This window comes from Petromyzon marinus, chromosome 78 (genome assembly GCF_048934315.1).
Source record: "Petromyzon marinus isolate PM22_M1 ecotype Great Lakes invasive population chromosome 78, UKy_Petmar_22M1.pri1.0, whole genome shotgun sequence".
Lineage (NCBI taxonomy): Eukaryota > Metazoa > Chordata > Hyperoartia > Petromyzontiformes > Petromyzontidae > Petromyzon > Petromyzon marinus.
In genome coordinates, this window is record NC_133744.1 from 1,426,092 (window position 1) to 1,556,069 (window position 129,978).

A 129,978-nucleotide genomic window follows, 5' to 3' on the forward strand; every position below is an offset into this window, starting at 1 on the left:
CCTTGAAACGTATCCAACTGTGCGAATCCTCCGATTAGCACAGTTGGTTACGTAGTTCCAACGAAGTCCAACATAGTCTAGCGGGAAAACCCGAGTTAGATTCCTGCTCACGGCCACCAGCAGTGACGATTATCTGAGCCGGTTCTGGGCCTCCCCTAGGTCGACTCAGCCTCAAATGAGTACCTGGTGCGGTGTGTAAACATCGCCACTAGGGAGACAAAGGCGGTCGGGCGTGGTGCTGGCCACCCACCCCCTCGTGTGCCGTGCCGGCATTCTGTTACAGTCTGTTGAGGCTACACGGGGGATCTTTGTGATTTTGTGTGCATCTGTATCGTATCTGTATTCGGTATACAGTCCAGACCTCCTCAGAGACCCTGGGTGACAGAGGAGGTATTCTGGCTGAGGATAAAGCGACAGGCCCACTCCCATCGTCTGCAGCATCCCACGTCGGAGAACGTGGAGGCTCACCGCAGACCTTCGCTCAGAGGTTTCGGAGAGCCGTGAGGCTCTGCAAGGATGGGTGGTGGTCGCGGGTCTGCCTTAGTAGCCCCGCAAAGCCAAATCGCTCTTTAACTCCATTCAAAAGAGTAACTTTCAGCAGCACACCTATCACCATCCTTAAGGGAAATAACGGTGAACCGATCTCAGGCCCCCAGGAACTGGCCCGCAGGTTTGCTGATCGTTTCTATGGGGGGCCTCCCGGGGGGAGAGATCAACTCCCTGAACACAAACAACGTCGTTAGACAAAGGTGGGGGCGACTGCTTGGGCTGCGGTGCCTCAACATATTGTCAGGAGCAGCCCCACATGCCCAGCCACCGCATGCCCAAGCAGATCCTCTTTGGCGGGATAGTGGGGGGCTAAACGGGCATGGCACGGGCTGGAGAAGATATGGCCTGATGGGTGAGTGGGTGAGTGGAATGGGCTGGAGAGGAGATGGACTTACGGGTGAGTGGGTGGGTGGCATGGGTTAGAGAAGATATGGCCTGATGGGTGAGTGGGTGGGTGGCATGGGTGAGAGACGATATGGCCAGATGGGTGAGTGGGTGCGTGAATGAGTGGGTGGCATGGGTTAGAGAAGATATGGACTGATGGGTGAGTGGGTGGGTGGCATGGGTGAGAGACGATATGGCCAGATGGGTGAGTGGGTGCGTGAGTGAGTGGGTGGCATGGGTTAGAGAAGATATGGACTGATGGGTGAGTGGGTGGGTGGCATGGGTTAGAGAAGATATGGACTGATGGGTGAGTGGGTGGGTGGCATGGGTGAGAGACGATATGGCCAGATGGGTGAGTGGGTGGGTGAGTGAGTGGGTGGCATGGGTTAGAGAAGATATCGACTGATGGGTGAGTGGGTGGGTGGCATGGGTTAGAGAAGATATGGCCTGATGGGTGAGTGGGTGGGTGGCATGGGTGAGAGACGATATGGCCAGATGGGTGAGTGGGTGGGTGAGTGAGTGGGTGGCATGGGTTAGAGAAGATATCGACTGATGGGTGAGTGGGTGGGTGACATGGGTGAGAGAAGATATGGCCAGATGGGTGAGTGGGTGAGTGGCACGGGCTAGAGAAGAGATGTACTGATGGGTGAGTGAGTGGCACGGGATAGAGAAGAGATGGACTGATGGGTGAGTGGCACAGGCTAGAGAAGAGATGTACTGATGGGTGAGTGGGTGAGTGGCACGGACTAGAGAAGAGATGTACTGATGGGTGAGTGAGTGACACGGGCTAGAGAAGAGATGTACTGATGGGTGAGTGGCACGGGATAAAGAAGAGATGTACTGATGGGTGAGTGGGTGGGTGAGTAACCGAGTGGCACGGGCGAGAGAAGAGATGTACTGATGGGTGAGTGAGTGGCACGGGCTAGAGAAGAGATGTACTGATGGGTGAGTGAGTGGCACGGGATAGAGAAGAGATGGACTGATGGGTGAGTGGCACGGGCTAGAGAAGAGATGTACTGATGGGTGAGTGCCACAGGCTAGAGAAGAGATGTACTGATGGGTGAGTGGGTGAGTGGCACGGACTAGAGAAGAGATGTACTGATGGGTGAGTGGCACGGGATAAAGAAGAGATGTACTGATGGGTGAGTGGGTGGGTGAGTAACCGAGTGGCACGGGCGAGAGAAGAGATGGACTTATGGGTGAGTGGGTGGGTGAGTAACCGAGTGGCACCGGCTAGAGAAGAGATGTACTGATGGGTGAGTGGGTGAGTGGCACGGGCTAGAGAAGAGATGTACTGATGGGTGAGTGGCACGGGCTAGAGAAGAGATGTACTGATGGGTGTGTGAGTGGCACGGGATAGAGAAGAGATGTACTGATGGGTGAGTGGGTGGGTGAGTAACCGAGTGACACGGGATAGAGAAGAGATGTACTGATGGGTGTGTGAGTGCCACGGGCTAGAGAAGAGATGTACTGATAAGGTACAGGAGGATGTGGATCCGCGTGCACTTGCCACATACATGTTGAGACAAGCAGCGAGTTACGACATGTAGCGTCGTCACACGTTTAGAGGATTTGGCTGCTACTCTCAATATCCATGCGGTGATGATGATGATGACGATATCAGGCACTTCGTTGAGCTGATATTATTTCTGATAGCCGGGTCGCTTCTGACAAACGGAGCTATACAGTCGCTCAGTGGTGTAGACTTACCTGGTTAGATTAAAACAAAGTTGGATAGTTTCGGCTGACTTAAAACATTCCCACTTAAGTCCAATTTTTACTTTCATTATTATTTTCCAGGGGGTAGGCAGAGCCGGAGAGAACACGCAAAGTTTATTGCAAATTGTATCACCCACCCACCCCCAAAAATATATAAAGGTAATCGCGATAAAATATGAGCAGCAGCAGCAGCAGCAATCATCAACAACAATCATATCACGGAGCGTGGTGTGATACGTTTTGGGTGGAGTGGTAGGGGTAGAGTGGTAGGGGTAGAGTGGTAGGGGTAGAGTGGTAGTGGTAGGGGTAGAGTGGTAGGGGTAGAGTGGTAGTGGTAGAGTGGTAGGGGTAGAGTGGTAGGGGTAGAGTGGTAGAGATAGAGTGGTAGGGGTAGAGTGGTAGTGGTAGAGTGGTAAGGGTAGAGTGGTAGGGGTAGAGTGGTAGGGGTAGAGTGGTAGGGGTAGAGTGGTAGTGGTAGAGTGGTAGGGGTAGAGTGGTAGTGGTAGGGGTAGAGTGGTAGGGGTAGAGTGGTAGTGGTAGGGGTAGAGTGGTAGGGGTAGAGTGGTAGGGGTAGGGGTAGAGTGGTAGGGGTAGAGTGGTAGGGGTAGAGTGGTAGTGGTAGGGGTAGAGTGGTAGGGGTAGAGTGGTAGGGGTAGAGTGGTAGTGGTAGGGGTAGAGTGGTAGGGGTAAAGTGGTAGTGGTAGGGGTAGAGTGGTAGGGGTAGAGTGGTAGTGGTAGGGGTAGAGTGGTAGGGGTAGAGTGGTAGGGGTAGAGTGGTAGGGGTAGAGTGGTAGGGGTAGAGTGGTAGGGGTAGAGTGGTAGAATGGTTTTAGGGGTAGAATGGTCCACCCCTACTGCCACTCTACCCCTCTCACCTCCCCGCGTAGCCATTATGAATCCAGGGTAGCTTGACGGGAAGAATTAACACAACCGGTAACCCTTAACCGGTAACCCTTAACCGGTAACCCATAACCGGTGACCCATAACCGCTAGGAGCATCTGCAACTTTGCAGGTTGCACGGTTAGAAATTCCACCGTGCAGTGTGGTGAGTGGGTGAGTGATTAGGTGAGTGGGTGGGTGAGTGGGTGAATGAGTGAATGGATGGGTGAATGGGTGAATGGGTGGGTGAGTGAGTGAATGAGTGAATGGGTGGGTGAATGGGTAGGTGAACGGGAGAATGGGTGGGTGAATGGGTGGGTGGGTGGGCGAGTGGGTGGGCGGGTGAATGGGTGGGTGGGTGGGCGAATGGGTGGGTGGGTGAATGGGTGAGTGGGTGGGTGAGTGGGTGAATGGGTGGGTGGATGGGTGGGTGGATGGGTGGGTGAATGAATGGGTGGGTGAATGAATGGGTGGGTGGGTGAATGAATGGGTGGGTGGGTGAATGAATGGGTGGGTGGGTGAATGGGTGGGTGGGTGAATGGGCGGTGGGTGAATGGGTGGGTGGTTGAATGGGTGAATGGGTGGGTGAATGGGTGGGTGGGTGAATGGGTGGATGGATGGGTGAATGGGTGTATGGGTGGGTGGGTGAATGGGTGAATGGATGAATCGGTGGATCGGTGGTAGAATGAGTGAATAGGTCGGTGGGTGAGTGGATGAGTGGGTGAGTGAGTGGGTGGGTGAGTGGGTGGGTGAGTGGATAACCTTAACCGATAATCTGTTATCAATAACCAATTACCAATAACTATAACCAATACTCCGCCATCGATGACAGGTAATCAATGACCGATAATCAAAAACCAACAACCGATAATCACCGATAATCAATACCGGTCGCATTGTATATCCACGGTAAACAGTGTCACTGAACCGATATTTCGCGATCAACCCATTGTAAACATCACACTTATCGACCCAGCAGTGACACACCGTGATACAGACAGAGGGTAGCAGTGCTACAGTGGTACAGTGTCACACAGTGGTACAGTGTCACACCGTGGTACAGTGGTACAGTGTCACACAGTGGTACAGTGACACACCGTGATACAGACAGAGGGCAGCAGTGACTCACGGCGCTCGTGACACACAGTGGTACAGTGTCACACAGTGGTACAGTGTCACACAGTGGTACAGTGTCACACAGTGGTACAGTGTCACACAGTGGTACAGTGTCACACAGTGGTACAGTGTCACACAGTGGTACAGTGACACACAGTGGTACAGTGTCACACAGTGGCACAGTGTCACACAGTGGTACAGTGTCACACAGTGGTACAGTGTCACACAGTGGTACAGTGGTACAGTGTCACACAGTGGTACAGTGACACACAGTGGTACAGTGTCACACAGTGGTACAGTGTCACACAGTGGTACAGTGTCACACAGTGGTACAGTGTCACACAGTGGTACAGTGGTACAGTGTCACACAGTGGTACAGTGTCACACAGTGGTACAGTGTCACACAGTGGTACAGTGTCACACAGTGGTACAGTGTCACACAGTGGTACAGTGGTACAGTGTCACACAGTGGTACAGTGACACACAGTGGTACAGTGTCACACAGTGGTACAGTGTCACACAGTGGTACAGTGTCACACAGTGGTACAGTGGTACAGTGTCACACAGTGGTACAGTGTCACACAGTGGTACAGTGTCACACAGTGGTACAGTGGTACAGTGTCACACGGTGGTACAGTGTCACAGTGGTACAGTGTCACACAGTGGTACAGTGTCACACAGTGGTACAGTGTCACACAGTGGTACAGTGTCACACAGTGGTACAGTGGTACAGTGTCACACAGTGGTACAGTGACACACAGTGGTACAGTGTCACACAGTGGTACAGTGTCACACAGTGGTACAGTGTCACACAGTGGTACAGTGGTACAGTGTCACACAGTGGTACAGTGTCACACAGTGGTACAGTGTCACACAGTGGTACAGTGTCACACAGTGGTACAGTGTCACACAGTGGTACAGTGGTACAGTGTCACACGGTGGTACAGTGTCACAGTGGTACAGTGACACACAGTGGTACAGTGTCACACAGTGGTACAGTGGTACAGTGTCACACAGTGGTACAGTGACACACAGTGGTACAGTGTCACACAGTGGTACAGTGTCACACAGTGGTACAGTGTCACACAGTGGTACAGTGGTACAGTGTCACACAGTGGTACAGTGTCACACAGTGGTACAGTGTCACACAGTGTCACACAGTGGTACAGTGTCACACGGTGGTACAGTGGTACAGTGTCACACAGTGGTACAGTGTCACACAGTGGTACACAGTGGTACAGTGGCACACAGTGGTACAGTGGTACAGTGTCGCACGGTGGTACAGTGGTACAGTGTCACACAGTGGTACAGTGTCAAACGGTGGTACAGTGTCACACAGTAGTACAGTGCTAGTGTCACACATTGGTACAGTGTCACACAGTGGTACAGTGTCACACAGTGGTACAGTGGTACAGTGTCACACATTGGTACAGTGTCACACAGTGGTACAGTGCCACACAGTGGTACAGTGTCGAACAGTGGTACAGTGTCGCACAGTGGTACAGTGTCACAGTGGTACAGTGGTACAGTGTCACACAGTGGTACAGTGGTACAGTGTCACACAGTGGTACAGTGTCACACCGTGGTACAGTGCTACAGTGTCACACATTGGTACAGTATCACACAGTGGTACAGTGTCACACAGTGGTACACAGTGGTACAGTGTCACACAGTGGTACAGTGTCACACAGTGGTACAGTGGTACAGTGTCACACAGTGGTACAGTGTCACACGGTGGTACAGTGTCACACCGTGGTACAGTGGTACAGTGTCACACAGTGGTATAGTGTCACAGTGGTACAGTGCCAGACAGTGGTACAGTGGTACAGTGTCACACTGTGGTACAGTGTCACACAGTGGCAAAGTGTCACACAGTGGTACAGTGTCACACAGTGGTACAGTGGTACAGTGTCACACAGTGGTACAGTGTCACACAGTGGTAGTGTCACACAGTGGTACAGTGTCACACAGTGGTACAGTGTCACACAGTGGTACAGTGCTACAGTGTCACACAGTGGCACAGTGTCACACAGTGGTACAGTGGTACAGTGTCACACAGTGGTACAGTGTCACACAGTGGTACAGTGTCACACAGTGGTACAGTGGTACAGTGTCACACAGTGGTACAGTGTCACACAGTGGTACAGTGTCACACAGTGGTACAGTGGTACAGTGTCACACGGTGGTACAGTGGTACAGTGTTGCACGTTGGTACAGTGGTACAGTGTTGCACGCTGGTACAGTGGCACAGTTATACAGTGTCACACAGTTGTAGTGTCACACACAGTGACACACAGTGACACAAACACAGTGACACACACACACACTGACAAAGACAAAGATCCCCCATATAGCCTTAACAGACTGTAGGGGCAAGTGCTGTTAGCGAGCACCTATGAAGGCCAAAGCGACACAAAAGGGGGTGGGTGGCCAGCACCACGCCCGACCGCCTTTGTCTCCCCAGTGGCGATGTTTACACACCGCACCAGGTACTAATTTGAGGCTGAGTCGACCTAGGGGAGGCCCGGGACCGGTTCAGATAATCGTCACTGGTGTTGGCCGTGAGCGGGAATCGAACCCGGGTCGCCAGGTTCATAGCGCAGCATAGCGCTAACCACTACACTACCGCTCCCCTGACACACACAGACACTCAGTGACACACACACAGTGACACACACACAGTGACATAGTGACACACACTGACACACACAGTGACACACACAGTGACACACACACAGTGACACACACAGTGACACACACACACAGTGACACACACACAGTGACATAGTGACACACACACAGTGACACACACAGTGACACACACAGTGACACACACTGACCCACAGTGACACACACACAGTGACACACACACAGTGACACACACACAGTGACACACACACAGTGACACACAGTGACACACACACAGTGACACACACAGTGACACACACAGTGACACACACAGTGACACCCACAGTGACACCCACAGTGACACACACAGTGACACACAGTGACACACACAGTGACACACACACAGTGACACACACACAGTGACACACACAGTGACACACACACACAGTGACACACACAGTGACACCCACAGTGACACACACAGTGACACACACAGTGACACACACAGTGACACACACACAGTCACACACACAGTGACACACAGTGACACCCACAGTGACACCCACAGTGACACACACAGTGACACACACAGTGACACACACAGTGACACACACACACACTGACACACACAGTGACACACACACAGTGACACACACACAGTGACACACACAGTGACACACACAGTGAACACACACAGTGACACACACAGTGACACACACACAGTGACACACACAGTGACACACACAGTGACACACACACAGTGACACACACAGTGACACACACAGTGACACCCACAGTGACACACAGTGACACACACAGTGACACACACAGTGACACACCCACAGTGACACACACACTGACACACACAGTGACACACACACAGTGACACACACAGTGACACACACACAGTGACACACACAGTGACACACACAGTGACACACACAGTGACACACACACAGTGACACACACAGTGACACACACACTGACACACACACAGTGACACACACACACAGTGACACACACAGTGACACACACAGTGACACACACACTGACCCACAGTGACACACACAGTGACACACACAGTGACACACACAGTGACACGCCTATGACGTCCGATCTCCTTCGTCGCGACGCTTCAGGGCGTTGAGTGCAGCGTGAATCCGGAAATGCAGCCTCGACTCCAGAGAGTACTTCTTGTAGTTAGTCCTGTAACACACACAGTGACGTCACACACACACAGTGACGTCACACACACAGTGACACACACAGTGACACACACAGTGAAACACAGTGACACAGTGACACACACACATTGACACACACACATTGACACACACAGTGACACACACACACAGTGACACACACACACAGTGACGTCACACACAGTGACACACACAGTGACACACACACACACAGTGACACACACACAGTGACACAGTGACACACACAGTGACACACACACAGTGACACAGTGACACACACACAGTGACATCACACACACACACAGTGACGTCACACACACAGTGAAACACACACACAGTGACACAGTGACACACACACAGTGACGTCACACACACAGTGACGTCACACACAGTGACACACACAGTGAAACACAGTGACACAGTGACACACACAGTGACACACACAGTGACACACACACAGTGACACACACAGTGACACACACACAGTGACACACACACAGTGACACACACAGTGACACACAGTGACACACACACAGTGAAACACAGTGACACAGTGACACACACACAGTGACACACACAGTGACACACCCACAGTGACAACAACAACGACCGCCATTCGCCACTAAGTGGCGGTGACGTCACCACGACGCTTGTGCCAGGCTATGTGCACCCTGAGGCCACGTGAAGTGTCGAACGCCCGCTGGCAGGAGGTCACGGGGCAGACCCAGGTGCCACGGGTCGACTGACTGAGATGACTGGCTGATGCACCACCTATGCCCCCTACTGTGCCAACCTGCTGTGCTTTAGCCACCCGGCGCTCCGCTCGCTGTTGTGAGCGTCGCTCCTCCGCCCTCCGTTGTTGTTGGAGGGCGACTGCCTCCAACTGCCCAGTAGCATCCTTCACGAGCCTCCTCCACAGAGGCCGATCTTGACACCGCTGGTACCAGTCATCGGCAAGTCCACTCAGCTCCACGTCCTCCTGTACCACATCACTCCATCTCTTCTCTAGCCCGTGCCGCGCCCGCTTAGCCCCCTCAATCCGGCCAAACAAAAGCTGTTTCGGCATGCGGTGGCTGGGCATGCGGGCTACATGACCCAGCCATCGCAGCCTTGCCTGCCGGAGGAGCTCACCGATGGGACCCTGCCCAGATCTTTCAAGGATTTGTGAGCTCCTCACACAATCCAGTCTGGTTAAACCCAGGATGGATCGTAGGCAGGCCAGCCTAAATGTTTCTAACCGGCGAAGATGTTCCATTAGGGGGGTCCACGTTTCGCAAGCGTAGAGAAGGGAGGGAATGACCGTGGCCGAGAAGACCTGAAGCTTAGTGAAGAGCGACAGACCAGGTAGCTTCCACACAGCGTTACGCAACCGATGAAAATATATTGCCGCTCGACTGATTCGGAGTGAGACCTCTGCTGTTAAACTGGAGCCAGTCATAAGCACACTGCCCAGGTATGGCAAACTCTCCACTCTCTCCACAACTGCCCCATCACCGATTGGGAGTTGTGGGGGTGGAGTGTCCGATGGTACAAAATACCCAGGCAGGTGCTTAGTTATGGTGGGGCTGATGGTAAGGCCCCATCTCTTAGTTGCATGCTCCAGTCTCAGCAGCAGCGTCTCCAACTCCTCCTCTAAATGAGCAGCTATTACCAAATCATCGGCATACATAACATGGTTGAGCAATAGAGAGCCATCCCTTGACTGCACCCGGGCATCGATCAGCCTCCCATTATATCTGTACCATATGGAGATTACCCCGGTACAGCTATTGAAGGCTTCAAGAACTACGTGGTCAAAATAGATGTTAAATAATGTGGGAGCCAGAGGACATCCCTGTCGCACCCCAAGGTGTACAGGGAATGGCTCTGACTCCCGGCCACGTAGTTTTACCCAGGCCCGCTCACCATCATGAAGGTCCTTAATGATCGTGAGCAGAGGGTCAGGTACTCCAAAAGCACGAAGAACGACCCAGAGCCCAGGCCTACTGATGGTATCATAGGCCTTGACCAGGTCAATAAAGCAGAGATGTAGGTCTTGTTGGAATTCCCTACACCTCTGCTGTAGCAGACGGACAGAAAATATGGCATCTGTGCAGGTCCGCCCTTTCCTGAAACTGCATTGGGGCTCCGCAAGCCTCTCCTCAGCGTGCCTGGCAAGGCGATGCTGAATAATCCTTGCCAGGACCTTTCCCGGCACACTGAGGAGTGAGATGCCCCTGTAGTTGTTACAGTCTGTGCGGTCCCCCTTCTTAAAAAGGGGGACCACCAGGGCATCCTTCCAATCCTGCGGAACCCGTCCAGTGGTCCAGACTGTTGTTATGATGTCATATAGGGCAGTCTGTGCACAAACGCCACCCTCCCTCAGCATTTCGCTTGAGAGATCATCTCTGCCCGCTGCCTTTCCTGGTCTCAGACTCCGGATCGCCTTCAGTACTTCCTCAACAGATGGCACCTCAGCCAGCCACTCACAGGGGGTGACTACTTCCGATATTTGAGGCATCGCAGCCTCAGCAGCGTCATCCTCACTTTGTGCCACGATGTTTTCCTGGCTGAGGGATTTTCCCTCCCCCAGGACCTCACAGAAATGCTCAGCAAATCTGCAAACCTGTTCCTGGGGGTCGAAGATTGGATCACCGTTTTTTCCCCTAATGATGGTAATAGGTGTGGCGCTGCAGGTTACTTTTTTGATGGAGTTAAATAGAGATTTGTGATCACGGGCCACTGAGGCAGACTCCATCTCCTCAGCAACCCGCGACCACCACCCATCCTTGCAGCGCCTCACGGCTCTCCGAACCTCCGAGCGAAGGCTGCGGTAAGCCTCCTCACACACAGTGACACACACACAGTGACACACACACAGTGACACACAACAACCGCCATTCGCCACTAAGTGGCGGTGACGTCACCACGACGCTTGTGCCAGGCCATGTGCACGTTGAGGCCACGTGAAGTGTCGAACACCCGCTGGCAGGAGGTCACGGGGCAGACCCAGGTGCCACGGGTCGACTGACTGAGATGACTGGCTGATGCACCACCTATGCCCCCCACTGTGCCAACCTGCTGTGGTTTAGCCACCCGGCGCTCCGCTCGTTGTTGTGAGCGTCGCTCCTCTGCCCTCCATTGTTGTTGGAGGGAGACTACCTCCAACTGCCCAGTAGCATCTATCACGAGCCTCCTCCACAGAGGCCGATCTTGACACCGCTGGTACCAGTCATCGGCAAGTCCACTCCGCTCCACGTCCTCCTGTACCACATCACTCCACCTCTTCTGTAGCCTGTGACGCGCCCGTTTAGCCCCCTCGATCCGGGCAAACAAAAGCTGTTTAGGCATGCGGTGGCTGGGCATGCGGGCTCCATGACCCAGCCAACGCAGCCTTGCCTGCGGGAGGAGCTCACCGATGGGGCTTTGTCCAGATCTTTCAAGGATTTGTGAGCTCCTCACACAATCCAGTCTGGTAAAACCCAGGATTATCGTAGGCAGGCCAGCCTAAATGTTTCTAACTGGCGAAGTTGTTCCATTAGGGGGGTCCACGTTTCGCAAGCATAGAGATGGGAGAGAATGACCGTGGCCGAGAAGACCTGAAGCTTTGTGCGGAGCAACAGATCAGGTAGCTTCCACAGAGAGTTACGCAACTTATGAATATATAATGCCGCTCGAATGATTCGGAGTGAGGTCATGACCACACTGCCCAGGTATGGGAAACTCTCCACTCTCTCCAGAACTGCCCCATCATCAATTGGGAGTTGTGGGGGTGGAGTGTCCGATGGTACAAAATACCCAGGCAGGTGCTTAGTTTTGGTGGGGCTGATGGTAAGGCCCCACCTCTTATTGGCAAGCGCCAGTCTCAGCAGCAGCGCCTCCAACTCCTCCTCAGAGTGAGCTGCAATTACCAGGTCGTCGGCATACATAACGTGTTTGACCAATAGGGAGCCATCCCTTGACCGCACCCGGGCATCGATCAGCCTCCCATTGTATCTGTACCAGATGGAAATTCCTCCGGTACCGCTATTGAAGGCTTCACGACTCCCGGCCACGTAGTTTAACCCGGGCCCGCTCACCATCATGAAGGTCCTTAATGATCATGAGCAGATGGTCAGGGACTCCGAAAGCACGAAGAATGACACACGCACAGTGACACACATACAGTGATACACACACACACAGTGACACACACACAGTGACACACACAGTGATACACACACAGTGACACACACAGTGACACACACACAGTGACACACACAGTGACAAGAAGACAAAGATCCCCCATATAGCCTTAACAGACTGTTGGGACAAGTGCTGTTAGCGAGCACCTATGAAGGCCGGAACGGTACACGAGGGGGTGGGTGGCCAGCGCCACTCCCGGCCACCTTTGTCTCCCCAGTCGCGATGTTTACGCACCGCACCAGGTACTCATTTGAGGCTGAGCCGACTTAGGGGAGGCCCAGGACCGGTTCAGATAATCATCACTGATGTTGGCCGTGAGCGGGAATCAAATTCGGGCCGCCAGGTTCATAGCGCAGCTTGCAAACTGCTACACCACCGCTACACTCCTGACACACACACACAGTGACATGCACAGTGACACAGAGACACACAAAGACAATTACCAAGATCCCCCGTGTAGCCTTAACAGACTGTTGGGGCAAGTGCTGTTAGCGAGCACCTATGAAGGCCGGAACGGTACACGAGGGGGTGGGTGGCCAGCGCCACTCCCGGCCGCCTTTGTCTCCCTAGTGGCGATGTTCACACACCGCATCGGGTACTCATTTGAGGCTGAGTCGACCTAGGGGAGGCCCGGGACCGGTTCAGATAATCATCACTGATGTTGGCCGTGAGCGGGAATCGAACCCCGGTTCGCCAGGTTCATAGCGCAGCGTAGCGCTAACCGCTACACTACCGCTCCCCTGACACACACAGACACACACACACAGTGACATGCACAGTGACACAGAGACACACAAAGACAATGACCAAGATCCCCCGTGTAGCCTTAACAGACTGTTGGGGCAAGCGCTGAGTGCTCCAATGATCCCGAGAGCAAAAGCCGTCGGGTGGCAAGGTGGAGGTCCCCAGACTAAGTACGATCAAAGAATTCCCAGTGTACGCCACACCCCCTGCCACATCCTGGCCAGGTGGGGCTCTATACCCTTTGCGCGGCAAAACCTCGCCGAGCAGAGAGGGCCACTCGGATTTGAAAGCTCAACAGCTCCTGTGGTTGCCATAGCCGCCGCTAGCTCGCCGAGCCACTTGCCGAGTAACCCTGAGCATAGAGAGTGGGATCCGGAGTGGGCGAGCTGCCCTACACACTCTAAACAAACTACAGCAGCAGCAGCAGCATCAGCATCAGCAGCAGCATCAGCAGCAGCAGCAGCACGGGCGGGAGGAAGAGGAACGTCCTGACGGCGACGGGAGCGGCGCGGGGCGGGCGGAAGGCGGAAACGGTCGGTGCAAGAATGGCGCTGGCAGACACAGCTTTGGACCTGCATGCAGGCGGCTTTTCCGTATTGGTCGATTGACCGTCGACCAAAAGGCAACGACATCCGGCAAGCACCCCAACCGACCACATCAGCCGTTTCTAGGTGCGGCCACTGTTCGCTCCCGATGTAAAGAAGGGGGCACAGACAAGATGGCCCTAATACAAAAGCTGCTCGGGGCTCCCGTGGCAAGGGGGAGCTCGCGCACGACTTGACATCGCAGCACTCACGGGAAGTTCGCTTCGCAGACCTTGGATCCCTCTGAATGACCATGGCGCGGGCTACGTCCCCTTGGTTCTGGCCAGGGAAAGACAGTGAGGGGAGGACGCCTGTCGGGCGTCGGCCTCACGGTGAAGAACACGGCGGCTGACAAACTCCTGAGCCCTCCAATCGGCCATCCAGACTGCCCGATGCCTCTACGACTACACATTCGGGGGTAACCAATTGGGCCACCATAATCAGTGTTTATGCACCAAGCCCACAGGCAGGCCAGAGGCTGACCAAGACATCAAGGAAGCATTACTTTATCACGATCCTCAGAACTCTTCTCCGGGGGGAGTGGGGTGTGACCGTAAAACCAAGCTTATTGTGATGGGCGACGTTAACGCACGAGTCGGTCAGAACCGTGACCTCTGGAGGGGGGCACTCGTAGCGCGTGGAATTAGCAAGTGTAACGACAATGGTCGTACGCTACTGGAGCTCTGCGCAGAGCACAACCTCTGCACGGCAAACGGCAGATATAGCACCGCGTGAAGACACCAGCGCGCTCCGAGCACTGGCATCTACTGGATCGCATCCTTGTACCCCAACGGGGGGAGACACCACACGCACACACCTGAGTTGTGCCCAGTGCCGGCTGCTTACGACAGACGCACAGATTGGTCGGGGGCAAAAAGTCGCCCTCAGGATCGAACCACCACCCGAGAAGGCTCGCTTTCCACCATTCGCTCGGCCCTCAGGGTTGCCTCCACCCTGACCGGTTCATTCCCCTGCATTCCCCAGTCATCTTCCTCCTACGCACCCTAATTCCTGAGCCGGCTCCGGCATCTCGCTTTCCATTGTCCACCGAACCACATCTCTGAATCCCCGACCTCCATCAGCTCAGCTATCCGGCCACCAGACACTCTGCCCCCGCCGCCCTTCAACTACCCTCGTGCAGGCCCATTTTTACCGCTTCACGCACGTGCCCCATACCCCACTGCCTCTCATCCACGTTGCAACCATCGGACACCCTCGCTCACCATCACACTCCACCTTATTCTGCCTTACCTACCCCAGCAAGATCCGCTCCATTCCCAGCCCCCTGTCCCTCCATACATTCCTTCACCTCCCTCACCGGCCGCCTTCGGCTTTGAATTTTAAAGTGCCCTGGAAATGGCACTATAGAAATCCGAAAAATAATCAAATAGAATCGGTCTTCACCCCAAGAAGCGCCAAGTAGAAAAGCTCCCCCTGTTAAGGGACAAATTTCAGAAGAAGCTCAAGACCGGGCTGAGTGATCATCAAGACACCGGGCACGGATGCAGAGCCTGAACAGCGGTGGAAAGATCTCAAAGCGGCTCCCCACGACACAGTTTCTGAGGTGGTTGGCTTCCCGAACAAGGAAGCACAAAGATTTTTTTCTATGAGAACAGTCCGGAAATCGAATTGCCTTTCCCAGACGGGAACGGTCCACCGTCATTCCAGATTACTCGCCCGTCCCAATGACCAAGCCGGCAAAAATCTACGTACAGCGCTGCGTGCAAAAACCTTGCCGACGAAGCTGAGAGTCACTCAAAAAACGAACCGGTTGACAGACCGCGCCGAAAGACGCAGCTCTATGCAGACACGGGCCACAAGAGCATTCTATAGAAGCCCTATGCTCAGCGTGTGGATCCTCGCACCAGACACAGGCCCCTCGGACAAGGCCCCCACTCAGGCCCCGACTGGTCAGGAGTTCAAATTGCACCGCCAAGTCAAGGCTCGGCCTGCACAGCCACCAGCGCTGCCTGCCGCCAACTACGTGGACCTCGCTGATCTTCGCTAGTGTAGAACCAGACGATGACGACGAGTGGGTGAAAGAATGAGGGGATTGGTGAGTGAGTGAGTGGGTGGGTGAGTGGGTGGGTGAATGAGTGTGTGGGTGAGTGGGTGAAAGAATGAGTGGCAGTGTGTGAATGGGTGCGTGGGTGTGTGAATGGGTCCGTGGGTGAGTGAGTGTGTGGGTGAGTGGGTGAGTGGGTAGGTTAGTGAGTGAGTGGGTGGGTGAGTAGGTGAGAGTGTGGGTGGGTGAGTGAGTGGACAAGTGAGCGAGTGGTGAGCAAACAGGTGAGCGAGTGGGTGGTGAGAGCATGGTGGTGAGCGAGGGGCTCAGCTCACCTGACGTTCTCCAGGCGTTTCCGTGCCTCCGCTCTCCGCTCACCACTTCCGTGCTCAATGAGTGAGTGAGTGAGTGGGTGAGTGACCTGGGGGTGAGTGAGGTGGTGAGCGAGGGGCCCAGCTCACCTGGCGTTTTCCAGGAGTCTGCGAGCCTCCGATCTCCGCTCATCACCGCCGTGTTCCATGAGGAGGAATCCCAACTCAAACATTGCGTTAGGTGCCAAATATTGATCATGACGCAGGCGCTTCTCCCTGGCACACGGGGTACAGGTGGGCAGCAGTGTTAGTCTATGGGGGGCAGTGGTAGTCTATGGGTAGTGTTGAGTCTATGGGCAGTGTTGAGTCTATGGGTAGTGTTGAGTCTATGGGCAGTGTTGAGTCTATGGGCAGTGTTGAGTCTATGGGCAGTGCTGAGTCTATGGGCAGTGTTGAGTCTATGGGCAGTGTTAGTCTATGGGTAGCAGTGGTAGTCTATGGGTAGTGTTGAGTCTATGGTGCAGTGTTGAGTCTATGGGGCAGTGTTGAGTCTATGGGCAGTGTTGAGTCTATGGGCAGTGTTGAGTCTATGGGTGGTGTTGAGTCTATGGGCAGTGTTGAGTCTATGGGTGGTGTTGAGTCTATGGGGCAGTGTTGAGTCTATGGGGCAGTGTTGAGTCTATGGGTGGTGTTGAGTTCATGGGCAGTGTTGAGTCTATGGGCAGTGTTGAGTCTATGGTGCAGTGTTGAGTCTATGGGGCAGTGTTGAGTCTATGGGCAGTGTTGAGTCTATGGGCAGTGTTGCGTCTATGGGCAGTGTTGAGTCTATGGTGCAGTGTTGAGTCTATGGGCAGTGCTGAGTCTATGGGAAGTGTTGAGTCTATGGGTGGTGTTGAGTTCATGGGCAGTGTTGAGTCTATGGGCAGTGTTGAGTCTATGGGTGGTGTTGAGTTCATGGGCAGTGTTGAGTCTATGGGCAGTGTTGAGTCTATGGGCAGTGTTGAGTCTATGGGCAGTGTTGAGTCTATGGGCAGTGTTGAGTCTATGGGGAGTGCTGAGTCTATGAGCAGTGTTGAGTCTATGGGCAGTGTTGAGTCTATGGGCAGTGCTGAGTCTATGGGCAGTGTTGAGTCTATGGGCAGTGTTGAGTCTATGGTGCAGTGTTGAGTCTATGGGCAGTGCTGAGTCTATGGGCAGTGTTGAGTCTATGGGCAGTGTTGAGTCTATGGGCAGTGTTGAGTCTATGGGCAGTGTTGGTCTATGGTGCAGTGTTGAGTCTACGGTGCAGTGTTGAGTCTACGGTGCAGTGCTGAGTCTATGGGCAGTGATGAGTCTATGGGGGGCAGTGTTGAGTCTATGGGCAGTGTTGAGTCTATGGGCAGTGTTGAGTCTATGGTGCAGTGTTGAGTCTATGGGCAGTGTTGAGTCTATGGGCAGTGTTGAGTCTATGGGCAGTGTTGAGTCTATGGGCAGTGTTGAGTCTATGGGCAGTGTTGAGTCTATGGGCAGTGTTGAGTCTATGGGCAGTGTTGAGTCTATGGGCAGTGTTGAGTCTATGGGCAGTGTTGAGTCTATGGGTAGTGTTGAGTCTATGGGCAGTGTTGAGTCTGTGGGTAGTGTTGAGTCTATGGGTAGTGTTGAGTCTATGGGCAGTGTTGAGTCTATGGTGCAGTGTTGAGTCTATGGTGCAGTGTTGAGTCTATGGGCAGTGTTGAGTCTATGGGCAGTGTTGAGTCTATGGGCAGTGTTGAGTCTATGGGTAGTGTTGAGTCTATGGGTAGTGTTGAGTCTATGGGTAGTGTTGAGTCTATGGGCAGTGTTGAGTCTATGGGCAGTGTTGAGTCTATGGGCAGTGTTGAGTCTATGGGTAGTGTTGAGTCTATGGGCAGTGTTGAGTCTATGGGTAGTGTTGAGTCTATGGGCAGTGTTGAGTCTATGGGGGGCAGTGTTGGTCTATGGTGCAGTGTTGAGTCTATGGGCAGTGTTGAGTCTATGGGCAGTGTTGAGTCTATGGGCAGTGTTGAGTCTATAGGCAGTGTTGAGTCTCTGGGCAGTGTTGAGTCTATGGGCAGTGCTGAGTCTATGGGCAGTGTTGAGTCTATGGGTAGTGTTGAGTCTATGGGCAGTGTTGAGTCTATGGGCAGTGTTGAGTCTATGGGTAGTGTTGAGTCTATGGGCAGTGTTGAGTCTATGGGCAGTGTTGAGTCTATGGGCAGTGTTGAGTCTATGGGTGTGTGGTGCTGAGTCTATGGGCGGTGCTGAGTCTATGGGCAGTGCTGGGTTTATGGTCAGTGCTGAGTCTATGGGCAGTGTTGAGTCTATGGGTAGCAGTGTTGAGTCTATGGGCAGTGTTATTCTATGGGTAGTGTTAGTCTATGAGCAGCGTTAGTCTATGGGTAGCAGTGTTAGTCTATGGGCAGTGCTGAGTCTATGGGCAGTGCTGAGTATATGGGCGGTGCTGAGTCTATGGGCAGTGTTGAGACTATGGTGGTGTTTGTGGTGGTGGTGGTGGTGGTTGTAGTGGTAATAGCGGTAGTCATGGTAGTTTTGGTTGTGGTAGTTATGGTAGTTAAGGTAATTGCAGTCGTGATTGCTTACTGAGCGTGGATTTGGATGAACGCCTCCTCGGCCTCGGAAAGTCGTCCGAGATGTTTCAGGCACACCCCCTTGAGCAGGAGTAGCAAACAGGTGTCGTCCACTGCATATTCACCGCCTCCTGCACAACCACAATCAGAACTACAACCACCACAACCACCACTACTAATAACCACCACAACCAACACTACTAATACAACTACCACTACAACCACCACTACTAATAACCACCACAACCACCACAACTAATACTACTACCACTACAACCACCACTACTAATAACCACCACAACCTCCACTACTAATACAACTACTACCACCACTACTAATACAACTACAACCACCACAACCACCACTACTAATACAGTTTCAGTTTCAGTTAGTTTCAGCTTATTTATTTTGACATAGCCCTGTGAGCCATTCGGCTCTTGAATCGGGTGCATCCACAACAAACAAAAAAAAACAAAACACGAACAAGAAAAACATCTTAAAGTGACTATGTGTGTGACTGTGCAAACAGAAAATCCATGAAAAAACACGGCAAAATATTTCTGAAAAAGCACCGTACACCAACGCTGTGTGCAAAAAAATCCCAGTGGGATGCAAGTCAAACAACAACAACCACAACAACCACAAGAAAACTTAGATTAAGGCCATCAGTCTACAACTACAACCACCACAACCACCACTACTAATACAACTACTACCTACCATCACAATCACCACCACTACTAATACAACTACTACCTAACCATCACAACCATCACTACCAATACAACTGTAGGGGTGATTGTCACTCACCATTGAGCAGGCCTGTAGTTCTACTTATTGGCCATAGGAGGCAGAGGCATTACTTCGCCAGGGCAAATGTCCATGGGCCAGACAGGGGCCAACTGCGGATCACACTAAACGGATCCTGGGACACATTCCCCGGGCCCCCGGGTGGGGCGGACCGGGGGGAATGATGTCACCTTCCAGGATGGCCCAGAGTGTTCCAGAAGGAGGGCGTGGCTAGGGCGGAGCAAGCCACGAACGAGTATATAAGCCAGAGCACTCAGAGCTCTGGCTCCGTTATCTACACGCTGAAGACTGAAGACCGGGCTGGAGAATAGGACCCTGGACCCCAAGCCCCGCAGTCCTTCTAAGGGCCGGAGCTCAGTGAGGCCAGTGGTCAGGACTCCACGGACCAGGAGGTCGGGTTACCGGTGTTAGGTCCCGTATAGTTCGGAGGCCATACCTCCCTAGGTATCGGGTGAAGGGACCGATATACCCTTCGTGATAGGGACCTTGTAGTAAAGACAATGTACAACGTCTTGCCTCATAAGAAGTTTATTCGTCAGTATTTACAACACTACTACAACTACCACTACTAATACAACTACAAACAGCACAACCACCACTACGAATAATAACTACAACCACCACTACTAATACAACTACAACCACCACAACCACCACTACTAATACAACTACAACCACCACAACCACCACTACTAATATAACTACTACCACCACAACCACCACTACTAATACAACTACAACCACCACAACCACCACTACTAATACAACAAAACCACCACAACCACCACTACTAATACAACTACAACCACCACAACCACCACTACTAATACAACTACAACCACCACAACCACCACTACTAATACAACTACAACCACCACAACCACCACTTCTAATACAACTACTACCACCACAACCACCACTACTAATAACCACCACAACCGTCACTACTAATACAACTACAACCACCACAACCACCACTACTAATACAATTACAAACACCACAACCACCACTACGAAAAATAACTACAACCACCACTACTAATACCAACTGCTACCACCACAACCACCACTACAAATAACAACTACTACCACCACTACCACAACCACCACAACAACAACCAAAACTACCACCATCACTACAACCACTACCACAACAATTACAACCACTAAAACCACCACAACCACTACTACCCCTACTACCACAACCACTGCTACCACAACAACCACAATCATAACTACAACAACCACCACAACCACCATAACTGCCATAAGGAACACACCATTATAACTAACATCTAATGCAACCATGACAACCACTACTCCCACAACCACTACAACTACAACCACCATTACAATCATAACCACAATCACTACCACCACCACAACCACGATCACCACTACAACCACAACCACCATCTACATCACGACCACAAACACCACTACAACCACAACCAGATGAGGCTGAGAGGGTGAATGAGTGAGTGGGTGTCTGGATGTGCGAGTCAGTGAGTGGGTGAGTGGTGGGTAATTGAGAGGGTGAGTGATTGGTGAGTGGGTGAGTGAGTGGGTGGGTGAGTTGATGGGTGTCTAGGTGTGCGAGTGAGTGGCTGGGTGAGTGGTGGGTAATTGAGAGGGTGAGTGATTGGTGAGTGGGTGAGTGAGTGGGTGGGTGAGTTGATAGTGTCTGAGTGTGTGAGTGAGTGGGTGGTGAGAAAAATGTGATTTGATCTTTTAACCCCAAGAACTGGTTTTCAGGTTTGTTGAGGATTTCTGTGAGGTCGTGGGGGAGGGGAAATCCCTTAGACCAGAAAACATCATGGGGCAAAGTGGTGGTGACCCTGCTGGGGCTGACCGTGCCTCAAATATTGGAAGAAGCAGTCACCCCCTGTGAGTGGCTGGCTGACGTGCCATTTGTTGAGGAAGTACTGAAGGTGATCTAGAGTCTGAGACCAGGAAAAGCACCAGGCACAGATGATCTCCCAAGCTAAATGCTTAGGGAGGGTGGCGTTTGTGCATAGACTGCCCTACATGACATCATAACAACAGTCTGGACCACTGGATGGGTTCTGCAGGACTGGAAGGATGCCCTGGTGGTCCCCCTCTTTAAGAAGGGGGACTGCACAAACTGTAACAACTACAGGGGCATCTCTCTCATTGCGTGGAGCCAGGTCCTGGCATGGATTATTCAACATCGCCTTGCCAGACACACCGAGGAGAGGCTTGTGGAGCACCACTGTGGTTTAAAACCACAGCGGTCCTGCACAGATTCCATATTCTCTGTCAGTCTGCTACAGCAGAGGTGTAGTGAATTCAAACAGGACTTACATCTCTGCTTTATTGACCTGGTCCAGGCATATTAAACCATCAAAGGCCTGGGCTCTGGTTTGTTCTTCGAGCTTTTGGAGTCCCTGACTCTCTGCTCACAATCATTAAGGACCTTCATGATGGTGGGCAGGAGTCAGAACCATTCCCTGTTCACCTGGGGGTGCGACAGGGATGTCCCCTGGCTCCCACATTATTTTACATCTTTTTCTACCACGTAGTTCGAGAAGCTTTCCATGGCTGTACCGGAGGAATCTCCATCTGGTACAGATACAATGGGAGTCTGATTGATGCTTGGGTGCAGTCAAGGGATGGCTCCCTATTGGTCAACCATGTTATGTATGCCGATGGTCTGGTAATTGCTGCTCACTTAGAGAAGGAGTTGGAGGCGTTGCTGCAGAACCTGGAGCTTGTCACCAAGAGGTGGGGCCTTACTATCAGCCCCTCCAAAAATAAGCACCTGCCTGGGTATTTTGTGCCATCAAACACTCCACCCCCAAAAATTGCAATTGGTGATGGAGCAGTTGTGGAGAGAGTGGAGAGTTTTCCATACCTGGGTAGTGTGCTTATGATCAGCTCCGGTTTGACAGCAGACAACTCACTCCGAATCAGTCGAGCGGCAATATCATTACATCAAATGCGTAACGCTGTGTGGAAGCTACCTGGTCTGTCGCTCTGCACGAAGCTTCAGGTCTTCTCTGCCATGGTTATGCCCTCCCTTCTCTACGCTTGTGAAACGTAGGCCCCCCTAAAGGACCATCTTCACTGGATAGAAACATTCAGGCTGGCCTGCCTACGATCCACCCTGGGTTTAATCAGGCTGGATTGTGTGAGGAGCTCACAAATCCTCAAAAGATCTGGACTCAATCCCATCGCTGAGTTCTGCAGGCAGGCAAGGCTGTCTTGGCTGGGTCATGTAGCCCCATGCCCAGTCACCGCATGCCCAAACAGCTTTTGCTCAGCCAGACAAACGGGCTAAATGGACACTACATGGGCTAAAGTGATGGAGTGATGCGGTACATTAGGATGTGGAGCTGAATGGACTTGATGATGACTGGTACCAGCGATGTCAAGATCGGCGTCTATGGAGGAGGCTCGTGAAGGACGCTACTGGGCAGTTGGAGGCATTCAACCTCCAGCCACAACAGACGGCAGGGGAGCGATGCTCACAACAACGAGCGGAGTGCTGGGTGGCTAAAGCACAGCAAGTTGGCACAGTAGGGGGCACAGGTGGTGCATCAGCCAGTCATCTCAGTCAGTCGACCTGTGGCACCTGGGTCTGCCCCGTGACCTCCTGCCAGCGGGCATTCGACACAACACGTGGACTCAACGTGCACCTAGCCTGGCACAAGCGCTGTGGTAATGTCTCTGCCACTCATTGGTGAATGGCGGTTTCTGTTGAGTAGGTGAGTGAGTGGGTGAGTAGGTGGGTGAGTGAGTGAGTGAGTGGGTGGGTGAGTGAATGAGTGGCTGGGTGTGTGAGTGGGTGGGTGGGTAGGTGAATGGTGAGTGAGTGCGTTGGTAGGTGAGCGAGTGGATGAGTGAGTGAGTGGGTGAGTGAGTGAGTGAATGAGTAAGTGAGTGGAAGGATGGGTCAGTGAGTGGGTGGGTCAGTGAGTGGGTGGGTGAGTGAGTGAGTGAGTGATTGAGTGGGTGAGCGAGTGAGTGAGCGATTGAGTGGGTGAGTGATTGCGTGGGTGAGTGGGTGGGTGAGTGAGTGAGTGAGTGAATGAGTAAGTGATTGGAAGGGTGGGTCAGTGAGTGGGTGGGTCAGTGAGTGAGTGGATGGGTGAGTGGGTGAGTGAGTGGGTGAGCGATTGAGTGGGTGAGTGGGTGGGTGAGTGAGTGGGTGAGTGAGTGATTGAGTGAGTGAGTGATTGAGTGGGTGAGCGAGTGAGTGAGCGATTGAGTGGGTGAGTGATTGCGTGGGTGAGTGGGTGGATGAGTGAGTGAGTGATTGAGTGGGTGGGTGAGTGAGTGAGTGAGTGATTGCGTGGGTGAGTGGGTGGGTGAGTGGGTGGGTGAGTGGGTGGGTGGGTGAGTGAGTGATTGAGTGGGTGGGTGATTGAGTGAGTGAGTGATTGAGTGGGTGAGTGGGTGGGTGAGTGATTGAGTGGGTGAGTGGGTGGGTGAGTGGGTGGGTGAGTGGGTGGGTGAGTGGTGAACTGACCGGTGAGCGACTCCTCTGTATCTGTGATGAGGGTGAGCATGCTGGTGGTGAGCGCTGGCTCCCGACCCACAATGGTGAAGCCGTTCCACATGTACATCATCTCCTGCGGGCACAGTGGTGGTGAGGGCATGCCTCACCAGGTGAGCTCGAGCCCCGGGGTGAGCCCCAGGGTGAGGGTGAGTGGGTGAGGGTGAGTGGGTGAGGGTGAGTGAGGGTGAGTGGGTGAGGGTGAGTGAGGGTGAGAGGGTGAGGGTGAGTGAGTAAGGGTGAGTGGGTGAGGGTGAGTAGGTGAGTTGGTGAGTTGGTGATTGGGTGAGGGTGAGTGGGTGAGGGTGAGTGGGTGAGTGGGTGAGGGTGAGAGGGTGAGGGTGTTTAGGTGAGTGGGTGAGTTGGTGATTGGGTGAGGGTGAGTGAGGGTGAGTGAGTGAGGGTGAGTGAGTGAGGGTGAGTGGGTGAGGGTGAGTAGGTGAGTGGGTGAGTTGGTGAGGGTGAGTGAGGGTGAGTGTGTGAGGGTGAGTGGGTGAGGGTGAGTAGGTGAGTGGGTGAGTTGGTGATTGGGTGAGGGTGAGTGAGGGTGAGTGTGTGAGGGTGAGTGGGTGAGGGTGTTTAGGTGAGTGGGTGAGGGTGAGTGGGTGATTGGGTGAGTGAGGGTGAGTGAGTTAGGGTGAGTGGGTGAGGGTGAGTAGGTGAGTGGGTGAGTAGGTGAGTGGGTGAGGGTGATTGAGTGGTGAGTGAGTGGCGAGCGAGCGAGTAGGTGAGTGAGAAATTGGTGAGTGAAAAATTGTTGAGTGAGAAATTGTTGAGTGAGAAACTGGTGAGTGAGGATGATTGGATGAGAGTGAGTAGGTGTGTGGGTGAAGGTGAGTAGGTGGGTGGGAGTGGGTGAGGCTGTGAGTGGGTGAGTGATGAGTGACTTGTGAGTGATGAGTGAGTGGTGAGTGATGAGTGAGTGGTGAGTGCATGGTCAGTGAGTGGTGTGTGGTGAGTGTGTGGTGAGTGAGTGGTGAGTGAGTGGTGAGTGATTGGGCGAGTGGTGAGTGAGTGGTGAGTGAGTCATGAGCGAGTGGGTGGGTGAGTGATGGGTGAGTGATGAGTGAGTGAGTGGGTGAGTGAGCGAGTGGTGAGTGAGTACTCCTCACCAGAGCGGGTAACACCAGCCTGTGTGTACTCCGTGTCCTGTGGTAGCGTCATGTGACTGGTGAGTGAGTGGTGAGTCAGTGACAGGTGAGTGAGTGAGTGTGTAAGTGCGTGTATGAGTCCAGCAAAAACATACCCCTCCCTCCTCATTGGTGCCAGACGTCAAAGCTGTGGTGAGCAGTACCGTGGGGGGGAGGGCCAATTTAGATTGGCCATTCCCGTCATGGCATTTGTAATCACCACAGCGGCCAAATGGGGGCTCTGGATGGGTGTGAGGGGCTGGTAACACCTCCACCTTCAATTAATTGCCACAAGACCATGAGCAAAATATCTAATGCAGCTTGTCCCGGAGGCCCCGGGGGGGACAGGCGTCTATAACATCTCCTGGCCAAACCCCAATTGGCGGAGCCAGGAGGTTGAATGTTTACCCTCGGGGCTCCTCCAGAAACAATAAAAAGCCACTTCGTGTGGCCACGTGGAATGTTCGAACGCTCACTGCGGAGGAGAGGCTGCCACTCCTCTGTCGGGAGCTGGACCGGTACCGCCTGGATCTCTGTGGTATTTAGGAGGTCCTGTGGACCGGTTCTGGCTCCTGCCACCATGAGGGGTGGACAGTCCTCTACTCGGGGCAGGAGACTGCCAAACAACAGGGTGTGGCTCTTCTTCTGAACAAAAGAATGAAGGGGGCGTGGGAGCGTGTTGGTGAGGTGTGGGAAGCTGTAAGCCCCAGGCTACTTAGGGCTCGCCTTCCCATCAACCAGAGGCGAGGGGTGGTGGTTGTGGTTACTTATGCCCCCACCGAAGATGAACATCCGTGGAGGGATGCAGGCAAAGCCGATGAGCCAGATGCCTTTTATCACCTCCTGTCACAGGTGTTAGCTAAAGTCGTTCCTCGGGATAGAGTCATCCTGTTGGGTGACTTCAGTGCCCGAGTTGGTCATGATGCTGGCACCTGGTCTAGAGTGGTTGGAAGGCATGGGCCAGATCACCTCAATAACAACGGTAGGAGGCTGCTAGACCTTTGTGCAATCCATGGGCTTGTAATTACCAACACGCTGTTCCGGCATCGGCGCATCCACACAACGTCATGGATGCATGCCGGGTCCAAGCAAGAACATCTGCCAGACTACATAGTGACGGAACAGCGGATGAGGGCCCATGGCTTTGACACCAGGACCTACCGTGGAGCTGATCTGCCCACTGACCATCGACATGTCATCTGTAAGATGCGCCTGCCATTCTTCCACTCCGGTGGTGGGTGTACACCCAGGACCCCATTCAAACCCATAGTGACCTGGTCTCATCTAGCTAATGAAAGTTTCAAGCGAGAATGTCATCATCGCTTGCGGCTGGGGTTGGCATCGGCTGGTCATCTCAGTCAGTCGACCCGTGGCACCTGGGTCTGCCCCGTGACCTCCTGCCAGCGGGCGTTTGATACTTCACGTGGCCTCAACGTGCACATAGCCTGGCACAGGCGTAGTGGTGACGTCACCGCCACTTAGTCGTGATTGGCGGTTGTTGTTGTGGTGAGTGGGTGAGTGAGTGGGTGAGTGAGCGTGTGAGTGAGTGAGCGAGTGAGCGTGTGAGTGGGTGAGTGGGTGAGTGACTGGTGAGTACTTCTCACCAGAGCGGGTAGCACCAGCCCGTGTGTACTCTGTGTGCTCTGGTAGCGTCGTGTGATGGGTGAGTGAGTGGTGAGTCAGTGAGTGGCTGGTGAGTGAGCGAGTGGGTGAGTGAGTGAGTGAGTGGTGCCTGTGTGAGTGAGCGTGTGGGTGGGTGAGTGAGTGAGTGGGTGAGTGAGCGTGTGAGTGGGTGAGTACGCGTGTGAGTGGGTAAGTGAGCGAGTGAGTATGTGAGTGAGCGTGTGGGTGGGTGAGTGAGTGAATGAGTGAGTGAGTGAACGTGTGAGTGGGTGAGTGTGTGGGTGGGTGAGTGAGTGAGAGAGTGGGTGGGTGAGTGAGTGTGTGAGTGGGTGAGTGAGTGAGTGGGTGAGTGAGCGTGTGAGTAGGTGAGTGAGCATTAGAGTGGGCGAGTCAGCGAGTGAGCATGTGAGTGAGCGTGTGGGTGGGTGAGTGAGCGTCTAAGTGGGTGAGTGAGCGTGTGAGTGAGTGAGTGAGCGTTTGAGTGAGTGAGCATGTGAGTGAGTGAGCGTGTGAGTGACAGGTGAGTGAGTGAACGTGTGAGTGGGTGAGTGAGCGTGTGAGTGGATGAATGGGTGAGTGGGTGAGTGAGCGAGTGGTGAGCACTCCTCACCAGAGCGGGTAGCACCAGTCCGTGTGTACTCCGTGTCCCGTGGTAGCGTCATGTGACTGGTGAGTGAGTGGTGAGTCAGTGAGTGACTGGTGAGTGAGCGAGTGAGTGGACGTGTGAGTGGGTAAGTGATTGAGTGAGTGGGTGAGCGTGTGAGTGGATGAGTGGGTGAGCGTGTGAGTGGGTGAGTGAGCGTGTGAGTGGATGAGTGGGTGAGCGTGTGAGTGACTGGTGAGTGAGTGGTGAGTCAGTGAGTGACTGGTGAGTGAGCAAGTGAGTGGACGTGTGAGTGGGTAAGTGATTGAGTGAGTGGGTGAGCGTGTGAGTGGGTGAGCGTGTGAGTGGGTGAGCGTGTGAGTGGGTGAGCGTGTGAGTGGGTGAGCGTGTGAGTGGGTGAGCGTGTGAGTGGGTGAGCGTGTGAGTGAGTGGGTGAGCGTGTGAGTGGGTGAGTGAGCGTGTGAGTGACTGGTGAGTGAGTGGTGAGTCAGTGAGTGAACGTGTGAGTGGGTAAGTGATTGAGTGAGTGGGTGAGCGTGTGAGTGAGTGAGCGTGTGAGTGGGTGAGCGTGTGAGTGGGTGAGTGGGTGAGCGTGTGAGTGAGTGGTGAGTGAGTGAGTACTCACCAGAGTGGGTAGCACCAGTCCGTGTGTACTCCGTGTGCTGCGGTAGCATCGTGTGACTGGTGAGTGAGTGGTGAGTCAGTGAGTGAACGTGTGAGTGAGTAAGTGATTGAGTGAGTGAGTGAGCGTGTGAGTGAGTGAGTGAGCGTGTGAGTGGGTGAGTGGGCGTGGGTGAGCGTGTGAGTGGGTGAGTGGGTGAGTGGGTGAGCGTGTGAGTGAGTGAGTGAGCGTGTGAGTGGGTGAGTGAGTGAGTGAGCGTGTGAGTGGGTGAGCGTGTGAGTGGGTGAGCGTGTGAGTGACTGGTGAGTGAGTGAGTACTCACCAGAGCGGGTAGCACCAGCCCGTGTGTAATCCGTGTGCTGCGGTAGCATCGTGTGACTGGTGAGTGAGTGGTGAGTCAGTGAGTGAACGTGTGAGTGAGTAAGTGATTGAGTGAGTGAGTGAGCGTGTGAGTGAGTGAGTGAGCGTGTGAGTGGGTGAGTGGGTGAGCGACTGGTGAGTGACTGGTGAGTGGGTGAGTGACTGGTGAGTGAGTACTCCTCACCAGAGCGGGTAGCACCAGCCCGTGAGTACTCCGTGTGCTGCGGTAGCATCGTGTGACTGGTGAGTGAGTGGTGAGTCAGTGAGTGACTGGTGAGTGAGCGAGTGAGTGATCGTGTGAGTGGGTAAGTGATTGAGTGAGTGGGTGAGCGTGTGAGTGGGTGAGCGTGTGAGTGGGTGAGTGAGCGTGTGAGTGGGTGAGCGGGTGAGTGGGTGAGCGTGTGAGTGGGTGAGTGGGTGAGTGGGTGAGTGGGTGAGCGTGTGAGTGGGTGAGTGAGCGTGTGAGTGGTGAGCGTGTGAGTGACTGGTGAGTGAGCGTGTGAGTGGGTGAGTGGGTGAGCGACTGGTGAGTGACTGGTGAGTGGGTGAGTGACTGGTGAGTGAGCGTGTGAGTGGGTGAGCGTGTGAGTGGGTGAGTGAGCGTATGAGTGGGTGAGTGGGTGAGTGAGTGGTGAGTGAGTGAGTGAGTACTCCTCACCAGAGCGGGTAGCACCAGCCCGTGAGTACTCCGTGTGCTCTGGTAGTGTCGTGTGACTGGTGAGTGACTGGTGAGTGAGCGTGTGAGTGAGTGGGTGAGTGAGTGGGTGAGTGGGTGGGTGAGTGGGTGAGCGTGTGAGTGACTGGTGAGTGAGTGAGTGAGCGTGTGAGTGGGTGAGCGTGTGAGTGACTGGTGAGTGAGTGAGTGAGCGTGTGAGTGGGTGAGCGTGTGAGTGACTGGTGAGTGAGTGAGTGAGCGTGTGAGTGGGTGAGCGTGTGAGTGACTGGTGAGTGACTGGTGAGTGAGTGATTACTCCTCACCAGAGCGGGTAGCACCAGCCCGTGAGTACTCCGTGTGCTCTGGTAGCGTCGTGTGAGTGGGTGAGTGAGCGTGTGAGTGGGTGAGTGGGTGAGTGGGTGAGTGGGTGAGTGGGTGAGTGAGCGTGTGAGTGGGTGAGCGTGTGAGTGGGTGAGTGAGCGTGTGAGTGAGTGAGCGTGTAAGTGGGTGAGTGAGCGTGTGAGTGGGTGAGTGAGCGTGTGAGTGGGTGAGCGTGTGAGTGGGTGAGTGAGCGTGTGAGTGGGTGAGCGTGTGAGTGAGCGTGTGAGTGGGTGAGCGTGTGAGTGACTGGTGAGTGACTGGTGAGTGAGCGTGTGAGTGAGTGAGCGTGTGAGTGGGTGAGTGAGCGTGTGAGTGGGTGAGTGAGCGTGTGAGTGGGTGAGTGACTGGTGAGTGAGTGGGTGAGTGAGCGTGTGAGTGGGTGAGTGGGTGAGTGACTGGTGAGTGACTGGTGAGTGAGTACTCCTCACCAGAGCGGGTAGCACCAGCCCGTGAGTACTCCGTGTGCTCTGGTAGCGTCGTGTGAGTGGGTGAGTGAGCGTGTGAGTGGGTGAGTGGGTGAGTGGGTGAGTGGGTGAGTGGGTGAGTGAGCGTGTGAGTGGGTGAGCGTGTGAGTGGGTGAGTGAGCGTGTGAGTGAGTGAGCGTGTAAGTGGGTGAGTGAGCGTGTGAGTGGGTGAGTGAGCGTGTGAGTGGGTGAGTGAGCGTGTGAGTGGGTGAGCGTGTGAGTGGGTGAGTGAGCGTGTGAGTGGGTGAGCGTGTGAGTGAGCGTGTGAGTGGGTGAGCGTGTGAGTGACTGGTGAGTGACTGGTGAGTGAGCGTGTGAGTGAGTGAGCGTGTGAGTGGGTGAGTGAGCGTGTGAGTGAGTGAGCGTGTGAGTGGGTGAGTGGGTGAGCGTGTGAGTGGGTGAGTGAGCGTGTGAGTGGGTGAGCGTGTGAGTGACTGGTGAGTGAGTGAGTGGTGAGTGAGTGAGTACTCCTCACCAGAGCGGGTAGCACCAGCCCGTGAGTACTCCGTGTGCTCTGGTAGCGTCGTGTGACTGGTGAGTGAGTGGTGAGTCAGTGAGTGACTGGTGAGTGAGCGAGTGAGTGAACGTGTGAGTGGGTAAGTGATTGAGTGAGTGGGTGAGCGTGTGAGTGGGTGAGCGTGTGAGTGGGTGAGTGAGCGTGTGAGTGGGTGAGTGGGTGAGCGACTGGTGAGTGACTGGTGAGTGACTGGTGAGTGAGCGTGTGAGTGGGTGAGCGTGTGAGTGGGTGAGTGAGCGTGTGAGTGGGTGAGTGAGCGTGTGAGTGGGTGAGTGAGCGTGTGAGTGGGTGAGCGTGTGAGTGGGTGAGTGAGCGTGTGAGCGTGTGAGTGGGTGAGTGACTGGTGAGTGACTGGTGAGTGAGTACTACTCACCAGAGCGGGTAGCACCAGCCCGTGAGTACTCCGTGTGCTCTGGTAGCGTCGTGTGAGTGGGTGAGTGAGCGTGTGAGTGGGTGAGTGGGTGAGTGGGTGAGTGGGTGAGTGGGTGAGTGAGCGTGTGAGTGGGTGAGCGTGTGAGTGGGTGAGTGAGCGTGTGAGTGAGTGAGCGTGTAAGTGGGTGAGTGAGCGTGTGAGTGGGTGAGTGAGCGTGTGAGTGGGTGAGTGAGCGTGTGAGTGGGTGAGCGTGTGAGTGGGTGAGTGAGCGTGTGAGTGGGTGAGCGTGTGAGTGAGCGTGTGAGTGGGTGAGCGTGTGAGTGACTGGTGAGTGACTGGTGAGTGAGCGTGTGAGTGAGTGAGCGTGTGAGTGGGTGAGTGAGCGTGTGAGTGAGTGAGCGTGTGAGTGGGTGAGTGGGTGAGCGTGTGAGTGGGTGAGTGAGCGTGTGAGTGGGTGAGCGTGTGAGTGACTGGTGAGTGAGTGAGTGGTGAGTGAGTGAGTACTCCTCACCAGAGCGGGTAGCACCAGCCCGTGAGTACTCCGTGTGCTCTGGTAGCGTCGTGTGACTGGTGAGTGAGTGGTGAGTCAGTGAGTGACTGGTGAGTGAGCGAGTGAGTGAACGTGTGAGTGGGTAAGTGATTGAGTGAGTGGGTGAGCGTGTGAGTGGGTGAGCGTGTGAGTGGGTGAGTGAGCGTGTGAGTGGGTGAGTGGGTGAGCGACTGGTGAGTGACTGGTGAGTGACTGGTGAGTGAGCGTGTGAGTGGGTGAGCGTGTGAGTGGGTGAGTGAGCGTGTGAGTGGGTGAGTGAGCGTGTGAGTGGGTGAGTGAGCGTGTGAGTGGGTGAGCGTGTGAGTGGGTGAGTGAGCGTGTGAGCGTGTGAGTGGGTGAGTGACTGGTGAGTGACTGGTGAGTGAGTACTACTCACCAGAGCGGGTAGCACCAGCCCGTGAGTACTCCGTGTGCTCTGGTAGCGTCGAGCCTTCCGCACTGCAAACTTTTCCGTGGGCAGAGACTTGCCAGCCAGCTTTTGCCTCAACGTGGACACCTGCCTACAACCACCACAACCACCACAACCACCACTACAACCACCACTACAACTACCATAACCACCACTACAACCACCACAACCACCACTACAACCACCACTACAACTACCATAACCACAACACTACTACAAGCACAACCACCACAACCACCACTACAACCACCACAACCACCACTACAACTACCATAACCACCACAACCACCACTACAACCACCACAACCACCACTACAACTACCATAACCACCACAACCACTACAACCACCACCACAACCACCACAACCACCACTACAACCACCACTACAACTACCATAACCACCACAACTACAAGCACAACCACCACAACCACCACTACAACCACCACAACCACCACGACAACCACAACCACCACAACCACCACAACCACCACAACCATCACAACCACCACAACCACCACAACCACCACGACAACCACAACCACCACAACCATCACAACCACCACAACCACCACGACAACCACAACCACCACAAACATCACAACCATCACAACCACCACAACCACCACAACCACCACAACCACCACGACAACCACAACCACCACAACCATGACAACCACCACAACCACCACGACAACCACAACCATCACAACCACCACAACCACCACGACAACCACAACCACCACAACCATCACAACCACCACAACCACCACAACCATCACAACCATCACAACCACCACAACCACCACGACAACCACAACCACCACAACCACCACAACCACCACAACCATCACAACCACCACAACCACCACGACAACCACAACCATCACAACCATCACAACCACCACAACCACCACAACCATCACAACCACTACAACCACCACAACCACCACAACAACCACCACAACTACCACTACAACTACCACTATAACTACCACAACTACAACTACCATAACAACTACCATAACTACCACTATAACTTCTACAACTGTTACTATAACTGCCATCACCACTACTATAACTACCACAACTACCACAATAACTACCACTATACCACCACACCTACCACCACAACTACTACAACCTCCACTACTACAATCGTTATAAACACAAACACTACAACAACCACAATCACTAACCCCGTGACCCCAATGACCCTCTGACCCACGCGTGACCCCACATAACCCCCGTGACCCCACATGACTCCACGTGACCCTGCGTGACCTCGCGTGACCCTGCGTGACCTCACGTGACCTCGCGTGACCTCGCGTGACCTCGCGTGACCCCGCGTGACCTCACGTCACCCTGCGTGACCTCGCGTGACCCCGCGTGACCTCGCGTGACCCCGCGTGACCCCGCGTGACCCACCGGTATAAGTCCTCCTCGCTCTCCCTCACCATCCGCTTCTCCGCTGGTGAGGCCATGGTGAGGAACGCAGCCTTCATGTACACGTATGTGGCCTGGGGGTGAGGGGTGGGTGAGTGGGTGGGTGAGGGGGGGTGAGGGGTGGGTGACCGAGTGTGAGGTGAGCGAGTGACTGAGCGGGTGGGTGAGTGAGTGGGTGAGTGGGTGAGTGAGTGAGTGGGTGAGTGAGTGAGTGAGTGACTGAGCGAGTGGGTGAGCGAGTGAGTGGGTGAGTGAGTGAGTGAGCGAGTGAGTGAGTGAGTGGGTGAGTGAGCGAGTGACTGAGCGAGTGACTGAGCGGGTGAGTGAGTGGGTGAGTGGGTGAGTGAGTGAGTGAGTGGGTGAGTGAGTGAGTGAGTGACTGAGCGAACGAGTGAGTGACTGAGCGAGCAACTGACTGAGTGGGTGAGTGAGTGAGTGAGTGGGTGAGTGAGTGAGTGAGTGGGTGAGTGAGTGAGTGACTGAGCGAGTGACTGAGTGGGTGAGTGAGTGACTGAGCGAGTGAGTGAGTGACTGAGCGAGTGGGTGAGTGAGTGAGTGACTGAGCGAGTGAGTGACTGAGCGAGTGGGTGAGTGAGTGAGCGAGTGACTGAGCGAGTGGGTGAGTGAGTGAGTGAGTGAGTGACTGACTGAGCGAGTGAGTGACTGAGTGAGTGAGTGACTGAACGAACGAGTGAGTGACTGAGCGAGTGAGTGAGTGAGTGGGTGAGTGAGCGAGTGACTGAGCGAGTGACTGAGCGGGTGAGTGAGTGGGTGAGTGGGTGAGTGAGTGAGTGAGTGGGTGAGTGAGTGAGTGAGTGACTGAGCGAACGAGTGAGTGACTGAGCGAGCAACTGACTGAGTGGGTGAGTGAGTGAGTGAGTGGGTGAGTGAGTGAGTGAGTGGGTGAGTGAGTGAGTGACTGAGCGAGTGACTGAGTGGGTGAGTGAGTGACTGAGCGAGTGAGTGAGTGACTGAGCGAGTGGGTGAGTGAGTGAGTGACTGAGCGAGTGAGTGACTGAGCGAGTGGGTGAGTGAGTGAGCGAGTGACTGAGCGAGTGGGTGAGTGAGTGAGTGAGTGACTGACTGAGCGAGTGAGTGACTGAGTGAGTGAGTGACTGAACGAACGAGTGAGTGACTGAGCGAGCGACTGACTGAGTGGGTGAGTGAGTGGGTGAGTGGGTGAGTGGGTGAGTGGGTGAGTGAGCGAGTGAGTGGGTGAGTGAGTGAGTGAGTGACTGAGCGAGTGGGTGAGTGAGTGGGTGAGTGAGTGAGTGAGTGACTGAGCGAGTGGATGAGTGAGTGAGTGAGTGGGTGAGTGAGTGAGTGAGTGACTGAGCGAGTGAGTGAGTGAGTGAGTGGGTGAGTGGGTGAGTGACTGAGCGAGTGGGTGAGTGAGTGAGTGAGTGACTGAACGAACGAGTGAGTGACTGAGCGAGCAACTGACTGAGTGGGTGAGTGAGTGAGTGAGTGGGTGAGCGAGTGAGTGAGTGAGCGAGTGAGTGACTGACTGAGTGAGTGACTGAGCGAGCGAGTGACTGAACGAACGAGTGAGTGACTGAGCGAGCGACTGACTGAGTGGGTGAGTGAGTGGGTGAGTGGGTGAGTGGGTGAGTGAGTGAGTGGGTGAGTGAGTGAGTGGGTGAGTGAGCGAGTGAGTGGGTGAGTGAGTGAGTGAGTGACTGAGCGAGTGGGTGAGTGAGTGGGTGAGTGAGTGAGTGAGTGACTGAGCGAGTGGATGAGTGAGTGAGTGAGTGGGTGAGTGAGTGAGTGAGTGACTGAGCGAGTGAGTGAGTGAGTGAGTGGGTGAGTGGGTGAGTGACTGAGCGAGTGGGTGAGTGAGTGAGTGAGTGACTGAGTGAGTGAGTGAGTGACTGAACGAACGAGTGAGTGACTGAGCGAGCAACTGACTGAGTGGGTGAGTGAGTGAGTGAGTGGGTGAGCGAGTGAGTGAGTGAGCGAGTGAGTGACTGACTGAGTGAGTGACTGAGCGAGCGAGTGACTGAACGAACGAGTGAGTGACTGAGCGAGCGACTGACTGAGTGGGTGAGTGAGTGGGTGAGTGGGTGAGTGGGTGAGTGAGTGAGTGGGTGAGTGAGTGAGTGGGTGAGTGAGCGAGTGAGTGGGTGAGTGAGTGAGTGAGTGACTGAGCGAGTGGGTGAGTGAGTGGGTGAGTGAGTGAGTGAGTGACTGAGCGAGTGGATGAGTGAGTGAGTGAGTGGGTGAGTGAGTGAGTGAGTGACTGAGCGAGTGAGTGAGTGAGTGGGTGAGTGGGTGAGTGACTGAGCGAGTGGGTGAGTGAGTGAGTGAGTGACTGAGTGAGTGAGTGAGTGACTGAACGAACGAGTGAGTGACTGAGCGAGCAACTGACTGAGTGGGTGAGTGAGTGAGTGAGTGGGTGAGCGAGTGAGTGAGTGAGCGAGTGAGTGACTGACTGAGTGAGTGACTGAGCGAGCGAGTGACTGAACGAACGAGTGAGTGACTGAGCGAGCGACTGACTGAGTGGGTGAGTGAGTGGGTGAGTGGGTGAGTGGGTGAGTGAGTGAGTGGGTGAGTGAGTGAGTGGGTGAGTGAGCGAGTGAGTGGGTGAGTGAGTGAGTGACTGAGCGAGTGGGTGAGTGAGTGGGTGAGTGAGTGAGTGAGTGACTGAGCGAGTGGATGAGTGAGTGAGTGAGTGGGTGAGTGAGTGAGTGAGTGACTGAGCGAGTGAGTGAGTGAGTGGGTGAGTGGGTGAGTGACTGAGCGAGTGGGTGAGTGAGTGAGTGAGTGACTGAGTGAGTGAGTGAGTGACTGAACGAACGAGTGAGTGACTGAGCGAGCAACTGACTGAGTGGGTGAGTGAGTGAGTGAGTGGGTGAGCGAGTGAGTGAGTGAGCGAGTGAGTGACTGACTGAGTGAGTGAGTGACTGAACGAACGAGTGAGTGACTGAGCGAGCGACTGACTGAGTGGGTGAGTGAGTGAGTGAGTGGGTGAGTGAGTGAGTGAGTGGGTGAGTGAGTGAGTGAGTGACTGAGCGAGTGGGTGAGTGAGTGAGTGGGTGAGTGAGTGAGTGAGTGACTGAGCGAGTGGGTGAGTGAGTGAGTGAGTGGGTGAGTGAGTGAGTGAGTGGGTGAGTGAGTGAGTGAGTGACTGAGCGAGTGAGTGAGTGAGTGAGTGGGTGAGTGGGTGAGTGGGTGAGTGACTGAGCGAGTGGGTGAGTGAGTGAGTGAGTGACTGAGTGAGTGAGTGAGTGACTGAACGAACGAGTGAGTGACTGAGCGAGCGACTGACTGAGTGGGTGAGTGAGTGAGTGAGTGGGTGAGCGAGTGAGTGAGTGAGCGAGTGAGTGACTGACTGAGTGAGTGAGTGACTGAACGAACGAGTGAGTGACTGAGCGAGCGACTGACTGAGTGGGTGAGTGAGTGAGTGAGTGGGTGAGTGAGTGAGTGGGTGAGTGAGTGAGTGAGTGACTGAGCGAGTGGGTGAGTGAGTGAGTGGGTGAGTGAGTGAGTGAGTGACTGAGCGAGTGGGTGAGTGAGTGAGTGAGTGGGTGAGTGAGTGAGTGAGTGGGTGAGTGAGTGAGTGAGTGACTGAGCGAGTGGGTGAGTGAGTGAGTGAGTGGGTGAGTGAGTGAGTGAGTGGGTGAGTGAGTGAGTGACTGAGCGAGTGGGTGAGTGAGTGAGTGAGTGGGTGAGTGAGTGAGTGAGTGGGTGAGTGAGTGAGTGAGTGAGTGAGTGACTGAGCGAGTGGGTGAGTGAGTGAGTGAGTGACTGAGCGAGTGGATGAGTGAGTGAGTGAGTGACTGAGCGAGTGACTGAGAGAGCGAGTGAGTGAGTGAGTGACTGAGCGAGTGGGTGAGTGAGTGAGTGAGTGACTGAGCGAGTGAGTGAGTGAGTGGGTGAGTGAGTGAGTGGATGAGTGAGTGAGCGAGTGACTGAGCGAGTGGGTGAGTGAGTGGGTGAGTGAGTGAGTGAGTGACTGAGCGAGTGGATGAGTGAGTGAGTGAGTGGGTGAGTGAGTGAGTGAGTGACTGAGCGAGTGAGTGAGTGAGTGAGTGGGTGAGTGGGTGAGTGACTGAGCGAGTGGGTGAGTGAGTGAGTGAGTGACTGAGTGAGTGAGTGAGTGACTGAACGAACGAGTGAGTGACTGAGCGAGCGACTGACTGAGTGGGTGAGTGAGTGAGTGAGTGGGTGAGCGAGTGAGTGAGTGAGCGAGTGAGTGACTGACTGAGTGAGTGAGTGACTGAACGAACGAGTGAGTGACTGAGCGAGCGACTGACTGAGTGGGTGAGTGAGTGAGTGAGTGGGTGAGTGAGTGAGTGAGTGGGTGAGTGAGTGAGTGAGTGACTGAGCGAGTGGGTGAGTGAGTGAGTGAGTGGGTGAGTGAGTGAGTGAGTGACTGAGCGAGTGGGTGAGTGAGTGAGTGAGTGGGTGAGTGAGTGAGTGAGTGGGTGAGTGAGTGAGTGAGTGACTGAGCGAGTGGGTGAGTGAGTGAGTGAGTGGGTGAGTGGATGAGTGAGTGAGTGAGTGAGCGAGTGGATGAGTGAGTGAGTGGGTGAGTGAGTGAGTGAGTGACTGAGCGAGTGGGTGACTGAGCGAGTGGGTGAGTGAGTGAGTGGGTGAGTGAGTGAGTGACTGAGAGAGTGAGTGACTGAGCGAGTGAGTGACTGAGCGAGTGAGTGACTGAGCGAGCGAGTGACTGACTGAGTGAGTGAGTGACTGAACGAACGAGTGAGTGACTGAGCGAGCGACTGACTGAGTGGGTGAGTGAGTGAGTGAGTGGGTGAGTGAGTGAGTGAGTGGGTGAGTGAGTGAGTGAGTGACTGAGCGAGTGGGTGAGTGAGTGAGTGAGTGGGTGAGTGAGTGAGTGAGTGGGTGAGTGAGTGAGTGAGTGAGTGACTGAGCGAGTGGGTGAGTGAGTGAGTGAGTGGGTGAGTGAGTGAGTGAGTGGGTGAGTGAGTGAGTGAGTGGGTGAGTGAGTGAGTGAGTGACTGAGCGAGTGGGTGAGTGAGTGAGTGAGTGACTGAGCGAGTGACTGAGAGAGCGAGTGAGTGAGTGAGTGACTGAGCGAGTGGGTGAGTGAGTGAGTGAGTGACTGAGCGAGTGAGTGAGTGAGTGGGTGAGTGAGTGAGTGAGTGGGTGAGTGAGTGAGTGAGTGACTGAGCGAGTGGGTGAGTGAGTGAGTGAGTGGGTGAGTGAGTGAGTGAGTGGGTGAGTGAGTGAGTGAGTGACTGAGCGAGTGGGTGAGTGAGTGAGTGAGTGGGTGAGTGAGTGAGTGAGTGGCTGAGCGAGTGGATGAGTGAGTGAGTGAGTGACTGAGCGAGTGACTGAGAGAGCGAGTGAGTGAGTGAGTGACTGAGCGAGTGGGTGAGTGAGTGAGTGAGTGACTGAGCGAGTGAGTGAGTGAGTGGGTGAGTGAGTGAGTGAGTGGGTGAGTGAGTGAGTGAGTGACTGAGCGAGTGGGTGAGTGAGTGAGTGAGTGGGTGAGTGAGTGAGTGAGTGGGTGAGTGAGTGAGTGAGTGACTGAGCGAGTGGGTGAGTGAGTGAGTGAGTGGGTGAGTGAGTGAGTGAGTGGGTGAGTGAGTGAGTGACTGAGCGAGTGGGTGAGTGAGTGAGTGACTGAGCGAGTGGATGAGTGAGTGAGTGAGTGACTGAGCGAGTGACTGAGAGAGCGAGTGAGTGAGTGAGTGAGTGACTGAGCGAGTGGGTGAGTGAGTGAGTGAGTGACTGAGCGAGTGGATGAGTGAGTGAGTGAGTGACTGAGCGAGTGGATGAGTGAGTGACTGAGCGAGTGGATGAGTGAGTGAGTGAGTGACTGAGCGAGTGGATGAGTGAGTGAGTGAGTGACTGAGCGAGTGACTGAGAGAGCGAGTGAGTGAGTGAGTGACTGAGCGAGTGGGTGAGTGAGTGAGTGAGTGAGTGACTGAGCGAGTGGATGAGTGAGTGAGTGAGTGAGTGACTGAGCGAGTGGATGAGTGAGTGAGTGAGTGACTGAGCGAGTGACTGAGCGAGTGAGTGACTGAGCGAGTGGGTGAGTGAGTGAGTGAGTGGGTGAGTGAGTGAGTGAGCGAGTGAGTGACTGACTGAGTGAGTGAGTGACTGAACGAACGAGTGAGTGACTGAGCGAGCGACTGACTGAGTGGGTGAGTGAGTGAGTGAGTGACTGAGCGAGTGGGTGAGTGAGTGAGTGAGTGACTGAGCGAGTGAGTGACTGAGCGAGTGGGTGAGTGAGTGAGTGACTGAGCAAGTGGGTGAGTGAGTGAGTGGGTGAGTGAGTGAGTGACTGAGCGAGTAAGTGACTGACTGAGTGGGTGAGTGAGTGAGTGACTGAGCGAGTGGGTGAGTGAGTGAGTGACTGAGCGAGTGAGTGACTGAGCGAGTGAGTGACTGAGTGAGTGAGTGACTGAACGAACGAGTGAGTGACTGAGCGAGCGACTGACTGAGTGGGTGAGTGAGTGAGTGAGTGACTGAGTGAGTGAGTGAGTGACTGAGTGAGTGAGTGAGTGACTGAACGAACGAGTGAGTGACTGAGCGAGCGACTGACTGAGTGGGTGAGTGAGTGAGTGAGTGACTGAGCGAGTGAGTGACTGAGCGAGCGAGTGACTGACTGAGTGAGTGAGTGACTGAACGAACGAGTGAGTGACTGAGCGAGCGACTGACTGAGTGGGTGAGTGAGTGAGTGAGTGACTGAGCGAGTGAGTCACTGAGCAAGTGACTGAGCGAGTGACTGACTGACTGAGTGGGTGAATGAGTGAATGAGTGAGTGAGTGAGTGACTGAGCGAGTGAGTGACTGAGCGAGTGGGTGAGTGAGTGAGTGAGTGACTGAGCAAGTGAGTGACTGAGCGAGTGGGTGAGTGAGTGAGTGAGTGACTGAGTGAGTGAGTGACTGAGCGAGTGAGTGACTGACTGAGTGGGTGAGTGAGTGAGTGAGTGGGTGAGTGACTGAGCGAGTGACTGAGCGAGTGAGTGAGTGAGTGAGTGACTGAGCGAGTGACTGAGCGAGTGAGTGAGTGAGTGAGTGACTGAGCGAGTGGGTGACTGAGCGAGTGGGTGAGTGAGTGAGTGAGTGACTGAGCGAGTGAGTGACTGAGCGAGCGACTGACTGACTGAGTGAGTGAGTGAGTGACTGAGCGAGTGAGTGACTGAGAGAGTGAGTGACTGAGCAAGTGGGTGAGTGAGTGAGTGACTGAGCGAGTGGGTGAGTGAGTGAGTGAGTGACTGAGCGAGTGAGTTACTGAGAGAGCGAGTGACTGAGTGAGTGAGTGAGTTACTGAGAGAGCGAGTGAGTGAGTGAGTGACTGACTGAGTGGGTGAGTGAGTGAGTGAGTGACTGAGCGAGTGAGTGACTGACTGAGTGGGTGAGTGAGTGAGTGAGTGACTGAGCGAGTGAGTGAGTGACTGACTGAGTGGGTGAGTGAGTGAGTGAGTGACTGAGAGAGCGAGTGAGTGAGTGACTGAGCGAGTGAGTGACTGAGCGAGTGAGTGACTGAGCGAGCGAGTGACTGAGTGAGTGAGTTACTGAGAGAGCGAGTGAGTGAGTGACTGAGCGAGTGGATGAGTGAGTGAGTGAGTGACTGAGCGAGTGGGTGAGTGTGAGTGAGTGACTGAGCGAGTGAGTGACTGAGCGAGTGAGTGAGTGACTGAGTGGGTGAGTGAGTGAGTGACTGAGAGAGCGAGTGAGTGAGTGACTGAGCGAGTGAGTGACTGAGCGAGTGAGTGAATGAACTGAGCGAGTGAGTGACTGAGCGAGCAAGTGACTGAGTGAGTGAGTGACTGAACGAACGAGTGAGTGACTGAGCGAGCGACTGACTGAGTGAGTGAGTGACTGAGCGAGTGAGTCACTGAGCAAGTGACTGAGCGAGCGACTGACTGAGTGGGTGAGTGAATGAGTGAATGAGTGAGTGAGTGACTGAGCGAGTAAGTGACTGAGCGAGTGAGTGACTGCGCGAGTGAGCGACTAAGCGAGTGAGTGACTGACTGAGTGGGTGAGTGAGTGAGTTACTGAGAGAGCGAGTGAGAGAGCGAGTGAGTGAGTGACTGAGCGAGTGAGTGACTGAACTGAGCGAGTGAGTGACTGAGCGAGCGAGTGACTGAGTGAGTGAGTGACTGAACGAACGAGTGAGTGAGTGAGCAAGCGACTGACTGAGTGGGTGAGTGAGTGAGTGACTGAGCGAGTGAGTCACTGAGCAAGTGACTGAGCGAGCGACTGACTGAGTGGGTGAGTGAGTGACTTAGCGAGCAAGTGATTGACTTAGCGAGTGATTGACTGAGTGAGTGACTGAGCGAGGGATTGACTGAGCGAGTGAGTGACTGAGCGAGCGAGTGACTGGGCGAGCGAGTGACTGAGCGAGTGAGTGACTGAGCGAGTGAGTGACTGAGCGAGTGACTGAGCGAGCGAGTGACTGGGCGAGCGAGTGACTGAGCGAGTGAGTGACTGAGCGAGTGAGTGACTGAGCGAGTGAGTGACTGAGCGAGCGAGTGACTGAGCGAGTGAGTGACTGAGCGAGCGAGTGATTGAGCGAGCGACTGACTGACTGAGCGAGTGAGTGACTGAGCGAGCGAGTGACTGAGCGAGCGAGTGACTGAGCGAGCGAGTGACTGGGCGAGCGAGTGATTGAGCGAGCGACTGACTGACTGAGCGAGTGAGTGACTGAGCGAGCGAGTGACTGAGCGAGCGAGTGATTGAGCGAGCGAGTGACTGGGCGAGCGAGTGACTGAGCGAGTGAGTGACTGAGCGAGTGAGTGACTGAGCGAGCGAGTGACTGAGCGAGTGAGTGACTGGGCGAGCGAGTGACTGAGCGAGCGACTGACTGAGTGAGCAAGCGACTGACTGAGTGAATGATTGACTGGGTGAGTGAGTGATTGAGCGAGCGAGTGACTGAGCGAGCGAGTGACTGACTGAGTGAGTGAGTGACTGAGTGAATGATTGACTGGGTGAGTGAGTGACTGAGTGAGTGAGTGATTGACTGGGCGACTGACTGACTGAGCGAGTGAGTAACTGAGCGAGCGAGTGACTGAGCGAGCGAGTGACTGAGCGAGCGACTGACTGACTGAGCGAGTGAGTGACTGAGTGAGTGATTGACTGGGCGAGCGAGTGACTGAGCGAGCGAGTGACTGAGCGAGCGAGTGACTGAGCGAGCGAGTGACTGAGCGAGCGAGTGACTGAGGGAGCGAATGACTGACTGAGCGAGTGAGTAACTGAGCGAGTGAGTAACTGGGCGAGCGAGTGACTGAGCGAGCGAGTGACTGAACGAGCGAGTGATTGAGCGAGCGACTGACTGACTGAGCGACTGACTGACTGACTGACTGAGCGAGTGAGTGACTGAGCGAGCGACTGACTGACTGAGCGAGTGAGTGACTGAGTGAATGATTGACTGGGCGAGCGAGTGACTGGGCGAGCGAGTGACTGGGCGAGCGAGTGACTGAGCGAGTGAGCGGGGTGAGCGCTCACCCTGGACCAGTTGTTCTGCTGTGCCAGAAGATCTGCGTAGTGGAAGGCTTCGAGCCACTGCATGCGGAACGTGAGGCACCACATGAGCTCCCAGTAACACATGTGGTGGAATTGGGGCCACAGCGACTGGGAGCTCACACACTCTTGGAGCTTCATCATGGCCTGGTCGGCACGGCGGGGAGGGTGGGACACAGCACGGACTCAGTACTGCCCATAGACTCAACACTACCCATAGACTCAACATTACCCATAGACTCAGCACTGCCCATAGACTCAACACTGCACCATAGACTCAACACTGCCCATAGACTCAACATTGCCCATAGACTCAACACTTCACCATAGACGCAACACTGCCCATAGACTCAACACTGCACCATAGATTCAACACTGCCCATAGACTCAACACTGCCCATAGACTCAACACTGCCCATAGACTCAACACTGCGCATAGACTCAACACTTCACCATAGACTCAACACTGCCCATAGACTCAACACTGCCCATAGACTCAGCACTGCCCATAGACTCAGCACTGCCCATAGACTCAACACTGCCCATAGACACAGCACTGCCCATTGAATGAGCACAGCCCATAGACTCAACACTGCCCCATAGACTCAACACTGCGCATAGACTCAACACTTCACCATAGACTCAACACTGCCCATAGACTCAACACTGCCCATAGACTCAGCACTGCCCATAGACTCAGCACTGCCCATAGACTCAACACTGCCCATAGACACAGCACTGCCCATAGACTCAGCACTGCACCATAGACTCAGCACTGCCCATAGACTCAACACTGCCCATAGACTCAGCACTGCCCATAGACTCAGCACTGCACCATAGACTCAGCACTGCCCATAGACTCAACACTGCCCATAGACTCAACACTGCACCACAGACTCAACACTGCACCATAGACTCAACACTACCCATAGACTCAACACTACCCATAGACTCAACACTGCCCATAGACTCAACACTGCCCATAGACTCAACACTGCCCATAGACTCAACACTGCCCATAGACTCAACACTGCCCATAGACTCAACATTACCCATAGACTCAACACTGCACCATAGACTCAACACTGCCCATAGACTCAACACTGCACCATAGACTCAGCACTGCACCATAGACTCAACACTACCCATAGACTCAACACTACCCATAGACTCAATACTACCTAGAGACTCAACACTGCCCATAGACTCAACACTGCACCATAGACTCAGCACTACCCATAGACTCAACACTGCCCATAGACTCAACACTGCCCATAGACTCAACACTGCCCATAGACTCAACACTGCCCATAGACTCAACACTGCCCATTGAATGAGCACTGCCCATAGACTCAACACTGCCCCATAGACTCAACACTGCCCATAGACACAACACTGCCCATAGACTCAGCACTACCCATAGACTCAACACTGCACCTTAGACTCAACACTGCCCATAGACTCAACACTGCCCATAGACTCAGCACTGCCCATAGACTCAACACTGCCCATAGACTCAACACTGCACCATAGACTCAGCACTGCCCATAGACTCAACACTGCCCATAGACTCAACACTGCACCATAGACTCAACACTGCCCATAGACTCAACAGTGCACCATAGACTCAACACTGCACCATAGACTCAGCACTGCACCATAGACTCAACACTGCCCATAGACTCAACACTGCACCATAGACTCAGCACTGCACCATAGACTCAGCACTGCACCATAGACTCAACACTGCCCATAGACTCAACACTGCACCTTAGACTCAACACTGCACCATAGACTCAACACTGCACCATAGACTCAACACTGCCCATAAACACAACACTGCCCATAGACTCAACATTACCCATAGACTCAGCACTGCACCATCGACTCAGCACTGCACCATCGACTCAACACTGCCCATAGACTCAACACTGCACCATAGACTCAGCACTGCACCATAGACTCAACACTGCACCATAGACTCAACACTGCACCATAGACTCAACACTGCCCATTGAATGAGCACTGCCCATAGACTCAACACTGCCCATAGACTCAACACTGCCCATAGACTCAACACTGCCCATAGACTCAACACTGCCCATAGACTCAACACTGCCCATAGACTCAATACAGCCCATAGACTCAACACTGCCCATAGACTCAACACTGCCCATAGACTCAACATTACCCATAGACTCAACACTGCACCATAGACTCAACACTGCCCATAGACTCAACACTGCACCATAGACTCAGCACTGCACCATAGACTCAACACTACCCATAGACTCAACACTACCCATAGACTCAATACTACCTAGAGACTCAACACTGCCCATAGACTCAACACTGCACCGAAGACTCAGCACTACCCATAGACTCAACACTGCCCATAGACTCAACACTGCACCATAGACTCAACACTGCACCGTAGACTCAACACTGCCCATAGACTCAACACTGCCCATAGACTCAACACTGCCCATAGACTCAACACTGCCCATAGACTCAACACTGCACCATAGACTCAACACTGCACCATAGACTCAACACTACCCATAGACTCAACACTACCCATAGACAACACTGCACCATAGACTCAATACTACCTAGAGACTCAACACTGCCCATAGACTCAACACTGCACCATAGACTCAACACTGCCCGTAGACTCAGCACTGCCAATAGACTCAGCACTGCACCATAGACTCAGCACTGCCCATAGACTCAGCACTGCCAATAGACTCAGCACTGCACCATAGACTCAGCACTGCCCATAAACTCAACACTGCCCATAGACTCAACACTGCACCATAGACTCAACACTACCCATAGACTCAACACTACCCATAGACAACACTGCACCATAGACTCAATACTACCTAGAGACTCAACACTGCCCATAGACTCAACACTGCACCATAGACTCAACACTGCCCGTAGACTCAGCACTGCCAATAGACTCAGCACTGCACCATAGACTCAGCACTGCCCATAGACTCAGCACTGCCAATAGACTCAGCACTGCACCATAGACTCAGCACTGCCCATAAACTCAACACTGCCCATAGACTCAGCACTGCCCATAGACTCAACACTGCGACCCATAGACGTAAGTGCGGGGTTAAATAGTGGGGGGGCTAGTGGGGGGAGGGGGAGATAGTGGGAGGGGCTAGTGGGAAGAGGGGGAGATAGAGGGAGGGGCTAGTGGCGGGAGGGGGAGATAGTGGGGGGGTGCTAGTGGGGGGAGGGGGAGATAGTGGGGGGGACAAGTGGGGGGAGATAGTGGGAGGGGCTAGTGGAGGGAGGGGGAGATAGTGGGGGGGGCTAGTGGGGGGAGATAGTGGGGGGGGGCTAGTGGGGGGAGACTGTGGGGGGAACCTCTGGGATGTTCCCTTTGATCTCTTCAATTCTTCCAGCAAAGAACAGGAAAATAGCTCCCTGCAGGCAACATCACCACCATCATCACCATCACCATCAACAACATCATCACCATTAACATCACCACCATCATCACCATCACCATCACCACCATCAACATCAACAACAACATCACCAACAACATCATCAACAACAACATCACCATCACCAACAACATCACCACCACCATCAACAACATCACCAACATCATCACCAACAACATCACCACCATTAACATCATCACCAACAACATCACCAACATCATCACAACCACCATCATCACCAACAACATCACCACCATCACCATCAACAACATCATCACCATCAACATCACCACCATCAACATCACCACCATCAACAACATCACCAACATCAACATCACCACCATCATCACCATCACCACCATCAACATCACCACCATCACCACCATCATCACCAACAACATCACCACCATCATCACCAACAACATCACCACCATCATCAACAACATCAACATCACCACCATCACCAACATCATCACCATCAACATCACCACCATCAACATCACCACCATCATCACCAACAACATCACCAACATCATCACCAACAACATCACCAACAACATCACCACCATCAACATCAACACCATCATCACCAACAACATCACCAACATCATCACCAACAACATTACCAACAACATCACCACCATTAACATCATCACCAACAACATCACCAAAATCATCACCAACAACATCACCAACAACATCACCACCATCAACATCACCACCATCATCACCAACAACATCACCACCATCACCATCAACAACATCAACATCACCACCATCACTATCACAACCATCATCACCATTAACATCATCACCAACAACATCACCACCATCAACAACATCAACATCACCATCATCACCATCACCACCATCAACATCACCATCACCACCATCACCACCGTCAACAACATCACCATCACCACCATCACCACCATCAACAACATCACCATCACAACCATCAATATCACCATCACCACCACCAACATCAACAACATCACAACCATCAACATCACCATCACCACCATCAACAACATCACCACCATCAACATCACCACCATCAACATCACCACCATCAACAACATCACCACCATCACCACCATCACTACCACCACCATCACCACCATCACCACCATCAACAACATCACCACCATCACCACCATCAACAACATCACCACCATCACCATCACCACCATCACCACCATCACCACCACCACCAACATCACCACCACCACCATCACCACCATCACCACCATCACCATCACCAACATCACCACCATCACCACCACCACCATCACCACCACCATCAACATCACCACCATGAACATCACCACCATCACCATCACCACCATCAACATCACCATCACCAACATCACCATCACCACCATCAACATCACCATCACCAACATCACCATCACCACCATCAACATCACCATCACCACCATTAACATTACCATCACCACCATCAACATCGCCATCACCACCATCAACATCACCACCACCATCACCACCATCACCATCAACATCACCACCGTAACCACCATCAACATCACCACCACCACCATCAACATCACCACCATCACCACCATCAACATCACCACCATCAATATCAGCACCATCACCACCACCATCAACATGACCACCATCAACATCACTATCAACATCACCACCATCAACATCACCATCACCATCACCACCATCAACATCACCACCATCACCGCCATCAACATCACCACCATCACCACCATCATCACCACCATCAACATCACCACCATCACCACCACCATCAAGATAACCACCATCAACATCACAATCAACATAACCACCATCACCACCATCACCACCATCAACATCAACATCACCACCATCACCACCACCATCACCACCACCATCACCACCATCAACATAACCACCATCAACATAACCACCATCACCACCATCACCACTACCACCATCAACATCACCACCATCACCACCACCACCATCAACATAACCACCATCACCACCATCACCATCACCACCATCACCATCACCACCATCAACATCACCAACATCAACATCACCACCATCACCACCACCATCAACATAACCACCATCAACATCACCACCATCAGCATAAACATCACCACCATCACCATTAACATAACCACCATCAACATCACCACCATCAACATCACCACCATCACCACCATCAACATCACCACCATCACCACCATCAACATCACCACCATCAACATAACCACCATCACCACCATCACCACCATCAACATCACCGCCATCAACATCACCACCATCACCACCACCACCACCATCACCACCACCATCAACATAACCACCATCACCATCACCACCACCATCAACATAACCACCATCACCACCACCATCAACATCACAACTTCAGTGTTAAGCGGTAGGTGATGGTGGTGCCAGGCTAGGTGCACCTCACATTAGGGTATCTCTGTAGGTACGGCCTCAGGATCTCCTCTGCTTCTGTGACATCTCCTTCCCCAGTGCCTGGGCAGAGGCAAAGACAAAGGTAGCGCTCACCCAGGTAGCCTGATTGAGATCTAACACAGAGACCCACAGACTCACCACACAGAGACCCACAGACTCACCACACAGAGACCCACAGACTCACCACACAGAGACCCACAGACTCACCACACAGAGACCCACAGACTCACCACACAGAGACCCACAGACTCACCACACAGAGACCCACAGACTCACCACACAGAGACCCACAGACTCACCACACAGAGACCCACAGACTCACCACACAGAGATCCACAGACTCACCACACAGAGACCCACAGACTCACCACATAGAGACCCACAGACTCACCACACAGAGACCCACAGACTCACCACATAGAGACCCACAGACTCACCACACAGAGATCCACAGAATCACCACACAGATATCCACATAATCACCACACAGAGACCCACAGACTCACCACACAGACACCCACAGACTCACCACACAGAGACCCATAGACTCACCACACAAAGATCCATAGACTCACCACACAGAGACCCACAGACTCACCACACAGAGACCCACAGACTCACCACACAGAGACCCACAGACTCACCACATAGAGACCCATAGACTCACCACACAGAGACCCACAGACTCACCACACAGAGACCCACAGACTCACCACACAGAGACCCACAAACTCATCACACACAGAGTCCCACAGACTCACCACACAGAGACCCACAGACTCACCACACAGAGACCCACAGACTCACCACACAGAGACCCACAGACTCACCACATAGAGACCCACAGACTCACCACACAGAGACCCACAGACTCACCACACAGAGACCCACAGACTCACCACACAGAGACCCACAGACTCACCACACAGAGACCCACAGACTCACCACATAGAGACCCACAGACTCACCACACAGAGACCCACAGACTCACCACATAGAGACCCACAGACTCACCACACAGAGACCCACAGACTCACCACACAGAGACCCACAGACTCACCACACAGAGATCCACATAATCACCACACAGAGACCCACAGACTCACCACACAGACACCCACAGATACACCACACAGAGACCCATAGACTCACCACACAAAGATCCATAGACTCACCACACAGAGACCCACAGACTCACCACACAGAGACCCACAGACTCACCACACAGAGACCCACAGACTCACCACACAGAGACCCACAGACTCACCACACAGAGACCCACAGACTCACCACACAGAGACCCACAGACTCACCACACAGAGACCCACAGACTCACCACAGAGACCCACAGACTCACCACACAGAGACCCACAGACTCACAACACAGAGACCCATAGACTCACCACACAGAGACCCACAGACTCACCACATAGAGACCCATAGACTCACCACATAGAGACCCACAGACTCACCACACAGAGACCCACAGACTCACCACACAGAGACCCACAGACTCACCACACAGAGACCCACAGACTCACCACACAGAGACCCACAGACTCACCACACAGAGACCCACAGACTCACCACATAGAGACCCACAGACTCACCACACAGAGACCCACAGACTCACCACACAGAGACCCACAGACTCACTACATAGAGACCCACAGACTCACCACACAGAGACCCACAGACTCACTACACAGAGACCCATAAACTCACCACACAGAGATCCACAGACTCACCACATAGAGACCCATAGACTCACCACACAGAGATCCACATAATCACCACACGGAGACCCATAGACTCACCACACAGAGACCCACAGACTCACCACACAGAGACCCACAGACTCACCACATAGAGACCCATAGACTCACCACACAGAGATCCACGTAATCATCACACAAAGACCCATAGACTCACCACACAGAGACCCATAGACTCACCACACAGAGACCCACAGACTCACCACATAGAGACCCACAGACTCACCACACAGAGACCCATGGACTCACCACACAGAGACCCATAGACTCACCACACAGAGATCCACATAATCACCACACAGAGACCCATAGACTCACCACACAGAGACCCATAGACTCACCACACAGAGACCCATAGACTCACCACACAGAGACCCATAGACTCACCACACAGAGACCCATAAACTCAACACACAGAGATCCACAAACTCACCACATTGAGACCCATAGACTCACCACACAAAGATCCACAGAATCACCACACAGAGATCCACAGAATCACCACACAGAGATCCATAGAATCACCACAGAGACCCATAGACTCACCACATAGAGACCCATAGACTCACCACAGAGAGACCGATAGACTCACTACAGTGACCCATAGACTCACCACACAGAGACCCATAGACTCACCACACAGAGACCCATAGACTCACCACACAGAGACCCATAAACTCACCACACAGAGATCCACAAACTCACCACATTGAGACCCATAGACTCACCACACAGAGATCCACAGAATCACCACACAGAGACCCACAGACTCACCACACAGAGACCCATAGGCTCATCACACAGACTCACCACATAGAGACCCATAGACTCATCACACAGACCCACAGACTCACCACACAGAAACCACAGACTCACCACACAGAGACCCATAGACTCACCACACAGATCCATAGACTCACCACACAGAGACCCATAGACTCACCACACAGGCCCATAGACTCATGACACAGAGACCCACAGACTCACCAAACAGAGGCCCACAGACTCACCACACAGAGATCCATGGACTCACCGAGGACGAAGCTGATGAATGTGTGGTAGCAAAGGAGCCCCATTGCACACAGACACGAGCGGAGCGTCATCCCCACGGCTCCTTCTCTCAGCTGGGACAGCGCCACTTCCTGGGTGGGTGGGTGAGCGGGTGAGCAGGTGGGCAGGCGGGTGAGCGGGTGAGTGAGCGAGTGGGCGGGTGGGCGAGTGGGCAAGTTGGTGAGCCAGTGAACGGGTGGGTGGGTGGGTCAGCGGATGGCCGGGTGAGTGGGTGAGTGGGTGGGTGAACGAGTGGGTGGGTGAGTGGGTGAGTGGGTGACCAGGTGATCAGGTGAGTGTTTGAGTGAGTGGGTGAGTGGGTGAGTAGGTGGGTGAGTGTGTGAGTGGGTGGGTGGGTGGGTGAGTGTGTGAGTGGGTGATCAGGTGAGTGTTTGAGTGAGTGGGTGAGTGGGTGAGTGGGTGGGTGAACGAGTGGGTGGGTGAGTGGGTGACCAGGTGATCAGGTGAGTGTTTGAGTGAGTGGGTGAGTAGGTGGGTGAGTGTGTGAGTGCGCGAGTGGGTGGGTGAGTGTGTGAGTGGGTGGGTGGGTGGGAAGGTGGGAGGGTGCGTGAGTTAAATAACGCAGGCACCGGAGGACATCTCTGTCGCCACGTAGCTTTACCTGGGGCCTGGCCACCATCATGAAGGTCCCTAATGATTTTGAGCAGAGAGTCAGAGACTCGGAAATCACGAAGAACACGACAGAGTCCACGTCTACTGATTGCATCATCGGCCTTGACCATGTCAATAAGCAGACGAACAGAAAATATGGCATCTGTGCAGGACTGCCCTGGTCTGAAACCACATTGGGGCTCCGCAAGCCTCTCCCAAGTGCGCGGACACAGGGAGAGACACGGAGACAGATGAGATAGGAAGGAGACATGAAGATCCCAGTCAGAGACGGAAGAGACAGAGACGCAGTGACACGTGGAGATGAGACACGGAGACACGGATGAGACACGGACCTGCAATGGTAACCTGTTGGTTCCATGCAATTCAGGCACCCCCTAAAGAAGAGAGACAAAGACGGACCTGACTCACTCGGCCACCCACTCAAATACTCACCCATCAACCAACCACTCACTCAACCACCCACCCACCCAACCACCCACCCACCCAACCGCCCATCCCCTCACTCACCCAACCACTCACTCACTCAACCACCCACCCAAGCACCCAATCACCCACCCACTCACTCACCCACCCACCCACTCACCCACTCACCCACTCACCCACCCACCTTGTTACCGGAGAAACCAATGAATTCGAGGAGCTTCAGAATCCGCGTTGGAACCATGGACAGAATCTGTGAAATTACAACACCATCACCACCATCAGCATCGTCAGCACCATCAGCACCATCCAATACCAATATCCGCCATTCGCCGCTAAGTGACGGTGACGTCAAAAACAGCGCCTGCGCCAGGCCAAGTGCACTTTGAGGCCATGTGAAGTGTCGAACGCCCGCTGGCAGGAGGTCTCGGGACAGACCCAGCAGGTGCCACGGGTCGGCTGACTGAGATGACCGATAGATGCACCAGCTGAACCCTCCACCGTGCCACCTTACTGCATTTTAACCGCCCGGCGCTCTGCTCGTTATCGTGAGCGTCGCTTCTCCGCCCTCCGTTGTTGCTGGAGGGTGACCGCCACCAACTGCCCAGTAGCGTCCTTCACAGAGCCTCCTCCACAGAGGCCGATCTTGACACCGCTGGTACCAGTCACCGGCAAGTCCACTCAGCTCCACAACCTCCCGTACCGCATTTGTCCTACTCTTCACTAGCCCGTGTCGTGCCCGTTTAGCCCCCTCTATGTGGCCAAACAGAAGCTGCTTGGGGCATGCGGTGGCTGGGCGAGCGTGCTCAATGACCCAGCCAATGCAGCCTTGCCTGCCGGAGGAGCTCACTGATTGCCCTGCGGCCAGATCTTTCTCACACAATCCAGCCTGGTTTAACCCAGGATGGATCGTGAGCATGCCAGCCTGAATGTTTCTAACCGGCGCAGATGTTCCATGAGAGGGGTCCACATTTCACAAGCGAAGAGGAGGGAGGGCATGACTGTGTCCGAGAAGACTCGAAGCTTCGTGCGGAGTGACAGACCAGGTAGCTTCCGCACAGCATTGCGCAGCCGATGGAAAGATAAATGCCGCTCGACTAATTCGGAGTGAGACCTCTAAAGTCAAACTGGAGCTGGTCATCAGCACCATCACCACCATCGCCACCATCACCACCATCACCACTATCCCCATCAGCTCCACCAGGTAAGTCCCGGTGTCCAGGACGTTGGTCCACATCATCTGCTGTTCCGTCACTCTGTAGTCCATCAGATGTTCTTGCTTGAACGTGGCGTGCATTCCTTGATGTTGTGTGGATGATGCAGCCATAGGTAGCAGCTGGTGAGCCACAGTCCAGAACCTTACCCCCATTTCACCTCGGCATCGAAAAACTAAAACATTAGGATTGGGATCGAACTCACGACTCGTATATACCAGGTGAGGTAGTTAACATCTCCTAGCCACCGTGATGATGATGAGAGAGAGAGAGAGATGATGACTCAAAATTTACAGCAGCAGGCATCGTCAGGATCGGGATTGAACCCACGAACTCCTGTATACTGGGCGAGGTAGAAGGGGGGGGGGGATGATGCGAACCCCAGCAGCAAGTGATGATGAAATTCAAGTTTGCAAATTTAATTAGCTAGCTGAGACCAGACCACCGTGGCTCTTTGAATAATGGCAGGCGCATCATCTTACAGATGACAAGCCGATGGTCAGTGGGCAGCTTAGCTCCACGGTAGGTCCTGGTGTCAAGGACATAGGCCTGCATCTGCTGTTCCATCACTATATAGTGCATCAGTTATTCTTGCTTGGACCCGGCATTGCTTCCATGATGTTGTGTGGATGCGCCGATGCTGGAACCTGCGTGTTGGTAAATACAAGCCAATGGACTGCACAAAGATCGATCAACCTCCTACCATTGTTATTGAGCTGCTCTGGCCCATGCCTTCCAATCACTCCAGACCAGGTGCCAGAAGCATGACCAACTCGGGCATCACAGTCACCCAACAGGATGACTCTATCCCGAGGGGACACTTTAGCCAGCACCTCTAAGCGGAGGTCATAGAAGACTCATCGGCCTTGTTTGCATCCCTCCACTGATGTTCATCTTCGGTGGGCATAAGCAACCACCATTCCCCTCGCCTCTGGTTGATTGGGAGGCGAGCCCACAGGAGCCTGGGACTTGCAGCTTCCCACACCTCACCGCCACACTCCCACGCCCCCTTCATTCTTTTGTTACGAATAAGAGCCACTCCCTGTTGTTTGACAGTCTCCTGCCCCGAGCAGAGGACTGTCCACCCCTCATGGTGGCAGGAGCCAGAGCCATTCCACCGGATCTCTGGAATACCGCAGAAATCCAGGCGGGTACCGGTCCAGCTCCTGACAGAGGAGTGGCAGCCTCTCCTCCACAGACACACCACGCCAAGGTTACGGTACCAGGTTAAAGGTTCCAGTCCCCAGGTGAACTCCGCCCTCAAACTCAGAGACATTTTCTCCAGCCATGACGCAGGGAAGAGCGAGCATCTGCTGGCATTCCCTGCAGAGAGGGAGACAGGGAGTGAGTGGGCGAGTGAGCGGGTGAGTGAGTGGTAGAGGGAGGGAGGGGGGTAAGTGGGTGGGTGAGTGAGTGAGCGGGTGAGTGGGATAGAGTGGGTGAGTGAGCGGGTGAGTGGGATAGAGTGGGTGAGTGAGCGGGTGAGTGGGATAGAGTGGGTGAGTGGGCGGGTGAGTGGGATAGAGTGGGTGAGTGAGCGGGTGAGTGAGCAGGTGAGGAGAGAGGGAGTGGATGATTGTGGTGGAGTGGTTGTGATGGTTGTCATGGTATAGGTGGTGGTGGTTGTGGTGGTTGTGGTAGTAGTGGTGGTAGTGGTGGTTGTGGTGGTTGTGGTGGTGCAGTTGTGATGGTTGTGGTGTGTTACTTGTAAATGTTGTAGCTCTGTCGAACTTTAATTCCTCCTTTGATGAAGTTGATCATATTCTCATCCTGCAACCACAACCACCACAAAAACCACAACCATCACAACCATTACCATCACCACTACCAAAACCACCACACCCACCACAACAACAACAACAACCATTACAACCATTACCACCACCATTACCAAACCCTCACAACATCCACAACCACTTCAACCACAACTCCCATCACTATAACCGCTACAACCACAACCACCACATCCACAACCAGTAAAACCATCACCACCATCACTACCACAAGCACAACAACATCCACAACCACTTCAACCACAACTCCCATCACCATAACCGCTACAACCACAACCACCACATCCACAACCACTAAAACTATTACCACCATCACTACCACAAGCACAACAACATCCACAACCACTTCAACCACAACTCCCATCACCATAACCGCTACAACCACAACCACCACATCCATAACCATTACAACCATTACCACCACCATTACCAAACCCCCACAACATCCACAACCACTTCAACCACAACTCCCATCACCATAACCGCTACAACCACAACCACCACATCCACAACCAGTAAATCCATTACCACCATCACTACCACAAGCACAACAACATCCACAACCACTTCAACCACAACTCCCATCACCATAACCGCTACAACCACAACCACCACATCCACAACCACTAAAACCATTACCACCATCACTACCACAAGCACAACAACATCCACAACCACTTCAACCACAACTCCCATCACCATAACCGCTACAACCACAACCACCACATCCATAACCAGTAAAACCATTACCACCATCACTACCACAAGCACAACAACATCCACAACCACTTCAACCACAACTCCCATCACCATAACCGCTACAACCACAACCACCACATCCATAACCAGTAAAACCATTACCACCATCACTACCACAAGCACAACAACATCCACAACCACTTCAACCACAACTCCCATCACCATAACCGCTACAACCACAACCACCACATCCATAACCAGTAAAACCATCACCACCATCACTACCACAAGCACAACAACATCCACAACCACTTCAACCACAACTCCCATCACCATAACCGCTACAACCACAACCACCACACCCATAACCAGTAAAACCATCACCACCATCACTACCACAAGCACAAGCAGAGCAATAAATATAACCACGACCATACTCATGAGTGAGTGGGTGGATGAGTGAATTAATGAATTCCTGAGTGGGTGAGCAGATGAATGATTGGGTGAGTAAGTGGGTAATTAGCTGAGTGAGTGAGTGGTATGTAGGTGGATGAGTGAGCAAGTGGGAGAGTGGGTCAGTGAATGAGTGACTGAGAGAGTGACCGAGATAGTGAGTGAATGACTGAGTCAGTGGGTGGGTAATTGACTGTCTGAGTGAGTGAATGACTGAGTGGGTGGTTAATTAAACGAGTGGCTGAGTGGATGAGTAAAAGAGTGAGTGACTGGGTAGGTGGTTGATTGAGTGGATGATTGAGTTAGTGAGTGGTGAGTGAGTCGGTGTGTGATTGAGTGGGTAGGTGATTGACTGAGTGACTGAGATGGTGATTGAGTGGGTGGTTGATTGAATGAGTGACTGAGTGAGTGGGTGGGTGATTGAGTAATTTTCTGAGTGTATTAGTGAGTGGGTGGGTGATTTAGTGAGTGAGTGGATGGGTGGGAGACTAAATTGGTGAGTGAGTGGTGAGTGGTTGAATGGGTGAATCAGTGGGTGAGCGAATGAGTGAGTGATTACACAATTTTTTAGACGTCGTCTGCTTCAGAGATGAAATGTGCTGTTTATTATGGATTTTGATGTGCTGAATTCAAATATGGCAATTAAAACAACTGATTGGCTACTCTTCCCAAGATATTTAAGTTTTTACATTTTATGTCTATGCATATTGCGTAGATAATTGTACTCATAAATTGCTAACCTATGTCTTTTCATGTGTTTATGGTTGCTTTACATGATAACATGTCACCTGTCCTGTTCATGTAACACTTAAAAAAAAAGCAGCAAATGGGTGATATCAATAAAATGTATTACGAAACAAAAGGCAAAAATATATTATGTTTATATAAGTACAGAGTTGAGTCCTCATTCAGTGTCTACTCGGTGCTTCTTGGCTTGTCTCTTGTATTCATTTTAAATGGACCATCTCTGGTCACTGTCCAGCGATAGCCTGCAAGCATTGATGGGCTCCATTTGCCCGGACAGCGTTTCTCCATCGTCGCGATGTCCTGGGTGAAATCGCTCGCCGTGCTCATCGCTCACTAATCCGCAGTTCGGTGGGGAAAAGTCTAGATGAGAGTGAAAAACATTTTATTATCTTTAGCGACACGTTGCAGCCAAGGCTTTTGTATGCCTTGAGGAGGTTTTCCACCAACTCCATGTAGCTCGTGTTGCCCCGGTTGTTTCATTTGAGAACATTTGGTGCCACTAACTGGAAGGCCTTTCCATGCCGTCTTTTCCTCGCCACGCAGCGCACTGTCAAATGCATCACATCTCGAAGACGTTCACGAATCCGAGGACCAACAAAGACACCTTCCTTTAACTTAGCTTCACTTAACCTTGGATATTTTCCACGGAGGCACTTGAAAGCTGCTTGTGTTTTGTCCATGGCTTTGACAAAGTTCTTCATCAGACCCAGCTTCTTTCAATGGTTCTTTCGGTAAAGTCACGTAGAATGACAATAAAATAATAAATTGATAAAATAAAATAACAGGTGATGAAGGCCGCTTGTGTTGTGGCCGAAACGTCGTGAGAATATTATTGTGTTATTTTATTTTATTTTGTGTTATTTTATTTTATCAATTTATTATTTTATTCTCATTCTACGTGGTGGTGACTTTACCGAAAGAACCAAAGAAGATTAATCCTTGCAGTCACGAAAGCTTCAAATCGAAATTCAGACCCAGCTTGATGTGTAAGGGTGGTAACAAAATCTTCCTCGATTCAACAAGTGGTGGATGCTGAACACTATTCCTCCCAGGGAATCTCCCACTCGACTACCCCATTCGCAGAGAAGACAGCGGCAGTACTTTGTGTGTCCAGTCTGCAGGCAAAGCAAGAGAGCAACAACCTTCAAATCTCCACAAAGCTGCCACTGACGTTGGTCACAGCTAATGCGCCTCAACAGTTGTTCCATGTTGCCATAGGTTTCCTTTATATGTGCAGTGGAGTAGGAAGGTGTGCTGGGGGAAACTGCGCGAGTGTACTGATCACACGGACGGCGCGGGGGTTTATCTGGGCTCAGCCTGAGGAGACGGCGGACACAGTGGGGTCGTGTGAGGTCGGCCAAGTGAAGAGGCTGGGGTGATGAGGTAACGGTCGGGCCAATTAAGCCAGAAGTTGCTGTGATTGGTTGGCGCTGTTGCTGGGTGCCGAGGAGGCGTCGATGTGTCTGTAAAAGTGGCAGGTGGTTGAAGACGCGAGGCGTGCGGAGGCACGCGGACCAATCAATTAGCGATCATGAAGAATGGGGATAAATTGGGGGGAGACAGAGAGAGAGGGAGAGATTGGAGTTGTGCGGTGAAGACGTGGAGTTTCGGAAACAGAGTTTAGAAGAGAGTTGGAGCATAGTGATAGCGAAGCTGAAGCAAGATGAAGCAGTTAGCAGTGGAGTGAGCATAGTGATAGAGGAGCTGGAGATGGATCAGTTAGCAGTGGAGAGAGCGTAGTGATAGAGGAGCTGGAGATGGATCAGTTAGCAGTGGAGAGAGCGTAGTGATAGAGGAGCTGGAGATGGATCAGTTAGCAGTGGAGTGAGCGTAGTGATAGAGGAGCTGGAGATGGATCAGTTAGCAGTGGAGAGAGCGTAGTGATAGAGGAGCTGGAGATGGATCAGTTAGCAGTGGAGTGAGCGTAGTGATAGAGGAGCTGGAGATGGATCAGTTAGCAGTGGAGAGAGCGTAGTGATAGAGGAGCTGGAGATGGATCAGTTAGCAGTGGAGTGAGCGTAGTGATAGAGGAGCTGGAGATGGATCAGTTAGCAGTGGAGAGAGCCTAGTGATAGAGGAGCTGGAGATGGATCAGTTAGCAGTGGAGAGAGCCTAGTGATAGAGGAGCTGGAGATGGATCAGTTAGCAGTGGAGTGAGCGTAGTGATAGAGGAGCTGGAGATGGATCAGTTAGCAGTGGAGAGAGCATAGTGATAGAGGAGCTGGAGATGGATCAGTTAGCAGTGGAGTGAGCGTAGTGATAGAGGAGCTGGAGATGGATCAGTTAACAGTGGAGAGAGCCTAGTGATAGAGGAGCTGGAGACGGATCAGTTAGCAGTGGAGTGAGCGTAGTGATAGAGGAGCTGGAGATGGATCAGTTAGCAGTGGAGAGAGCGTAGTGATAGAGGAGCTGGAGATGGATCAGTTAGCAGTGGAGAAGACGTAGTGATAGAGGAGCTGGAGATGGATCAGTTAGCAGTGGAGTGAGCATAGTGATAGAGGAGCTGGAGATGGATCAGTTAGCAGTGGAGAGAGCGTAGTGATAGAGGAGCTGGAGACGGATCAGTTAGCAGTGGAGAGAGCGTAGTGATAGAGGAGCTGGAGATGGATCAGTTAGCAGTGGAGAGAGCGTAGTGATAGAGGAGCTGGAGATGGATCAGTTAGCAGTGGAGTGAGCATAGTGATAGAGGAGCTGGAGATGGATCAGTTAGCAGTGGAGTGAGCGTAGTGATAGAGGAGCTGGAGACGGATCAGTTAGCAGTGGAGAGAGCGTAGTGATAGAGGAGCTGGAGATGGATCAGTTAGCAGTGGAGAAGACGTAGTGATAGAGGAGCTGGAGATGGATCAGTTAGCAGTGGAGTGAGCGTAGTGATAGAGGAGCTGGAGATGGATCAGTTAGCAGTGGAGAGAGCGTAGTGATAGAGGAGCTGGAGACGGATCAGTTAGCAGTGGAGAGAGCGTAGTGATAGAGGAGCTGGAGATGGATCAGTTAGCAGTGGAGAAGACGTAGTGATAGAGGAGCTGGAGATGGATCAGTTAGCAGTGGAGTGAGCGTAGTGATAGAGGAGCTGGAGATGGATCAGTTAGCAGTGGAGAGAGCGTAGTGATAGAGGAGCTGGAGACGGATCAGTTAGCAGTGGAGTGAGCGTAGTGATAGAGGAGCTGGAGATGGATCAGTTAGCAGTGGAGAGAGCGTAGTGATAGAGGAGCTGGAGATGGATCAGTTAGCAGTGGAGAGAGCGTAGTGATAGAGGAGCTGGAAACGGATCAGTTAGCAGTGGAGAGAGCGTAGTGATAGAGGAGCTGGAGATGGATCAGTTAGCAGTGGAGTGAGCGTAGTGATAGAGGAGCTGGAGATGGATCAGTTAGCAGTGGAGAGAGCCTAGTGATAGAGGAGCTGGAGATGGATCAGTTAGCAGTGGAGTGAGCATAGTGATAGAGGAGCTGGAGATGGATCAGTTAGCAGTGGAGAGAGCGTAGTGATAGAGGAGCTGGAGATGGATCAGTTAGCAGTGGAGTGAGCATAGTGATAGAGGAGCTGGAGATGGATCAGTTAGCAGTGGAGTGAGCGTAGTGATAGAGGAGCTGGAGATGGATCAGTTAGCAGTGGAGAAGACGTAGTGATAGAGGAGCTGGAGATGGATCAGTTAGCAGTGGAGTGAGCGTAGTGATAGAGGAGCTGGAGATGGATCAGTTAGCAGTGGAGAGAGCGTAGTGATAGAGGAGCTGGAGACGGATCAGTTAGCAGTGGAGAAGACGTAGTGATAGAGGAGCTGGAGATGGATCAGTTAGCAGTGGAGTGAGCGTAGTGATAGAGGAGCTGGAGATGGATCAGTTAGCAGTGGAGAGAGCGTAGTGATAGAGGAGCTGGAGACGGATCAGTTAGCAGTGGAGAGAGCGTAGTGATAGAGGAGCTGGAGATGGATCAGTTAGCAGTGGAGAAGACGTAGTGATAGAGGAGCTGGAGATGGATCAGTTAGCAGTGGAGTGAGCGTAGTGATAGAGGAGCTGGAGATGGATCAGTTAGCAGTGGAGAGAGCGTAGTGATAGAGGAGCTGGAGACGGATCAGTTAGCAGTGGAGTGAGCGTAGTGATAGAGGAGCTGGAGATGGATCAGTTAGCAGTGGAGAGAGCGTAGTGATAGAGGAGCTGGAGATGGATCAGTTAGCAGTGGAGAGAGCGTAGTGATAGAGGAGCTGGAAACGGATCAGTTAGCAGTGGAGAGAGCGTAGTGATAGAGGAGCTGGAGATGGATCAGTTAGCAGTGGAGTGAGCGTAGTGATAGAGGAGCTGGAGATGGATCAGTTAGCAGTGGAGAGAGCCTAGTGATAGAGGAGCTGGAGATGGATCAGTTAGCAGTGGAGAGAGCGTAGTGATAGAGGAGCTGGAGATGGATCAGTTAGCAGTGGAGTGAGCGTAGTGATAGAGGAGCTGGAGATGGATCAGTTAGCAGTGGAGAGAGCGTAGTGATAGAGCAGCTGGAGATGGATCAGTTAGCAGTGGAGTGAGCGTAGTGATAGAGGAGCTGGAGATGGATCAGTTAGCAGTGGAGTGAGCCTAGTGATAGAGGAGCTGAAGCAAGATGGATCAGTTAGCAGTGGAGTGAGCATGGTGATAGAGGAGCTAGAGATGGATCAGTTAGCAGTGGAGAGAGCGTAGTGATAGAGGAGCTGGAGATGGATCAGTTAGCAGTGGAGAGAGCGTAGTGATAGAGGAGCTGGAGATGGATCAGTTAGCAGTGGAGTGAGCATAGTGATAGAGGAGCTGGAGACGGATCAGTTAGCAGTGGAGTGAGCGTAGTGATAGAGGAGCTAGAGATGGATCAGTTAGCAGTGGAGAGAGCGTAGTGATAGAGGAGCTGGAGATGGATCAGTTAGCAGTGGAGTGAGCGTAGTGATAGAGGAGCTGGAGATGGATCAGTTAGCAGTGGAGTGAGCGTAGTGATAGAGGAGCTGGAGATGGATCAGTTAGCAGTGGAGAGAGCGTAGTGATAGAGGAGCTGGAGATGGATCAGTTAGCAGTGGAGTGAGTGTAGTGATAGAGGAGCTGGAGATGGATCAGTTAGCAGTGGAGTGAGCGTAGTGATAGAGGAGCTGGAGACGGATCAGTTAGCAGTGGAGAGAGCCTAGTGATAGAGGAGCTGGAGATGGATCAGTTAGCAGTGGAGTGAGCGTAGTGATAGAGGAGCTGGAGATGGATCAGTTAGCAGTGGAGTGAGCGTAGTGATAGAGGAGCTGGAGATGGATCAGTTAGCAGTGGAGAGAGCATAGTGATAGAGGAGCTGGAGATGGATCAGTTAGCAGTGGAGTGAGCGTAGTGATAGAGGAGCTGGAGATGGATCAGTTAGCAGTGGAGAGAGCGTAGTGATAGAGGAGCTGGAGATGGATCAGTTAGCAGTGGAGAGAGCGTAGTGATAGAGGAGCTGGAGATGGATCAGTTAGCAGTGGAGAGAGCCTAGTGATAGAGGAGCTGGAGATGGATCAGTTAGCAGTGGAGAGAGCGTAGTGATAGAGGAGCTGGAAACGGATCAGTTAGCAGTGGAGAGAGCGTAGTGATAGAGGAGCTGGAGATGGATCAGTTAGCAGTGGAGAGAGCATAGTGATAGCGAAGCTGAAGAAGATGCAGCAGTTAGCAGTGGAGAGAGCCTAGTGATAGAGGAGCTGGAGATGGATCAGTTAGCAGTGGAGTGAGCGTAGTGATAGAGGAGCTGGAGATGGATCAGTTAGCAGTGGAGAGGACGTAGTGATAGAGGAGCTGGAGATGGATCAGTTAGCAGTGGAGTGAGCGTAGTGATAGAGGAGCTGGAGACGGATCAGTTAGCAGTGGAGTGAGCGTAGTGATAGAGGAGCTAGAGATGGATCAGTTAGCAGTGGAGAGAGCGTAGTGATAGAGGAGCTGGAGATGGATCAGTTAGCAGTGGAGTGAGCGTAGTGATAGAGGAGCTGGAGATGGATCAGTTAGCAGTGGAGAGAGCGTAGTGATAGAGGAGCTGGAGATGGATCAGTTAGCAGTGGAGTGAGCGTAGTGATAGAGGAGCTGAAGCAAGATGAAGCAGTTAGCAGTGGAGTGAGCGTAGTGATAGAGGAGCTGGAGATGGATCAGTTAGCAGTGGAGAGAGCGTAGTGATAGAGGAGCTGGAGATGGATCAGTTAGCAGTGGAGAGAGCGTAGTGATAGAGGAGCTGGAGATGGATCAGTTAGCAGTGGAGAGAGCCTAGTGATAGAGGAGCTGGAGATGGATCAGTTAGCAGTGGAGAGAGCGTAGTGATAGAGGAGCTGGAGATGGATCAGTTAGCAGTGGAGAGGACGTAGTGATAGAGGAGCTGGAGATGGATCAGTTAGCAGTGGAGTGAGCGTAGTGATAGAGGAGCTGGAGATGGATCAGTTAGCAGTGGAGTGAGCGTAGTGATAGAGGAGCTGGAGATGGATCAGTTAGCAGTGGAGTGAGCGTAGTGATAGAGGAGCTGGAGATGGATCAGTTAGCAGTGGAGTGAGCGTAGTGATAGAGGAGCTGGAGATGGATCAGTTAGCAGTGGAGAGAGCATAGTGATAGAGGAGCTGGAGATGGATCAGTTAGCAGTAGAGAGAGCATAGTGATAGAGGAGCTGGAGATGGATCAGTTAGCAGTGGAGTGAGCATGGTGATAGAGGAGCTGGAGATGGATCAGTTAGCAGTGGAGTGAGCGTAGTGATAGAGGAGCTGGAGATGGATCAGTTAGCAGTGGAGTGAGCGTAGTGATAGAGGAGCTGGAGATGGATCAGTTAGCAGTGGAGTGAGCGTAGTGATAGAGGAGCTAGAGATGGATCAGTTAGCAGTGGAGAGAGCGTAGTGATAGAGGAGCTGGAGATGGATCAGTTAGCAGTGGAGTGAGCGTAGTGATAGAGGAGCTGGAGATGGATCAGTTAGCAGTGGAGAGAGCGTAGTGATAGAGGAGCTGGAGATGGATCAGTTAGCAGTGGAGTGAGCATAGTGATAGAGGAGCTGGAGATGGATCAGTTAGCAGTGGAGAGAGCATAGTGATAGAGGAGCTGGAGATGGATCAGTTAGCAGTGGAGAGAGCGTAGTGATAGAGGAGCTGGAAACGGATCAGTTAGCAGTGGAGAGAGCGTAGTGATAGAGGAGCTGGAGATGGATCAGTTAGCAGTGGAGTGAGCGTAGTGATAGAGGAGCTGGAGATGGATCAGTTAGCAGTGGAGTGAGCGTAGTGATAGAGGAGCTGGAGATGGATCAGTTAGCAGTGGAGAGAGCGTAGTGATAGAGGAGCTGGAGATGGATCAGTTAGCAGTGGAGAGAGCGTAGTGATAGAGGAGCTGGAGATGGATCAGTTAGCAGTGGAGAGAGCCTAGTGATAGAGGAGCTGGAGATGGATCAGTTAGCAGTGGAGTGAGCGTAGTGATAGAGGAGCTGGAGATGGATCAGTTAGCAGTGGAGAGAGCGTAGTGATAGAGGAGCTGGAGATGGATCAGTTAGCAGTGGAGAGAGCGTAGTGATAGAGGAGCTGGAGATGGATCAGTTAGCAGTGGAGTGAGCGTAGTGATAGAGGAGCTGGAGATGGATCAGTTAGCAGTGGAGAGAGCGTAGTGATAGAGGAGCTGGAGATGGATCAGTTAGCAGTGGAGTGAGCGTAGTGATAGAGGAGCTGGAGATGGATCAGTTAGCAGTGGAGAGAGCGTAGTGATAGAGGAGCTGGAGATGGATCAGTTAGCAGTGGAGAGAGCGTAGTGATAGAGGAGCTGGAGATGGATCAGTTAGCAGTGGAGAGAGCGTAGTGATAGAGGAGCTGGAGATGGATCAGTTAGCAGTGGAGTGGGCATGGTGATAGCGAAGCTGAAACAAGATGAAGCAGTTAGCAGTGGAGTGGGCATAGTGATAGAGGAGCTGGAGATGGATCAGTTAGCAGTGGAGTGAGCGTAGTGATAGAGGAGCTGGAGATGGATCAGTTAGCAGTGGAGTGGGCATAGTGATAGAGGAGCTGGAGATGGATCAGTTAGCAGTGGAGTGAGCGTAGTGATAGCGAAGCTGAAACAAGATGGATCAGTTAGCAGTGGAGTGGGCATAGTGATAGAGGAGCTGGAGATGGATCAGTTAGCAGTGGAGAGAGCCTAGTGATAGAGGAGCTGGAGATGGATCAGTTAGCAGTGGAGTGAGCATAGTGATAGAGGAGCTGGAGATGGATCAGTTAGCAGTGGAGAGAGCGTAGTGATAGAGGAGCTGGAGATGGATCAGTTAGCAGTGGAGAGAGCGTAGTGATAGAGGAGCTGGAGATGGATCAGTTAGCAGTGGAGAGAGCCTAGTGATAGAGGAGCTGGAGATGGATCAGTTAGCAGTGGAGAAGACGTAGTGATAGAGGAGCTGGAGATGGATCAGTTAGCAGTGGAGTGAGCGTAGTGATAGAGGAGCTGGAGATGGATCAGTTAGCAGTGGAGAGAGCGTAGTGATAGAGGAGCTGGAGATGGATCAGTTAGCAGTGGAGAGAGCGTAGTGATAGAGGAGCTGGAGATGGATCAGTTAGCAGTGGAGTGAGCGTAGTGATAGAGGAGCTGGAGATGGATCAGTTAGCAGTGGAGTGAGCGTAGTGATAGAGGAGCTGGAGATGGATCAGTTAGCAGTGGAGTGAGCGTAGTGATAGAGGAGCTGGAGATGGATCAGTTAGCAGTGGAGAGAGCGTAGTGATAGAGGAGCTGGAGATGGATCAGTTAGCAGTGGAGAGAGCGTAGTGATAGAGGAGCTGGAGATGGATCAGTTAGCAGTGGAGTGAGCGTAGTGATAGAGGAGCTGGAGATGGATCAGTTAGCAGTGGAGTGAGCGTAGTGATAGAGGAGCTGGAGATGGATCAGTTAGCAGTGGAGTGAGCGTAGTGATAGAGGAGCTGGAGATGGATCAGTTAGCAGTGGAGAGAGCGTAGTGATAGAGGAGCTGGAGATGGATCAGTTAGCAGTGGAGTGAGCGTAGTGATAGAGGAGCTGGAGATGGATCAGTTAGCAGTGGAGAGAGCGTAGTGATAGAGGAGCTGGAGATGGATCAGTTAGCAGTGGAGAGAGCCTAGTGATAGAGGAGCTGGAGACGGATCAGTTAGCAGTGGAGTGAGCGTAGTGATAGAGGAGCTGGAGATGGATCAGTTAGCAGTGGAGAGAGCATAGTGATAGAGGAGCTGGAGATGGATCAGTTAGCAGTGGAGTGAGCATAGTGATAGAGGAGCTGGAGATGGATCAGTTAGCAGTGGAGAGAGCGTAGTGATAGAGGAGCTGGAGATGGATCAGTTAGCAGTGGAGAGAGCGTAGTGATAGAGGAGCTGGAGATGGATCAGTTAGCAGTGGAGTGAGCGTAGTGATAGAGGAGCTGGAGATGGATCAGTTAGCAGTGGAGAGAGCGTAGTGATAGAGGAGCTGGAGATGGATCAGTTAGCAGTGGAGAGAGCGTAGTGATAGAGGAGCTGGAGATGGATCAGTTAGCAGTGGAGTGAGCATAGTGATAGAGGAGCTGGAGATGGATCAGTTAGCAGTGGAGAGAGCCTAGTGATAGAGGAGCTGGAGATGGATCAGTTAGCAGTGGAGAGAGCGTAGTGATAGAGGAGCTGGAGATGGATCAGTTAGCAGTGGAGTGAGCATAGTGATAGAGGAGCTGGAGATGGATCAGTTAGCAGTGGAGAGAGCGTAGTGATAGAGGAGCTGGAGATGGATCAGTTAGCAGTGGAGAGAGCGTAGTAATAGAGGAGCTGGAGATGGATCAGTTAGCAGTGGAGTGAGCGTAGTGATAGAGGAGCTGGAGATGGATCAGTTAGCAGTGGAGAGAGCCTAGTGATAGAGGAGCTGGAGATGGATCAGTTAGCAGTGGAGAGAGCCTAGTGATAGAGGAGCTGGAGATGGATCAGTTAGCAGTGGAGAGAGCGTAGTGATAGAGGAGCTGGAGATGGATCAGTTAGCAGTGGAGAGAGCATAGTGATAGAGGAGCTGGAGATGGATCAGTTAGCAGTGGAGAGAGCGTTGTGATAGAGGAGCTGGAGATGGATCAGTTAGCAGTGGAGAAGACGTAGTGATAGAGGAGCTGGAGATGGATCAGTTAGCAGTGGAGTGAGCCTAGTGATAGAGGAGCTGGAGATGGATCAGTTAGCAGTGGAGTGAGCGTAGTGATAGAGGAGCTGGAGATGGATCAGTTAGCAGTAGAGAGAGCATAGTGATAGAGGAGCTGGAGATGGATCAGTTAGCAGTGGAGAGAGCGTAGTGATAGAGGAGCTGGAGACGGATCAGTTAGCAGTGGAGAGGACGTAGTGATAGAGGAGCTGGAGACGGATCAGTTCGCAGTGGAGAGAGCGTAGTGAAAGAGGAGCTGGAGATGGATCAGTTAGCAGTGGAGATAGCCTAGTGATAGAGGAGCTGGAGAAGAGGCGTGCGGAGACAGAGAAGTGAGATTGGGTTTCGCTGTGTGCGACAACGCTGTATAGCGGAGGAGCTGAGGAGGACAGCCAGCAGTGGAGAGAGCGTAGGGATAGAGGAGCTGGAGATGGATCAGCCAGCAGTGGAGAGAGCCTAGTGATAGAGGAGTTGAAGACGTGTGTGTGTGTGTGCGGAGCGACGTGACACTGTGAACCAAGGTGGTGGGCGAGAGGGGCGAAGCATGGCGAGCGAGCCGCGGTGTCCGGGATACGGTGGAGTTGCTGAGGACGTGTTCGACGATGAAAATGAAGACGTGGTTGAAGAGAGACAAACGTTGTCCGTGTAAAGTGCAACCACCACATATGGACTGCATGACCAACTTGAATTGGTGGTAAAACATTGCCATTATGCGGCGAAAACAGCTTTAAGACTCGTCTTCCATGAATCAATGAACAGTCTCCACTCATCTGGATCATGAACGATGTTGAGGGCTGCCATAACACCATCGATGTTTTTTGCAGGCTACAAGATCACCTTCCCTGAAGACGAATGGGACAAGATCCTTTTGATGGTCACGGAACATGGCAACCCTAACATCACCTGCCAGGAGATTCCACCGTTGCAGTCTGGAGCCCAACAGCTCTGCCTCCTTACTCTTGGGTAGTTCCAAGTCCCTGGCAAAGGTCTTTCAGTTCACCTTGTGTTATGACGTGTGGCTCAGAGGAGGAGGATGATGATGGGAGAAAATATGGGTCATGTGACCTTGATGGTTCAGGACCAGAAGTTTCATCCTCTTCGTCTTCCTCGTCTGACTCAAGTGAGAATGATTCTGGTGCATCAGGAACCGGCAGTCCTTCTCTGTGGGGTACTGGGCATACAGCTGCTGAAATGTTTGGATAATGCACAGTCCACCTTTCATTCTTTGACACACCTTTCCCAACTGGAGGCGCCATGCAGAAGTAACAATTGCCGATATGATCTGTTGGCTCTTTCCAAATCATTGGCACTGCAAAAGGCATAGATTTCCTTTTCCTGTTCAACCACTGGCGAAGATTTGTTGTTGCACAAGTGCTGCAGCGTATGTGTGGGGCCCACGTTTTTTCCCGATCTCCAATTTTGCAGCCAAAATAAAGATGATAGGCTTTCTTAAGCATAGTGGTTATGCTGCACTTTTCTGATGCAAAAGTCACTTCACCACAAACTTAGCGGAAGTCATCCGCTTTGTTCACACAAGCGCGAGGCATCTCTGCTCACTTTGGCTAAACAGAAGTGTGTCCCGTTGCAAAATTAAACACTTACAAATAAGAGAGCACGCCACTGCATGATTTCTAGAGCTGATAGAGGGCAACATGTTCAGCGGAGGGATGCAAGCCAAGTTATAATTGCATCATCCATGACTTCTAGGAATAACATGATGCAATTCATATCATGTATGATGCAATACAAGAGGTTCAGATTGCATCATTAATTGTTTTGCTCAAAGAGCAAGTACTGTCCAAACCCAGTCATAGATTTAATTCATAGATCCCTTCCCTTTATAACGCACTTATCCTCCGCCATTCCCAAGTCAAGGGTAGTATATGTTGTGACTGGGAATGCCACTGTGTGGTGCCGGCAATGCGAGATGCTTACTGTTGTGTGTACACGCCGGACACGGGGTGTAGCACCAGCCCTAGTGGGGGCTTGGGTGACCGCTGGTTCTAGCGCGATGGCACCACGCACAGCATGCGGTGGTGGGCTCCCGTTGAGAGAGCGAGAGAGCGTCAGCCAGCTGGGGGTTACGTTGGGGGCACGATGCTCTGGCTGACCTGGGGACACGTGACCGGATGATACTGGAGGGGGGGGGGGGGCACCGGTGAAGGGGACCAACGGGTGGCCACGTGGTCCGGGATAAACTCTCGAGAGCCTTCGGGCAAGGGCGAGAGAGTTCGAGAAGGTGGGCGGGGCGAGAGGCGGAGCCAGCCCCAGCCCGGCCCGATATGAGGGGTTCCCTGAAAGGGCTCGGGGTTCTTACTGTTGGAGAGGCGGGAGATCCACGTCAAGCTTGAAGAAGCCTTCAGCCACGCGGTCTGGGACCCAGCTTGTGGTTCGGACCGGGATAGTGGAACCGTGTCTAGTTCCGCCTTTGCGTGGCTAGTTGGGTGGTCACCACCCGAGAGTCTGTTGTGTTAATAACCTGGAGTGTGTTGTGTTTTGCTCACGAGGCTGAGTGACTGATTGATTGAGTGGGTGGGTGAGTGAGTGGATGGTTGGGTGGGAGAGCGAATGGGTGAGTGGGTGAGAGAGTGGGTGATTAAGAGATTGAGTGAGTGAGTGAGTGAATGGGTGAGTGAGTGACTGATTGAGTGGGTGGGTGAGTGAGTGGATGAGTGGATGAGTGGGTGGGAGAGTGGATAATTAAGCGATTGAGTGAGTGGTGGGTGAGTGGATGGGTGAGTGGATGGGTGAGCGAGTGGGTGAGTGAGTGGTGGGTGAGTGGGTGGGTGGATTAGTGGGTGAGTGAGTGAACAAGCGGTGAGGGGTGGTGAGTAGGTGGTGAGCAAGTCTACCTGTATGAATGTGAGGCAGGCCTTCTGCAGGAGGCATTCAGCAAAGCAAATCTCAGCATGGAGCTCCTCTGTGGGACAAAAATCATGGGTGAGCAGTGGTGAGTAGTGGTGAGTGGTGGGTGGTGAGTAATGAGTGGGTGGTGGGTAGTGAGTGAGTGAGTGAGTGGAGAGTAGGTGGTGAGTAGTCGTGAATAGTGGTGAGTAATGGGTGAGTGAGTGGAGATTGGGTGGTGAGTAGTGGTGAGTGGGTGGTGAGGAGTGAGTGAGTGGAGAGTGGGTGGTGTGTAGTGGTGAGTGGGTGGTGAGGAGTGAGAGAGTGGTGAGTAGTGGTGAGTAATGGGTGAGTGAGTGGAGAGTGGGTGGTATCTCCGTGTCCCCATGTCTCTGCATCCCCGTGTCTTTGTAACCCTGTGTCTCTGGAGCCCTGTGTCTCCATGTCTCCGTGTCCCTGTGTCTCTGTAACATTATGTCCCTGTAACCTCGTGTTCCCGTGTCCCCATCTCAGAGTGTCTCCCACCCTCTGTGAGCTGCTCGTCTGTCCGGGAGACGAGGCTGGAGATGGAGTCAACGACGGAGCTCTTTCTGCGGAACCTGAGACGGGAAGAGGAACCAGCCAACTCGGGGAGACTCGGGGAGACTCAGGGAGACATGGGAAGATGCGGGGAGACACGTAAAGACGCAGGGAGACTCGGGGAGAGGTGGGGAGACGCGGGGAGACTCGGAGAAACTTGGGGAGACTTGGGCAGACACGGGGAGACTCGAGAAGACTCGGGGAAACGCGGGGAGACTTGGGGAGACTTGGAGAGACGTCGGGAGACTTGGGGAGACACGGAGACGCGGGGAAGATTCGGAGAGACGCGGGGAGACTCGGGGAGACGCGGAGAGACTCGGGGAGACGCGGGGAGACGCGGGGAGACTCGGGGAGACTCGGGGAGATGCGAGGAGACTCGGGGAGATGCGGGGAGACGCGGGGAGACTCGGGGAGACTCTGGGAGATGCGGGGAGACTCGGGGAGACGCAGGGAGACGCGGGGAGACTCTGACCTTGCACACACATCCAGTGCTTGCTTCAGGGCCCGGTTGGCAGAATCCATGTTGACTGGGTCAAACGTCAACATGGCCTGCATGTTGGTGATGGTGCCAAAGACCAGGGCATGGTACATACTGGTGGAGACACTGAGACACACGGGGACACACACAGGCCAGTTTAAGTCAATGGACAGTGCTGAGTCTATGGGCAGTGTTGAGTCTATGGGCAGTGTTGAGTTTATGGTCAGTGTTGAGTCTTTGGGAAGTGTTGAGTCTATGGGCAGTGTTGAGTTTATGGTCAGTGTTGAGTCTTTGGGCAGTGCTGAGTCTATCGGGAGTGTTGAGTCTATGGGCAGTGTTGAGTCTTTGGGAAGTGTTGAGTCTATGGGCAGTATTGAGTCTATGGGCAGTGTTGAGTCTATGGGCAGTGTTGAGTTTATGGTGCAGTGCTGAGTCTATGGGCAGTGTTGAGTCTATGGGCAGTGCTGAGTCTTTGGGCAGTGTTGAGTCTACGGGCAGTTCTAGATTTTAAGCTTTCGTGACTGCAAGGATCCATACTCTTTGGTTCTATTCGGTAAAGTCACGTAGGTAAAAAATAAAACAACAAAAATCACGACGTTTCAGCCACAACACAAGCGGCCTTCATCAGGTGAAGGGACCAGACTGTCTCGAGGACAGTGCTGGAGTGAAACACAGCCAAGCTCAGACCGCGACCTTTAAGCTGTGTGAGAGGAATCAAGGTGCCTTGACAAAGGAATTAGCATAAAAAAATAGCATTTAATTGGCGGACTTAGCATGATGAACGGTGTAGAGGGGGTGAATATGTGCAGGTCGGCGAGGGGGGGAGGGGGAGTTTACCTTTTGATGGTGTGAAAAGGGAATTTAAGAGCTGCGTAAGTTTGGGGTACCACTACTTGAAAAACATATATACTGTACCATTGAAAATTAGTTTAATGTTTGGTTCGATTTAGAACATCTTTCCAATGGTTGCTTAATTTGAAACCATCTTCTCGGTTGAAATTGTGTCTGTGTTTGTAGATCTGAATTGCCTCGTGAACAAATCTCTGATAAAAACCCGTGGGTTTGCAAAGAACCTTGGTATCGGAGAAAATTATATCATGATCACCCACAGCGTTGAAACAGTGATCAGCTACTGCAGAAGAATTCGTTCTGCCGTGTTTCAAATCTGATTTGTGCTCGCGAATTCGGTCAGAGACATGTCGCTTCGTCTCCCCGATATAGCAATCACCGCAGGTACAACTCAATTTGTAAACCCCGGGTTTCTGTGTTTGTAGATCTGATCCCATCCGTGAAAGATGTCATTCCTGACTTACAGTACCCCGGGGTTTACAAATTGAGTTGTACCTGCGGTGATTGCTATATCGGGCAGACGAAACGACATGTCTCTGACCGAATTCGCGAGCACAAATCAGATTTGAAACACGACAGAACGAATTCTTCTGCCGTAGTTGATCATTGTTACAATGCTGTGGGTGATCACGATATAGTCTTCTCCGATACCAAGGTTCTCTGCAAACCCACGGGTTTCTATCAGAGATTTGTTCACGAGGCAATTCAGATCTACAAACACAGACACAATTTCAACCGAGAAGATTGTTTCAAATTAAGCAACCAATGGAAAGATGTTCTAAATCGAATCAAACATTAAACTAATTTTTCAATGGTACAGTATATTTTTTTCAAGTAGTGGTACCCAAAACTTCTTGAAATCCCCTTTTCACACCACCAGCATGTGGACGCTGCCGTGCCTCCTCGGCAGCCTGCACAGGTCGACCCCCTCCCTACCATTCATCATGCTAAGTCCACTTATTAAAATGCAAATTTTTATGCTAATTCCTTTGTCAAGGCACCTTAATTACTCTCACACAACTTAAAGGTCGCGGTCTGAGCTTGGCTGTGTTCACTCCAGCACTGTCCTCGAAACAGTCTGGTCCCTTCACCTGATGAAGGCCGCTTGTGTTGTGGCTGAAACGTCGTGATTTTTGTTGTTTTATTTTTTACCTACGTGACTTTACCGAATAGAACCAAAGAGTATGGATCTACGGGCAGTGTTGAGTTTATGGTCAGTGTTGAGTTTATGGGCAGTGTTGAGTCTATGGGCAGTGTTGAGTCTATGGCAGTGCTGAGTCTATGGTCAGTGTTGAGTCTATGGGCAGTGCTGAGTCTATGGTGCAGTGTTGAGTCTATGGGCAGTGTTGAGTTTATGGGTAGTGTTGAGTCTATGGGCAGTGTTGAGTCTATGGGCTGTGTTGAGTTTATGGGTAGTGTTGAGTCTATGGTGCAGTGTTGAGTCTATGGGCAGTGTTGAGTCTATGGGCAGTGTTGAGTCTATGGGCAGTGCTGAGTCTATGGTGCAGTGTTGAGTCTATGGGCAGTGTTGAGTTTATGGGCAGTGTTGAGTCTATGGGCAGTGTTGAGTCTATGGGCTGTGTTGAGTTTATGGGTAGTGTTGAGTCTATGGTGCAGTGTTGAGTCTATGGGCAATGCTGAGTCTATGGGCAGTGTTGAGCCTATGGGCAGTGTTGAGTCTATGGGCAGTGCTGAGTCTATGGCAGTGCTGAGTCTATGGTCAGTGTTGAGTTTATGGGCAGTGTTGAGTCTATGGACAGTGCTGAGTCTATGGGCAGTGCTGAGTTTATGGGCAGTTTTGAGTCTATGGGCAGTGCTGAGTCTATGGCAGTGTTGAGACTATGGGCAGTGTTGAGTCTATGGGCAGTGCTGAGTCTATGGGCAGTGTTGAGTCTATGGGCAGTTTTGAGTCTATGGGCAGTGTTGAGTCTATGGGTAGTGTTGAGTCTATGGGCAGTGTTGAGTCTATGGGCAGTGTTGAGTCTATGGGCAGTGCTGAGTCTATGGGCAGTGTTGAGTTTATGGGCAGTGTTGAGTCTATGGGCAGTGTTGAGTCTATGCGCAGTGTTAAGTCTATGGGCAGTGTTGAGTCTATGGTGCAGTGTTGAGTCTATGAGCAGTGCTGAACTATGGGCAGTGTTGAGTTTATGGGCAGTGTTAAGTCTATGGGCTGTGTTGAGTCTATGGTGTAGTGTTGAGTCTATGGACAGTGGTGAGTTTATGGGCAGTGCTGAGTCTATGGTGCAGTGTTGAGTCTATGGGCAGTGTTGAGTTTATGGGCAGTGTTGAGTCTATGGGTGTGTGGTGTTGAGGCTATGGTGCAGTGTTGAGCCTATGGGCAGTGTTGAGTCTATGGAAAGTGCTGAGTCTATGGGGAGTGTTGAGTCTATGGGCAGTGTTTAGTCTATGGGCAGTGTGGAGTCTATGGGCAGTGTTACGTTTATGGGTAGTGTTGAGTCCATAGGCAGTGTTGAGTCTATGGGCAGTGTTAAGTTTATGGGTAGTGTTGAGTCTATGGGCAGTGTTGAGTCTATGGGCAGTGCTGAGTCTATGGGGAGTGTTGAGTCTATGGGCAGTGTTTAGTCTATGGGCAGTGTGGAGTCTATGGGCAGTGTTAAGTTTATGGGTAGTGTTGAGTCCATAGGCAGTGTTGAGTCTATGGGCAGTGTTAAGTTTATGGGTAGTGTTGAGTCTATGGGCAGTGTTGAGTCTATGGGCAGTGCTGAGTCTATGGGGAGTGTTGAGTCTATGGGCAGTGTTTAGTCTATGGGCAGTGTGGAGTCTATGGGGCAGTGTTGAGTCTATGGGCAGTGCTGAGTCTATGGCAGTGCTGAGTCTATGGGCAGTGTTGAGTCTATGGGGCAGTGTTGAGTCTATGGGCAGTGCTGATTCTATGGCAGTGTTGAGTCTATGGGGAGTGTTGAGTCTATGGGCAGTGCTGATTCTATGGCAGTGTTGAGTCTATGGGGAGTGTTGAGTCTATCGGCAGTGTTGAGTCTATGGGCGGTGCTGAGTCTATGGGCAGTGCTGGGTTTATGGGCAGTGTTGAGTCTATGGGGAGTGTTGAGTCTATGGGCAGTGCTGAGTCTATGGGGAGTGTTGAGTCTATGTGCAGTGTTTAGTCTATGGGCAGTGTTGAGTCTATGGGGCAGTGTTGAGTCTATGGGCAGTGCTGAGTCTATGGCAGTGTTGAGTCTATGGGCAGTGTTGAGTCTATGGGCAGTGCTGAGTCTATGGGCAATGTTGAGTCTATGGGCAGTGTTGAGTCTATGGGCAGTGTTGAGTCTATGGGCAATGTTGAGTTAATGGGCAGTGTTGAGTCTATGGTGCAGTGATGAGTTTATGGGCAGTGTTGAGTCTATGGGCGGTGCTGAGTCTATGGGCAGTGTTGAGTCTATGGGCAGTGTTGAGTCTATGGGCAGTGCTGAGTCTATGGGCAGTGCTGAGTCTATGGGCAGTGTTGATTTTATGGGCAGTGTTGAGTCTATGGGCAGTGTTGAGTTTATGGGCAGTGTTGAGTCTATGGTGCAGTGTGGAGTCTATGGGTAGTGTTGAGTCTATGGGCTGTGTTGTGTCTATTGTGCAGTGTTGAGTCTATGGGCAGTGCTGAGTCTATGGGCAGTACTGAGTCTATGGGCAGTGCTGAGTCTATGGGCAGTGTTGAGTCTATGGGCAGTGTTGAGTTTATGGGCAGTGTTGAGTCTATGGTGCAGTGTTTAGTCTATGGGCAGTGTTGAGTTTATGGGCAGTGTTGAGTCTATGATGCAGTGATGAGTTTATGGGCAATGTTGAGTCTATGGGCGATGCTGAGTCTATGGGCAGTGTTGATTCTATGGTGCAGTGTTGAGTCTATGGGCAGTGTTGAGTTTATGGGCAGTGCTGAGTCTATGGCAGTGTTGAGACTATGGGCAGTGTTGAGTCTATGGGCAGTGCTGAGTCTATGGGTAGTGTTGAGTCTATGGGCAGTTTTGAGTCTATGGGCAGTGTTGAGTCTATGGGTAGTGTTGAGTCTATGGGCAGTGTTGAGTCTATGGGCAGTGTTGAGTCTATGGGCAGTGCTGAGTCTATGGGCAGTGTTGAGTTTATGGGCAGTGTTGAGTCTATGGGCAGTGTTGAGTCTATGCGCAGTGTTAAGTCTATGGGCAGTGTTGAGTCTATGGTGCAGTGTTGAGTCTATGAGCAGTGCTGAACTATGGGCAGTGTTGAGTTTAAGGGAAGTGTTAAGTCTATGGGCAGTGTTGAGTCTATGGGCAGTGTTAAGTTTATGGGTAGTGTTGAGTCTATAGGCAGTGTTGAGTCTATGGGCAGTGTTGAGTCTATGGTGCAGTGTTGAGTCTATGGGCAGTGTTGAGTCTATGGTGTAGTGTTGAGTCTATGGACAGTGGTGAGTTTATGGGCAGTGCTGAGTCTATGGTGCAGTGTTGAGTCTATGGGCAGTGTTGAGTTTATGGGCAGTGTTGAGTCTATGGGAAGTGCTGAGTCTATGGGGAGTGTTGAGTCTATGGGCAGTGTTTAGTCTATGGGCAGTGTGGAGTCTATGGGCAGTGTTACGTTTATGGGTAGTGTTGAGTCCATAGGCAGTGTTGAGTCTATGGGCAGTGTTAAGTTTATGGGTAGTGTTGAGTCTATGGGCAGTGTTGAGTCTATGGGCAGTGCTGAGTCTATGGGGAGTGTTGAGTCTATGGGCAGTGTTTAGTCTATGGGCAGTGTGGAGTCTATGGGCAGTGTTAAGTTTATGGGTAGTGTTGAGTCCATAGGCAGTGTTGAGTCTATGGGCAGTGTTAAGTTTATGGGTAGTGTTGAGTCTATGGGCAGTGTTGAGTCTATGGGCAGTGCTGAGTCTATGGGGAGTGTTGAGTCTATGGGCAGTGTTTAGTCTATGGGCAGTGTGGAGTCTATGGGGCAGTGTTGAGTCTATGGGCAGTGCTGAGTCTATGGCAGTGTTGAGTCTATGGGGAGTGTTGAGTCTATGGGCAGTGCTGATTCAATGGCAGTGTTGAGTCTATCGGCAGTGTTGAGTCTATGGGCGGTGCTGAGTCTATGGGCAGTGCTGGGTTTATGGTCAGTGTTGAGTTTATGGGCAGTGCTGAGTCTATGGGCAGTGTTGAGTTTATGGGCAGTGTTAAGTCTATGATGCAGTGATGAGTTTATGGGAAATGTAGAGTCTATGGGCGGTGCTGAGTCTATGGGCAGTGTTGAGTTCATGGGTAGTGTTGAGTCTATGGGCAGTGTTGAGTCTATGGGCAGTGCTGAGTCTATGGGGAGTGTTGAGTCTATGTGCAGTGTTTAGTCTATGGGCAGTGTTGAGTCTATGGGGCAGTGTTGAGTCTATGGGCAGTGCTGAGTCTATGGCAGTGTTGAGTCTATGGGCAGTGTTGAGTCTATGGGCAGTGCTGAGTCTATGGGCAATGTTGAGTCTATGGGCAGTGTTGAGTCTATGGGCAGTGTTGAGTCTATGGGCAATGTTGAGTTAATGGGCAGTATTGAGTCTATGGTGCAGTGATGAGTTTATGGGCAGTGTTGAGTCTATGGGCGGTGCTGAGTCTATGGGCAGTGTTGAGTCTATTGTGTAGTGTTGAGTCTATGGGCGGTGCTGAGTCTATGGGCAGTGCTGAGTCTATGGGCAGTGCTGAGTCTATGGGCAGTGCTGAGTCTATGGGCAGTGTTGATTTTATGGGCAGTGTTGAGTCTATGGGCAGTGTTGAGTTTATGGGCAGTGTTGAGTCTATGGGTCTGTGGTGTTGAGTCTATGGTGCAGTGTGGAGTCTATGGGTAGTGTTGAGTCTATGGGCTGTGTTGTGTCTATGGTGCAGTGTTGAGTCTATGGGCAGTGCTGAGTCTATGGGCAGTGCTGAGTCTATGGGCAGTGCTGAGTCTATGGGCAGTACTGAGTCTATGGGCAGTGCTGAGTCTATGGGCAGTGTTGAGTCTATGGGCAGTGTTGAGTTTATAGGCAGTGTTGAGTCTATGGTGCAGTGTTTAGTCTATGGGCAGTGTTGAGTTTATGGGCAGTGTTGAGTCTATGATGCAGTGATGAGTTTATGGGCAATGTTGAGTCTATGGGCGGTGCTGAGTCTATGGGCAGTGTTGATTCTATGGTGCAGTGTTGAGTCTATGGGCAGTGTTGAGTTTATGGGCAGTGCTGAGTCTATGGTGCAGTGTTGAGTCTATGGGCAGTGTTGAGTTTATGGGCAGTGTTGAGTCTATGGGTGTGTGGTGTTGAGGCTATGGTGCAGTGTTGAGCCTATGGGCAGTGTTGAGTCTATGGGAAGTGCTGAGTCTATGGGGAGTGTTGAGTCTATGGGCAGTGTTTAGTCTATGGGCAGTGTGGAGTCTATGGGCAGTGTTACGTTTATGGGTAGTGTTGAGTCCATAGGCAGTGTTGAGTCTATGGGCAGTGTTAAGTTTATGGGTAGTGTTGAGTCTATGGGCAGTGTTGAGTCTATGGGCAGTGCTGAGTCTATGGGGAGTGTTGAGTCTATGGGCAGTGTTTAGTCTATGGGCAGTGTGGAGTCTATGGGCAGTGTTAAGTTTATGGGTAGTGTTGAGTCCATAGGCAGTGTTGAGTCTATGGGCAGTGTTAAGTTTATGGGTAGTGTTGAGTCTATGGGCAGTGTTGAGTCTATGGGCAGTGCTGAGTCTATGGGGAGTGTTGAGTCTATGGGCAGTGTTTAGTCTATGGGCAGTGTGGAGTCTATGGGGCAGTGTTGAGTCTATGGGCAGTGCTGAGTCTATGGCAGTGCTGAGTCTGTGGGCAGTGTTGAGTCTATGGGGCAGTGTTGAGTCTATGGGCAGTGCTGATTCTATGGCAGTGTTGAGTCTATGGGGAGTGTTGAGTCTATGGGCAGTGCTGATTCTATGGCAGTGTTGAGTCTATGGGGAGTGTTGAGTCTATGGGCAGTGCTGATTCTATGGCAGTGTTGAGTCTATGGGGAGTGTTGAGTCTATGGGCAGTGCTGATTCTATGGCAGTGTTGAGTCTATCGGCAGTGTTGAGTCTATGGGCGGTGCTGAGTCTATGGGCAGTGTTGAGTTTATGGGCAGTGCTGAGTTTATGGGAAATGTTGAGTCTATGATGCAGTGATGAGTTTATGGGAAATGTTGAGTCTATGGGCGGTGCTGAGTCTATGGGCAGTGTTGAGTTCATGGGTAGTGTTGAGTCTATGGGCAGTGTTGAGTCTATGGGCAGTGCTGAGTCTATGGGGAGTGTTGAGTCTATGTGCAGTGTTTAGTCTATGGGCAGTGTTGAGTCTATGGTGCAGTGTTGAGTCTATGGGCAGTGCTGAGTCTATGGCAGTGTTGAGTCTATGGGCAGTGTTGAGTCTATGGGCAGTGCTGAGTCTATGGGCAATGTTGAGTCTATGGGCAGTGTTGAGTCTATGGGCAGTGTTGAGTCTATGGGCAATGTTGAGTTAATGGGCAGTGTTGAGTCTATGGTGCAGTGATGAGTTTATGGGTAGTGTTGAGTCTATGGGCGGTGCTGAGTCTATGGGCAGTGCTGAGTCTATGGGCAGTGCTGAGTCTATGGGCAGTGTTGATTTTATGGGCAGTGTTGAGTCTATGGGCAGTGTTGAGTTTATGGGCAGTGTTGAGTCTATGGGTCTGTGGTGTTGAGTCTATGGTGCAGTGTGGAGTCTATGGGTAGTGTTGAGTCTATGGGCTGTGTTGTGTCTATGGTGCAATGTTGAGTCTATGGGCAGTGCTGAGTCTATGGGCAGTGCTGAGTCTATGGGCAGTGCTGAGTCTATGGGCAGTACTGAGTCTATGGGCAGTGCTGAGTCTATGGGCAGTGTTGAGTCTATGGGCAGTGTTGAGTTTATGGGCAGTGTTGAGTCTATGGTGCAGTGTTTAGTCTATGGGCAGTGTTGAGTTTATGGGCAGTGTTGAGTCTATGATGCAGTGATGAGTTTATGGGCAATGTTGAGTCTATGGGCGGTGCTGAGTCTATGGGCAGTGTTGAGTCTATGGGTAGTGTTGAGTCTATGGGCTGTGTTGAGTCTATGGTGCAGTGTTGAGTCTATGGGCAGTGTTGAGTTTATGGGCAGTGCTGAGTCTATGGTGCAGTGTTGAGTCTATGGGCAGTGTTGAGTTTATGGGCAGTGTTGAGTCTATGGTTGTGTGGTGTTGAGTCTATGGTGCAGTGTTGAGTCTATGGGCAGTGCTGAGTCTATGGTGCAGTGTTGAGTCTATGGGCAGTGTTGAGTCTATGGTGCAGTGTTGAGTTTATGGGCAATGTTGAGTCTATGGGCGGTGCTGAGTCTATGGGCAGTGTTGAGTCTATGGGTGTGTGGTGTTGAGTCTATTGTGTACTGTTGAGTCTATGGGTGGTGCTGAGTCTATGGGCAGTATTGAATATATGGTCCAGTGTTGAGTCTCTTGGCAGTACTCTGAGGCTATGGTTTATTGGGTTATTGGGTTGCTGTGTTATGGGGGTTACCAGGTTAATGGGTCAGTGGGTTATTGCATCTATGGGTTACTGTTCTATGGGTCATTAGATTCATGGGTTCCTGGGTTACTGGGTTACCATGTTACTGGGTTACCAGGTTACTGGGTTACCAGGTTACTGGGTTACCAGGTTACTAGGTTACCAGGCCATGACACTGACCTGGGTTTTAGTGCATCAGCTGCCTCTGTGAAGTGGTTGCTGAAGAACAGGTCCAGTGCCACAGAGCAGAGACGCGTCGACTCGCTCAGAGACACGGGTGGCCTAGGGGCGACACGGAGAGATACTCAGAGACACGGAGAGACACTCAGAGACATTCAGAGACACAGAGAGACACGGAGAGACACTCAGAGACACTCACAGACACGGAGAGACACTCAGAGACACTTAGAGATACGCAAAGACACTTAGAGCCACAGAAAGACACTCAGATATGGAGAGACACTCAGAGACACGGAGAGACACTCAGAGACACGGGGAGCCACTCAGAGACACGGAGAAACACTCAGAGACACTTAGAGACACTCAGAGACACGGAGAGACACTCAGAGACAATCAGAGACATGGAGAGACACTGAGAGCCACTCAGAGAAACTCAGAGGCACTGAGAGACACTGAGATACACTCAGAGACACGGAGAGACAGACCCCGAGAAACACGGAGAAACACTCAGAGACACAGGAAGCCACTTAGAGACACGGAGAGACACGGAGAGACACTGAGAGACACTCAGACACTCAGAAACACGGAGAGACACTCAGACATGGAGAGACATGGGGAACATTCAGAGACTCGCAGAGATACAAAGCGAAGCGAGTTAGTGAGTAGGTGATTGAGTGGGCGAGTGAGGGAGTTGATGGGTGAGTGGACGAGTTGTTTAGTAAGTGGGTAGGTGAGTGGCTGGGTAAGTGAGTGGTTGAGTCAGTGGGTGGGTGAGTGGCTGGGTGAAAGAGTTGGTGAAAGAGTGGCTGGGTGAGTGAGTGGGTGAGTGAGTGAGTGGGCGAGTGAGTGAGTGGGTGAGTCAGTGGGTGAATGCGTGAGTGGGTGAGTCTATGAGTGGCCGGGTGAGTCAGTGATTGGGTGAGTGAATGAGTGGCCGGGTGAGTGATTGGGTGAAGGCACTGGTGAAAGAGTGGCCTGGTGAGTGAGTGGGCGAGAGAGTGAGTGGGTGAGTCAGTGGGTGAGTGCGTGAGTGGGTGAGTCTATGAGTGGCTGGGTGAGTCAGTGATTGGGTGAGTGAATGAGTGGCCGGGTGAGTGGGTGAGTCAGTGAGTGGGTGAGGCTGTGTGACATCACGGGGTAAGTCACTGAGAATGCGAGTTGGACCGGAAAAGCCGGTCAGTGAGTGGTGGAGCAGTAATCAGCGCACTGAGTGACTGTGTGTGTCACTTTGCATGCGCGTAGCGGTTGGGGCTACGCTTCCCACTCACGGCCAACACCAGTGGAAAATATCTGAACCGGTCCTGGGCCTCCCCTAGGTCTACTCAGCCTCAAATGAGTTATGTATGCGGGTGTGTAAACATCGCCACTGGGGAGACAAAGGCGGTCGGGCGTTGTTGTGCTGGTCACCCACCTCCTCGTGTGCCGTGCCGGCCTTCATAGGTGCTCGCTAACAGCACTTGCCCCAATATCCTGATGAGGCTGTATGGGGGGTATGTCTGTCCTTGTGAGGAGTGGTGGCACAGTGATTAGCGCACTGTGTGTCTGTTGGGAGCAGTGGCTCAGCAGTCAGTAGTGCCTTCGAGATACACATGGACGCATAGAGACCCACAGAGATACACAGAGAACCATAGAGATACACAGAGACCCATAGAGACCCATAGAGATACACATAGACCCATAGAGACCCATAGAGATACAAAGAGACCCGTAGCGATACACAGAGACCCACAGAGATACACAGAGACCCACAGAGATACACAGAGACCCACAGAAATACACAGTGACCCATAGAGATACACAGAGACCCATAGAGATACGCAGAGACCCATAGAGATACACAGAGACCCATAGAGATACACAGAGACCCATAGAGATACACAGATACCCATAGAGATACACAGAGACCCATAGAGATACACAGAGACCCATAGAGATACACAGAGACCCACAGAGATACACAGTGACCCATAGAGATACACAAAGACCTATAGAGATACACAGAGACCCAGAGACATACAGGGACCCACAGAGATATACAGAGACCCATAGAGACCCATAGAGATACACAGATACCCATAGCGATACACAGAGACCCATAGAGACCCAAAGAGACACAGAGACACAGAGACCCAGAGACATACAGGGACCCACAGAGATACACAGAGACCCATAGAGATATACAGAGACACATAAAGATACACAGAGACCCATAGAGATACACAGTGACCTATAGAGATACACAGAGACCCACAGAGATACACAGAGACCCATAGAGATACACAGAGACCCATAGAGATACACAGAGACCCACAGAGATACACAGTGACCCGTAGAGATACACAGGGACCCACAGAGACCCACAGAGACCCATAGAGATACACAGAGACCCACAGAGACCCACAGAGACACACAGAGACCCACAGAGATACACAGAGACCCACAGAGATACACAGAGACCCATAGAGATACACAGAGACCCATAGAGATACACAGAGACCCACAGAGATACACAGAGACCCATAGAGATACACAGAGACCCACAGAGACCCACAGAGACCCACAGAGATACACAGAGACCCATAGAGATACACAGAGACCCACAGAGACCCACAGAGACCCACAGAGACCCACAGAGATACACAGAGACCCATAGAGATACACAGAAACCCACAGAGATACACAGAGACACATAGAGATACACAGAGACCCATAGAGACACACAGAGACCCACAGAGATACACAGAGACCCACAGAGATACACAGTGACCCACAGAGACCCACAGAGATACAAAGACAATGGTCCCCGTGTAACCTGAACCTACTGCTTTAGCAAGCGCTGTTCGCGTGCACCTATGAAGGGTGGCAACGGCACATGAAGGTGCGGGTGCATAGCACCACGCCCGGCCGCCTTTGTCTCTCCAGTGGCGATGTTTACTAAACGCCACACCAGGCACTCATTTGAGGCCGAGTTGAACTCGGGGAGGCCCAGGCGCGGTTCAGATCAATCGCTACTGCCACTGGGAAGTGTTTGTGATGGACTTGAGCGGGATTCGATCTTGGGTATCTGCCGGGTTCGTGACGCAGAAGCGCGCTAACTGCTGCGCCACCGCTCCCCCGCCCTCCCGACCTCTTGCGAGTGGCTTTGTCCATAACAGCGGAGGTCGGTGGCTCATTGGCGCGTACGGCGAGCGTTACGAAACGCCTCGCGGTTTCAAACAAAACAGAGGGGCAGCTTGGGCTCACACGTCACAGATACAGAGCGGTCCCCCGCCCCCGACTTGCGAATGCCTGACGGACGGACGCCACACTTGGCTGGCGTCCGCAAGTCGTGCACCCGGCAAGCGTGGCAAGCGTGGGGTGCCCCCCAGTCCGGGGGGGTGCCCCCCAGCCAGAGGTGTGCCCCCCAGCCCGGGTGCCCGGACGCCCGGACGCCCGCGCTCGCGGGAGAGCCACCGCCTGTGGACGCCCGACTAGCGAGAGATCCGCACTTAAGGACGAGCTCCCGCGAGATTCATTTTCTGCAAGCCAATGCGACTCCCCGGAGTCGCATTGGCTTAAAAAAAAAAACCCCCAAAAAAAACCCACCACCACCGAGACATTACCATGGGCGTGCACGTGCACCGCCCGGTCTTCTCGATCACGTGTTTTAACGATGCTCACCCATATCCTTTGGTTCTTTCGGTAAAGTCACCACGTTGAAGAGAAACAACAAAATAATAAAATATATATATAAAACAATTAAAAAAAAATTCTCACGACGTTTCGACCATAACTCAAACGGTCATCTTCAGGTGTGTTGGTTCGCATAAATAAATTAATAATAAATAAATTAATAACTAATAAATTAAAAATAAAAAAATTGATTCAAACCAACACACCTGGAGATGACCGTTTGAGTTATGGTCGAAACGTCGTGAGAATTTTTTATTGTTTTATATATATTTTATTATTTTGTTGTTTCTCTTCAACGTGGTGACTTTACCGAAAAAACTAAGAATATGAAATGCTCACCCAGTTTTTGTTGTTGTTGTTGAAACGCGCAGCACATTTCATAAAAACTCCCCATACAGGCATTTAAACGCAGCTATATTTCTGTGTTCCGACTCGCGAAGGGCCACTCCACTTATTGACCAATATCGGAAACGTAAACCCATAAGTCAAGGACTGCCCCCGTACCGTATTCACGTACAGTGGTTGTGATGAAACTTGCTACGGCTGGACAGCAACGGGAGGCATTTGCTAGGACTCGCAAACAACGGTGGCATTGCACCTGTGCATGCAATACTGCGATAAATACATACCAAGTTATAAAGGGGTTTTTTTTTGTTGTGTTGGATTGCGTGAGGATGAATGCCGTGTCATTAAACCCGCCGCGGCCAGTCAGTTGTAAGATTTGTGTCACGCAAACACAACGTGTAACATTCATAATGAAGGGTTTTTTTTTGGGTTAGATCGCGTTATTTATAAATGTGCCGTAACCCATATTCTTAGTTCTTTCGGTAAAGTCACGTTGAAGGGAAACAACAAAATAATAAAATATATAAACGTGACTTTACCGAAAGAACTAAGAATGTTAATTACTGCAGTCACGAAAGCATTTAAATAAAAAATTGTGTCGTAACCCTCCACCACCCGACACGGCCAATCAGCAAAAAAAAGTGTCACGTTGACAAAACGACACAAAATAATTCACTAACTTTAGCCCACCGGTGTGTTGAAGAGTGAATCCACAACATTTGCAGTTTGAGTTGTACTGTGACGTTTCGCTGGTAAATACATCACCAGCATCATCATCGGGAAATTCGCCAGAATGGCAAAGCCCTCGCTTGCTCCCGGTTTTATATAGAGCCAGCAGCAGGGTGACGTCGTCACTTAACTCACATCAGGTGAAAAGTACAGCGCATTTAATAACACTCCCCATACAGGCAGCAGTGAACTATTTGTGTCTTTTGTCAACGTGACACTTTTTTTTGCTGATTGGCCGTGTCGGGTGGTGGAGGGTTACGACACATTTATAAATAAACGCGCTCTAACCCACCAAAAAAACACCTTTATTATGAATAATATTGGTCGCGAAAGCCTACGTGTGTTAAACTGACAACGTGTACAATTAGTTGCCAGTTGCAGCAACTATCCGGTTCTTGGGTGTTTGAGAGTAAACCCACAGCAAAAAAATTGGAGCTTCATTAAAGTATCCGGTGACGTTTCGCCGGTGATGACGGCGACGACAACAAGAATAAGCAGAAGCCCCGTCAGGCGACTATCCAGAATCGTGACGGAGCCTTCCTGCTCCTGGCCTCACAAAGAGCAATGGTTGTTTGTCTGCATTTTGACTGTTTGTGTTGTGGTTATTGCGAACATGATGCCTTGAATAAAGGTGTCAGTTTTTGTGCCAGTTTAAAAGGGTAAAAACCTATCACTATATCTTGTTACTGGCAAAGGAGGTCCCATAATGTTAATGCTCACCCCGAGCCCTCAATACTCTGATAGTGGCGCTGTTTTTGAGTTGTACGCCTTTTGGCGTCTTCTGGTCCAACACCAATGGAGACTAGGCTCTAAGAAAAGCCGTCTCGGGTGTGGACCAATCAAATTCAAGGACAGTGCCAATATTATTATCAGAGTTGTCTCTTTTTTGTTTGCATTTTGACCGCTTGTGTTGTGGTTATTGCAAACATGATGCCTTGAATAAAGGTGTCAGTTTTTGTGCCAGTCAAAAGGGTAAAAACCTATCACTATATCTTGTTTCTGGCAAAGGAGGTCTCATAATGTTAATGCTCACCCCGAGCCCTCAATACTCTGATAGTGGCGCTGTTTTTGAGTTGTACGCCTTTTGGCGTCTTCTGGTCCAACACCAATGGAGACTAGGCTCTTAAGAAAAGCCGTCTCGGGTGTGGACCAATCAAATTCAAGGACAGTGCCAATATTATTATCAGAGTTGTCTTTTTTGTTTGCATTTTGACTGCTTGTGTTGTGGTTATTGCGAACATGATGCCTTGAATAAAGGTGTCAGTTTTTGTGCCAGTTTAAAAGGGTAAAAACCTATCACTATATCTTGTTTCTGGCCAAGGAGGTCCCATAATGTAAATGCTCACCCCGAGCCCTCAATACTCTGATGGTGGCGCTGTTTTTGAGTTGTACGCCTTTTGGCGTCTTCTGGTCCAACACCAATGGAGACTAGGCTCTTAAGAAAAGCCGTCTCGGGTGTGGACCAATCAAATTCAAGGACAGTGCCAATATTAATATCAGAGTTGTCTTTTTTTTGTTAGCATTTTGACTGCTTGTGTTGTGGTTATTGCAAACATGATGCCTTGAATAAAGGTGTCAGTTTTTGTGCCAGTCAAAAGGGTAAAAACCTATCACTATATCTTGTTTCTGGCCAAGGAGGTCTCATAATGTTAATGCTCACCCCGAGCCCTCAATACTCTGATGGTGGCGCTGTTTTTGAGTTGTACGCCTTTTGGCGTCTTCTGGTCCAACACCAATGGAGACTAGGCTCTTAAGAAAAGCTGTCTCGGGTGTGGACCAATCAAATTCAAGGACAGTGCCAATATTATTATGAGAGTTGTCTCTTTTTGTTTGCATTTTTGACTGCTTGTGTTGTGGTTATTGCAAACATGATGCCTTGAATAAAGGTGTCAGTTTTTGTGCCAGTCAAAAGGGTAAAAACCTATCACTATATCTTGTTTCTGGCCAAGGAGGTCTCATAATGTTAATGCTCACCCCGAGCCCTCAATACTCTGATAGTGGCGCTGTTTTTGAGTTGTACGCCTTTTGGCGTCTTCTGGTCCAACACCAGTGGAGACTAAAGGGCTCTAAGAAAAGCCGTCTCGGGTGTGGACCAATCAAATTCAAGGACAGTGCCAATATTATTATCAGAGTTGTCTCCTTTTGTTTGCATTTTGACTGCTTGTGTTGTGGTTATTGCAAACATGATGCCTTGAATAAAGGTGTCAGTTTTTGTGCCAGTTAAAAGGGTTAAACCTATTCCCTATAGCAATAGTTGTCTTTAGTCTGTTGTCCGTCCTCGCACCGCCGATGAGCACGGTTTGGCCACGCACGGTGCCAAGAAAGTTCGTCACACGTACAGCGAGGGGGAAAACAAGTATTTGATCGCCTGCTGATTTTTTTACGTTTGCCCACTGACAAAGAAATGATCAGTCTATAATTTTAATGGTAGGTTTGTTTGAACAGTGAGAGACAGAATAACAACATAAAAATCCAGAAAAAAACGCATGTCAAAAATTTTATAAATTGATTTGCATTTTTATGAGGGAAATAAGTATTTGACCCCCTCTCAATCAGAAAGATGTCTGGCTCCCAGGTGTCTTTTATACAGGTAACAAGCTGAGATTAGAAGCACTCCCTTTAAGAGTGTGCTCCTAATCTCAGCTCGTTACCTGTATAAAAGACACCTGGGAGCCAGAAATCTTTCTGCTTGAGAGGGGGTCAAATACTTATTTCCCTCATTAAAATGCAAATCAATTTATAACATTTTTGACATGCGTTTTTTCTGGATTTTCATCCCCACCGTCAAACATGAAGGTGGAAACATTATGCTTCGGGGGTGTTTTTCTGCTAAGGGGCCAGGACAACTTCGCCACATCAAAGGGACGATGGACGGGGCCATGTACCGTCAAATCTTGGGTGAGAACCTCCTTCCCTCAGCCAGGGCATTGAAAATGGGTCGTGAATGGGTATTCCAGCATGACAATGACCCAAAACACACGGCCAAGGCAACAAAGGAGTGGCTCAAGAAGAAGCACATTAAGGTCCTGGAGTGGCCTAGCCAGTCTCCAGACCTTAATCCCATGGAAAATCTGTGGAGGGAGCTGAAGGTTCGAGTTGCCAAACGTCAGCCTCGAAACCTTAATGACTTGGAGAAGATCTGCAAAGAGGAGTGGGACAAAATCCCTCCCTGAGATGTGTGCAAACCTGGTGGCCAACTACAAGAAACGTCTGACCTCTGTGATTGCCAACAAGGGTTTTGCCACCAAGTACTAAGTCATGTTTTGCAGAGGGGTCAAATACTTATTTCCCTCATTAAAATGCAAATCAATTCAGAACATTTTTGACATGCGTTTTTCTGGATTTTGTTGTTGTTATTCCGTCTCTCACTGTTCAAATAAACCTACCATTAAAATAATGGACTGATCATTTCTTTGGCAGTGGGCAACCGTCCAAAATCAGCAGGGGATCAAATACTTTTTTTCCCTCACTGTACGTGCATTACGTTCATCTGAGTAGATGCGATACACGTTGCCGGTCGGGTTAGTCACAGTTAATCAACATACGATAACCTGAATAGGCGTGGAATTAATCATCACCGGGTACTCAAACTGTAGGTGTACCAGTGGGTTTACTCTCCAACACACAACCGTTTAGTGCTGTACTAGTATACTACACTATACACTACACTACTACACTACTAAACACTAATATACACTATACTGCTAAACACTAATATACTACACTGTACACGACTATACATTACTATACGCTACACTATACACTACACTATACACTACATTTTGATTTAAAGCTTTCGTCACTGCAGGGATTCATAATCTTGGTTCTTTCGGTAAAGTCACGTAGAAGGGAAACATTAAAATAATAAAAAATAATCAATTATTTTATTGTTTCCCTTCTACGTGACTTTACCGAAAGCACCAGGAATATACGCTACGTTGTAATGTAGTAGTGGCTTTACTCCCCAACACAGGTGTACACGTTGTGTTTACGTGACACAAACCCCTTAACTACTCGGCAGTGTCGGGTGGTGGCGGGTTTAACGACGCGGCGTTTATTTTCAGGCCATCTAACCGACAAAAAAAAACTTTATTTTGGACACTCGTGGTCGCAGAGGCATGTTAAACTGATACACGTCGTGTAGTAAATACGACGTTCAATAAAGCAACGTGACCAGAACAAACGAAATCAGTTTTATTTCAACTAAACTCGGGATCCTGCCACCGGCTAAGCTAGCCGGAATTGGGAATTATGATGCTCGGGTGCGATGACAGAGACTCATCACACCGTACAGGGGATCACTCGGCATAGCAAAAACAGTTCCACGTGTTCGCTTTGTAAGTTAGGAGCCCCAACGTTCGGAAGTCGGATGGTTAAAGCAACGTGATCCGTTCGTAGGTGTGAATGTTTGTAAGTCAGACGGCCAAGAATGCTCACATCTCACAGCGGTTCATTCATAAGTGTAGTTCGTTCGTACGGCGGATTGGCTAATAAAACACGAATGGCTCATGGACGTTCGTCAGTTACGACGCCAACATTCGTGCATACTCTTGGCTCTTTCGGTGGAATTCACGTTGTTAGAAATGAAGCAAATCACGATCGAAACGTCGTGATTTAAAAAAAAAATGTAATTTCCACCAACGTGACTTTACCGAAAGAACCACAGAGTGAGTATTCCTGCAGTCACGAAAGGTTCAAATAAACATTTGTACTTGGGGTGGTTGGAAATATTCGTCTCACGACAGTGTTGGAGGCTAAACGGGGGAGCTTTGCTTCCGTCTAAATAGGCGTGACCTTTGAAGGTGAGGTTGGGTGTTCCACAACGTGTACAGAGACACAGGTAAAGCTCCCCCAGGTAGCCACAGACTCACCACGCAGAGATCCACAGACTGACCACACAGAGACCCACTGACTGACCACACAGAGACCCACAAACTCATCACACACAGACCCATAGATTCACCACACAGAGACCCACAGACTAACCACGCAGAGACCCACAGACTCACCACACAGAGACCTACAGACTCACCATGCAGAGACCCACAGACTGACCACACAGAGACCCACAAACTCATCACACAGAGACCCATAGATTCACCACACAGAGACCCACAGACTAACCACGCAGAGACCCACAGACTCACCACACAGAGACCTACAGACTCACCACGCAGAGACCCACAGACTGACCACACAGAGACCCACAAACTCATCACACACAGACCCATAGATTCACCACACAGAGACCCACAGACTCACCACGCAGACACCCACAGACTCATCACACAGAGACCCACAGACTCACCACAAAGAGACCCACAGACTCACCACACATAGACCCACAAACTCATCACACACAGACCCATAGACTCACCACACAGAGACCCACAGACTCACCACACAGAGACCCACAGATTCACCAGACAGAGACCCACAGACTCACCACACAGAGACCCACAAACTCAACACACACAGACCCATAGACTCACCACACAGAGACCCACAGACTCACCACGCAGAGACCCACAGACTCATCACACACAGACCCATAGACTCACCACACAGAGACCCACAGACTCACCACACAGAGACCCACAAACTCACCACACACAGACCCACAGACTCACCACACAGAGACCCACAAACTCATCACACACAGAGACCCACAGACTCACCACACAGAGACCCACAAACTCAACACACAGAGACCCACAAACTCATCACACACAGACCCACAGACTCACCACACAGAGACCCACAGACTCACCACACAGAGACCCACAAACTCAACACACAGAGACCCATAGACTCACCACACACAGACTCACAGATTAGCTGCGTCTCTGTGTGGTGAGCCTATGGGTCTCTCCGAGACTAATGGAGATGCAGAGAGATGCGTGGGGAACTCGGGGAGACGCGGGGAGACGCGGGGAGACGCGGGGAGACGCGGGGAGACTCTGGGAGACCCAGGCAAATGCGAGGAGACTCGGGGAGACTCACCCGTTCACATCCTTCTCAGCCATCGTCTCTCCCCAGACTGGACTCCTGTGTGAGACACACACACAGAGATACAAAAAAACAAAGATCCCTCGTATATCCTTTACTGACTATTGAGGCAAGCGCTATTAGTGAGCACCTACGAAGGACGGCACGGCACATCAAAGGGTGCGTGGCCAGCACCACGCCCAGCCACCTTCGTCTCCCCAGTGGTGACATTTACTACATGCCACACCAGGTACTCATCTGAGGGTAGATCTAACCATAGTCGATCAAGCGTAGGCCCAAGACCAGTTCAGATAATCTCTCTCACTGGTTTTAGCTGTGACACTACCGCTCCCCTAACAACAACCGCCATTCGCCACTAAGTGGTGGCGATGTTATGAGAGCGCTTGTGCCAGGTTAGGTGCACGAGGTCACGGGACAGACCCAGTAGGTGCCATGGGTTGGCCGATGCACCACCTGTGCCCCCCTACTCTGCCAGCTTGCTGTATTTTAGCCGCCCGGCGCTCCGCTCGTTGTTGTGAGCGTCGCTCCTCCGCCCTCCGTTGTTGCTGGAGGGCGACTGCCTCCAACTGCCCAGCAGCGTCCTTCACGAGCCTCCTCCACAGAGGCCGATCTTGACACCGCTGGTACCAGTCATCGGCAAGTCCACTGAGCTACACGTCCTCCTGTACCGCATCAATCCATCTCTTCTCTAGCCCCCTCTATCCAGCCAAACAGAAGCTGCTTGGGTATCTGGTGGGCAGGGACGTGTGGCCAGGGGAGGTAGGGGATGCAGAGCCTCGCCTGTCATACTCCAATGAAAATATCCGTTGCGAAAAGTAAAAAAAAAAAGAATAATCAAATGAAATAAATATTAAGATTTTTTTTCCACTGATCTGTGTTACGTCATTTCTGTACGAGTGCAATCATTTTTATCGTCAAAATCGCCAAATTTGCGGAGCTCCGCTGCAAATACAGGGAGAGACGAGAGGTGAGGCGGCGATGCGCTCAGCCTCCCCTCTGATTGCGCAACCCCTGAGTAACTGGATGGAGCGCTGGCAATAAGCGCGTGCCTGTTACTATCTCTCTGTGTGTCACCAATGTAATGTTTGTAGACCCCCTTCATTTCATGTCCTCGCCTTCCATACTCCAGGTAACTTATTTCACATATTGTGTACAAAGATATTTAGGCTCGCTGGTCTCGTCATGAAACTGCAATGAAAGAGCACCAGGGGAGGCAGCTATCACGTCTGCCTCACTTGAGGGAGACGTGTCTAACACGCCCCCCCTCAAAGAGGACACGCCCTCTCAGTGAGACCACGCCCCCTCCGTGAGGCCACGCCCCCCCCCCCCCTCAGCGTGTGAATCTGGCTCTGACACTTGCCAGTGCCTCCCCAGCCACTGAGCTCACCGCACGTCACTGGTGGTGGGTGGGAATTCCGGCTACATGACCCAGCCAACGCAGTCTCGCCTGCCGGAGGGGCTCACCGATGGGACTTTGTCCAGATCTGTCAAGGATTTGCGAAAGCTCTTCACACAATCCAGCCTGGTTAAACCCAGGATGGATCATAGGCAGGCCAGCCTGAATGTCACTGGTGGTGGCTGGGCATTCCGGCTACATGACCTAGCCAACGCAGTCTCGCCTGCCGGAGGGGCTCACCGATGGGACTTTGTCCAGATCTGTCAAGGATTTGCGAAAGCTCTTCACACAATCCAGTCTGGTTAAACCCAGGATGGATCATAGGCAGGCCAGCCTGAATGTTTCTAACCAAGCGAAGATGTTCCTTTAGAACCACACACACACACTGTATAAATTTGAAAACAAATTTCCTGCCTAAAAATATTAAAACATTCACTCACACATGGCATGGACTTATATTTTTTTACAATAATGTCTAAGAGTGATTTGTATTACATTGCTGTTTTTACTTTGTTTTTGCGTTTTCTTGTTTCATTGTATGTAATGGCAGAGATATAACAGAGCAACCATAACCACAATCATATAAACAGAAATCTACGCATTGTTTATAATGTCGACAAGTCCAGATATTGTGGCCAAGGTTTACCAAATTGTTGTTTTTATTTACATAGCATAGCAATTATTATTTTGAAAAATATTTTTTTACAGCAATATATTGGGCGGGACATTTTGAGCAGATTTGATAATTGGGGGGGATTGCCCCCCCCCCCCAATATATTATAATTACGGCCTTGACATACACACACACACCTGTGCATACACACACTCTGCACAGACACACCTGTACAGACACACACAAACTCTCTGCACACACACCTGTACACACAACAACAGTACACGCACACACACACACAACAGCACACACCTGTACGCACAAATACAGTCTGCACGGATAACCCTGTACATACACACAAACCATGTACAGACATACCTGTAAAAACACCAAACTCTATACAGATACACCTGTACACACAAACAAGCTATGTACACACAACAGCACACACACACACCTGTATAAACACACCTGTACAACACACCTGTACAACACACCTGTATAAACACACACCTGTACAACACACCTGTATAAACACACACCTGTACAACACACCTGTATAAACACACACACACACACCTGTACACACACATCACCTGTACACACACCTGTACAACACACCTGTATAAACACACACCTGTACAACACACCTGTATAAACACACACACACACCTGTATAAACACACACACACCTGTACACACACATCACTTGTACACACACCTGTACAACACACCTGTATAAACACACACCTGTACAACACACCTGTATATAAACACACACACACACCTGTATAAACACACACACCTGTATAAACACACACACCTGTATAAACACACACCTGTACACACATCTGTATACATAGAGATCTGTACACACACACACGCTCACCGATGGGAATACAGCTCACTGATGGGAATACACACACCTGTACACACACACTTTGTACAGACACACCTATACACACACCTGTACACACACACACACCTATACACACACCTGTACATACACATTTTGTACAGACACACCTGTACACACACACACAGTCTTGCCTGCCAGAGGAGCTCACTGATGGGAATGTGTCCAGATCTATCAAGGATTTGCGAGCTCCTCACACAATCCAGCCTGGTTAAACCCAGGATGGAACGTAGGCAGGCCAGCCTGAATGTTTCTGACCGGCAAAAATGTCCCTTTAGAACACATCAAAGACAAATATCCCCCGTATAGCCTTAACAGACTGTAGGGGCAAGTGCTGTTAGGGAGCACCTATGAAGGCCGGAACGGTACACGAGGGGGTGGGTGGCCAGCACCACGCCCGACCGCCTTTGTCTCCCTAGTGGCAATGTTTACTACACACCGCACCAGGTACTCAATTCAGGCTGAGTCGACCTAGGGGAGGCCCGGGACCGGTTCAGATAATCGTCACTGGTGTTGGCCGTGTGCGGGAATCGAACCCGGGTCGCCAGGTTCATAGCGCTAACCGCTACACCACCACTCCTCACACACATCAGTACACACACACACCGACACACACTCTGCACGGACACACACTCTATACAGACATACATTCGATACAGACACACCTGTACACGCATGCACCTGTAAACACAACAGTACACACACACACTCACCTGTACACTCACCTGTACACACAACAGTGCACACACACACACACACACCTGTACACACACACCTGTACACACACACCTGTACACACACACCTGTACAAACACACAATAGTACACACCTGTACACACACTCACCTGTACACACACACACTCACTCACCTGTACACACAACAGTACACACACACACTCACCTGTACACTCACTGGTACACACAACCGTGCACACACACACCTGTACACACACACCTGTACACACACACACCTGTACACACACGTGTAAGGACACACTCACCTGTACACACAACAGTACACACACACCCACATCTGGACACACACCAACAGTGCACACACCTGTACACACATTAATCTGTCCACACTAACCTGTACACACACCTGCACATACACTAAACTGTATACACACTAACCTGTACACACACCTGCACATACACTAAACTGTATACACACCTGTACACACACCTGAATACACACTAACATGTACACACAACAGTACAAAGATACAAAGATCCCCCGTATAGCCTCAACAGACTGTAGGGGCAAGTGCTGTTAGCGAGCACCTATGAAGGCCGGAACGGTACACGAGGGGGTGGGTGGCCAGCACCACGCCCGACCGCCTTTGTCTCCCTAGTAGCAATGTTTACACACCGCACCAGCTACTCATTTGAGGCTGAGTCGACCTAGGGGAGGCCCGGGACCGGTTCAGATAATCGTCACTTGGTGTTGGCCGTGAGCGGGAATCGAACCCGGGTCGCCAGGTTCATAGCGCAGCGCAGCGCTAACCACTACACTACCGCTCCTGACACCTGTACACACACCTGTACACACGCATGAATCTGTCCACACTAACCTGTACACACAAGAGTACACACACACCTGTACATACACTAAAATGTACACACACACCTGTACACTTATTAACATGGACACACAACAACACACACACACACCTTTACAAATACTTACATGTACACACAACAGCGTACACACACACTCACCTGTACACACACTCACATGTACACACACTCACATGTACACACTCTCACCTGTACACACAACAGTACACACACTCACCTGTACACTCACCTGTACACACAACAGTGCACACACACACACCTGTACACACACACACCTATACACACACCTGTAAACACACACTCACCTGTACACTCATCTGTACACACACCTGTACACACACACACCTGTACACACACACCTGTAAACACACACTCACCTGTACACACAACAGTACACACACACAATAGTGCACATACACACCTGTACACACAACAGTACACACACAAACCTGTACATACACACACCTGTACACACACTCACCTGTACACACAACAGTACACACACTCACCTGTACACACACACACACCTGTACACACACACACCTGTACACACACACACCTGTAAACACACACTCACCTGTACACACAACAGTACACACACACAATAGTGCACATACACACCTGTACACACAACAGTACACACACAAACCTGTACACACACACACCTGTACACACACTCACCTGTACACACAACAGTATACACACTCACCTGTACACACACTCACCTGTACACACACACACCTGTACACACACTCACCTGTATACACAACAGTACACACACTCACCTGTACACACAACAGTACACACACTCACCTGTACACACAACAGTATACACACACTCACCTGTACACTCACCTGTACAGACAACAGTATACAAACATTCACCTGTACACTCACCTGTACACACAACAGTGCACACACACACCTGTACACACACACACCTGTACACACACACCTGTAAGCACACACTCACCTGTAAACACACACTCACCTGTACACACAACAGTACACACACACAATAGTGCACATACACACCTGTACACACAACAGTACACACACACACACCTGTACACACAACAGTATACACACACACTCACCTGTACACACAACAGTACACACACACACTCACCTGTATACACAACAGTACACACACACACACTCACCTGTACACACAACAGTACACACACATTCTCACCTGTACACAACAGTACACACACTCACCTGTACACACAACAGTACACACACACCTGTACACACATCAGTACACACACACACACTCACCTGTACAGACAACAGTACACACACACACTCACCTGTACACACAACAGTATACACATCAGTACACACATCAGTACACACACCTGTACACACATCAGTACACACACCTGTACACACAACAGTACACACACCTGTACACACACACACCTGTACACACACACACCTGTACACACACACACATGTACACACACACATCAGTACACACATCAGTACACACAACAGTACACACAACAGTACACACACACACACACCTGTACACACACACACCTGTACACGCACACACATGTGTACACACACACATCAGTACACACAACAGTACACACACACACCTGTACACACACACACGTGTACACACACACACCTGTACACACAACAGTATACACACACGCACCTGTACACACACACCTGTACACACACACATGTGTACACACACACACCTGTACATACAACAGTACACACACACATGTACACACACATCAGTACACATACCTGTACACACAACAGTACACACACACACCTGTACACACACACACATGTACACGCACACACATCAGTACACACAACAGTACACACACCTGTACACACACACACCTGTACACACATCAGTACACACACCTGTACACACAACAGTACACACACCTGTACACACAACAGTACACACACACTTGTACACACACATCAGTACACACACCTGTACACACAACAGTACACACACCTGTACACACAACAGTACACACACCTGTACACACAACAGTACACACACCTGTACACACAACAGTACACACACACTTGTACACACACCTGTACACACAACAGTACACACACACACACACCTGTACACACAACAGTACACACACACACACTTGTACACACACCTGTACACACAACAGTACACACACACACACACGTGTACACACACCTGTACACACAACAGTACACACACATACTTGTACACACAACAGTACACACAACAGTACACACACACTTGTACACACACATCAGTACACACACCTGTACACACAACAGTACACACACCTGTACACACAACAGTACACACACCTGTACACACAACAGTACACACACTTGTACACACAACAGTACACACACTTGTACACACACCTGTACACACAACAGTACACACACACACACACTTGTACACACACCTGTACACACAACAGTACACACACACACACTTGTACACACACCTGTACACACAACAGTACACACACACACACTTGTACACACACCTGTACACACAACAGTACACACACACACACACACTTGTACACACACCTGTACACACAACAGTACACACACACACACACCTGTACACACACCTGTACACACAACAGTACACACACACACACACTTGTACACACAACAGTATACACACACGCACCTGTACACACACACCTGTACACACACACATGTGTACACACACACACCTGTACATACAACAGTACACACACACATGTACACACACATCAGTACACATACCTGTACACACAACAGTACACACACACACCTGTACACACACACACATGTACACACACACATCAGTACACACAACAGTACACACACCTGTACACACACACACCTGTACACACATCAGTACACACACCTGTACACACAACAGTACACACACCTGTACACACAACAGTACACACACACTTGTACACACACATCAGTACACACACCTGTACACACAACAGTACACACACCTGTACACACAACAGTACACACACCTGTACACACAACAGTACACACACACTTGTACACACACCTGTACACACAACAGTACACACACACACCTGTACACACAACAGTACACACACACACTTGTACACACACCTGTACACACAACAGTACACACACACACGTGTACACACACCTGTACACACAACAGTACACACACACATACTTGTACACACAACAGTACATACAACAGTACACACACACTTGTACACACACATCAGTACACACACCTGTACACACAACAGTACACACACCTGTACACACACCAGTACACACACCTGTACACACAACAGTACACACACTTGTACACACACCTGTACACACAACAGTACACACACACACACTTGTACACACACCTGTACACACAACAGTACACACACACACTTGTACACACACCTGTACACACAACAGTACACACACACACACTTGTACACACACTTGTACACACAACAGTACACACACACACACATCAGTACACACACCTGTACACACAACAGTACACACACCTGTACACACAACAGTACACACACACTTGTACACACACATCAGTACACACACCTGTACACACAACAGTACACACACCTGTACACACAACAGTACACACACCTGTACACACAACAGTACACACACACTTGTACACACACCTGTACACACAACAGTACACACACACACCTGTACACACAACAGTACACACACACACACACTTGTACACACACCTGTACACACAACAGTACACACACACACGTGTACACACACCTGTACACACAACAGTACACACACATACTTGTACACACAACAGTACACACAACAGTACACACACACACTTGTACACACACATCAGTACACACACCTGTACACACAACAGTACACACACCTGTACACACACCAGTACACACACCTGTACACACAACAGTACACACACTTGTACACACACCTGTACACACAACAGTACACACACACACACTTGTACACACACCTGTACACACAACAGTACACACACACACTTGTACACACACCTGTACACACAACAGTACACACACACACACTTGTACACACACTTGTACACACAACAGTACACACACACACACACTTGTACACACACCTGTACACACAACAGTACACACACCTGTACACACACCTGTACACACAACAGTACACACACACACCTGTACACACAACAGCACACACACACACCTGTACACACAACAGTACACACACACCTGTACACACAACAGTACACACACACACTTGTACACACACCTGTACACACAACAGTACACACACACACAAACTTGTACATATACAAAGGTAAAACAACAAAAAACCAAAGCTCCCCCGTACAGCCTGCAACAGACTCCCGGGGCAAGTGGCGCAGTTAGTAGCGAGTAGCAGGTGAGCACCACAGACACAGTCGCCATCAGCACCCTCGCCCGACCGCCTTTGTCTCCCTCTGCGGCGACGCTTACTCGTCACACAGGACACGCGACTTGTCCGAGGGGAGGCGGAGCGCACCTGTGGTAGGCCCAGGAGCAGGCTCAAACACCTCACACCTGTACACGTGTAATGCCACACAGGTAAAGCCGCAACTCCCCGCCCTCTCCCAGGTAGCTCGCGTGCGGCTGCTGGGGCAAGTGCGGCCGTGGCGGCTACCGGCACCACCACCGCTACCACCGGCACGCCACACACGTGACCAGGGAAGTCTCAGTTTAAGGCCGAGGGGACCTAGAGGAACTCACCTGTCGGACTGGGGGTCCCAGGTGGGTGACACGGGGTGGGGTGACACGGGGGGTGGGGAGACACGGGGGGGAGACTCAGATTCAGAGGGAGACACGGGGAGAGATTCAGGGGGAGACACGGGGAGAGACTCAGAGGGAGACTCAGATTCAGAGGGAGACACGGGGAGAGATTTAGGGGGAGACACGGGGAGAGATTTAGGGGGAGACACGGGGAGAGATTTAGGGGGAGACACGGGGAGACACGGGGAGAGATTTAGGGGGAGACTCAGATTCAGAGGGAGACACGGGGAGAGATTTAGGGGGAGACACGGGGAGAGATTTAGGGGGAGACACGGGGAGACACGGGGAGACACGGGGAGAGATTTAGGGGGAGACTCAGATTCAGAGGGAGACACGGGGAGAGATTTAGGGGGAGACACGGGGAGACACGGGGAGAGATTCAGGGGGAGACACGGGGAGACACGGGGAGAGATTCAGGGGGAGACTCAGATTCAGAGGGAGACACGGGGAGAGACTCAGAGGGAGACTCAGATTCAGAGGGAGACACGGGGAGAGATTCAGGGGGAGACACGGGGAGACACTCAGAGGGAGACTCAGATTCAGAGGGAGACACGGGGAGAGATTTAGGGGGAGACACGGGGAGACACTCAGAGGGAGACTCAGATTCAGAGGGAGACACGGGGAGAGATTCAGGGGGAGACACTCAGAGGGAGACACTCAGAGGGAGACTCAAGAGACAAAGGGAGACACGGGGAGAGACTCAGAGGGAGACACGGGGAGAGACTCAGAGGGAGACACGGGGGGGGGAGGGGAGGAGACACGGGGGGGAGGGGGGAGACTCAGTGGAAGAGACAGATGGAGACTTGGTGGGTGAGACAGAGACTTGGTGGGTGAGACAGAGACTTGGTGAGTGAGTTAGAGACTTGGTGAGTGAGACAGAGACTTGGTGGGTAAGACAGAGACTTGGTGGGTGAGACAGAGACTTGGTGGGTGAGACAGAGACTTGGTGGGTGAGACAGAGACTTGGTGGGTGAGACAGAGACTTGGTGGGTGAGACAGAGACTTGGTGGGTGAGACAGAGACTTGGTGAGTGAGACAGAGACTTGGTGGGTAAGACAGAGACTTGGTGAGTGAGACAGAGACTTGGTGGGTGAGACAGAGACTTGGTGGGTGAGACAGAGACTTGGTGAGTGAGACAGAGACTTGGTGGGTGAGACAGAGACTTGGTGGGTGAGACAGAGACTTGGTGGGTGAGACAGAAACTTGGTAGGTGAGACAGAGACTTGGTGGTGGGTGAGACAGAGACTTGGTGAGTGAGACAGAGACTTGGTGGTGGGTGAGACAGAGACTTGGTGGGTGAGACAGAGACTTGGTGGTGGGTGAGACAGAGACTTGGTGGGTGAGACAGAGACTTTGTGGTGGGTGAGACAGAGGGAGACTTGGTGAGTGAGACAGAGACTTGGTGAGTGAGACAGAGACTTGGTGGGTAAGACAGAGACTTGGTGGGTAAGACAGAGACTTGGTGAGTGAGACAGAGACTTGGTGGGTGAGACAGAGACTTGGTGGGTGAGACAGAGACTTGGTGGGTGAGACAGAGACTTGGTGGGTGAGACAGAGACGTGTTGAGTGAGACAGAGACTTGGTGAGTGAGACAGAGACTTGGTGAGTGAGACAGAGACTTGGTGGGTGAGACAGAGACTTGGTGGGTGAGACAGAGACTTGGTGGTGAGTGAGACAGAGACTTGGTGAGTGAGACAGAGACTTGGTGGTGAGTGAGACAGAGACTTGGTGGGTGAGACAGAGACTTGGTGAGTGAGACAGAGACTTGGTGGTGAGTGAGACAGAGACTTGGTGAGTGAGACAGAGACTTGGTGGGTGAGACAGAGACTTGGTGGTGAGTGAGACAGAGACTTGGTGAGTGAGACAGAGACTTGGTGGTGAGTGAGACAGAGACTTGGTGAGTGAGACAGAGACTTGGTGGGTGAGACAGAGACTTGGTGGTGGGTGAGACAGAGACTTGGTGAGTGAGACAGAGACTTGGTGGGTGAGACAGAGACTTGGTGAGTGAGACAGAGACTTGGTGGGTGAGACAGAGACTTGGTGGGTGAGACAGAGACTTGGTGAGTGAGACAGAGACTTGGTGGGTGAGACAGAGACTTGGTGAGTGAGACAGAGACTTGGTGAGTGAGACAGAGACTTGGTCAGTGAGACAGAGACTTGGTGTGTGAGACAGAGACTTGGTGGTGAGTGAGACAGAGACTTGGTGAGTGAGACAGAGACTTGGTGGGTAAGACAGAGACTTGGTGAGACAGAGACTTGGTGGTGGGTGAGACAGAGACTTGGTGGTGAGTGAGACAGAGACTTGGTGAGTGAGACAGAGACTTGGTGGGTGAGACAGAGGGAGACAGAGGGAGACAGAGACTTGGTGGGTGAGACAGAGACTTAGTGGGTGAGACAGAGGGAGACAGAGACTTGGTGAGTGAGACAGAGACTTGGTGGTGGGTGAGACAGAGGGAGACAAAGTGAGACAGAGACTTGGTGAGTGAGACAGAGACTTGGTGGGTGAGACAGAGGGAGACTTGGTGAGTGAGACAGAGACTTGGTGGGTGAGACAGAGGGAGACTTGGTGAGTGAGACAGAGACTTGGTGGGTGAGACAGAGACTTGGTGAGTGAGACAGAGACTTGGTGAGTGAGACAGAGACTTGGTGGTGGGTGAGACAGAGACTTGGTGAGTGAGACAGAGACTTGGTGGGTGAGACAGAGACTTGGTGAGTGAGACAGAGACTTGGTGAGTGAGACAGAGACTTGGTGAGTGAGACAGAGACTTGGTGGTGTGTGAGACAGAGACTTGGTGAGTGAGACAGAGACTTGGTGGGTGAGACAGAGACTTGGTGAGTGAGACAGAGACTTGGTGAGTGAGACAGAGACTTGGTGAGTGAGACAGAGACTTGGTGTGTGAGACAGAGACTTGGTGGTGAGTGAGACAGAGACTTGGTGGGTGAGACAGAGACTTGGTGGGTGAGACAGAGGGAGACAGAGGGAGACAGAGACTTGGTGGGTGAGACAGAGACTTAGTGGGTGAGACAGAGGGAGACAGAGACTTGGTGAGTGAGACAGAGACTAGGTGGGTGAGACAGAGGGAGACAGAGGGAGACAGAGACTTGGTGTGTGAGACAGAGACTTGGTGGGTGAGACAGAGACTTGGTGGTGGGTGAGACAGAGACTTGGTGAGTGAGACAGAGACTTGGTGGGTGAGACAGAGACTTGGTGAGTGAGACAGAGACTTGGTGAGTGAGACAGAGACTTGGTGGGTGAGACAGAGACTTGGTGGGTGAGACAGAGACTTGGTGGTGGGTGAGACAGAGACTTGGTGGGTGAGACAGAGACTTGGTGGGTGAGACAGAGACTTGGTGGGTGAGACAGAGACTTGGTGGGTGAGACAGAGACTAGGTGGGTGAGACAGAGACTTGGTGAGTGAGACAGAGACTTGGTGAGTGAGACAGAGACTTGGTGTGTGAGACAGAGCCTTGGTGGGTGAGACAGAGACTTGGTGGGTGAGACAGAGACTTGGTGGGTGAGACAGAGACTTGGTGAGTGAGACAGAGACTTGGTGGTGGGTGAGACAGAGACTTGGTGAGTGAGACAGAGACTTGGTGAGTGAGACAGAGACTTGGTGAGTGAGACAGAGACTAGGTGGGTGAGACAGAGGGAGACAGAGGGAGACAGAGTGAGACAGAGACTTGGTGTGTGAGACAGAGGGCGACAGAGGGAGACAGAGGGAGACAGAGACTTGGTGTGTGAGACAGAGGGAGACAGAGTGAGACAGAGACTTGGTGAGTGAGACAGAGGGAGACAGAGGGAGACAGAGACTTGGTGAGTGAGACAGAGACTTGGTGAGTGAGACAGAGACTTGGTGAGTGAGACAGAGACTAGGTGGGTGAGACAGAGGGAGACAGAGACTTGGTGGTGGGTGAGACAGAGGGAGACAGAGACTTGGTGGTGAGTGAGACAGAGACTTGGTGAGTGAGACAGAGACTTGGTGAGTGAGACAGAGACTTGGTGAGTGAGACAGAGACTAGGTGAGTGAGACAGAGACTTGGTGAGTGAGACAGAGACTTGGTGTGTGAGACAGAGACTTGGTGGGTGAGACAGAGACTTGGTGTGTGAGACAGAGACTTGGTGGGTGAGACAGAGACTTGGTGTGTGAGACAGAGACTAGGTGAGTGAGACAGAGACTTGGTGAGTGAGACAGAGACTTGGTGTGTGAGACAGAGACTTGGTGGGTGAGACAGAGACTTGGTGGGTGAGACAGAGACTAGGTGAGTGAGACAGAGACTTGGTGGGTGAGACAGAGACTTGGTGGGTGAGACAGAGACTTGGTGGTGGGTGAGACAGAGACTTGGTGAGTGAGACAGAGACTTGGTGTGTGAGACAGAGACTTGGTGGGTGAGACAGAGACTTGGTGGTGAGTGAGACAGAGACTTGGTGAGTGAGACAGAGACTTGGTGAGTGAGACAGAGACTTGGTGGGTGAGACAGAGACTTGGTGGTGAGTGAGACAGAGACTTGGTGGGTGAGACAGAGACTTGGTGAGAGACAGAGACTTGGTGGGTGAGACAGAGACTTGGTGGGTGAGACAGAGACTTGGTGGGTGAGACAGAGACTTGGTGGTGGGTGAGACAGAGACTTGGTGAGTGAGACAGAGACTTGGTGAGTGAGACAGAGACTTGGTGGGTGAGACAGAGACTTGGTGAGTGAGACAGAGACTTGGTGAGTGAGACAGAGACTTGGTGAGTGAGACAGAGACTTTGTGGTGGGTGAGACAGAGACTTGGTGGGTGAGACAGAGACTTTGTGGTGGGTGAGACAGAGACTTGGTGAGTGAGACAGAGACTTGGTGAGTGAGACAGAGACTTGGTGAGTGAGACAGAGACTTGGTGAGTGAGACAGAGACTTGGTGAGTGAGACAGAGACTTGGTGGGTGAGACAGAGACTTGGTGGGTGAGACAGAGACTTGGTGGGTAAGACAGAGACTTGGTGAGTGAGACAGAGACTTGGTGGGTAAGACAGAGACTTGGTGAGTGAGACAGAGACTTGGTGGGTAAGACAGAGACTTGGTGAGTGAGACAGAGACTTGGTGGGTAAGACAGAGACTTGGTGAGTGAGACAGAGACTTGGTGGGTGAGACAGAGACTTGGTGGTGGGTGAGACAGAGACTTGGTGAGTGAGACAGAGACTTGGTGAGTGAGACAGAGACTTGGTGGGTGAGACAGAGACTTTGTGGTGGGTGAGACAGAGACTTGGTGGGTGAGACAGAGACTTGGTGGTGGGTGAGACAGAGACTTGGTGGGTGAGACAGAGACTTGGTGAGTGAGACAGAGACTTGGTGGTGAGTGAGACAGAGACTTGGTGGGTGAGACAGAGACTTGGTGGTGGGTGAGACAGAGACTTGGTGGGTGAGACAGAGACTTGGTGGGTGAGACAGAGACTTGGTGAGTGAGACAGAGACTTGGTGGGTGAGACAGAGACTTGGTGGGTGAGACAGAGACTTGGTGAGTGAGACAGAGACTTGGTGGTGGGTGAGACAGAGACTTGGTGGGTGAGACAGAGACTTTGTGGTGGGTGAGACAGAGGGAGACTTGGTGAGTGAGACAGAGACTTGGTGAGTGAGACAGAGACTTGGTGGGTAAGACAGAGACTTGGTGGGTAAGACAGAGACTTGGTGAGTGAGACAGAGACTTGGTGGGTGAGACAGAGACTTGGTGGGTGAGACAGAGACTTGGTGGGTGAGACAGAGACTTGGTGGGTGAGACAGAGACTTGGTGGGTGAGACAGAGACTTGGTGGGTGAGACAGAGACGTGTTGAGTGAGACAGAGACTTGGTGAGTGAGACAGAGACTTGGTGAGTGAGACAGAGACTTGGTGGGTGAGACAGAGACTTGGTGGGTGAGACAGAGACTTGGTGGGTGAGACAGAGACTTGGTGAGTGAGACAGAGACTTGGTGAGTGAGACAGAGACTTGGTGGGTGAGACAGAGACTTGGTGGGTGAGACAGAGACTTGGTGAGACAGAGACTTGGTGGGTGAGACAGAGACTTGGTGGGTGAGACAGAGACTTGGTGAGTGAGACAGAGACTTGGTGGGTGAGACAGAGACTTGGTGGGTGAGACAGAGACTTGGTGGGTGAGACAGAGACTTGGTGGGTGAGACAGAGACTTGGTGGGTGAGACAGAGACTTGGTGAGACAGAGACTTGGTGGGTGAGACAGAGACTTGGTGGGTGAGACAGAGACTTGGTGAGTGAGACAGAGACTTGGTGGGTGAGACAGAGACTTGGTGGGTGAGACAGAGACTTGGTGGGTGAGACAGAGACTTGGTGAGTGAGACAGAGACTTTGTGGTGGGTGAGACAGAGACTTGGTGTGTGAGACAGAGACTTGGTGGTGGGTGAGACAGAGACTTGGTGAGTGAGACAGAGACTTGGTGAGTGAGACAGAGACTTGGTGGGTGAGACAGAGACTTGGTGGGTGAGACAGAGACTTGGTGGGTGAGACAGAGACTTGGTGAGTGAGACAGAGACTTTGTGGTGGGTGAGACAGAGACTTGGTGAGTGAGACAGAGACTTGGTGGGTGAGACAGAGACTTTGTGGTGGGTGAGACAGAGACTTGGTGGGTGAGACAGAGACTTGGTGGTGGGTGAGACAGAGACTTGGTGAGTGAGACAGAGACTTGGTGAGTGAGACAGAGACTTGGTGAGTGAGACAGAGACTTGGTGGGTGAGACAGAGACTTTGTGGTGGGTGAGACAGAGACTTGGTGGGTGAGACAGAGACTTGGTGAGTGAGACAGAGACTTGGTGGGTGAGACAGAGACTTGGTGGGTGAGACAGAGACTTGGTGGGTGAGACAGAGACTTGGTGGGTGAGACAGAGACGTGTTGAGTGAGACAGAGACTTGGTGAGTGAGACAGAGACTTGGTGAGTGAGACAGAGACTTGGTGGGTGAGACAGAGACTTGGTGAGTGAGACAGAGACTTGGTGTGTGAGACAGAGACTTGGTGTGTGAGACAGAGACTTGGTGGGTGAGACAGAGACTTGGTGGGTGAGACAGAGACTTGGTGTGTGAGACAGAGACTAGGTGGGTGAGACAGAGGGAGACAGAGGGAGACAGAGACTTGGTGGTGGGTGAGACAGAGACTTGGTGAGTGAGACAGAGACTTGGTGGGTGAGACAGAGACTTGGTGGGTGAGACAGAGACTTGGTGAGTGAGACAGAGACTTGGTGGTGGGTGAGACAGAGACTTGGTGAGTGAGACAGAGACTTGGTGAGTGAGACAGAGACTAGGTGGGTGAGACAGAGACTTGGTGAGTGAGACAGAGACTTGGTGGGTGAGACAGAGACTTGGTGAGTGAGACAGAGACTTGGTGAGTGAGACAGAGACTTGGTGAGTGAGACAGAGACTAGGTGGGTGAGACAGAGACTTGGTGTGTGAGACAGAGGGAGACAGAGGGAGACAGAGACTTGGTGGTGGGTGAGACAGAGGGAGACTTGATGGTGGTGGGGGGGGGGGACTTCAGACCCCAACCTGGGGCGCGGTGGAATGATGCTGCCATGACGTCACGAGCTGGGTGTGGCCGCGTGACGTCACGAGCAAGGTACGGGGGAGGGGGGTGCGTGACGGCACGAGAGGAGAGGAGGGGTTGTGTGGGTGATGACATCACGAGAGGAGTGTGTGTAAGGGTGACGTCACGAGATGGGGTTGTGTGGGGAAGATGTCACGACCTGGGGGTTGTGGCGGAAATGACGTCACGGCGTGGGGTTGTGTGGGGGGTGACGCCACGAGAGGGATTGTCGGAGATGACGTCATGGAGCGGAGTTGTGTGGGGGGTGACGCCACGAGAGGGATGTGGGAGATGACGTCATGGAGCGGGGTTGTGTGGAAGATGACGTCATGGAGCGGGGTTGTGTGCTATCATTACCAGATTTGTATGCAAATATTTAAATGTCACAAAGGGAATCTCCGTGAGTACGTTCACTGAGACTGCAGGAGGAGCCGGGGCCGTCCATAAATGACGTCACGCGATTTTGAGAACGATTTTTTTATCCCCCCCCCTTCGTCACATGACGTCACAAAAAGTCAGACCCCCCCCAATAAATATGACGTCACAAAGCTCTGCCCATCCCCCCCCCTCCCCCCAAAATAAAACACGTGCTTGAAATCGCTTTAAACTATTGTTGTCAATGTAGTGCGTGTTTAATGTGGCGCTGCACTCTGATGTTGTAGGAGAAAACATTTATTAGAATCAGAATCAGAAAGGGTTTTATTCGCCATGTAAGTTCACACCGGCACGGAATTTACTTTGGCAGGATGGTGCATACATTCAACATATAGGAATCTAAAATCTTAAATAAGTTTTAAACAAGTCTTACTATAATAATAAGGCTTAAAAGTCTAACTAACACCAAGGGGCTGAAGTATATAACATTAAATAAATATCGAATATAAAATAGCTTTAAGATATAATTTAAAAATAAAAAAATACAAATAGGTTAGCATAGTTAATATCGGCAAGGTGTCGTTATGTAGATAAAATGTTAAAATCAGTGTAAGCCCTTGGCCTTGTTTAACAGGCCAGCCGCAGATGGGAAGAAACTGTCTTTATGGCGTGAGGTTTTGGTCCTGACGGACCGAAGCCTTCTGCCGGAGGGGAGTAGCTGAAACAGAGAGTGTCCAGGGTGGGAGAAATCGGCCATAATCTATTTAATTAAGTTAGAACGCGTTGTGTCTATATTTATTTATAAAGTTGCGCATCTTGACGTGACGTCACATTTCTCAACCCTCCCACCCACCACCACCTCGTCACACATCGTCACAAATGTCTGACCCCCACCCACCCCCCACCCCCACCCCCCCGAGGTGCGTGACGTCATTTATGGACGACCCCTTACGAGCAGTAAATAATTTTATTTGTAAACAACAAACGAATTCATTCTTTGGGGTAAGGCTACGTGACACAATTTTCGCCCCGGGGTAGTAAAGTGTTATTTTATTTCGATTTGAAGCTTTCGTGACTGCAAGGATTCATCTTCTTTGGTTCTTTCGGTAAAGTCACCACCACGTAGAATGAGAATACAATAATAAATTGATAAAATAAAATAACGCATTAATATTAACACAATAAGATTCCACACATCCTTAAGATCATTCAACAGACTCCGGGATAAGAAGGCTCAACTAATCGAGTCTCTCACCTTTCTGAAGTGATGCCGCGACTCTAAGATAATACCAACCGCATTTACACTAACCTCTGCTGTTGCAACTTCTCTCAATGCAATACGAATTCTAGCTAGAACTAGCTTCGCTCTTATACAAGCTAATCACTCAGCTATTTCAATGCTAAATTCTATGCTAATTCCTTTGTCAAGGGGTGCCTCTGCGGATGTGTATGCTTTAACTTTTAACATAGCCATTTCTGTGACCAGTCACAAGCTAATCACTCACCCATTTCAATGCTAAATTATATAGCTAATTCCTTTGTCAAGGCGCTTTGTTTCTTCTCACACAGCTTAAAGGTCGTGATCTGAACGTGGCTTTTTTCACTCCAGCGCTGTCCTACCAGACAGTCTCGTCCCTTCACCTGATGAAGGCCGCTTGTGTTGTGGCCGAAACGTCGTGAGAATATTATTGTGTTATTTTATTTTATCAATTTATTATTTTATTCTCATTCTACGTGGTGGTGACTTTACCGAAAGAACCAAAGAAGATTTTTATTTTATTATTCATATTCTTAGCTCTTTCGGTAAAGTCACGTTGGAAGGGAAACAATAAAATAATAATAATAAAAAATATATTAAACAATTTTAAAAACAATTCTCACGACGTTTCGACCATAACACAAACGGCCTAAAAAGTATAAAAAATGGCTATTGTGGGGGGGCTAGTGGCCCCCCCTCCGACTCACTCCTCATTAGGTGGGGGCCGATCCCCCCCCCCTCCCTCACCACGAGCTGGGGGGGGGGCGCCACTTCCAATTGGTGGGGGGCTCATGCTCCCCCCCACCCGTCCCAGCGTCCTCTCTGACCGGCTGAGCTCTCTAGGGGGCTGATTACGCACCGCGTGCCCCCCCCCCCCCCGATGCGTCCTCACCGCGTGGATGACGTAATTGTTTCACTCGCAGCTGTGTGGGGGTTAATTAATTATTAATAATATTAATTAATAATATCAATTATTGATATTAATTAATAATATTAATAATTAATAACAATTAATAATAATTAGTAATAATTAATAATTTCCACTAAGCCGTTGTGTCGTCGACAAGGCGAACGCTCCCGCGAGGTCCGGATATTAATAAATAAATCGGCGCTCACACGGCCCACAAACACCACCCACCCACCCACTCACCCACCCACTCACCCACCCACTCACCCACCCACCCACTCACCCACCCACTCACCCACCCACCCACCCACTCACCCACCCACTCACCCACCCACTCACTCACCCACCCACCCACTCACTCACCCACCCACTCACCCACCCACTCACCCACCCACCCACTCACCCACTCACCCACCCACTCACCCACCCACTCACCCACTCACCCACCCACTCACCCACCCACTCACCCACTCACCCACCCACTCACGTGTGTCTCACCGTTAACACTGTGGTGAGACACACACAGACACACGTGACACCCACGTGTCTCTCACCGTTAACACTGTGATGCACAGACACACGTGACACCCACGTGTCTCACTGTTAACACTGTGATGCACAGACACACGTGACACCCACGTGTCTCTCACCGTTAACACTGTGATGCACAGACACACGTGACACCCACGTGTCTCTCACCGTTAACACTGTGATGCACAGACACACGTGACACTCACGCGTGTCTCACTGTTAACACTGTGATGCACAGACACACGTGACACCCACGTGTCTCACTGTTAACACTGTGATGCACAGACACACGTGACACCCACGTGTCTCACCGTTAACACTGTGATGCACAGACACACGTGACACCCACGTGTGTCTCACCGTTAACACTGTGATGCACAGACACACGTGACACCCACGTGTCTCTCACCGTTAACACTGTGATGCACAGACACACGTGACACCCACGTATGTCTCACCGTTAACACTGTGATGCACAGACACACGTGACACCCACGTATGTCTCACTGTTAGCACTGTGATGCACAGACACACGTGACACCCACGTGTCTCTCACCGTTAACACTGTGATGCACAGACACACGTGACACCCACGTGTCTCACTGTTAGCACTGTGATGCACAGACACACGTGACACCCACGTGTCTCACCATTAACACTGTGATGCACAGACACACGTGACACCCACGTGTCTCACCGTTAACACTGTGATGCACAGACACACGTGACACCCACGTGTCTCTCACCGTTAACACTGTGATGAGACACACACAGACACACGTGACACTCACGTGTCTCACCGTGAACACTGTGGTGAGACACAGACACACGTGACACCCACGTGTGTCTCACCGTTAACACTGTGGTGCACAGACACACGTGACACCCACGTGTCTCTCACCGTTAACACTGTGATGCACAGACACACGTGACACCCACGTGTCTCACTGTTAACACTGTGATGCACAGACACACGTGACACCCACGTGTCTCTCACCGTTAACACTGTGATGCACAGACACACGTGACACCCACGTGTCTCACCGTTAACACTGTGATGCACAGACACACGTGACACCCACGTGTCTCTCACCGTTAACACTGTGGTGAGACACACAGACACACGTGACACCCACGTGTCTCTCACCGTTAACACTGTGATGCACAGACACACGTGACACCCACGTGTCTCTCACCGTTAACACTGTGATGCTCCCATAGACACTAGTGACACTCACGTGTGTGTCTCACCGTTAACACTGTGATGCACAGACACACGTGACACCCACGTGTCTCACTGTTAACACTGTGATGCACAGACACACGTGACACTCACGTCTCTCACCGTTAACACTGTGATGCTCCCATAGACACTAGTGACACTCACGTGTCTCTCACCGTTAACACTGTGATGCACAGACACACGTGACACCCACGTGTCTCACTGTTAACACTGTGATGCACAGACACACGTGACACTCACGTCTCTCACCGTTAACACTGTGATGCTCCCATAGACACTAGTGACACCCACGTGTCTCTCACCGTTAACACTGTGATGCACAGACACACGTGACACCCACGTGTCTCTCACCGTTAACACTGTGATGCACAGACACACGTGACACCCACGTGTCTCTCACCGTTAACACTGTGATGCACAGACACACGTGACACTCACGTGTGTCTCACCGTTAACACTGTGATGCACAGACACACGTGACACCCACGTGTCTCTCACCGTTAACACTGTGATGCACAGACACACGTGACACCCACGTGTCTCTCACCGTTAACACTGTGATGCACAGACACACGTGACACCCACGTGTCTCTCACCGTTAACACTGTGATGCACAGACACACGTGACACCCACGTGTCTCTCACCGTTAGCACTGTGATGCACAGACACACGTGACACCCACGTGTCTCTCACCGTTAACACTGTGATGCACAGACACACGTGACACCCACGTGTCTCTCACCGTTAACACTGTGATGCACAGACACACGTGACACCCACGTGTCTCTCACCGTTAACACTGTGATGCACAGACACACGTGACACCCACGTGTCTCTCACCGTTAGCACTGTGATGCTCCCATAGACACACGCCGGCACGGCCCACCGTTGATATTTTAATATGAGCGTGCGTCACACCCACACCGATTTATAGTCGCCCACGCATCATCATACGCCGATCGCTGTCCCACCGCTCTTCACACGCACACACACGCACCACGCGTCACAACGTCAGCCTGTGCTAAGATTTATTTCCCGGAGCGAATAGGGGACCCCCCCCCCCCCCCCCACCCGGTGTTCATGGCCCCCCTCCAGTCAGCACCGTTCGGACAGCTCCCAACCTCCCGTCACCTGGCCCTCGCAGACAGACTGCGACTATCCCCCAGGCTCGAGCTGACTACGAGCTGGGCTGAGTTGGTTTCCCCGCTCCCCCCGGGGACCTAGTCGCCTCTTCAGCTGCACGACGGAGGGCTGGGGAAGATGCTCGCCTCGGGGGGACTTTTTCCTGGCCGAGCGTTTCCAGCTCCGCCCTGCAGGCGCCGGGCGGACGCTGAGGGCGGCTGGTCTCCTCCTCCTCCTCCTCCTCCTCCCTCCTCCTCCCTCCTCCTCCCTCCTCCTCCCTCCTCCTCCCTCCTCCTCCCTCCTCCTCCCTCCTCCTCCCTCCTCCTCCCTCCTCCTCCTCCTCCGCCGCTGCTGCCGCTCCGGAAGAGAACTCTCGATTCAATCCGCCCCCTCCGGCCCCCTTACGTCCACAAAGCCCACCTTAACCCCCCGGGTCACGTGACGTCATCCTGCGCATCCAATCGGATCCTCTTTGCGGCCGTTTTGAGCGCTCTGGCCGTTGGGGGTGGGGGTGGTGGTGGGGGGGGGGGTCGCGTCATCCCCCCCCCCCCCCCTTCCCATTGTCTCTGTGCCTGCGTTCCTCACCGTGGACTCACCGATAATCTCCTCGCTCCCTCCGACTTAAGTCAACTCTCATCTGCCTAGGGGCTTTTCCCTCCCACCCCACTGTTTACCCTGCCGCTGGGCGCTGGCCTTGAGGTCCCACCCCCCTCCCCCCCCGTGTTGTGAATGCTTCATCGCGGCCGGCCTGTAAAGCTCTATTGCCCCCCTTTTTGGGGGGGGGCCGCGCCATGCAATCCGGTCTGGGGGGCTCGGCCAATTTCCTGGTCCGGGGAAACCGTGGAACGTCCCTGCTAGTGGGGTCCTCGGGTGAAAGCCCATCGTACCAGGTGATCCCTCCTCGAGACTCTACCGGGGTGCATGCATAGTTCATAGTTTGTTCATAGTTTTCATTTATTTTGGTATAGCCCCCTGTGAGCCATTCGGCTCTTGAATCGGGTGCAACCACAACAAACACAAAAAAACACGAACAAGAAAAACGTCTTAAAGTGACTACTTTGTGTGCGACTGTGCAAACAGAAAATCCAGGGAAAAAAAAAACCCATCAAAAATATTCCTGAAATAAGCACCGTACACCAACGCTTTGTGCATGAAAATCCCAGCGGGATGCGAGTGTTTAGTGGGGGCGTGCGTGCGTTCGTGGGGTGAGGGTGCGAGGAGATGGTAGAGCCGGCCGAGTTGCTCCAATGCGGTGGCACCACAACTATTATTCCCCACAAACTTTGCTTTCGTGACCAGGACAGTGATCCTTTTTTTTTAAAAAAAATTGACCTATTTTCAATTTAAAAAAAAAAAACGGGCGAATTTGTGTCTTTTCGTTCACATAAAGTCGGAAAAAGCAACACATGAATCGAAATTAACGTGTATTTATACTAAAGTAATACACAAATGACTACAAAATATTTAGAAGGGAGTAGTTTTTCGAGATTTGCGATTATACGGTAAATCAGCCCCCAAATGTAGCCTCCCATCATGTTCCCGTTATACTGTCATCTGGATCTAAAACGTCTTCCTCGCTCTCTGACTTGCTGCTCTCTTCTAAAGACGGCTACTCTCTCTCCGGAGGAGTGGGTACAGGGAGCTCATGGCAGTGTGGCACCGGGGCGATGGATGAAGGAAGGTCCGGATACGTGATGGCAGGTGCATTCTTGCCAGTCCGACGTGTGGAAGGGTCCACCATGCAGAAGTAGCAGTCGCTTGAGTGGTCAGTGGGTTCCTGCCAAATTCTTGGGATAGCGAACTTCACGGCTCTCTTTTCCCCTCTGTACCATCCTACAAAAATACATTTATTTCACCCATGACTAACGTGTAAGAGATCCTCGCAACATTTTCCCATGCATGATATTACTTTTCAATAACATTGAAAATTGTGAAACATTTTTAAAAATTTTAACTTTTACAATTAAAAAAAAAATGTTAACAAATGTTATAACATAAAATTCCGAGAAACAATTGTCCATCTTACCTTCCAGAGTTTTTTTTTTTGCATTGCTCGCTGGTGAAATGAGGTGCCCAGGGTTTGTCTTGATCCCCGACGGGCATGCCGAAATATGCCTTGTAGGCCTCACGCATCTTAGCAGATGCTTCCACAGAGTACTTGTCTTGATAAATTGGCCGCAGACATAGCAAAATGCATCTGCTGGATGTTTGCAGCCTCTTGATCTCAGAAAAATGCATATATGTATCCACTTATGCAGCTGGAACTCAACTGAACTGGTGGGCTTAAGGCCCCTATATTTATACTACTATTCATATTACTGGAAAGTTCTAGAATGTTCTAGAAGTTACTCCAAGTTTACTCAGCACTGAATCTATCTGGATAATTTTGACTTAAAACTTTCGTGACTGCAGGAATTCATATTCTTTGGTTCTTTCGGTAAAGTCACGTAGATAGAAAAATAATAACTGCCAGTCTATAATGCAGACTTGTTCCTTGGTTCTTTCGGTAACAAAATAAAAAAACGAAAGCCATGACGTTTCGATCACAACACAAGCGGTCGCCATCAGCAATAGGGGGAGGGGGGCACCGTTGGTGTTGCGATCGAAACGTCGTGGGTTTTTGTTACTTATTTAACTATTTTTGTTTTATTTTATTACCGAAAGAACCAAAGAATAAGTCTACATGAGATACTGCCAATTATTAGAATTTTTTCTATCTATGTGACTTTACCGAAAGAACTTAAGAATATGACGATCTGGAATTCTCATTGAAAATAGGTAAAGTTCTAAATATCACTGTCCTGGTCACAAAAGCTAATTTTGTGGGGAATAAGAGCCATTTTCTGTACTTTTGAGGCATGAGCAATTAGAAAATAACACTTACTACCCAGGGACAAATGTTATTTTTTGTTACACAGTGTACTTTGTGTGTGTGTATATATATAGTGTGTGTGTTCTAAAGGAACATCTTCGCTGGTTCTAAACATTCAGGCTGGCCTGCCCTAAAATGCATCCTGGGTTTAAACTAATTACTGCAAATGTTGTGGATTCACTCTCCAACACACCGGTGTGCTGTACTAGTAATGAATTGTCACTTTTTGTTCACGCGACAAATGTTACTAATTGGCTGTGTCGGGTGGTAGCGGGTTTAACGACACACCATTTATATTTACGCGATCTAACCCAATCAAAAAAACGGTATTATGGATATTGGTCGCAAAAGCCTAAGTGTTGAACTTAAACTAATGATATTTTTCTCAAGATTTAGCCAAGGCAGAAAATGCCACAAAAACAGTCCCAGACCACAGCAAGACAACACGACACAACAACAACAATTCCTCAATACGGGACTCATCCACTTACGAACATTCGACTTAGGAACTTTCAGAGATACGAACAAACCCTGGTCCGTAATGTCCAGTTGCAGCTGTTCGGACCGAGAGTTGTAAGTTCAACTGCCCCGGGCAATAGATGGCGGTGGTGACATCTACATCTGCAGAACGTGAAGAACCAGTGGCATCTACATCTGCAGAGCGTGAAGAACCAGTGGCATCTACATCTGCAGAACGTGAAGAACCAGTGGCATCTACACCTGTATAACGTGAAGAACCAGTGGCATCTACAGAACGTGAAGAACCAGTGGCATCTACATCTGCAGAACGTGAAGAACCAGTTGCATCTACATCTGCAGAACGTGAAGAACCAGTGGCATCTACATCTGCAGAACGTGAAGAACCAGTGGCATCGACATCTGCAGAACGTAAAGAACCAGTGGCATCTACATCTACAGAACGTGAAGAACCAGTGGCATCTACATCTGCAGAACGTGAAGAACCAGTGGCATCTACATCTGCGAGCGTGAAGAACCAGTGGCATCTACATCTGCGAGCGTGAAGAACCAGTAGAATCAACATCTACAGAATGTGAAGAACCAGTGGCATCTACATCTGCAGAACGTGAAGAACCAGTGGTATCTACATCTGCAGAGCGTGAAGAACCAGTGGCATCTACATCTGCAGAACATGAAGAACCAGTGGCATCTACATCTACAGAACGTGAAAAACCAGTGGCATCTACATCTACAGAACGTGAAGAACCAGTGGTATCTACATCTGCAGAACGTGAAGAACCAGTGGCATCTACAGAACGTGAAAAACCAGTAGCATCTACATCTGAAGAACGTGAAGAACCAGTGGCATCTACATAACGTGAAGAACCAGTGGCATCTACATCTGCAGAACATGAAGAACCAGTGGCATCTACATCTGCAGAACGTGAAGAACCAGTGGCATCTACGTCTGCAGAACGTAAAGAACCAGTGGCATCTACATCTAGAGGAGATTATTTAACGATTAAATCCATTCCCCGTGTTTAGTGTACATGCCGTGCAACACGTTTGGAATCGACAAGAGTAAAGTTGGAGCCCCTGTATTGTGTAGTGTGTATAGTGTAGTCGTATTTAGTAGTGTAGTGTGTATCATAGTGTAGTTTGGATAGTAGTGTAGTAGTAGTAGTATATAGTAGTGTAGTAATATATAGTAGTGTAGTAGTATATAACGTAGTATACTAGTGTATCATGTATAGTCGTACAGTACATGCCGTACAACATGTTTGGAATCGAGGGGAGTAAATTTGGTACTTACAAACAAACCAACTTACGAACACATTCCTCTGGAACGTAACTCGTTCGTAAGTAGAGGCAGTACAATGGGCACGTTAACAATGAATGATCGACACTTACACGGGCAGTAAAGGATCCAAGTTTACAAGTCACATTTGCAAAACGTGGCTTGCGGTATCCAGCACTTGATCTTCTGCTTCAGGATATTTGTTGTCGCAGGAAGACCGCACGACGCTGTTCCAGGGGGGACAACAAGCTTGTTACAAAACGTTAGTTGGTACTGCATTGGCAAAGATCTTGCCGCCTCTTACAATTCCTGTTCTTGGGATAGTTAAAAGGCACTTTAACACCGAATAGGAGTCTTTCGCGACCAATATAATCCATAAACGATTTTTTTTGTTGGGTTAGATCGCTTGAATGCAAATGTGTCATTAAACCTGCCACCACCCGACACGACTTGTCACGTAAACAAAACGTGGTGCCAATTCGTTACTGGTGTAATGAGAGAGTACACCGACAGTCGCCGACCGACTGGATAGGCTCCGCTGCATCAGCCATTGGCCAATCAGGATTGAGTGGGATCATCTGGGCCAAAGCTCAAGGGCGGAGCTCAGGGGTGCTCGCGGGGAAACCATCGGGAAGGTTCGAGAAGGTTCGAGAAGGGGCGTGGCCGGAGGCGGGGCTTGGCTCCGCGTCAGGGCGTTATAAGGGGAAGCAGGAAGGGGCTCGGGGTCAGTGTGGGAAGTCTGGAATCGGGACCGCGTCTCGCGCCTCCAGAACGCCAGCGGCCACGTGGCGGTCCGGGGGGTTGCCTCCTTGAGCGCCGTCAGCCAGCGGTGCGCAAGGAGCGGGGAGCGCGAGCGAGCCGTGCACGGGACAGCACCAACTTACTCCGCACAACGAGGAACTTTCAGTGATTTCGGGGAATGGAACGTGGAGCTGTCCAGCCATTAAAGAAATAAATTAAGAAGACACAAGTGGGACATCTCGATTTGAAGCTTTCGTGACTGCAATGATTCATCTTCTTTGGTTCTTTCGGTAAAGTCACCACCACGTAGAATGAGAATAAAATAATCAATTGATAAAATAAAATAACACAATAATATTCTCACGACGTTTCGGCCACAACACAAGCGGCCTTCATCAGGTGAAGGGACGAAACTGTCTGGTAGGACAGCGCTGGAGTGAAAGAGCCACGTTCAGATCACGGCCTTTAAGCTGTGTGAGAGGAACCTTTGTCAAGGCGCTTTGTTCTTCTCACACAGCTTAAAGGCCGTGATCTGAACGTGGCTCTTTCACTCCAGCGCTGTCCTACCAGACAGTCTCGCCAGTTCACCTGATGAAGGCTGCTTGTGTTGTGGCCGAAACGTCGTGAGAATATTATTGTGTTATTTTATCAATTTATTATTTTATTCTCATTCTACGTGACTTTACCAAAAGAACCAAAGAAGAAGTGGGACATCGTCGTCGCTGTGATTTATTACACTAGTACAGCACTAACCGGTTGTGTGTTGGTGAGTAAAGCCACTTCTACATTTACAGTTTTGAGAACCGTGCCATTTTGCCTGTAATTACAACAACCTGGATCCTCAAACCCATAGAGAGATATAGAGACCCATACAGATACAGAGGTACATATGTAGATACACAGAGATGAATAGAGATACACAAGAGACCCATAGAGATACACAGAAACCTATACCTGTCAACCCATATGGTTTATTCATATTTTTGTACAGGGAAATTTAGTGTTTCAGGCTCATACGGCGTACAGACGTTTTGATACGGGCCAAAAAAGTATATTTGTTTGTGTTTCTCCCTTGTGATGGGACTTTGTAGGATGAACGTTGAGATTTATAAGGGCACAGGGTGAGCAAAACGTTCTGAATTGGTCTGTAATAAGGTAGGGACTGATAATTAAGAGGTTGACAGGAATGGAAACCCAGAGACTCATAGGGACACAGAGACCCAGAGATACACAGAGACCCATATAGAGACACACAGAGACCCATAGAGACCCATAGAGACACAGGGAGATGCACAGGCCCATCGAGACCCACAGAGATACAGGGAGATACACAGACTCATAGAAATACACAGAGGCCCATAGAGATACACAGAGACCCACAGAGATAGTGGAGGTATAACAAAACGCTGGTCCACCCCACCCTTGACCGAGTGGCTGTTGCCTGAACATGATCTGTTACGAGTCTTCGAATGCTTTCGGATCAGGCCGTGTACAGCGTTACACCTCCACCACACTGCTCACGTGTGCCTGTGGTCAAGGGTCAGTGACCCTTGACCCCTAACTCCTCTCAATCGTTACAAGAAACAAAGCCGAGCCTCGAAAGGGCGGATGATCAAAACGGGGACGGCGTGCGCCTGCCCACCGACTACGAGACAAAGAGCTGCGAGTCATCGAGGTTCCACAGAGGATGGCGCCCGAGATCCAACATCGGAGGACTCGCCAACTTGTGCACGGAGGACGAAACCGCAGTTGCCATCGTGGTGGAAACATTCCTGGACCCAGCTGTTCCAAGATGGTTGCCGACTGCACTGCAATGCCCGGCGACACCGCGTGCTGCCGAAGAGATCGAGCCGACCTCATCTGGAGGGGGCATCGCAGCGTACTGCCGATGTAGCGGCAATGTTCACGCGCAACATGTATACTTACCTGCGTAGCAGTATTGTGTGAGTCACGACTACAATAACCGTTGACCAGGGGTGAGGGGGCTGGGGGCGCCAACGGTTGGACCCAGACCCCCTCTCGAGAGAGACAGGACGACGCTTGGGAGAGGAAGGATACAAAGGGCAGTAGCAGCTCTCCCAGGGTGAGTCAGTCCGCACTCACCTCAAGACTCAAGACATCCCAGATAGTTGCCCCCTGGGACTTCCGACCTCCGGCCCTTGTCAGTGCCAGGTCCGAACGGCCCAGTGGCGGTACCCGTTAAGCAGAGTATAGTGTGTGAGGAGGGCACACTAAGTATGAGGACGTATCGTCCTCTAGGCTATCGGGTGGCAGAGGCCGTTACCTCTCTGGGTAAGGGCCGTTCTCTGACGTTAGAGTAAACAGTGTCGCCTACAAAGAGAAGTCTCTGCCTCCTTTGTCAACACTACACCTACAAGGAATTTGCCATCCATCATGACTCCCAAAGACATAAAGAAGAAAAAAACTACTCACAGGAGCTGTGTACAGACCACCCAGTGCTAACAATGTCATCTTTTGACTACCCGGACACTGAAACACTGTCAAAAATTACAGAGTTCGATGCACATTCCATCATGCTGGTGGGAGACTTCAATGTCCAGCACAGAGACTAGCTAGGTAGCCAAACAATATACTTTGCTGGCCACCAACTTGCAAGCTGCTTGGGCCTCCAACAGATTGTTGAATTCCCAACAAGAGTTGACCAAATCCTGGACCTTGTCATGACTGACCTTCCTGCCGTATCTACAATACTTGCCAACCTGGGTACCTCAGACCATAACTCAGTCCATGTCAAGCTTGATGTCCCTGCGTACAGAGACAAGCCCGACAAGAGGAGAGTGTGGCAATACAACAAAGCCATCTACTGGGGAATGAGAGGCTTCATCGCATCTACAGACTGATTCCAAGAGTCTTCTTGGAGAAAGACACTGAGGAGACATACGGTGAGGTCACTAACACAATCTGTAATGGTTTGAAGTTGTTATACATCGCCAGCAAAAAATTGTAACTAAAAAAGCCCGGAGATAAGGCATGGGTTTGACGAGCAGTGGTAGGAGAGCTACAAAGAAGAAGCGACTCCTCTTCCACCAGCTCAAGGAAAACCAACACTGCCGTCAACAAGATATAGGAATAGGTTTTTCCCTTTTAACTGGCACAAAAACTGACACCTTTATTCAAGGCATCATATTCTTAGTTTTTTCGGTAAAGTCACGTTGAAGAGAAACAACAAAATAACAAAATATACCGAAAAAACTAAGAATATGAATTACTGCAGTCACGAAAGCTTTAAATCAAAATTCAAGGCATCATGTTTGCAATAACCACAACACAAGCAGTCAAAATGCAAACAAAAAGAGACAACTCTGATAATAATATTGGCACTGTCCTTGAATTTGATTGGTCCACACCCGAGACGGCTTTTCTTAGAGCCTAGTCTCCATTGGTGTTGGACCAGAAGACGCCAAAAGGCGTACAACTCAAAAACAGCGCCACTATCAGAGTATTGAGGGTTCGGGGTGAGCATTTACATTATGAGACCTCCTTTGCCAGTAACAAGATATAGGAATAGGTTTTACCCTTTTGACTGGCACAAAAACTGACACCTTTATTCAAGGCATCATGTTCGCAATAACCACAACACAAGCAGTTAAAATGCAAACAAAAAGAGACAACTCTGATAATAATATTGGCACTGTCCTTGAATTTGATTGGTCCACACCCGAGACGGCTTTTCTTAGAGCCTCGTCTCCATTGGTGTTGGACCAGAAGACACCAAAAGGCGTACAACTCAAAAACAGCGCCACTATCAGAGTATTGAGGGCTCGGGGTGAGCATTAACATTATGAGACCTCCTTTGCCAGAAACAAGATATAGTGATAGGTTTTAACCCTTTTAACTGGCACAAAAACTGACACCTTTATTCAAGGCATCATGTTCGCAATAACCACAACACAAGCAGTCAAAAATGCAAACAAAAAAGAGACAACTCTGATAATAATATTGGCACTGTCCTTGAATTTGATTGGTCCACACCCGAGACGGCTTTTCTTAGAGCCTAGTCTCCGCTGGTGGTGGACCAGAAGACGCCAAAAGCAAGACACTCCTACAACCAGGCTGGGAAGCAGGCGAGAAGGAACAACAGCATCAACCTCAAGCAGGAGCTTACTGATAAGAAACGTAACCAGTAAGGCATGGTGGAGGCTCGTGAACTCCCTCTCTGGAAGAGCTAAGTCGCAGCACAGCGGACCTTCTGAATAGCCTCTCTCAGCGGTGGAACACCTCCCTGGACAAGGGGGAATAAGTCTCTGTCATAGCCCTGGACATCAAAGGAGCAGGCGCGGTTCGTCCACTTGGGATGTTGGGGTGCCAGAGATGAGAATTTTTGTTTTTCTAATAAACTTACTTTTCTAGAAAGTTTTGATGTGTCTATAAAATAAAAAAAATGATTCTTTCAACGTGAATTGCCTCATGAAGATAACATTTGAACCCATAAAAGTCGTTGTTTTTTATTTGGTTAAATATGGGTCGTTAAAACCCGCCACCACCCGACACAGCCAACTCGTAAGGGTTGTCACGTAAACAGAACGTGGCCAATTCGTCACCGGTACAGCACTAGTGTATAGTGTAGTGTAGTAGTGTATAGTGTAGTTTATGGTGTATAGTGTAGTTTATGGTGTAGTAGTGTAGTGTATAGTGTAATAGTGTATCGTGTAGTAGTGTATAGTGTAGTAGTGTATAGTGTAGTAGTGTATAGTGTAGTAGTGTATAGTAGTGTATAGTGTAGTAGTGTATAGTGTAGTAGTGTATAGTGTAGTAGTGTATAGTGTAGTAGTGTATAGTGTAGTATAGTGTAGTAGTGTAATAGTGTATAGTGTAGTAGTGTATAGTGTAGTAGTGTATAGTGTAGTAGTGTATAGTGTAGTAGTGTATAGTGTAGTAGTGTATAGTAGTGTATAGTGTAGTAGTGTATAGTGTAGTAGTGTATAGTGTAGTTTATGGTGTATAGTGTAGTTTATGGTGTAGTAGTGTAGTGTGTAGTGAAGTATACTAGTACAGCACACCGTTTGTGTGTTGGAGAGCCAAGCCACAACATTCACAATCCGAGTACGACGTTTCGCCAGTAATTACAACCAGCTCATCAGGCGATAGCCAGATTTGTGGAGAAGTCCTTCTGTTTCGTTCCTTATGTAGAGGCGTAGATGTGGTGACCACACTTCGCGCAAAATGTGGCGTGGGATTAACGAGTCAACGTACATTATGCGTGCGCATTATTGCGAGCCCTTTGATCTCGTCCTTCCTGTCCATTGTGTGTAATAACATTTTAAGTTAAATTTTGATTTAAAGCTTTCGTGACTGCAGTAATTAATATTCTTAGTTTTTTTCGGTAAAGTCACGTTGAAGAGAAACAACAAAATAATAAAATATATAAAACAATAAAAAAAATTCTCACGACGTTTCGACCATAACTCAAACGGTCGTCTTCAGGTGTGTTGGTTCGCATAAATTTATTTTTAAACGGCGCATTTATTTATTTATAAAAACGTTATCGTCACGCGCAACGATTTGGCAGTTTACCCAGGACTAGTCCATCTATATTCTGAAAAGAGGAGGGGGGAGACGAATTTTTTTTATAAATAAATAAATGCGCCGTTTAACAATAAATTTATGCAAACCAACACACCTGGAGATGACCGTTTGAGTTATGGTCGAAACGTCGTGAGAATTTTTTTTATTGTTTTATATATTTTTTATTATTTTGTTGTTTCCCTTCAACGTGGTGACTTTACCGAAAAAACTAAGAATATAACATTTTAAGTTGTTCACATTAGAAACCGCTGCTTACGCCGCAGTCTGAGTTGTGCCTCGGGGAGGTCTCAGGGCCGCTGTGAAGGCGTCCAAGTGAGAGATTTCCCCTTCATTCATTGCTATTAGCTTCGCATTTCAGCCACGCCGTTTTGATACCCATTCAGGGTATGAATGTGGAGAAGTCCACCCGTTTCGTTACTTATGTAGAGGCATAGACGTGGTGACCACACTTAGCAGGTCACGGCCTACACATTCTACGCTTTTGGCAGTGTCAAAGGGGTTGTGTAGCGTGGACTTGAGGGGCATGGGGGCAGCATTTTGCATCCCACCACCGGGATTTTTGCACGTTTGAAATGCGGTGTTTTCTCTGGAAGACTTTGCTGCTTTTCCCACGGATGTTTTTCTGTTGCGTGTAGCCACTTTAAGATGTGTTCTTGTTCATGCTTTTGTTTTGTTGTGGTTGCACCTGAGTCATGAGCCGCATGGCTCACAGAGTTGTACCCAACTAGCTGCACTACCCAGCTTCGCCCGGGACTTGGATCCACCACGTCCGGCCGCCTTTGTCTCCCCAGTGGCGATGTTCACACAGCACACAGCAGTCACTCGTTTGAGGCCGAGTCGACCTAGGGGAGGCCCAGGAGCGGTTGAAATAATCGTCACCGGTGGTGGCCGTGAGCGGGAATCGAACTCGGGTCGCCGGGTTCGTAGCGCTAACCACTACACTACCGCTCCCCCCCCCCACACACACATACAAAGATCCCCCATATAGCCTTAACAGACTGTAGGGGCAAGTGCTGTTAGCGAGCACCTATGAAGTCCGGAACGGTACACGAGGGGGTGGGTGGCCAGCACCACGCCCGACCGCCTTTGTCTCCCTAGTGGCAATGTTTACACACCGCACCAGCTACTCATTTGAGGCTGAGTCGACCTAGGGGAGGCCCGGGACCGGTTCAGACAATCGTCACCTGGTGTTGGCCGTGAGCGGGAATCGAACCCGGGTCGCCAGGTTCATAGCGCAGCGTAGCGCTAACCGCTACACTATCGCTCACACACATACAGACACACACACACCCACATACACACAGACAGCGCGCTAACCGCTACACTGCAATGCTTTAGGCTTCTACATGCGCGGGTCACGTGACAGATTAGACGTCACAGCTCACTTACCATGCAATATAAATATGCATTATTGAGCTCCCCTCCCCCAAAAAAAACCCACAAAAGTGTATTTGTATAATTTTTGCATGGTGTACATTATGGAAAGTACCCACATGTCAAATTTCCAGTTTGTTGCATGTCGGGAAATACGCTAAACATTTTGAACAGATACAATCACAACTTTGCCTTATATATGGAGATAAATGAAAACAGGAAACTGAATTTGAGTGCTTTGTTTCGTATAGTTTATAAATGCCTACGGCTGGAAGATAAAAGACAATTATATAACTTTCACGGGAAGGCCAATGACATGACGAGGTTTATCTTAATTAAAACACCATCTTCATCATTAGACCTCCTGTGCCAGTATCAAAATATATAGGGGGTTTTCCCCTTTTTTTTCTAACAACAAAACTGAAACCTTCTTACAAGGAAACGTGTCTGCATTAACCACAATACTTGCAGTCAAAATGCAACAACAAAAAACACACTATGATAATATATGTGGCATTGTCCTTGAAACTGATTGGTCCACACCAAGGGATGAGACTGTCTGGTAGGACAGCGCTGTCCTACCAGACAGTCTCGTCCCTTCACCTGATGAAGGCCGCTTGTGTTGTGGCCGAAACGTCGTGAGAATATTATTGTGTTATTTTATTTTATCAATTTATTATTTTATTCTCATTCTACGTGGTGGTGACTTTACCGAAAGAACCAAAGAAGATGAATCATTGCAGTCACGAAAGCTTTAAATCGAAAAATAAAACACACACTATGATATTATCTGATGCATTGTCCTTGAAACTGATTGGTCCACACCAAGGGACGGCTTTCTTTTGAGCCTCGACCCAATTGGTGCTCGACCAGCGGACGCCAAAAGGCGTCTACACAGCTCAAAGACAACGCCACTATCAAAGTAATGAGGGCTAGGGGTGAGCATCTACATCATTTAGACCTCCTTTGCCAGTACCAAAATATAATAATAATAGGGTTTTCCCCTCTTTTTTCTGGCAACAAAACTTTAAACATTTTTACAAGGGAAAAAAAGAAAGCCGTGTCTGGTGTGGACCAATCAGTTTCAAGGACAATGCCACATATTATACAAGTGGGAGTTTTTTGTTTGCATTTGACCGCAGGTATTGTGGTGAATGCAGACATGAATCCTTGTAAAAAAAAAAGGTTTCATTTTTGTTGCCAGAAAAAAGGTGGGGAAAAAAAACCCCTACAATTCGAACGCCATCTTTTCTGAGGTCACGCACAACAGCTCCACCTAGCGGAAGCGCCGTGAGCCCGTCACTGCAAAGGAGCCTTTGACAAAAGTGTGTGGCACAATGGACCTGTGCACCAAACTCCACACCAAGGGGCTATCTGGACCGGCTTCTGACACGGCAGCAGAGCGACCTCTCCAACTGATCCATCAGGTCTCAGAACCTCCCATCAACGCCTCTGTACCACAAGGATCAATTCTCAAGTCCACTTCTCTTCTCCATCTTCATTGACGATCTGGTCTGGTGGATGCCTGCGGGAATCCAGCTGTGCCCCCCCCTACGCCGACGACTCAACCCTCCACTCCCCAATAAATTCGCCTGCAGAAAGCGATGCTGCAGTGGCAGCCTCGCCTGTACCAGGGACCTTCATCAGACGAACATCTGGGCAGAGGAATGGAAGATCGCCTTCGAACCGTACAAATTGCCAGACCACGACACCATCTCGGAAGACAATTACACCCAAGGTGGATCTGCATTTTTGATTTGTCAGCTAGCATCAACCGACAAGCTCGAGATCCTCGGTGTTAACCATTGACAGCAAGCTCACATCGGTCAAAACACCTCACCAGCATCTCCCTCGGAGCAGGACAGAAACTGGGTTGCACTGTGGCCAGTAAACTTGACACTGAGGGCCAAGCCACAGTCTACGGAGTCCACGTGTGCAGTGTCATGGAGTATGCCTCTTCTTTGTGCTGGGCAGAACGCCCCACCAACTCACCTCAACCATCTCCACAACATCCAGAGGAAGGCGCCGAAAGAATTGGTGTTGACGCATCATTCTAGATTTGAAGTTTTCGTGACTGCGAGGATCCATGTTCTTTGGTTCTTTCGGTAAAGTCACGTAGGCGAAAAAATATAATAAATCACGACATTTCGATTGCAACACGGGCAATCATCATCAGGCGTGACAACCACAGCAAGATTTTTTTTTTTTACTCAAGTGGGAGAGATGCCAGAGTTAGGACAGTTAAATAAGTCAGAACAAAAAACAACAAAGAATATATTTTGATTTAAAGCTTTCGTGACTGCAGTAATTCATATTCTTAGTTTTTTCGGTAAAGTCACGTTGAAGAGAAACAACAAAATAACAAAATATATATAAAACAATAAAAAAAAATTCTCACGACGTTTCGACCACACCTGATGATGACCGTTTGAGTTATGGTCGAAACGTCGTGAGAATTTTTTATTGTTTTATATATTTTGTTATTTTGTTGTTTCTCTTCAACGTGACTTTACCGAAAAAACTAAGAATAACAAAGAATATGTTGACACATCCACCGCCAGCACGCAACTCGCCATCCCCAGCCTGCATCACCGTCGCCAAGTCGCTACTGCTGCCACAGTCGCCTGGTACAAAGTGCACAACAACCACTGCCACGCCACAAACCTTCGGGCCACTCTTCCACCCCCTTATGACCAAGCACATTGCTCCCTGGTCAGAAGCTCCCATCTTCACTCTGCTGTCCAAATGTGGAACTCTGCCTCCTTGATGAACACACTGTCGGCGAGATCAACCGAATCTGATCTTCAGACGTTCAAATGCCGAGCACGTGGACATTTCTTAACTTCACCACACGCCTTGTAGTACTGGGTCTTTGGTGATGCAGTGAACCAATGATTATATGCCGATTAGATGTAGTAATGTCTGATATGGCTGTTCACAATTGCACCCAATAAAAAAGATACACACAGACCAATAGAGATAGAGATCGATAGAGATACACAGAGACCCATAGAGACACAGGAAGATACACAAGAGACCCACAAAGATACACAACCGCCATTCGCCACTAAGTGGTGGTGACGTCACCAAGTGGCGGTGAACGTCACCACGACGCTTGTGCCAGGCTATGTGCACCTTGAGGCCACGAAGTGTTGAATGCCCGCTAGCAGGTCACGGGGCAGACCCAGGTGCCACGGGTCGACTAAGATGACTGAGATGACTGGCTGATGCACCACCTGTGCCCCCTACTGCGCCAACTTGCTTTGCTTTAGCCACCCGGCGCTCCGCTCGTTGTTGTGAGCGTCGCTCCTCCGCCCTCCGTTGTTGTTGGAGGGCGACTGCCTCCAACTGCCCAGTAGTGTCCTTCACGAGCCTACTCCACAGAGGCCGATTCTGACACCGCTGGTAAGTCATCGGCAAGTCCACTCAGCTCCACGTCCTCCTGTACCACGTCACTCCATCTCTTCTCTAGCCCGTGCCGCGCCCGTTTAGCCCCCTCGATCCGGCCGAACAAAAGCTGTTTAGGCATGCGGTGGCTGGGCATGCGGGCTACATGACCCAGCCAACGCAGCCTTGCCTGCCGGAGGAGCTCACCGATGGGACTTTGCCCAGATCTTTCAAGGATTTGTGAGCTCCTCACACAATCCAGCCTGGTTAAACCCAGGGTGGATCGTAGGCAGGCCAGCCTAAATGTTTCTAACCGGCG

The 129,978-nt window shown here is 51.0% G+C and overlaps 1 protein-coding gene across 4 annotated transcripts; it reads right to left on the bottom strand.

Moving 5' to 3' along the window:
- Positions 1-2,747: 2,747 nt before the first annotated feature.
- LOC116957600 (tetratricopeptide repeat protein 39A-like) lies at positions 2,748-101,709 on the bottom strand. Of its 4 annotated transcripts, none has more exons than XM_076056782.1 (20): positions 100,931-101,709; positions 91,650-91,694; positions 80,901-81,002; positions 71,442-71,573; positions 70,916-70,989; positions 70,399-70,466; positions 55,492-55,556; positions 55,010-55,109; positions 52,760-52,825; positions 52,485-52,526; positions 51,503-51,611; positions 48,687-48,754; positions 46,161-46,220; positions 42,762-42,923; positions 33,316-33,407; positions 31,856-31,979; positions 24,174-24,276; positions 18,885-19,002; positions 16,437-16,562; positions 2,748-8,482 (listed from the first exon to the last, which is right to left on the bottom strand). In XM_076056782.1, the coding sequence occupies exons 2-20, from the start codon at positions 91,670-91,672 to the stop codon at positions 8,380-8,382; spliced, it is 1,737 nt and encodes a 578-aa protein (XP_075912897.1). In that variant the 5' UTR covers positions 91,673-91,694; positions 100,931-101,709; the 3' UTR covers positions 2,748-8,379. The 4 variants fall into 4 exon arrangements, with proteins under 4 accessions (XP_075912897.1, XP_075912895.1, XP_075912896.1 ...); XM_076056780.1 differs by lacking the exon at positions 100,931-101,709 and adding an exon at positions 100,661-100,893; XM_076056781.1 differs by lacking the exon at positions 100,931-101,709 and adding an exon at positions 100,707-100,872.
- Positions 101,710-129,978: the final 28,269 nt, after the last annotated feature.

Bases quoted from the DNA above. Each gene is read 5' to 3' on its own strand.
- LOC116957600 (XM_076056782.1), bottom strand. From the start codon at position 91,672: ATGGCTGAGAAGGATGTGAACGG. The intron at 52,826-55,009 runs GTACCGTAACCT...GTAATTTCACAG, and splicing joins GGACTGGAACCTTTAACCTG to ATTCTGTCCATGGTTCCAAC. The intron at 16,563-18,884 runs GTAAGCAATCAC...CCCGTGTGCCAG, and splicing joins TTCATCCAAATCCACGCTCA to GGAGAAGCGCCTGCGTCATG.